The sequence below is a fragment of the Amphiprion ocellaris genome, chromosome 1 (assembly GCF_022539595.1).
Source record: "Amphiprion ocellaris isolate individual 3 ecotype Okinawa chromosome 1, ASM2253959v1, whole genome shotgun sequence".
NCBI lineage: Eukaryota > Metazoa > Chordata > Actinopteri > Pomacentridae > Amphiprion > Amphiprion ocellaris.
This window is the reverse complement of record NC_072766.1, coordinates 35,723,023-35,850,131: the sequence shown is the minus strand read 5'-3', so window position 1 is coordinate 35,850,131 and position 127,109 is coordinate 35,723,023. Positions and strand designations below refer to the sequence as shown.

Sequence of the window (127,109 nt, the reverse complement as noted above, 5' to 3'; positions counted from 1 at the left end):
TTTGTTTACCAACTGTTTGTGTCTAATCACTCGCAAAGAACTTCAATTGCATTGGACTTGTACGGAAGATGCAATTTAAATCAGATTTGATTAACTGGCTTGCTCAGAGCTGCTTTGAATCTGAATTTAACAAGTTTTTCACAACAATAATCCAATAAAAATGCAAGTTATCACCCGACTCCACTCCCCCTTCAGCTATATATGGAGTTTTAGCTCATTGTTTAGATGTCCAGCTAAAGCTTTCTTGTTTTTGGTTCTCTCTCTGCAGGCTAAATGACTCTAAAAAGCAGCTATACTGACAGACACAATCAGAAAGCAGCTGGTGTAACATTTAACAGCTTGATATTTCAATTAGCAGCTGGTGGAGACCAAAAACAGAGCTAAAAGAGTGGAAATATTGGAATCACACTCATCAGATGGATGTATAACTAACTTTAAACTAAAAATATTGTTGCTCTGTAGCTGTCAGATGTGTGAATAAACACCTGCTGCCGTATTCACATCCACCACGCTGCATCCTCTGCTTCTGAAGTCGTTTAATAACACCAAATTTATGCAATTAACTCCTCAAATGTACATAAGAGTCATTCCATCTCGAATCATCAGAGACCTTCTGCTTGACTACCTCTGATTTTCTGTAACCTTTTATATCATATGGACATTTGGATGAAAATCTAAAATGGTATCTGGATACATCAAGTACTTTCCGAGATAATTGCTCAAAAAATTTTTTTTAAAAAGCCCATCAACCCACTTTCAGCATGTCTTTTTGCACATTGAAATTTGATGATGTTTAAATGCCAATATTTCAAGAACTATTGAAGATAACAGCCAGAAATTTTCACTGTAAATTCTCGTTACAACATTGATTCAGAACTCTATTTGACTTGGATCAGTCTTTCTAATATAAGTTGTCATATCTGCTCAATCGGTTATCAAAGTTTGAACAAAAACAACTTTCTTTGCATTTTTGTGACCAAATATTTCATATTTAAAACTTTTCAATCTGTTTTGTTTTGCAATATGGTGACATGAAACTACATATGGTTCAGAAATGTCACCAGTTAACTGATGCATTTTGAATTTTTTCAATAAAATGAGCTCAAAGATGGGACTTTTTATGATGGCTTAAATAATCAGATAATTTGATCTACTTGTCAAATACTCTGAATTAATTCCATGATGAAAAATAACTGAAAAATTCAGGCTTTAATCTTTAATAATTCCTGAGGTATTGTCATCCAAACATTTTCTCAAGTTTAAATATCTGAAAAAACAGACTGAAATGGGTTGTTGGCCAATTCTAAAAATAAAATATATCACAAAAAGTATTGCATATATCAAGCTAAAAGTTCAAAAATCTTTTAATGAGTATCCATATTTTAAGCTATAAAAATTTCAGAAAAAATAAGAGATAGCTGAGCTGAAATTTGAAAGAACCTTGCATCGATTTGCACCTTTTTTCAAGTAATGTTTTTCTACATTTGGATGGAAATCTGGATAACATTATGCTCATAACTTGTATTTGGTCCCAAAACATGGTCAATAGTTTAGCAGGGTATTTTTTATTTTTTTTAGAGATTTTTGCATATTTGTTTCTAAAACTATTAGTTCTAATAACTAAAACAAAAAAAAAGCATAACAGAGTCACACTAAAACTGCTTTAACTGTAAATATGAACCTAACAGAATTAAAAGAAAACACAGGCCGATCCAAATAACAGATGATGGTTTCTTTATTTTTAAACCACATTATTTAATTCATTCTGTATTAAACTAAGCTTAAATGGATCTCAGTTAGCTTTTGACTGCCGTTGTTTGGCAAAATATCTGTCATGGTGTAAGTTAGGATGTGTCTGGGGAAGAAAACTAAGCAGCTAAATTTTAAAATGTCAGAAGGGTTTAGTGCTCAGTGTTTAGGGACATGTTGAACCACTTTTTACTTTCTAATGCTGCAAACGGCTCTTATTCACCTCTGCCTTCTGTCTGCTACCCCCTGTTTCTTATATCTATATTAATATGTTAGTAATTGATGTCTTTGCTTCTATTTATCTGCATCTCTTTCCACTGTGGATCTTCACTAAGTTCTCAGGTTGCATCATTCTTCTTTCACAAAGGACACAGCAAACACGTTTCTGCACACATTTAGATGCACTACTCCTCAATTATTAGCCCTATCCCCTCAGTCGGCTTGCTCTCGAACAAGGAGCTCGTACCTTTTAAAAAAAAAAAAAAAAAAAAAAAAACCTAAATCCAGAGGCTGCTCTATAAGGGGATTATCTTTCCTTTATATGCAGGTGTGTGACCGACCACCTGCAGCTCTGCAAAGCCTTCATGGGATCAATTAAGGACAACATGACCTCTAAAAACTGTGGTCAAGTGGCAGGAACACACTTAAAGTGGATCCAGAGGAGCTTAAGGCAAAAGAAGCTGCTCGGCAGGTGGTAGCAGCATTTTAAATTGGTCTTCCCAAAGAATACAGAGTTTCACTGTCTTTTATTTGAGGGTTAAAAAAAAGATAAGACCACTACTGTGACTCTTCTCAGGTTGCATCTATGTTGTTTTTGTGCACAAGGTGAGTCAAAAAATAGGTTCACTGACAATTTAGTGGAAAAATAGTCCTCGGTTAGTTCAACTTTTACAGTTTTATAGGGTAGTGAGACACAGTATTACAAAATGTAACATACTGTTGACTTTTATAATTCTCTAACAGCATTAGAAAGCAGAAAGAGATCAGAAAATGCTTCAAAACGTATCCAGACTCCTTCACTTTCTGCATACCTAATAGTATTATAGATTTAATTCAAAGTTGCATTCTTTTTCCCAATCAATGTGTATTCAATAACCTGAAACGATAAGGCAGAAACCTTTTCTTTTAGCTAATAAAAAAAAATCAAAAACTATTTGACACAGATGTGGAAACCACGAAAAGTTGAAAGGTTGAAGGATTTCTTTGATTAGAATGTTTCCATGTCAACTCCTAATATCACAAACATGCAACAACAAGATTAAACAGTCGAGTCAATACAAAATCCAGGACCAAAGCCGCTGCACCAAAATGCCTTCCAGTAATAAAGATTATTATTGGTGTTACAAAAATAACCTAACATGAATAAACATTGCAGCTAAGACCCTGCAGTGTTATTTAAGGTCTAACTGTACCCAAATAATTTACATATTAGGGTTTAAACCTACAAAAATGACATAAAATACTACTTTACTTGACTGTAATACATGTTAAGGCTGAATTAATTATGGAGAGTCACCTGACAAATGCAAGAATATAACCAGACATACATGATATTAGAAATTATTCCTGGATATCTGGAGAATTTAGGACTTCCTACCGAGCACCTCCAAAGTCTGACAGCGACTCTTTCAATTACAACTCTTTCAGTGATTAATTATAAAGCTGTGAGTGACGGAGAATCACTTCATAACAGGCACCATTTGTTTTCTTGGCACAGTACGGAAATTATTTTAAGCATACCGTTGCCGACACATGGAAGGAATATATTTTGACCTTTCCACGTATGCAAACGACTACTAGGGTCCAAGTGTTAGAAATTCGGTGGATGTAGAAACGGCTCTGTGCATCTACCACCCAATTTTTTGCAACCACACCAACTGCAATGTGATGATGAATATATAGATGCAAATCTGCCGCGCATGAATGGAACATGTCATCCAGAAACAACCACATGTCCATGACGCCTGCAGCCGTCTGTGTGCAGCATTTGTTCAGAGGTTTGTTACTTATGAAACCATGGAAGTCTGAATCTGTGTTTTTGAGACTGTCATTGGTTTCAGCGCCATGACTGCTGAGTTTACTTAAGACGTTTCACCATATGGACACGTTAACAAGGTGAGAAACTTCATTATCACTTTAACGAGAAGATGCCAATTAAAGAAACGTTTACACTACCGGTCAAAAGTTTGGGGCCACCCAGACAATTTCATGTTTTCCATAAAAGCTCACAGTTATATTCATGTGCTAACTGCACAAAGGTTTTCTAATCATCAACTAGCCTTTCAACACCATTAGCTAACACAATGTAGCATTAGAACACAGGAGTGATGGTTGCTGGAAATGTTCCTCTGTATCCCTATGGAGATATTCCATTAAAAATCAGCCGTTTCCAGCTAGAATAGTCATTTACCACATTAACAATGTCTACACTGTATTTCTGATTAATTCAAGGTTATCTGCATTGAAAAAAGAAGCTTTTCTTTCAAAAATAAGGACATTTCTAAGTGACCCCAAACTTTTGAACGGTAGCGTATACTCAAACAACAGTCATACTTTTTATACTTAAAATTAATCATATGATTTGCTAGACATTGGCATTTTATTTTACTGTACTTGTTGACGACATCATGTCTGCTTTTGATGTAAAAAAGTAGTTCTTTAAACTAACACTGCACATTTGCACACTAGGGCAGCAGGAAAGCAAAGTGCAATTAAAAGGAGCATCAAAACAAATCAGTATAATTGACGCTTTTGGTGGCGATTGGCCCAACATCATTTCACACATAGCTTGTTTTTTTGGTACTACCTCTGTTTTTACATATATTAAAGATCACCAAACCAAAACCTCATGCTTTAAATCTTAATAAAAATGTAACTTGTGCTGCCTTACGACATTTGTGGTCTGATTTTTCTTCTGTAGAGCTCTTGCTTTTCCAAATTTCCATCCTCATCCCCAAATTTCCATCTGGTTTGAAACCAAAAAGCTTCCAGACAGATAGAGATCACTTTGATAACAAGCAGTTTTCTGCCACTTACAAATATGTGTTATTCACTGTTAATGCTGTTAAACATGTGAGCTACACCAGAAAACCAATTTTTCTGCAGAAATTCATCCTAACTGAGGATTTGTGACAACGCGACTATGCTGATAATTAAAACCTGGTCCAACTTGCACAAAAAGTGCACAGTGGAGTATTTTTATACGTCTTCAAACACACATGAAGAGGATCTTTACATATGACTCTGAATATAACCGCTGAGCCTCAAGGTTTATCTCAGTTTGATTCATAAGTGCTGAAACTTTACCGTCCTGCTCTCTTGGAAAGGAGCTCAAATGGCTGCCTTTATTTCCACACTTCACAGTGATCCAACTCCTCTTTATGTATTTCGCCTGAAGGATTTAGAGCAAGTTAAACATCTGCGTTGTGTTTTTCTCAGCACGTGTGCTATACTTCAAATTCTTCCTTTTCTTCCCGAGGCTTTATGACAACGTGCGAAAAGCTAATTGCTGCAGACTTTATTCTAATGATATTCATGCCACAGGAGGCGCCGTGGCCCGAACACCTTTTCACCGAGATCAGAGGAAAGAGTCGTGACACACCTCGTCAGCTGTTTGCTCCATGTGATATCTGAGTCCAAGTTTGGCTGAAAACCAGACCTGGAATTAAAAGCTTTCTTGATGCTACTTTCACAAGGCAAGATGAGTTTGTCAGAAGGATAAAAAATATTTGGTTCTTGAAAATGATGCTAAACAAACATAAAAGTGTGATGATGGAATGAGAAAAGATCCTTCAGGGACACAGTATTTGCTGTGTGGTTACTGAAAATGCAAAACATCACATGCGAAAGACCGAAAGAAAAAAGTTATGTTTTTAAGGTAATAAGCAAAACTGTTAGAGACGGTTTAAGTAGTTAGCATTAGCATGTCCGGCTAACTAGCCATACTAGTACCCAAGTGCTACTTCCAAGTCACCATTACTGATTAACTCACATCACTACATTTGTTTGTTGACCAACAAGGACCTGCTTTTAATTGGACTGGAGTAAATTTATGCTTCAGCAACTCCAGGCGATGAACAAACACAAACAAGCTAACTGTGCCCGTCCACATCCAGAAGCTAAGCAGCTAGCTATTTGTGGTCATTCTGCGCCACTGTATGGTTATTTTGCATCCACCTGTAGTCTTTTTGCATCTTTATGTTTATTTTGCGTCACGTGATTGTTTTGAATCTATTTTGAGGCATTTGCATATATTTGCAGTGTTCTTGTGTCAGTTGAAGTCTTTTTGCATGTCTTTTTTGTCATTGTGTGCCATTTTATAGTTGTTTGCATCTATTTCCAGTCATTTTGCATCTAATGGTTGTCATTTTCCATCTATTTGTGGTCATTATGTATCAATTTATGATTGTTTAGTATCTACAAAGTCTTTTTTGTCTGTCTTTGTGGTGATTATGCTTCACTTTATCTTTATTTTGCATCTATTTCTAGTCACTTGCACCTATTTGTAGTGCTTTTGTATAATTAAAGTCTTTCTGTGTCTCAGATTGTCATTTTGAATCTATTTGCATTGTTTGTGCGTCTACATATTGCCTTTTTGTGTCTGTATGTGGTCATTGTGCGCCACTTTATGGTTATTTTGCATCCATCTGTCGTCTTTTTTGCATCTTTGTGGTCAATTTGTGGTCCATTGCAGCCATTTAGCACCAACTTGTAGTAATTTTGCACTTATATATCACTTTACAGCACTTTGTACTTTTTTTTAAAATAACCATGTAGTCATTTTGCATATCTTTGTGATAATTTCATATCTATATATTCACCTTTCATCTCTTCCTGGTCGTTTTGAATTGACTCTTAAGTCATTTTGCATGTATTTGTAGTCTTCCTGTTTCTCTATGTAGTCATTTTGGATCACAGAAAAGACATTTTGTGTCTCCTTGTGGTTGTTTTGCATGCATTTTTAGTCTTTTTGCATTTATTTGTGGTATTTTTGCATCTATTTGCATTCTTTCACATCAATTTGCAGTCTTTTATATCTCTATGTATTCATTTTTACATGACTGTGGGCATTTTTGCATCTAAATATTGTGTTTTTTTGCAACCATGTAATCATTTTGCATCACTTTGTGATCGTTTTGTATCTATACATTCATTTTGCATTTCTGTGGTCATTTTGCATTTATTTATAGTCTTCCTGTTTCTCTATACAGTCATTTTGGATTGCAGAATAGCCATTTTGTGCCTCTTTGCGGTGGTTTTCCATGCATTATTAGTGTTTTTGCATTTATTTGTGGTATTTTTGCATCTATTTGTATTCTTTCACATCCATTTGTAGTCTTTTGCTACTCCTTGTATTAATTTTGCATGACTTTGGGTATTTTTGAATCGAAATATTGTGAGGTTTTTTGTAGCCATGTAATCATTTTGCGTCACTTTCTAATTGTTTTGTGTCTATATATTCATGTTGCACCCTTTTGTAATCATTTTGCATGTATTTGTAGTCTTTCTGTTCCTCTATGTAGTCATTTTGGATGACAGAATAGCCATTTTGTGTTTCCTTGTGGTTGTTTTGCATGCATTTTTAGTCTTTTTGCATTTATTTGTGGTGTTTTTGCATCTATTTGTATCCTTTCATGTACTCAAAGTCTTTGTGTCTCGTGTTCACAAGTGCTGGGTTATGGTTGGTTTGCATTTGCTTGTAGCGTTTTTACATCTATGTGCAGTCTTTTTGTGTCTATGTGATCGTTTTGCATCATGTTGTAATTGTTTTGCATCTATTATGAGGCATTTGCACATATTTATAGTATTTTTGTATCATTTGAAGTCTTTTTATATCTCTGTTTTTTCATTTTGCGTCATTTTACAATCACTTGCTTCTATTTTTCGGCATTTTGCATCCACTTGTGATTATTTTGCATCTGCATAGTTTTTTGTCTATTTTTGTGGTCACTGTGCATCACTTTATGGTTATTTTGGATCCATCTGTAGTCTTTTTGCATCATTGTGGTTATTTTGTGCTATGTCATTTTGCATCTATTTTGAGGCATTTGCATATATTTAAATTATTTTTTGTATCCTTTGAAGTCTTTTTGTATTTCTGTTTTGTCATCTTACGCCATTTTATTGTCACTTGCATCTATTTTTAGTCATTTTTATCTATTTGTTGTCATTTTCCATCTATTTTTAGTCATTTTGCATCCATTTGTGATTGTTTTGCGTGTACAAAGTTTCTTTGTGGTCACTGTGCGCCACTTTATGGTTATTTTGCATCCATCTGTAGTCTTTTTTGCATCTTTGTGGTTTGTGATTTTCCATCATGTGATTGTTTTGCATCCATTGTGAGGCATTTGCATACATTTATAGTGCTTTTGTATGCTTTTTCTATCACTGTTTTGTCATTTTGCACCCCTTTATAGATGTTTGCATCTATTTTTAGTAGTTTTGCCTTTATTTGTTGTTATTTTCCATCTATTTGTGGTCATTTTGCATTAATTTGATTGTTTTGCATTTACAAAGGTTTTTTTTGTCCATCTTTGTGGTAATTGTGCTTCACTTTATCTTTGATTTGCATCTATTTCTAGTCATTTTGCATCTATTTGTAGTCTTTGTGCATCTACATGTCGTCTTTTTGTGTCTGTTTGTAACCATTGTGCGCCATTTTATGGTTGTTTTGCATCCATCTGCAGTGTTTTTGTATCTTTGTGGTTATTTTGTGTCCCACTGTAGCTGTTTAGCACCAACCTGTAGTAATTTTGCACTTACATGCCATTTTACAGCACTTTGTACTTTTTTTTCAAATAACTATGTAGTCATTTTGCATCTTTGTGATAATTTCGTATCTATATATTCACTTTGCATCTCTTCCTGGTCATTTTGAATTGACTCTTAAGTCATTTTGCATTTATTTGTAGTCTTTCTGTTTCTCTGTGTAGTCATTTTGGATCACAGAAAAGACATTTTGTGTTTGCTTATGGTTGTTTTGCATGCATTTTAGTCTTTTTTATTATCTTTGGTATTTTTGCACCCATTTGCAGTGTTTTACATCTCTATGTATTCATTTTGCATAACTTTGGGTATTTTTGCATCTAAATATTGTGGGTTTTTGTAACCATGTAGTCATTTTGCATCACTTTGTGATCGTTTCGTAGCTTCATATTCACTTTGCATCTCTTCATGGTCATTTTTAATCAGCTTTTAAGTATCATCTCTGTGGTCATATTGAACTGTTTTCTTGGCATTTTGCATTTATTTGTAGTCTTCCTGCTTCTGGGTGACAGAATAGCCATTTTGTGTTTGCTTGTGGTTGTTTTGCACGCATTTTTATTCTTCTTGCATTTATTTGTGGTATTTTTGCATCTAGTCTTTTACAAATCTATATTCATTTTGTAGGACTTTGGGTATTTTTTTTATCTAAATATTGATTCTGCATCTTTGCATTCACTTTTACTCTTCTTGCCTCTCTGCGAACCTTTGCACCCCTTGAAGGAACTTTAGTATTTTTGTATTTCCTTGGGGATAAATCAAACTAAGCCCTAGGCCTCTGAAGGTTAAATGCAGTCGTGGCAGTAAGTAGTGGTTGGTTTGTAGCCGAGTGTGTTGTTCATCAGCTGTTTGTGTCTCTAATAGAATGAAATGCCTGGTGAGCAGGTTGAGACAAGATAAATCTATTGTTTCCTCTACAGTATAAATACGTATATATGTATTTACATTTGATAAATTGATTACTAATGTGATTGTTGCTTCTTGCTCTGATCAGCTCAGACTGTTCAAACAGCGGGCAGAGCCTCAGTAAGCAGATTTGTGCGGACGGATTTAAGCTGTTGCCTCCTGATTCGTCGCTCTGCTCACTTGTTCCTGACCGAGGAACTGATCACACGGTGCTGCTGGAGTTTCACACTGAGGACAGTTCAATAAATCTGAGGGAAAAGTGAACCTGAGGCTGCATATGACGGATAAAGATTAACCTGGATACGGCGCGCTGCGGGAGTTTTGCGCACGGAGAGCGGAGCGCACAGTGCGGAACCTGAGCGTCCTCCGGGGAGAACTTGACCCTGCTGCCTGACTCGGGGCTGCTGGATACGGCCCATAGATGAGAACTACTCCGGAGACAGAGCTTCTCCGTCGGACAAAGAGCCCGTCAGTCTGGAGCAGCACCGGCGACCATGTCGGACCTCTCGGTCACTAACGACACCGTACCGGTGGCCGTATCCGCAGACTACAACTTCCCAGCGCTCATATTCGGGATCCTGCTGATCGTCGTGGTCACTGGAGGAAACGTGCTGGTGTGTCTGAGCGTTTACCTGGAAAAGGCTTTAAAAACAACCACTAATTACTTCATAGTGAGTCTGGCGTTTGCAGACCTGCTGCTGGCGGTGCTGGTGCTGCCGCTCTTCGTTTACGCAGAGGTAAGAAGAACACCGATGGATTACTGAGGGTCAGCTGTGTCAGACATGTACAGGAGTGTCAAGTGAGGTTGTGTTCTGCAGATTTAGAGAGCAAACAAACGTCTAACAACCACGCAGAAGTACAGAGATACACAAAATGCATAAACGAGGAGAAACCAAACAGCTGTAGTCAGTTTATAAATCTGTTTAAGTAGACTCAGAACAGCTACAAAGATGCATAAAGCAACTGAAAAAGCAAGTAAGTACGGCTAAATTGATGTGAACTGTCAGCAAACTGATGCCAAGAGGGAGACGTGCAATAGGACAGATGCAAAATAGCCACAAAGGGACACACAATGACAACAATAGATGCAATCTGATGTAAAACACTACAGAGACTACATGCTCAAACTGAGATGCAAAATGACTGTGTACAGACACAAAAGACTTCAAGTAGATGCAAAATGACCGTAAACAGATGCAAAAAGCAAACAAATAAACAAAATGACTAAATAGAGGTGGAAAAAATGTGAAACAACAGTAAATACTTGCTCAACACGTGCAAAACAACTACAAAGAGATGCAAAATGGCGAAACAGACAAGCAAAACGACTACAAAGAGATGCAAAAGTATGACAAATTTGTAAAAACACTCCAGTTAGCTGCAAAACTACTGCAAGAGATGCAACAAATAAATGAAAAACGATTGCAAAGGGAGGCAAAATGACTTCAAGGAGAGGCAAAAACACGACAAATGAGATGCAAAAAGGCGACAAATAGATGCCAAATTACTACTAGTAGATACAAAACGACTACAGAGAGACGCAAACTGACTAAATAGATGCATAAAGACACCAAATAGATGTACAGCAACTGCAACTGACTTCAAGGATAAGTAAAAACACTACAAATGTGCAAAATCAATTGCAAAGAGATGCAAAATGACAAATTAAGACAAAAGACTACAAAGACATGTAAAATGACTACACAGGGAGGCTAAATGACTTAAAGGAGATACAAAAACACAACAAATGGATGCAAAAACACTATAAACAGATGCAAAATAACCCCATGTAGATGAATAGCAACCATAAGTACATACATATCTACTACGAAGAGACACAAAATGGATAAATAGATGTAAAAAAAGCCTACAAACAGATGCAAAGCAACTACAAAGAGAGACAAAATTACTTCAATGAGAAGCAAAAATAAGACAAACGCATGCAAAACCACTATAAATAGATGCAAAATGACCATAAAGACTGCAAAAATTCCTCAAGCTGATAAATATCAACAGCAAAGAGATGCAAAAAGACTTCAAATAGATCTAAAACACCTACAAGTAGATGCAAAACAACCACAACAAGATGTAAAATGACACAGCAAACACAAAAACACTATGAAACAGATGCAAAGTGACGACAAAAAGATGCAAAATGACTAAACAGATGCATAAAGATGACAAATAGATGCAGAGCAACTACACAGACAAATTGACTTTAAGGAGAAGTAAAAACATGACAAAGAGATGCAAAATGACAAAGACAAAAAAGACTACAAAGACGTGTAAAATGACTACACAGGGAGGCTAAATGACTTAAAGGAGACACAAAAACACAACAAACGGATGCGAAACCACTATAAATAGATGCTAAATAACGCCAAAGAGACACAAAATGACTAAACAGATGCATAAAGCCCACAAATAGATGCAAAGCGACTACAAAGAGAGACAAAATGACTTTGATGACAAGCAAAAACAAGATAAATACATGCAAAACCACTATTAATAGACGCAAAATGACCATAAAGAGTGCAAACTGATAAATGCCAACAACAAAGAGATGCAAAAAGACTTCAAATAGATCCAAAACAATTACAAGTAGATGCAAAACAACCAGAAAGACATGTAAAATGACTTCGTAAACACAAAAACATTATGAAAAAAGATGCAAAATGACTGCAAATGGATGAAAAAGACCACAAAACAAATACAAATACATACAAAATGATCACAAAGAGGCACAAAACAACTATAAAGAGAGTTAATATGACAAAATGTGGTGCGTTACATTGGGGGTCTCTGCAGGGGCTCATTGTCAAACAGGCCAAACCCTGCAAATAACGTTAGAGTGCAGAAAAACACGTTTCTTAGGCCTCATAATTCTCACAAGTGGAACATTTCCTGGTTAAAATTATAAATAGGATCAACACTTGGGCTAATGTGATTAGGTGTGCTTGCCAGTTAAACCCACCAGAACCAGTTCATCGTGACACAAAATAGAAGCCGCGCTGTCAGTCAGGATTAATTCCTCTGACGGGGGGAGACGCCGGGAGATTCACACCGGGTATGTGGAGAGCACTGATCCATAATTCACAATATCTCCAGACCGAAAAAGGTTTAAAGGGTGTAATGCAGCCATCATTAAAAGAATTAAACGCCACCTGCCCGCCTGTCTGTCTAAATATCTGAGCGAGGCCCCGCTGAGGCTTCCCCTTAAGTCCTCCTTAATTAGCTGCGTTTGATCTCGTTACCTGTGCCAGCGGTTGCAGCCGGTTAATCTAGCGAGTGTCACACCGGTGGCCTGGCCGCATGCAGTCGCTGGATTAGAAGGAGTCAGAAGGAAAGTTAAAGCCTCCAACGTTCACCTGGAGCAGAGTTGTGGAAACCAGAGAGTGGACAGGCTACAGTTTTACAGTAGGGATGTTGGCGAGCCGAGAGGATTACAGATATTTACCGTGAGATCTGGGACAGCTAACGAGTCGCTGTTTGTGTTTGTTTCTCTGTGCAGTTTCAGGGCGGCGTTTGGTCCTTGAACGTGCTGATGTGCGACGGCCTGATGACCATGGATGTGATGCTCTGCACGGCGTCCATATTCAACCTGTGTGCCATCAGCGTGGACAGGTACGTGGTGGTCCTGTCGAGGTTTAGGTGGAGAAATAAATCATCCCTGCTGCCGTTTCATGAGGTAAAGATGTCAAAAAGGTCTGAAGGTTTGGTTGAACCAGGCAACACGGACTCTGGTTTATTACTCTAATGTTCTACCTCAAGAAACAGCCATCCATCCATTATCTGTACACTGCCTAATCCTCATTAGGTTCACAGGGGGCTGGAGTCTATCCCAGCTGACTTAAGGTGAAACCTGGACAGGACAGGATAGAGACACATAGAGACAAACAATCACACTCACATTCACACCTACGGACAGTTTAGAATCACCAGTTAACCTCAGAATGCTTTTGGACTGTGAAAGAAGCTGGAGTACCTGCAGAAAACCCACCCGTGCACAGGGAGAACATGCAAAGCCCACGCAGAAAGATCCCAGGGGATCTTCTAGCTGTGAGGTGACAGTTCTAACCACTGATCCACTGTGCAGCTCCCTCAAGAAACAGTCACAACAAATGAAGGAAAAGGTGACAAAAGAAAAATTCCCCTTATATCTTTATCATCTTCGACTGACAAAACTGCCTCCAAAGCAAAAAAATGAATTAAAAAATGCATAAATAAAGTTAATATTTCTGCTTTATGTTTATTACTGAGGCTGTAATTGGTACTGGATTGCATTTTATTAAAACAATAATAATGCATAGTAAATTATTCATGTTTTGGCCCTGTAATGTATGTTAATAGGGTGGACAAAATATTAGTGTATCTTCAAATTGAAGGTTCTGTGGCAGTAAAAAAAATGAAGTTTATCTTGATCTTGTGTCTGAAGTTTAGAAAAAATACAGAACAATAAGTCCCGATAAGTCCACAGCGGTCGATTTGAACTAGGATTGCAATCATGTGATCATCAGCAGGCAGCTGACGTAGTGTTCACTAGTTGTCATGGTTACAGTGACGCCGTGCTGCTATCTTGTAATGATACAGAAATCTTTAACAAATCAGTGGATCCAGACTATTCTTGTGTCATTTCTGACCTTCCCTGAAAATGTCATCAAAATCCGTTTTTGAGTAATGTTGCGAACAGACAGACAAACAGATGGAAGGACAAACGCATGCAGTCGTCACATAACTCCACCGTGTTCCTTGGTGGAGTAAAAATACTTTTACCTTGTTTAACAAACAAAGCCAATGTTTTACCGCATTAAAGCTCCTCTAATTATTTTTTTATATCAACAATGGAAAGAAGAACTATACATAGGTCAAAACAGTCGTGTTTCGTGTTTAGTATTCTCCAGGTTGCCTGCCACTCTCATGCGCTCATTAATTTAGTTTCCAGCAGCGACTGTATCTGCTGAAACGGCAGAGGGACAAAGTTAGCAATTAGCTGGTGAACACAGTGGAACATTTAGCTGCTAAACAGTCTGAATTTTTGCATCAGTATTTGGAGAAAGATTTTAGCAGGTGTTCAGAAACGGAGCTTCAGACGATGTCCTGTGCCTTGCTGGATATGTAGGCAGCTGTTTGCAAACATCTGTGATGCGTCATTTTTCTGTTTATGCCTTCATTTTTTAAAGAAAATCAAATAATGGCGGTTTCAACAAGCTGTTTTTCACGGCAGGACCTTGCTCGATTTTGTTCCACCCACACGAACCACATATATAGAGGCTTTTTCAGGACCATTTTCAGGGGAGAAAAAAGTACCTACCATGATGTACATTCTTCTGATTGGCCCTGAAAAACTGCAGTGTGGGGCTTGATACTAATTGGTTAAACTGGGAGAAGAAAACAAGCAGCATTTTTCTGCCCACTCAAACATCTGTCAGGAATCCTCTCCTATCTACCATCACCACGTATTCTCACATAACAAACCTCCATTGCTTTAATCCTCACAGAACTGAAGTTACATCCAGTAGCTACTGTTTGTTTTTGGTGCATTCAGAGTGACCATCGAGGTCAAAGCTGTTGCAAAAACAAATGCAACTTCTGATATATTTACTTATTTTCAGAGAAACAAAATGCTTATGTATTTTCAGGGTAAAACGTGTGTTTGTGTTACATAAGGTCAAAAGTACTTCAGAAAGACATGACCTCGGGGGCTTACAACTAGGGATGTCTCAATGGAGTGTCAGATGTCAGAGGCATCAAGTCTTTCAGCAGATGCAGAACAACCACCAAGGGATGCAAAGCGACCACAAATGGGTGTAAAATGACTACAGAGGTGCAAAATGACAGAACAAATCGGTAAAATGACTACGAAAAAATACAAAATGACTACAATGAAATGGAAAACTACGATTTAAAAAAAGTGCAAAACAATAACAAAGTGGTGCAAGAGAATACAAGTAGCTGCAAAAGTACTATAACAGAGACAACAAATAAATACAAAACAACTACAGAGGCACAAAATGAATACAAAGAGACACAAAAAGACTACAAGCAGATGTGTAACAACCAAAAAATGACTAAACAGAGTAACAAAATGGTTTGAAGGAAGCAAAACGTGACAAATACAAGCAAAATGACCACGAAGAGATGTAAAAAGGCGACAAATACCTGCAAAATTACTAAAAGTAGAGGCAAAACAATTACAAAAAGAGGCAAAAGGAATAAATAGATGCAAAAAGACTACAAATTGATGCAGAGTGTTTACAAAGAGAGACAAATAGACTTCAAGGAGAAGTAAAAACACTACAGATTTTCATTTTTTTATTTTTAGGGCAGATACCGATGCTGATTATTGGTAATCAAGAAAGGCTGTTAACTGATATTTGGAGCCGATATACATTACATGTAATATTTTAACAGCATGTGATAGCAGAGAACCTGTCATTCATAACTCAGCTTCTTCATTAATAAGGGTGACTATAACTGAATATGTAAAATAGAAACAGGAGGGAATAAATTAGAATGCTCTAATCTGTTTATGTGGGATCGACTGAGATTGATCAGTTTGTCTCCTTCAGTTTTGTCTGCTTTTCTTCTCAATTTTCTTTATCTTTAAAGGTTCTACCACTTTTATTGCCCACTAAGGTTCAGATCTTAAATCATTATTAATTATTGTTTTACAGACTCTGTTTCTGGTTGATCTGTGTCTGCCTTCTAACTTAGCTGCTAGCCATTAGCAAAGCATTAGCCACCGTTAGATGAAGCTAATTTCCTGGTTTGTGGTTTGTTCAGTTTCTGCTTGCGAGACATTTATGAGACGACAGAGTGCTGAAAACAGAGAGGAGGAGACATCAGACCTGAATTAGAGCATTTAATTTAGCAATCATCGGCCAATAATTTACAGATACCGATAATTGAGAATGGCCAAATATCTGCCACAATAATCAGTCCATTGGTAGTGTAAACAACTTGAAATGTGCTAAAGGATAGTAATCTTATTTAAAAAGCTATGTGATAATGTAACAGACTAACTGAGCAACTGAAAGAATAATAAAGAGGTAACTGTTGTCATTAATGAGGCAGCAGGTAGCAGATATAACTACAGGTGAGTCACTCTGTTAGATGTGTATTTAAAGTGTTAACTCTTGTGTTTTGCAGGTTCATTGCAGTGTCCATCCCCCTGAACTATAACCGTAGACACGTGGACCAGCGGCAGCTCGTCCTGCTGTCTGCTACCTGGCTGCTGGCCTTGGCCGTGGCTTCCCCCGTCATCTTCGGCATCAACAACGTGCCCGACCGCGACCCCAGCGAGTGCAAGCTGGAGGACAACAACTACGTGGTTTACTCCTCCGTCTGCTCCTTCTTCATCCCCTGCCCCATCATGGTGCTGCTCTACTGTGGGGTTTTTCGCGGGCTGCAGCGCTGGGAGGAGACCCGGAAGGCGAAGCTTCGCAGCAGCATCGAGGCCTGCAGGAAGCTGCAGCACGCCGCCGTCGCCACCGCCCTCCCCCCGCTAGCCGGAACCATCCCCGGACCTCTACCCATGCCGCTGCCCAGGATCATCGAGAGGGACCTGGCCCAGAGTCGGCTGGACGACTCAGGCGACTACATCCAACAGGAGATCCCTTATCCTCGGCAGTACAGAGAGAACTCAGTGCCCACGGTCACCTTCAGCCAGCAGCACATGAAGAAGAGAGCAAAGATCAACAGCAGGGAGAGGAAAGCGATGAGGGTGCTGCCCGTCGTCGTAGGTGAGTGAGCTCCAGTCTAATAACTGCACGTCACGGGATTCATAGTTAACTCCAGCAGTTAATGGAGTCCTGCTGTGAAACCTGCAGCGTAGGATCTGATTTGTTGGACACGTGTGTGATCAGCGACAGTAATTCTTTCATTTACTTTAAACCACAGCAGGCTACACACTAAGATTAGAAACAGTACAGTTGCATCCAGGTAGCTCTTCACGAAACAACGTGAAGATAGCTGAAGGCAGCTCTTCACGAAACAACGTGAAGATAGCTGAAGGCAGCTCTTCACGAAACAACGTGAAGATAGCTGAAGGCAGCTCTTCACGAAACAACCTGAAGATAGCTGAAGGCAGCTCTTCACGAAACTTGGTTGTTGTGAAGAGGTGCCTCTTCAGGTTGTTGTGCTTTTCCAGTTTTCTAGTCAAGTAAGAACATTTTTTGGTTTAATGGCCTGAAGACAAGCGGCTGAACTGCTTTGTGGCTGAATATTTTTGACCATTAGCATCTGAGAGTATGTCAAGTTTAAGCTGCATCGTGACTTCACCACTGAGATTCTTAGGATTCGGTCGCATTTAACAGTTTCTCATCTTTTATCCAGCAGCAAATTGCATCTTCTAAAGTGTTTTTTCTATACATCTAATATTATAGATGTTTGCTCAGTACAAAACCAATATTTCCACAAGCTATGGTGTAGGACTCAATAATTAATCGTAAATCGCAGATTGAAACAATGCACTTGAAGATATGTGTTAATGCAGAGTGTGTAAGCCAACATTTTTACTGTTGTATCAATGATTTTACAAATTCATGGTGTCCTCCTTGAGTGACCATCAGCTGTCAATGGTAGCTCATAGTAATGTTAATTTCAAATCTATTACTGAATTTTTATTGAACTGAAGCTTCACTTTTTTAAAAAAAATTGAAAATCTAATTGCAATCACAATATCTGTCAGAAAAAAATGCAATTAGCTATTTTTCCAAAATCATTTAGCCCATACCTAAAATGTGTGTTTTGTGTCTTTTTAACATTTTTAAATTATCTATTTTTTGTGTTTCATAGATGACAATGATTTACTTGTGCCATTAAAAAAACGTTTGTCGCCTATTGTCATGTAATGGTAGTATTGCGCTTTATGTAATGTTTATTTTGTACTGCTTTGACTTTAAGTTCATAATTTAAAAAAGAATTTCAAACTACATGTGACAAATTGGCATTTTCCCATGACTTGTGTGTTTACTACAACATGCATAACATACTTTTGAACTTGAAAACATCCAATCAACACATTTTTTTTATTACAAATCGAGATGCCTAACTAATTCAGCCACCTAAAGTCATTCGCTACTTCAAGCTAAAGGACAAAATACAATACAAGTTTAGGAATATTCTCCTTCAAAAACATCGATTTCAACAAAGGAGATTTCTTCTTATAATCTTGTGTTAACAAATGTGTCCTGAACCTGAAGAGTCACCTAATATAATATCTGTATTTACATCCATTGTTTCATCAAGAGCGACGATTGCGGTCAAAAGGTCTGCAGCGTGGTTATTTTGTTGAATGTTTTCTACTAAAAGAAGACTGAATTTCCATAAACAAACTCAACCGACTTCAGAAACATGTCGCTGAAATCACAAGCAGCAATTTGCAGTTCTTGGAGTTCACACACGGAGTCCCATGAAGCTCGATTTATACTTAATCATTGAATCTATACAGATATCCCCTAGGGACACTGCGTTTTGTATTCTGTAGCTCTCCCTGGAAATGTCATTATACATCGTGGTGATGCAGATTACTGTGTTGATCTGCGCAAAGGTTTTACTTCTGTGGAAAAATGTATATCAGACTATAGTCGTGTCTGTCTTACTCATAATACAAACGCAACAGCTAATTTTCTACCAGTGTAGTCATATACTGTTTTGTTGTTTTCAGGGTCAGACTCGCTCAGTTCTGACATCTTCTCTCTTTTGTCTGTTGCAGTAATTAGGGTGAAAGTTTTACAATATTCATGAGTTTCAACTCCAACATGATCCACTCAGTTGCTGGTGTTTGAAGTACATGAAAATAATAAACACAGTAGGATAGAAACACCACCACTGGCTAGAATTTTGGTGGTGTATTTGCAGAGTGAGACAGACATGCAGTAATTCATGCAATATCTGTACAATTGTGGGTCAGCATGGCCAGAAAAGCATGTTGTCTTACACACAATAACAGTGATGCAAGAGACTACAACTAACTGCAAAAGTACTGCAAGAGACGCAACAATTACAGAGACGCCAAAAAAACTAAATAGAGGTGCAAAAACACTATACATAAATGCAAAATAGATGTAAAACAATTACAGAGAAGCAAAATGACTACAATTACATGTATAACAACCAAAAAATGACTACACAGAGAAGCAAAATGACTTCAAGGAGAGGCAAAAACATGACAAACAGAAGCAAAATGACCACAAAGTGATGCAAAAAGGCGACAAATAGATGCAAAATTACTAAAAGTAGACACAAAACTATTACAAAGAGATGCTAAATGACTAAATAGATGCAAAAAGACTATAAATAGATGCGGAGTGACTACAAAGAGACAAAATGACTTCAAAGAGAAGTAAAAATGCTATAAGTGAATGCACAATTGATTACAAAATGACAAATTTAGACACAAAAGACGTGTAAAACGACTACACAGAGAGTCAAAATAGCTTCAAGGAGACACAAAAACACGACAAATACATGCAAAAACACTAAATAGATGCAACCTGAAGCCGTTTTGAAACAGTACTCAGTTGCTGGTGTTCGAAGGACACAAAAAACCCTCGACACAGCAGGATAGAAACCATACCGCTAGCTAGCATTTTGGTGGCTTATTTGCAGAGCAAGAGAAGCGTGCAGTGTTTTATGCAGAATCCCTGCAACTGGGTAATACTACGTTGTGTAGTATGACTCAGTTATGGGTCAGCATGGCCAGAAAAAAAATGCTGTCTTACATTGCAAAATCCAACCAGAGGACTCGTGGTATTTTTGGCACGCTGCATTTAATGTGCTATGTATTGGAACTTGTTTTCTGGCATACTGTATAGTATTGTAGCATGGATGTTGGTACTCGTCCATGGAGAATAAGTCAAGCTTAATACAGAAGTTTTTACTTTATTGGTGAAGTTATTGCAGAGAAGTCATCGGTGTGGCTGCATTTTGTATTTTTTCACAGCTTTGAACTGGAGACAGCTGGGTAGAACGTATTTAACACTTATTTAACATTTATTGAATGCTTACCCGCACAATCACTTGTGCTTTTTAATAAGGAGAAACAGTCTTCCAGGATTAATCCTTTGTTTTTGGCAGTGGGAGGATCAGACCACATATAAATGCTGACCATGTTTTTACAAGTTTGTACTGGTCCAACATAATGCAGACTGTAGGCCTCATTTCTCTATCATTTACTCTCAGTTAGCTCCAAACTAACTGACAGTATGTCAAGGAAGTTGTCAGTGTGGTGTCATTTTGTTCAACAAATTGCCAAAAAGTCGAGTGAAAACTTTGCAGGCAGCAGTCTGCATATCAAAGCTCAACAACCAACGTGACAGATCATCTAAAAGACAGCAGCTATCTTGTCTGTATTATATTCCTTGATAGTTATTGTGCTGAAATCATCAGTTGATGTAGTTCAGTTGTGGAAATCACCAAGGTTGCTCAGTCATTGTATAATTTCCAACAGATAAGTCCCGATGAGTCCACAACGATGGATTTGTAGTAAGATCACAATCATGTGATCGTCAGCAGGAAGCTGACGTAGTGTTCACTTGTTGTCATAGTTACAGTGATGCCTTGCTGCTATCTTGCAATGATACAGAAATCTTTAACAAATCTGTGGATCCAGACTATAAGCCATCTCACTGCCAATATCTATTGACTGGGTCATGTGTCATTTCTGACCTTCCCTGAAAATTTCATTCAAATCTGTTAATCCGTTTTTGAATAATGTTGAGCCCAGACAGATTAACAGACGGAAGGACAAACGTACGCTGATCGTCACATAACTCTGCCATGTTCCTTGGCGGAGTAATAATCAAATGGTCTAATATGTTGCGAATACAAGCTTTTTATGTTGACTTAGAATTTATTTAGGTCAATAAGGCTCTTTAGTGCACTGTGGACCATGTAATTCGTCTGCAGATAATGTACATTTTTTCCTCCAATCATTCAATTGGTTGACCACTTGGCACAGTTTCAGTCAACCAAGATCCTTTTTCAACTTGTCAAAGTTTTACAAGTTAAAATGTTGTTTTCTCTGCTTTGAAGAAGCATTGAGTCGGATGAGTACAAGTTTAGGTGTCTTTTAATTTGGATTTTCATTTCCTGTTGAATCACAAAGGCAGGAAAATGAAGTAAAATTGCTCCTAATGGTAGGTAAAGTGGTTTTCCTGCTCAAATATAATATCAGCAAGGCAGTTGCTGTAAGTACTAGTTTGTGTTTAGCTCCTTTTAACCAAATAAAACTGCATCAGAAGATAAATCATAAACATTCAATCCCAACAGCATCTCTTAATCTAGTTTCCTCTGAGTCTTCAACAGAATCTGCTAAATGTTTACGACTCGAACATTTGGAGGAGAAAATGAGCGTCGCCTCCAGATGTTGATCAGAACTTCTTCACTTTGTCTTTGCAGGTTAATGAATGTTTGTGTTGCAGCTCTGGAAGCCCTCATGGCCTCATGGAGAACGTTAGCGGCCTCATGCCGCTAACGTTCTCCTGCAGAGTGTTGGGATAGAAGCGTCACTTCTGACTGAACGTCTCTCAACAAACAGCGTCATTATGGCTTAAAGCCCTCAATCCAATTATTATGCAACACATGATCTTACAGTCACACCGTGTCTCCTGAGCAGAGACTCAGAACAGCCTGAGACGCTTTTACAGTTTAGCCAGCAGACAGGACTCCGTTTGATTCAGTAACTGTTCAGAAATGTAGAATTTCTGACACAAAGCAGTGATGTGAGACCATAAAACTAGTCTGAATAACTAATTTAAAAGACCTTGAACATGTAGCAGAAAGCTTCGACAGAGTTAAACAACACAGAACAGAAATAATCATCAATATCAGTATTTTATCTTCTTGTTTCTTGCTTTTGATCTTTGAAAATGTAATGTAAGAGCTGTCATTTGATATCTTACATTATAGAAACTAATAAGTTCTGTGAGGCTTTTTAGAATTAAATCGCTTAAATGGGTTTTTTAAGCTGCACTACCTAATATTTTTAGATTAACAACTGAATAAAAGACTGTGTTTTGTGTAAAAGGTGTTACTGGCAGCATTAGTGTCTCTAATCAGTCAAGTTATAGCAATTAATAGAAATTAAAAACCACCTATTTTGATAACTGATTAATCAGGCTGAGCTTCTAAAGTGTGAATGTTTTCAGTTGTGGACAAACAAGACATTTGAGGATGTTTTCTGGGGCTTCAGGAAACACTGATTGATACATATTTTTTAACATTTTCTGATATTTTATAGACCAAATAAGTAATAAATTGATTTTAAAAAAGAGAAGACAGATTAGTCAACAATGAAAGCTCTAACATTTCATTGTAGCTGCAATCTTAGTATCTGGTGAAGAAAGGAAACCTTTGGCAGCTAGACAGACAAATAAGTCTCTCAGGAATCCTTTAATACCGCAGCAGAACTAAAATAGCAAAAATATTACTGGATGGACACAAACATGACCTTAAAATAATCCTGTTGCTGCTATGTGCTGTCTGGATGTGTAAATAATAAGAATTAACAAGGCACTGCTGTTGCCAAGAAATCTATAATTTAACTGAACGGAGACGTAATGAAAAATAAAAATAAAAACAAAACGTCAATATTAAACAACTGTGACCAGGATCCAATCTGATCGAGATGCTTTACAGCTGAAGACTAAACTTCTCAGTGTTCTCTGGTGGGAAATCTGTTTCTGATCTCAAAAGCAGTCTTGACATTTCTCTGTGTGTGCTGTATATACCAGTGATCACATAAAGGTCAGTAATATTGGTACTGTCGGGTGTTAATTAGCTTTATTGTCCCTAAAATACTTCTAAAAATACAGGGACACGACCGGTCTTGTCTGGTGTATGATGAGTAAATCTAAAAATCCCTCGTAACACGTTTATGGTTTTTGTGTTTTTGGTTGTGCAAATTTTGGAGACCACAAGCCTCTCCATGCATAAGTACAATAACACTGGATGCTTTTTTCGTGCATCGTATGATTTGTCGTGATATCTGTGCCGTATTACACATCTTCGGTTGAAACAGCTCTTCTTCTGTATATCAGGAGTAGGTCAACTAAAATACTAACCCTACTGTGCATTTAGCCTGCTAGCCTTCATGAAATGTAAACTAACATGAAAAATGAACATTTGCAGCATATTAAATCATTTAAAACTGGATATTTTACAATGAATTGATAACAGCAGACTTGTGCACTTTCCTATATTCATAATTTCTGAAAATACAACTTTATCAACTGGTGATTTCAGCACAAGAACTATTTTTAATATAACACAGACAAGTTATCTGCTGTTTTTATATGATCTGCCATGTTGGTTGTTGAGCTGTGATACACAAACTACTATTTGCAAAGTCTAAATTCAACTTTTTGGCCATCAGTTGAACAAAATGCAACCACAGAAGAAATCAGAGTACTGGATGAACCAAGATGGGAAGATGAAGCCGGGAAAAAGGGGTATCTCCCTGAATCTTGAGCAGTGGAACCAACAGAAGGACCAGATTTCGGAAATTGATGATACCGTTAAGAGAGTATAAGCATTCCTTTCAGTGTTACCTGTTGAACTAGTTGAACACGTTGACTAATTAGTTTTGTTTTGACTTCTCTGACATGATGTCAGTTAGTTTGGAGCCGACTCTGAGTGAATGTTAACTAAATTAGGCCTACAGTCTGTATTATGTTGGACCAGTACAAAGTCGTGAAAACATGCAGGACATTTACATATAGCGAGATCCTCCAACTGCCAGAAACAATGGATTTATCCTGGAAAGCTGTTTTCTGTATGAAAAAACATAGGTGATTGTGCAATTATACATTCAGTAAATGTTAAATAAGTCGTAAATACATTCAACCCAGCAGTCTTGATTAGTTTGGAACCCTTCAAAGTTGTGAAAAAATACTTTTCTCCTTACGAAAGCAAGAACGGCGATTGTCTGACAAATGCAAATTAGGCCAGATGAGAGCGTATCAACCAACCAACCAACCAACCAACAAGTCCACCTGCAGGAGGTCGCCATCATGTTTCCTAGTGCACATTTGCTGAACCTTTGTACAGATACTCTAATTGTATAGAAACCTGTAAGTATGTTGGTCAAACTGTTGGAAACAGTATATGGGCCTAAAGACTGCAATGCTGCAGAGCCGTTTCCAAACCACAACCCCTGCTCAACCTCTAAAAAACTGTTCCACAGGTTTAGAATGAAGCCAGCTTTTAGTGTGGACGTCCCTAAATTCAGTTGGATTTATTGTGCAAAAATATTCACTTTGCTGGCTTCAAAAGTGCCCTGTAGCCTGCAGTATAAATGCCACCCTGCAGTCAGAGCTCTCTGTAGATAAAAGTGTGAACTGCAACACCTGCTGAGATTCATTAATGTTAAAAACTCAATTTCTGGCGCTCCACAGCCTGGATTCTGAGATACGCTCACTATGGAGTCTTTCATTATTTGCTTTGCAGCATTTGGGCAGAAGTACATTGAGAGGATGGGCTTGTATGTTTAACTGGGTGTGATCTGGGCCGGCCTGAATGCATCTTATGAATAAAAAACATGCAGAGTGTCGTAGTGACAGTAGAGCTGTAGCGTATTATGCAAAGTGGTCCAGTCTCCTGAAGAGAAAGACACAAATCCCATCCATCAACTTCTCTACGGAAAGCTAATAAATTACTCAGTTCTGTGTTATCGCCAACATGAGACGACACCACAGACAAATGACCTCAGTTTTATTTGTCATTCACAGAGCTCGGTGATCAGGGAAACTGAGCTTATTAAGGTGAATTATCATTTCCAGGCCCAACCCGGAGCTCATCTGTTTTTGTTCTCGAAGGCCAAGCGCAGCTGAAGGAATGACTTCTGATGGCACCAGATTATTTTAGGATGGGCTTTACATCATGTTTTGACACCGGGGTGAAAGCAAACGTGCCTTATCATCTCTTCCTATTCGTGTGGTCGCTTTATAATGAAGGTGCTTCTGTATCTTTATCCTCTTTGTGAACTCAAACAGGGAGGAGAAGAAGTCAAGAAATCCTGAATTTATTGAATGCCCCCGAGCAGCGAATTAAAAAGATGAGACGTTGGGGTTTGTACTTTTCTGCTTTGTCGCTAATGAACTCGGTCTGCTCATGAATCATTTAGAGTCGCACCGTCAGGACGCCATGAAACTCATCATTCCTTAATTTGACGCATTTTCCACTGAAAAAGGGTGCTGAGGCAGGACAGAACACAGCAGGGGGGAATGAAAAGTCGAAAGAGGGCCTCGGAAAGGAGTTTCGTGACTAATATTAGTTTGGAAGCTACATTAGAGTGTGTACTGGCAACCTTTGTAATTTAATCTTGTATGTTTAAGTCTGTGCCTGAAGGGTTCGTCATTAACGTATGAACATTTGCATGATTCAGTTTGCCAAATTCTGCTCCACCTTTATCTCAACTAGAGTCAAAACAACTTTTATCAGCATATCCAGATAGAGTTTAGAAGGTCTAGACAGCAAAGAACACATTAGAAATCAGATCTAGAACACATAAAAAGCTGGTTTGAAATGTGATTTCAATAAGTTTTGTTTACAGAAGCATCTCAGTTTAGATGCTTTGTCTGCTGATATTGGATTTCTGTGTCTTTTGCATCACTCACAACCATAAACTTTATAGAAACATTGAAGTAGCCACCATGATGGCACCCATTGGTTTGTGGAGTATCATTTCGAAGCCTTGAGTTTGGCTGTCAGCATCTTAGTCTTTTGAAACCATATTTGGCCAGTGAGTGGTGGATCTGACTGAGAAACACCACTCATGGTGATACACTAGCAACCCGTTAGTCACAAAGCCACCACACCCTACAAGATAACGTGCTTTATCATCCATTGTCTTCTAAATGGGACCACAATTTATAAAACAAACACTATGTTGTCCTGAAGGAGGCTTGAAATTAGCAGTTGAAACCATAAACTTGTTGGGAAAATGCTCATTGAGGTAGAAAATTAACCAAGAATTAGGGTAGTTTTCTCCTAGAGATGTATACTTTTTGCAACCAGAGGAGTTACCCCCTGTTGGCTGTTAATACAAATGCAGGTTTAAGGCTTCAACTTTCAGATCTGAAGGCTACATCCATCTTCTATATCCAAGATGGAGACAAAACGACACAACTACACATGAAATCCAGATAAAATTGACAAAAGTGCAGAGTAAAATCTATACTACCACCAGCAGATTGTTGACAGTGTGATTTTTGGCAACATTACGGAGCTCCATTTCTCAAGCTTCCACGTTGGAAGGTCGTATCATCTGTATTGCCTCATAGTTATTGACATCTTCATTATTAGTACAGCAACTTGTGTGGATAGTTTGGTAATGTGTGGACACACAAACCAGCCTGATCACTTGTGGATAGTTACTCTGCCAAGGAATGGTGGAGTTATGTTACAATTGACGTACGTTTGTCCATCTGTTTGTCTGTTAGCAACATTACTCAAAAACAGGCTAACGGATTTGGAGAAAATTTTCAGGGAAGGTCAGAAATGACACAAGGACCAAGTGATTAGATTCTGGCAGTGATGCGGCTTATAGTCTGGATCCACAGATTTGTTAAAGATTTCTGTATCATTGCAAGGTAACAGCACGGCATCACTGTAACTATGACAACAAGTAAACACTACGTCAGCTGCCTGCTGAAGATCACATGATTGTGATCCTACTACAAATCGACTGTTGCGGACTTATCCATCGGAAATGATACAAGGAACAGTTGATTAAATTGTGGGGGTGTTTCAGAGTCCCATCAATTCCTGCCGGCCGCTACATATTTATGTCACACGATTTGGCATCCGTACATAACGTACACATGCAGAACACACACCTGTGCTCAGTGCAAGGTCAGTTTGTTTGTGAGTACATCTATATTAAATGGACACATTCTATGTTGCCATGATTTCTGCCATTTTTCAGTATTTCAGCCCTTGGAAATGATACGACTGAGCAGCCTTGGCAGAGTACTGCGCAGTACTGCGCTCTCTGAGTGCTTTTGTTTGTTCTAAATACCTGATTGAAGAAATATGATTTGTCTGCAGCCTGAAAAAAAAAACATTACTAAATTAATCAAAATAATCTGTTGCTATTTAGATAATCGATTCATATTTTCAGCAATTTATGAAGCAAAAGTAGAGGAATTATGCTAACTACTTTTTGATCCTGGTCTCTAAAATTAGAGGATTGGCTGCTCTTCTTTGTCAACAACTAATTTGAGGTTTTTTCTTTAGTTTTTTTTAACAATTTTCTACACAAACAAAATTGAAGCCAATAGCAAGCGACTGGAAAGGTCTTTTCAGGGCTGATATCGATACTGACTGTTGGTAATCAAGGAGATGCTATACTAGATCTACAATTCAGTAACAATGAAAATCTTGGAGTGAGAATTTTTACTTAACTCTGGGACAACATTTCACTGAAATGCCTTGGATTATATCAATTTTGCATATGTGTAATTAAAAGAGAAATTTCTTTTTCATATTCATTGTTCAGTGTTGTTAAGCCATTACTCAAACAAACAAACAATAAGGATTCCAGTCATTCAAAAAATAACAAATGTTGATGTGATAATCAGCCAAACCGGTAATTGGTTTACAACTAGACAACAGTGTTCAAAGCTGTCATTTAAGGTGAACAATGGACACTTTGAGGAATCTAAAATATAAAACATGTTGCTTTGTTTCCACTTCTTTTTCATTTCATACATGCTATTTCATAGTTTTGATGCCTTCAGTTTTCTTCTACAATGTAAAAATGTCAAATAAAAGGAAAAACGTGACATTTATAGATGCCTCCTAGATTAAATAATTAATTATAACCAAAGCTGTGGATTCAAATGAAAAATAATTGGTAGCTGCAGCCTTAATCTGATCCATTCTTGGCTTTGAAGTGTTTCTTTCAGCTCTAACATTTATTTAGTCAGAAGTCTCTCTTTACGCATTTCTGAGCAGAAAACCTGCCAAATCATCTGTCAGTGTGTGAAGCCACAAACACCTGCATGAGGGTTCTTTGTCTCGTGACATATGAAAAGAAGCTTACAAACTCATTAACAGAGTTTACAGGCAGAATCCTCAGATTTGAAATGTACAAAAGACATCTGTCAACAGCTGGCTGTGAAGGAAGAACAAAGCAACGGGGAAGAAAGCCAGGAGAAGGTCTGCACTGGGAGCAGTCATCACGCCGATAGGAATAAAAACACTATAGGTGGCTTTCGGCTTTATTTTATGAAGTGTTAACTGGCAGAGTAATTATATATTCAGTTCAAGGTGCAGCACAGAGCGAGAAATACAACATTACTTACTGCATTTTGAAAGTAAAGTGCCTTTAAATTAATAAATTCTTACTTTCTGCATGTGCTTGCTCTATTTTCTCTTCATTATTTTATTGTTTTGCATTCACTAATTTGCCTCTTTGTTATTATTTGTAATTTTGCCTCTAGTTTTCTGCTATCTCTACAGCTGCATCTTCTGTTTAGTTGAGTTTTTGCTCGGCTTGATTAAAAATACGGCCTTCACCTCAAAGCTCTGAAGGTTTTTGTTTTCATATTTGGTTCAGTTCAAAATGCACATAATCAAATAAATAAACCATACAAGCTCACTGATGTGACATTTCACATTGATTTATGCAATTTTAGCGAAAACAAGCACCACTGGATGGAGTCTGTCAATACTCTGATCAATATTTTAAACTTTTGTAAAGCGGGAAGTGTTTCTGATCCTGTAGGTGATAAAATAAAGAGATGAAACCTGGATGACCAACTCCGACCTAATTCTCTGTGTTTTTCTTGCAGGTTGCTTCCTTTTCTGCTGGACTCCGTTCTTCGTTGTCCACACGACTCGAGCCGTCTGCCTGACCTGCGACATCCCTCCCGGCCTGATGAGCACCGTCACCTGGCTGGGCTACGTCAACAGCGCCCTCAACCCCATCATCTACACCATCTTCAACACCGAGTTCAAGAAATTCTTCAAGAAGTGTTTCCGCAGCTGCTGCTGACAACAGATTTCCCTCCGCAGACTCGGAGAGGTAGTTTCGGTTGGATTTACAGCCCACAGATATCGACCGGGAAGTCTGAGGCCTCCAGTTTTGCCAATTAACTCTGTACAAGAAGAAGACAGTTGCTGGAAAAGTGATAAAAGTTTCATCCCCAGGTCCATTTTGTGATTTGCTGATGAGGTTTTCTGATCCCTGCGGATTACCGGCCAGAAAAAGTGATGATGTTTCGGTGGTAAGCTGCAAAAAACAGCTGAACTTAGACTCCCCAGTCTGAAATGAAGATTTCAGTTTGTCTATATAGCACTTCTTCTTTCTTTGGAGTAAAACCGCATATCAGCCTTGGTTGGGGTTATGGTCTGCAAGTTCCAGCGAAGGATGTGGGGATTTGTACCGATTCTGAGCAGCACTACTGTCTGAAAGGATAATCTCAGGGCAAAAATATCCCCGAGGTTACAGAAAGACTGAATAAGCTTCAGCAGAGCAGAATAACAAACAGCTGAAAGTAGCTTCGTGACCAAATAATCCTCTAAAATCAGCACCTTGTGTTCACTTTTAAAGATAAGTTCAGAGGAATAGCTCCACGTTTCTGACACTGCTTTCATGTCTGTGTGGAAATACTGAGCCACAACGAGCAGCTGGTTAGCTTAGCTTAGCGTGAAGACAGAAAGAAACAGGACTGTATTCCACTATCTCCATGCTCCATTTCATTTAGAGCAGCTTTCAAATGCTTGTTTCTATGAGCAACTTACTGTACAACTTATTTTAATGATACACTGCGGTTGTTTCTGGCTGTCTTCACACAAACACAGTTTATCCTCCATTCAGTCTTCTCCTGCTCTCTGCTCTCACATAAACTATAGTTAATCCTCTGAACTCCAAGCAGTTTCTGGATGGTTTTTTGCTCCTGTCACATTTTTACTCACTGCAATATAATAGAAGCAGCACAACCATGAATAGAAGTAGAGAGAACTCAAAAATGTCTTCTGTGTAGTATGAGACAGTTAAAATAGCATAAATCTAAAAAAAAAAAGAAAAACAAAAGTTGAATTTCATTGATTATTTTCTTTAGAAAAATTGAAAACCACCTGGAATCAACATGTGCAGCATTGTTCCAAGTGCCTACAAGTGTTACTAATACTTGGAAGAAATGGTCGCTCTACATAATACAGATATTTAACTATTTAAATTTTACTTAGTTTCCATTTGTCCATTTGTTTCTCATCTGCTTGGGGTAAACACTGTGTTAAATTTTTGTCATGTGACTGTTGGAATTAGCTGAGAGACTATTGGCTTCAAAGGAGCATTGATTTTTTTTTTTTTTTTTTTAACAGCATCTGGTGCAAACAGTTTATTTTTATGGAATTTTTCAATGAGACATTGAAAAATACAGTAACATATCTCGATTTTTAAGCTGAGATTTGGTTATTTTTTTCCAATAGAACATTACATCACATATGAGTTTCAATTTTTTTTTTTTTAAAGTTTTTGGATTTTTGAAAGTTTATTTTGAATATTTCAACATAAAAACAAAACAACAACAAAAGACAATGAATAATTTGCTCAAAAAGGAATTGGAAGAAGTCGAACTTCTCTAATTCCACCCCTTCTCCTTACACAAATTATTGTAAATCTATTCGTCCTGCTTCTTCAGAATTAGACAATTTTTAAACAATAATAATAATAACAATAGTGAACATGATTTAAAATAAATATATACCAATATCCCTATTTATATTTATACAAACAGACAAAGACAAAAGGACCTAACAATAGCAAAACACATCAAAAGGAAAAGACCCAATGAATAATACACATAAATAAGGAAAACAAATCATTAAAGATATAAATAATTATTAACAGTAACCTGTGCACACCCAGTGAGTGTCACACCCCCACTTCATGAGCAGCGCAATGATTGTTGAAAGGGTGAAAATCTCAATTTTTCTGTTTTTAAAGTTTCTGGCTTTGATAAATTGAGTAATTTGGGGGATTTTTTAAAAAGATACAATGCCTACCAAATCTGCCAGCAAGTTTTGGGGTTGAGAGGGTTAAAAATACCAATTTATTGTCAGAACCAAGCAGGTCTGCCTTACTACATGATCCAAATATTCAGCAAAACCTGCCATTTTCAGTGTGTAGGTCGCTGCTCAGTGATCGTTTCCTGAAGCAAAGGGGACTTTAAAAATGTTAGCACATAAATAGTGGAAGGGGAAAGGAAAGCCAGTGGAAAGAAGTGGCAGAAATGGTGGACTTATACCTGAAGACTACATCTGGTGGTTGAGTTCGCTGACACTTATGAAACAAATCAAACTGTGGGCTCAGACGTCTTGTATATGGAGCAGAAGCATTATGCTTAAAGTCCATCTGGGAGACATTAGAAATCCCCAACTGAAGACGAAGAGGCTGATGGAAGGAAAGTGAAACTGTTCATGACTGAAACATGACGTCAGGATGTTTTTCCTTCAAAGGAATCGCTGTGAAGGATGTGATACTACGAACTAATAAAACAACACAAAACTCGGTGCAGTTGAAACAGCTCACTGAGGTGTTTAACTGTAACTATGAGCTACGACCACAAGAAAACATTCACTCAATATCATGATCAGCATTATGCCTTAAGTTCAAAGGATGTTACGGGCCGTCGTGATAGAATTTAACATTCATGAGATCCCAGAATAGTAGTTTTGAAGTTGTTCAAAAGCTTATTTCTTTTCCGATTTCTTGTCAGATTTGTAATTCACACAGTATCGTCCCGACTTTATGGAAATGACAAAGAGTTTCTCTGTTTTCTCTGCTTTTTTACACGAGTAATATGATTCATTACAGTGCTGAGAGGATAACACATCTACATCACATTATAATAAACACTATTATAAGCACCACAAAGCAGATAAAAAGTAGACCCGCTGCCTGATAGTAAATTATTAAAAACAAAAAAAAAAAACACAGTATTTGCTCAGGCTCTCATTACAAGGAACTTCTCTTGTGTTTTTCATCATTACTGAATATCAACCTTTGACTTGAGCAAATCATTATCTTTGTTTCTTTTTCATTAAAACAACAGAACTGTCTAGTTATAATGTTATGAATTGGTATATTATGACCAGAAACGTATATAACATATTTTTCATTTCATCATAAATTTTTATTATTACATGCCATTATTCCACATTTTCTGTTATAAAATGAATTATTATACATATATTTTTTCTCTCTTTAGAAGAAAAGATTTCTATTTTTTATAGCATAAGTTGGTATATTGCTATAAAAAGAAAGAAACTTCTACCTTCAATAAGGCTATTAGGCTTGTAATCTACGAGATAAAGAAAAATAAACAGTCAAGTACGGTGGCTCAGAGAGCTCAAAGTACGTAAGAAAACTGAAATAAACACTGGATGATAATCAGTTAGATAAATAGCAGTAAGGCCACTTATATTCTAATTTTTTTGTTTGTTTTAACAAGTATTTGGGAGCAGTTTTTACTTAATGATTCTTTTAAAAAAAAACAGTAGTTCAGCTTGAAGTAGTTCAGCTTGAATTTTACTTCCTCCATCGCTGGTTTAAGTATGTGTTGAAAATATGGTTTTATTTTTCACAATTTTATGGAAACCATGAGCTCCAAAGTATTAATAGATTTACAAGCATGAGCAAAACTACTTTTGAAGCCATCATAAAGTTTCATTTTGAGTCCATTCTGAAATTATTCATAACTCCAACATCCTGTTAAAACTGCAGTCACTACTAGAAAATGTTCTTAATTCATCATAATAACATGTTATAATAATTCTAGTGCACGGTCATGCCAGCTTTGCTAGAACCATATTGAAACCATGTTGTTGTTTTTTTCCAATTTTCCTTTTTAGTCGAGGACAAAAAAAGTTTGTTAGGTCATGTTTGAACTAATGTAGTCCAGGTTGTGTTTTCTCTACATTTTAAACAAGCACATTTTCAGGAAGTAGAACATGTTACCTTTCAAATAAAGTCTCACACGGGCATTTTAGCCTTACAGTTCTTCTGCTGTAAACTTTTCCATTTTGGTTACTCTAAAGAGGCGAAAATTCCCCAAAATAAATGGGGTGAATGTGTATATAGCCCACTTTTTCATTTTAGAATGATGAGAAGTTATTCTTTTTATGACATACATTGGATTTGCTAGAGATGAAAAGGGTTTCTTGTTAAAACTGAATAATTTTGTCTCAAATACTGGGAAAATAACTTCTTTATAACAAGATAATTAGCGTTTTTTAAAACATGAAAAGATGCTAGAAGCAAGAAAACAAGCACCGCAGAAGAAAAAAAACATGTTTTTATGTTGTTGATGATGAGAAATGCTTTCTCTGCATTCTTGTTGAAACTGTATGATTTGACATGTAGTAAAATACATGAAGAAAAATGTCATTTTAACATGAAAAGTACCTTGTAGTGATGTGAAAAGGAGAGAATGAGCCAATATTTTGTGTCACAATGCTAAACGGTAAACCGATTTCTTGAGAATTGCACAAATTGCTGCTGTTTTGTTCCTCTAGTATTAGTTTTCTTTTTTGAAACAGTCTGATACCCAAATGACATAAAAACGCTGGAGAGGTTGTGTTTTCATTCTTTGTTCTAAGCTGTAAGTTGAATGAAACCTTTGAGTTGCAAAGCTTTTCCAGACTGTGTCTTGATAACGTTGCACATTAGAGTCACGATCCTCCTGTGATAAAGTCGTGTTACGTTCTGCTGTCTGAGTGGTTCTGTCACCACTGCGAGTCTGTTTGTTTGGTTACTGACTGTGCCTACTGTATGCCATATCCACGTTTTATGTGGAAACCTTTCTAATAAAGTGTGATCTTTGTAAACGCTGGCTGAAAGCTGCTTTTCCTGTGAGATAACTTGGTGTGCTGGAACAGTTCGTGCTCGAGTATTTAAGAGACTAAACACCAAGAACATGCTACCGGTCGTTGTGTGTTTCTTTATAATTGGTTAATTCTCTTTGTGGTCATTTTCCATCTTTTTCTGGATGTACTGTGGCTCTTTATTTTCATTTTATGTCTCTTTGTGGTCACTTTGCAGCTCTCTGCTGTTGTTTTAGGTCTGTTTACTGTCATTTTATGTCTTGTTGTCGCTTTGCATGTGTTTGATCATTTTGGGTCGCTTTGTAGTTGTTTTGTATCTTTCTGTGGATTTTTTGGTGTTTTTTATGACTGCTTTGCGTCCGTCTCTGGTCATTCTGCATCTCTTTATGGTTGGTTTCTGTCTCTTTTTGTCTCTTTCATTTTGCCTCTATTTGTAGTGGTGGAGAGTCGGTTTGTACGTGTTTTGTGTCATTTTGTACTTTTTAGATTATATTTGTAGTCATCTTGTGTCTCTTTGTGGCTGTTTTGTGTCCGTTTTGTGGTTATATCACACCTCTGTGTGGTAATTTTGTACCTTTGCATTACTCTCTTGCTGTTTTGTTGTTTGTATATTGTCCTTTAGGTTCATTTTGTCTCTCTTTGTGACCGCTGTGTTTGTCTTCTGTCGCTTTTTGTGTCTGTTTCAGGCCATTTTGTCTTGTGTTGTAATTTTACATCTTCTTGTGGACATGTTGCATCTTTTTATACACTCATTTTGTGTCTTTGCATCACTGTGTTGTTTTGTTATTTGCATTTTGCTCTTTATGGTCAATTAATGTCTCTTTGTGGTGGTTTTGGTCTCTGTGGTTATTTTGTGTGTGCGTCTCTTTCATTTTGCCTCTATATGTAGTGTGGAGTGTCGGTTTGTACTTGTTTTGTGTGTTTTCGTAGTTTGTAGACCCGTTCAGTAATTCTTCATTGTTTTTATAGAACCATGTAGTGCAGGTTCTCCTCTCTGAGCCACTGGTAAGCACCAGACGCCGGTATAAGACAGACTTTGCGACAGTTTTACCTCACCAGCACTAATGCCTCTGCATCAAAGTTGAATTAATTGAGGTGAGGAAATGGTCTGCCACCAAGAGAGAAAAATACACCGTAAATAGGCACCCGACTGAGATGTGCAAATTGGACGGCGGGGTGTGTACCGAGTCTTATTACACCTCCTACTGTGATAATGTTAAACAAAATTCTGCTATTTCCATTCACCGTGTGCGCTTCTTCTCTTGTAGTGCTGCTGCAAGCAAGTCAGTGTGACTCAAAATAACAAAGTGCTCACCAGGTACAGCTGGAGGTTTGGCATTTCAACAGGTGCTCAAACCAAAAGGACAGAATCATTTTTTCGAGGAAACAACTCAGCATCATATAGTCTTAACCTTTTCTACGATTAGATATACTGCAGGCGGCTACGACTCTTTGACACTTGGACATCTGTTCGGTCGCTGTTGTGGAGTTTTTGACTGATTAACTCGATTATCCTCAGCAGACAGGCTTGGCTTTTCTTTTTTACATTGGCTAAAAACCACAACTTTCTGTTCAGTGTTCACCTAGAGGCATGCTATTATTATTATTAGCATTTAGCTAGCATACTGATGTTAATAAGTATGTTTATCCTCATAGTTTACTGTGTTAAGCTTGCTAACATTTGCCAATTAGGCCAAAATAAACATGCTCCTGAATGTTTGAAGCAATTTCATTGCAAACCAAAGGACTGAAACTGAAAGGTTGACCTGCTGGTGGCGCTAAAAGTCACAGGTTTACCAAAGTGAGGCTGATTCATCCACTGAGAACCACGAATGTTTTCACAAAATTTCATGACAAGCCATGAAACACCTGGTGAGATATTTGAGTCACGCTGCTAAAAATACAAACTTCAATTTGACTCGTAGGGTTCACTGTCACATCCTTCAAACTGGACAAATTAAAAGCTTAATAAGATTAAAAGAGTAGAGAAACAACACAAGCTTCACACACGAGTTACAAAAGTCATGAGTAATCCCACAAATGTGGTGCAAAATGACAGTGATGCAGTGGTTGAGACTTTATGCTGTTTTTTTTTTGTTGTTGTTTTTTTTTTTTTAGCATTGCAAGATTTAGTAGCATCTAGTGGTAAGGCAGCAGATTGCAAGTAACTGAATACTCGCCCCTTTCCAAGCATGTAGAAGAAGTTATGGTGGATTTCTCTCCAAAGTAAAAACACAAGATCTTCTTTAAAGCCAGCGTTTCATTTGTCTGTAGAACTAGAACAGGCTCCTGCAAGAGAATCTCTGCTTCTGTGGATATAAAAGGCTCATTCCCAACCGATAAAAATGCAACAATTCACAATTTCAGATGATTACGCACCAATGAAAATGTCATTATGAATACTACAATACTTCATTCATTCTATAAGAAAAACTCTGGTCAAGAGAGAAAGGGGAAAAAAAAACACTATACACCTTGCAGCAGATGACATCAGCCAGTATTTTTGCTACAAAGGTGTCAGCAGCAGCCTAGAAAACACGTTATTTTCGAGACTGGTGGGAAAGTAGAGGTGAAAATTGGAGCGAGGTGTGAAAGCTGGATTTTAAACTCAGAGTCGGGGCTGAGTCAGTTTTATCTTAACTAGAGAAACTCACAAATAAATGCAGTTCAGCTGGCCTAAGTAAAAAACATCCTGGGAAATATAAAGGTGGACTGACAAAAAATGGAAGTGCCCACCAAGAGTAGGTCTACATGGATGAAGATGAACATAAAGTCCATCTATCTCCCAAAAGTATCATTAGAAACTTTCTGAATGGATCATAGAAAACACTTGTGTGGAGAAGAACATCTTAAGATGTTGTGGAACCTGTTCAAGGAACCATAAATTGTAGATTTCATCAATGTTTTGGTTAATTTTTAACTATATTTTTAACACAAACCCATCAAATAATTTGAATAGACACAACAGTAGATCTGCTTTTCGGACATCATCACTGTTTTCTTATCTATTCATGCTCCAACATGCAAATATAACTAGTCAACTCCGATCAGTTACAACAATAAAACCACCTGCTTAATACAGTGTAGGTCTCCAGAACAGCTGTGACCCTTCGAGGTCTCGACTCTACAGACCAATGAGGGTGCCTGGTGGTATCAGATACCACAGTGTTAGCAGCAGATGCTTTAAATCCTGGAAGTTGTGAGGTGGATCCTTCATTGATTTGACTTGTTTTTCTAGCAGATGCTCGATTGGACTGAAATTGGAGGAATTTGGAGGTCATTTTAATTATTCTTTATTTTACCAGGTAAGATCAGTTGAGAAATATTTCTTATTTACAATGATGACCTGGCAAAGGGCCCCAGCAGGAAGAAAGATAACAAAAAAACAATACATATACAAAAATGACACACAACTGTTTAAACAGAGATTAAAAACACCCTAAATTAATGCTAGAAATTCCATGAAAACATTCAGCATGTGCAGTGGTCAGCTAGGGTCTGCTGCACCCTCTGCTTAAAGATGTAAGGTAATGGAAGCCATGACAGTTTCAGAGATTTTCAGAGGGAATTTCGATCGATTGCAGCAAAGCGAAAAGAATTCCGGTCAAAGACAGTGCGAACCTTGGGGATAATGAGTGTTATGAGATCACTGGACCTCAGGTGGTAGTTGTTATGGGAGGGCTGTAGGAGGCTGGAGAGGTATTGAGGTGTCTTCCCTGATAGGGTCTTTTAGATGAGTAGAAGCCAGTGTTGGAGTCGCATGGTGTAAAGGGAGGGCCAACCCACCAGTTTGTGAAGGTCACAATGGTGGGTGGAGAAAGGTGCACTGGTAGCAAGATGGATGGCTGAGTGATGAAGGACATCAAGCCTGTTAAGGGCCACTTAGGGGCCATTTTATAGATGACATCACCGTAGTCGAACATGGAGAGGATGGTCATCACCTTAGACAACACCTTAAGACACTTGGTCATGTCCTCAAACCATTCCTGAACAATGTTTGTAGTGTGGCAGGGAGCATTATCCTGTTTAAAGAGGTCATAAAAGAGTGTAAGTGGTCTGCAGCAATGTTTAGTAGTTGTCAAAGTAACATCCATAGGAATGCCAGACTAGACACTGCTCATCAAACTGCCATTGCCGGTTCGGCTTCTTCCCATCCTGCTGCCATCTGTTCCTCAGGTAAATGACGCACACCCACCCGGCAGTCCACGTCCGGAAAAGAAAATGTGATTCATCAGACCAGGTCGCCTTCTGTTGTGGCTTCATGGTCCAGTTATGACACATTTTTAGGAGCTTTTAGCATTGGACAGGCGTCATCGGCTTCATACACAGCAAGCCTTTCTGTCAGAGCAGCATTAATTCAGCTTTTCACCAGATTGTGCCACAAAGGTTCTTCGGTAGGATCAAACCAAACAATCCAGTTTTCGTCACTGAGCCTCACACCTCCATAACCCAGCTGCCAGATCATCGCTTGTCCTTCCTTGAACCACTTTCGGTAACACCCTGGCACACAACAGGAGACTTAGAAATACCACTTGTGCTCAGAGAAAATGCTTAAAGATTACTAATAATAAAGTGCTGTGGGGGCTCAGCAGTGGGCAGACTGTGGCCTTTTTCATGCTATGAAAATATTTAGTGACAACAAATCCGTAAGCACAAATCCAGTTTAAAGTGGAGTAAACTTCTACTAAGTTTAGAACCTGGAAAACTCCTGATAGCACCAGAAGAGTTGAGCTGTCACATGTTTCAGAAATCAGGATGTGAACAACATAACGTCAATAGTAGTGTGCAAGTAATTCTGACAAAGCAACTGGGCTGTATTTAATGAATATAAACAATTGTGATTTTACTTCTTCACAGAAAGACAACTATCACATTTATTTCCATTTACTTGTAAAAGGGACACTTTCCTCATTGCTACTTAGTGTTGGGCATAATAAATCTGCTGCTCCTCACATTTATTGCTTGAAAATAAGAAGTTTTTGTACCAGACAGCATCCAGTAGTCATGTCTGATTGCTGTGGAATGCTGATTTGGAGAAGAGATGCCTCTTCAGTCCCACTTAATAGTTGGAAACGTCACATTTGTTGAGCTTTTAATTTTCCTCACATTTACTCAGTTGTACTCCTTCAGCAGTGAAACTTATTAGAGAATAACCAGCCTTTACCTTTTAGCCGCATCTATCAGTATTAAATCCACAGTATGTTTCACTGTAAACTGTCTTCTGGCTCCATCTGCTGGTTAACAACACATTCAGTTCTTAAGGGAGGCTGTTACTTCCTTAGTTTTCATTTAGCCTGTTAAAGGATAAGTCTTCTTGTTTTTTTTTTTGTTTTTTTTACTGTCTCCAGATCCTAAGAAGAGGCCTTAGCATCTGTTTATCCAAAGCTAGAAAAGATAGGTCTTCTTCCTCCGTGCCACAAAGCTCCATTAATGCTCCAAAAACATAAATAAGCCACACTGTAGCACTGATGGACACATAATCCATAGTAGTTATTACAAAAATCTCACCAACACCATTTTGTTGGACCTTATTCTCACTTGAGCACCACTGTGGATCAGTTCACCACTGAAAATAGTCCCCCTTTGAGTGTCCAGCTGTTCTAGGAGTTATAGCTATTTATTCATGAGCTATTTTGAATTTTACATCTGTGCAGTGTTTCTCATCAGTACAGTAAAATTTATATTCAGTGGTACTGTATTGATGAAGGCACTGTTTACTTTTCATTGATTTTAGCTCAACTTTTAATACTCGTCAGCTATACTTGCTATTAGACAATCTATAACAGGTGAATGGAAATTGCATTTTTAAAAATTGATTTTTCTTTTTTAACCAACAGAGCCCAACAAGTTAAAATAAATAAATCAACATCTGCCCCCAAATGTATTAGTACAGGAGTCTGTAAGCTGATTGGTTGTCTTCACTTTATAAATGAATTGATGTTTGAGCAAAATCCCCTAAAATTACACTGTGAAATTTCTGATGACACCATTCATTATTGCAAAGAGATCAAAACACACCATTTTGTCACTGAAATCAAACAGTCTGTGGACTTAAGGAGATGGTATTCAATCCAAAGGTAATTGCTGATCATGGTCTTGTTCTTATACACAACGTACACATAAATCCGGTTCATTGGTATAAATATTTTGGTGTAATGTTCATGTTTAAACCTTTCCTTTTGAGAAGGCTCAGACTCTATAATCTAAGTAATAAACTTATGTTTTGGTTTAATTGAATGATTTTAGAAGGTATAATTTAATAAGGCAGACATGTAAAGTAAACTGTTAGCACAGTCAGCCATGAACTACTTTCAATCGCTATACAAAAAAATCTTTGCTGAGGGAAGCATAGAAGAATCTGAATGACACGAAGCGCATCCTGAATCTAGAATGTGAGGTGTAAAACATCAGACAGAAGGTTCAAGATGCCAAAGAGGAAACTGAACTGATTTGAAAATTCACTCATGCCGTCCATCATCTAAATATTACATATCAACATGTAGGAGAACATGATTTCACTGCATTTCAGACAGAGTGGCTTGAGTATTAATCAGTATTTATTAGTGAGTTTTATTATCCATATTCATGTGTTTATAGTCATAGCCACTGTTTACCCTTTAAAACTATGGCCCTTCTATTACTTTTTTATTGCCAGTAATTTTTTTGTGGGTGATATTAGGCACTTTTCTATTATCAAAGTACTTGTGTGATGACGTTGCTGACAAAAGCGCAGTGTGATTCAGTGGCTTTGACCCAAAAAACAAGTTTTCCAGTGGTACAATAAAGAATATATGCATCTCTATGTAAAAAAAAAAAAAAAAAACGACAAATTTAAATTGAAACTGACATCCTGGCTAAAACTCAGAAATAGACGGTTATTAGCTGAAGTTCTCCATGTTGGAATCCGTTCTAAAAAGCTTGAAATGCAAAATTAACATTCTTAATTTTCATTGCTTTATGCTGACATACTCATATTTAGTCTTTACATTGTAATTCCAGCAAAACCGTATTAAAATCACTGGTTTAGTGGAATTAAAAATTTGATGTAAGAGCAAGGACACATTTTTTCCTGCATAAGTTGAGCACAATATTTGAAGAAACTAGAGGCTCATAAATAAAATATATTATGCATTATGGCATATAATACTTACAGATCAACATGACAGTCATCTCTGGAAAGTATTCTATTGCACATAAAACTCAGCAAACAGAAGTATATCTTGGACATTTTCTTTTTGTAAAGAGAAAAAGAACTCAGTGTGATTTTTCCACATTATTGCTCTTCATCACTTACCTGCTTTTTAATGACATTTAACTGACAATCATTGATCAGTTTTATTGTATTTCCATTGCAGTAGTTCCAGATTTGTCAGTATTTGAGTTTCCACTGATCAATCATATCAGTTTAAACACGAGATTCTCAGGAAAACGTGAGCAAAAGTAAGTCAGTTGGATTTTATCCTGCAGTTTGGGTGTTTGAGTGCAGTGAATAGAGTCAAACCTCTAGCTGTGACGAAGTTAAATCCGGTCACTCTTCGTTTTTTGTCGTAGCCTGCAGAGAAGAGTAAACACAAGTTGTGTGAAGCTTATGATGAGGATTACACTCGGTCACTTGAATGCTAAAAATTGTAGGAAAGTGTGCTCAACCGCACATCATTTAACTGTCAACATGCACCAGAAGATGTATATATGGTGAAACATGTCTCATATTTAAGTCTCTGCAGATCATTCTTATGGAACTAAATTTGTGTTACATATCTGACAAGATGGTCCTGTCCCTTTATAAGAAGTTTTGCTTCTTTGTCTCCTGATTACATCTCTATGATTTGCATGCATTTACAGAATTTCAGAGTTTACTTTTAAAGGGATTGTTGAAAGAAGACAATGAAATGTTAAGAAACAAAGACTCTGCACCAAAGATCTTTGCAGGTTTGTAAAAGATCAGTACAAAAAACAAGGAATCAACAACAGTTTTACATGGGTCTATGTGTCTGACGGTTTCTCGGCTGGGTCACCTATGAAGCTGATTTAAACAAGCAGAAGATTTTGACTTTGTAAACAAAACAAACACTCACTTTCTTAGCGCCGGCCGCCATCAGAGCCTCCAGCTCCTGAGTCCAGCCAAGGGCATCGACCAGAACCTGCACACCGCTGACCACGTCCCCCAGCTGCACAACGTCCTGAGGCCGGCGGCTCCAGGTAAACGGTCCCACCAAGTCCCTGTTGATGAGCAGACGAGGAACAGAACCTCGCACAGCTCCGGCCAGACTGGCGAAGGGCTCCACCTGCAGGGCAAAGATGCAGCAGTGTTTTATGTTGAATTCATCTTCAAAAATTACTCCGTAAAACATTTAACTACCAAGAAACTATGTCAGTAAAATACTTTGGCTGTGCTTTCACATCAAATCTTCAAACATTTCTGGTGCTAACTCTAGTCTTTACACTTTTGCACAAATTACACAAGCACAAACTTTTCACAACGTATTTTGTACATCACAAAACTACACATCATGATGGTATTCTGGTGGCTGCTGTAACATTTGTGGAATTTGTGTCTCCATATGTTTTACACTTCAGCCTGTCCAATCTTCAACCATCATCCCTCACCACAATTTTTTCAAATATGTACAAGAACACCTCCTGAGTTTGATGTTCCCCACCTCCAGTGAAGTTCCCATGATGATCAGAAGATCTGCCAGTGGAAAGTCTGTGAGATACTTGAAGAAGTGGCGTGGAAGCTCCTCCCCAAAAAACACGATGTCGGGCTTTACGACGCCCTTACAGGTGGGACACTTGGGGACCGTCCCACTCATCACGTCTGGCTAATGAGACACAAAATGTAAAATCGCTTTGCGCAGATTGTTAGTTTTACACTAATCTTTAACATGTTGAACAGGTGCAAAGGAATATTAAATCATGCAAAAGAAAAGGGTAAAATCCTGCAATGTCAAAAACAAGGACAGATTCTCATCTAAAACAACTATTCTTAAGAGATGTCTTAAAATGATCTATGAGAACTCAACAATACACCAATTTTAAATGTAGAAAGGTTTTTTTTTAAACTTGACAAATGATAAATGATTTAAACACACAATATGATTGAACCTGTAAACAACATAAGTACAATAGCAAGAACTAGTGGAATCTTTCAAACCACTATTCAGTTGCCATTCATTTTATATTTAATTTTGAACAATTTTGAAACCACATATGAAAATAGAAACTTGCACGAGGTGTATAGATTAAAAAAAAATCAATGTTATAATAAAAGCAGAAGCCAAAATTTGATAGATCCAGTGATTTAAAAATGACATTTACAGTTTTTATTTTGAAAATCTTGCAACTTCGGACTGTTGGTCATAGGAAACAAGATGTTTGAAGGCAGAAGGCAAAATTTGATGGATCCAGTGTTTTAAAAATTACATTTAGAGTTTTTATTTTGAAAATCTTGCAACTTTGGACTGTTGGTCATAGGAAACAAGATGTCTGAAGGCATCATTATGGCCTTGAGGAAACTGTGGGTATTTAAAAAAAACAAAAACTAAAATAAATTATACATACACATATATACACACACACACATATATATATATATATATATATATATATATATATATATATATATATATATGTACATATATATACACACACACACATATACATATATATAGACACACACATGTGTGTGTGTGTATATATATATATATATATATATATTAGTGGTGGGACGTGATTAAAAAATTTATCCAATTAATTACAGGCTTTGTAATTAATTAATTGCAATAATTGCAGTTTTGTCAAATACCAGTATTTGACACAGTAAGTGAAGTTTTTCAATTCAAATAAAATTGTGGTTGACAGTTATGACATATACATGTTTAGAATTTAAAATGTAATTAAAAAAAAGGAAAATGGGACATAGAAAAAAGTCATTTTGATGACTTAAAGCCTGAATTTAGTTGTTTTTTCCACTGTATGGCACATAAAATCAGCAAAAGTAGTTCAAGGGGCTTCAGAGTGTTGAAAATCCAGAGATTCATTCTGTTTTCATCTTTTCTGGGTCTGATAAATGGTGTAATTTTGATGTTTCTTTTTATAGGAATATCAATTTTTATTTATGTATTTTTCATAAACAAAAGTTTATAATTAAGTTATTAAAAGAGATATTTTTGTTGTTTAGGTTATTCCTCCTCCAAGGAGGCAGAGCCTCGACGGAGTAAAAACTTAAACCACAAAAATGTTTCATTTCTATTTATCTGCATTTTTCATCTGTCTGCTAAATTCACAGATTACTGCAAATCTAAGTGCAATTATAGCGATTTAATTCAACATTTTAAGACTTTCTGTAAACTCAAGCACTGTCTAGAAAAGTGGTCTATTATGGGATGGCTATACCGTTAGCCGTTAGCATTACTCGTAGCTAACGTTAGCGCTGATGCTAATCGCAACATTTTACATTGAGGTGTTACCGTCGGCTTGAAGTGCTGCAGTGATCAGGAAACTCTTTGTTGTACAATTTGCACACAACCAGGCTTTTATCCAAGCTGCCATCGGGAAGATTTTTTAAAGGAAAATTTCTGCCCAACAAGCTCAATCTCGTCTTCCTGCACTGTTCACCAGTGCCTGACTTCACCCAGTGCTTCCTGTGCTTCTTCTTCATGGCTACAAACAGACTTTAGGTTCATTATTGCCACCTACTGGGCTGGAGTGTTCATCAGTGTGCCAGAAGTGAGGGAACTGAAGAGGCTGCAATTAGTTTAACGCGTTATTTTCGCTATAATTAATTAACAGAAATTAACGTGTTAAAGTCCCAGCCATATATATATATATATATATATATATATATATATATATATATATATATATATATATATATATATATATATATATATATATATATATATATATATATATATATATATACATATATATTAAAAAACAGATAAACAGAATAATTAATCATGTTGTCTGAAAAACTCCAGTTTCTTTTAAAGACCCTGGTGTGCAGTTAAAGCTTGGAGTTGCGATTATGCTGTTTTAAGTTCTGTTCCTGAATATGGTTAGTGTTTGGGTTGTGACTCACTCTGAGGTCTTCGCCCTCGTATTTCCTCAGGCACGAGGTGCAGGTGGCCGTGGCGAACGTCCCGTGGGCCTCCACCAGCATCGCCGGAGGAATCCCTGCCACTTACAAACACAACAACACAAGCTTCAAATGACAGCACAGTCTTACAGTCAAAAAAAGAGGTGTCAGAGTCTGTTATTTTTATTGTTCTTATTAATCATGCTACTTGCACTGTTCTTCTTTATTCTTATTAATCATTTGTCGTGCACGTTCGTTATTTGCTATTGAGGAATCACTATGAAGCAATGAAGACTCAAAACAGAAATATTCTTTTAAGAATATCTAGTAAGCATTGGATGATCAGAATGTATGCATACAGATTCTAGCTTGCTCTAGAAAACCGCAGTTCTCTAATAGCTCATCTACAGAGAGTTGCTGCAGCAATCTTCACAAGAGAGAATGCCTAACTTAACGTTCTACAGAGGGTTTATATGGAAATATGCTTCTATCTGATTGGTCTATAGTAAGGAAGATCCGCGGTTGTCTTCAGTCTTCGTCCAATCCGAGTCGTCTTCACCCTGTAATCAGAGTACTTGTGTGTGTGTGTGTGTGTGTGTGTGTGTGTGTGTGTGTGTGTGTGTGTGTGTGTGTGTGTGTGTGTGTGTGTGTGTGTGTGTGTGTGTGTGTGTGTGTGTGTGTGTGTGTGCGTGCGTGCGTGTGTCAGTTTTAAGGATACAAAAGTAACTTAGGCGTGGCTTCCTGCTCTGTGCAGGGGGCTCTCTCTGTCTGTCTGCCTATACTTTAAGTTTTATCATTCAGTTTGTCCAATTTATATTTAAGATGATTAAATATAAATCATTCAATTATTCAACTACTGATATAAGGCAGATTTATTTAGTTTATCTTCACTATTAATATATATAGGATTCTCATTGTTTTATCTTTTAACTGTTGTTTAGAATATTGTTCATATTGGTTTCTTTAAGTTAATCTTTATCTTTCTTTTAATATTTTAGTGTCAATATGTCTTTGCTATCCTTTTTCTGAGATATTTCACAATTTGGTACTTTTAAGTGATTGTTCTTTTGTCTGATCCTTTTGACCTTTCATAGTCGTCTTGTGAGTACGTGACTGCATGCAAGTACATTTTATCATTTTCTCTGAAATACTGCGACTTCACTCTGCCAAGAAATGGACCATTTGTTGGTTTAACGTATCTATTTCTGTCAGCGATATCTGACAGCAATTGTCGGTACTTTCCCTTTAAAACGTCTGACACCTGAGCAGGCGTTGAAAGCATTTCCCTTAAAATGGCCTCTCAGTTTGTGTATGTAAGTCAATGCTTAGATAACACATTATAAGCACACTAGTAATATACTTGACTGCATTGGTTAATCATAATCTGCAGTTGCAATAGCACATTAATATAAAATTGATTATATGATAAAACAAGTAGTGGTTAAATGCGGTTAAATGTTGATTACATGGGTTATGGTTAAATGCCATTAATTGTTGATTAAATGTGATTAAAATATTGATTAAACGTGGTAAAAATATTCCCAACATGTAATATTTGCATTATTCATCATTATTCTTGTTAATCACACTATTGCTAAATATACAGGGTGGGCCATAAGTTTCCATACATAGGAAAATGAATAATGTATATTTTTTTATGTTTCAGATACCGTAGAAGATGCGTTTGACACTATCTTTGGGGGCACTTGATGGCCATGGTGTATCAGATGAAGATATGAGACATAAATCATCTCCAGGAACATATCACCAACACCATTACAAGCATAACTTCAACTGTGCTCATGCAAGTTCATAAACAGTGGGAAACATGTATTAATATGTGTTTTAGAAACAATGGGAATCATATAGAGCACATTATATAAATAAAAACGGTTGTCCAACATAAAATGTTTATTTTTCCTATGTATGGAAACTTATAGCTCACCCTGTATGCTTGCTTTATTCCTCAATATTCTTGTTAAACCTAATACTTGCTTAATACTGAGCTGCACATCTCTTCTTCAAGGGCTATGTAAGGATTTACTGTTTCTGGCATTCCCATCGTACATGCTGCTACCTTAAACATTCCTGTTGAACATACTGACAGCCGTATACTGATTTACTCATTGCTTGTAAGCCATATTTCTGTCCCTAACGGTTTTGATCGCTACCTTTGCTGCTATACTAACATGCTGTGGTTGTTGTTGTATTCCAAGCCTGCATACATTGATTAATCGCTTGATGACTGCTGCACTAACCAAAGAAACCGTCCCATCTCCCTATCAGATGATGCCGTTGGTAATCAGGACTGTGCATTTGTCAGAAGGCAACATGTATGAAAGTATGGACCAGCTGGGGGACTTGAACTTGGATATGGATTGGGATTTAGATACCCTGGAAAAAGGTGGGGATGGATGTGATTAAAGGTTGGCAGTAAGTGGGAGGAATAGCTGTTGGTTCAGAAGAGATTGTTGGGGTTTCTATTTTTGACTGCTCACAAGAATGCAGTTATTTATTTGTGCTTTACTGCTAATCAATATATTATCTTTTTACTATTGATTCATCACTAACAAACATGTAATTCACTTCCTATTTACAAGCATATTATTACACACTAACATTAACAAGCATGCCATTGGCGTAATACAGAGACACATTGCATTGTACACTATATACGTAACAGAGTTGTATTAACCTGTGAGTGAATAAGAGGGCTGTGAACATTATCTCATTCTATGTGAACTGGGATAAAACAAAGTTGAATAACACAGGATCAGACAGAGGGAAAATGCACACCAACTTACACTCAAGACACATCAGACACACAAACATGCATTCCAGACACATACTCCCTGACATGCTTGCTGCGCACACACAGACCGGATGCTTCTCATTGAAGGCCGCACTTGTTTTAAGAACATTATGTGAATAAGCATGAAGTGTGAATAATTGGAGACGTGGGTCACCCCAATCAATGAGAGCATAATTATTTAGGTTCAACAGGAAGACACTGCACATGAAAAGATTTTAAGTTCCTGCACATGACTATGTCTTACACAAGCACACCTGGAGGATCCCCCCTCTTCCTGCAGGAAGTCAGGAGTTGGTGATTAATTGGAGGATCGTATGGCGGGGAAAGGTAGACAAGGCTGTCAACCAATGAGAGAGCCAAGTCTAAAACGTGGCTCTTCTCCATCAGGTTTTGACCAATGAGACTGTTGCACATTCCATGAATACACACCGTGTACTGCATCCATTACTGAGAAGAAGCCTGCAGATTAACACCTTCGTTAACTCTGGTCCTCTTATCAGTAATGGTCCTTGATCAAGCTACTTGTTGCAGAATAAACAGCTTTAACTGAGAGAAGTTGTTTGTCTTCGATCTCAAAAAACAAACACGTTCAACAGTGCTAATAAAAATGAGTTGTGTTGACCTGTGTAGGAGACAAACAATATCCCACACAGTTTGATTTGGAGTAAATCAAGATCAAAGGAGACAGGTCAGGAGAGGGGAAAACACAGCTGCTTAGGTTCACTATGCTCACTGACATACATGTCTGATACACACATCAACGCACACATGCACACACATGCTACGCTCACACACACATACACATCACACACTCACATTCAAGTGCTGAAGGCCACTCCAAATAATAAGAACATCAAGTGAGAACAAAAGCTACTAGGTTAAGACCTGATGGATAACCTTAACTGGACTGGAGTTTGCACACGTTAGGATATATATATTTTTTAAAGGCACTGCAAGCTTAACACTGAAATTGATGCCATATATATAAGTAGCATAAGACTGATACTAATGTAACCCGCCTAAAGAAGGGTTAAATAATCATTTTCATTCATTTTTGATCATTAGTTAGTTCCAGTACTGTGGGTTTTATTTTGAAAACCGGAACTTTATTTTGGATGAGACAGGAAGTAGTGCGCTAAAATATTCGACATGGCTTAACATCGCTAATTCACGGAGAGCACTGCTTCTGTTTTTGCCGAGCTGAAAACGAAAGAAAGAGGTATGAAAATCTTCTCGTCTTGCACAAAAAAAAAACAATAAATTATTTAGTCGATTATACAAAGTGATTGAAATTCCATTTTAGAGGTTGGAGAACCGCCGAAGATGCACTTTTAATTGTCCTGCCTTCTCTTAATGAGAACCGCCTTCTTGGTAAGCCAGCTTCTGCTTGTTTTCTGAGTGTGAATGTGGAAATACCACGAGGTGACCATGCTAGGTGGAATGCTACAGTGTGTTGCACATTTTATGTTGTTTTTGCAGAATGCAATACTAAAAAGCATTTATTTGATGGTTTGACTTGAAAATTCATATTAATCCATCCTGTATCGCTAAAATAAGCACATTGTGAGACTTTTACACTGTGAAGTGCCTAGGCACCTTCCCTATATGTGACTGAAGGTTAAAACCATACTAAGCAGAAAGGTAAAATGTCACTTTCAGTCAGTTAAGATGGATAAAAGCAGCACAGCTGTAATGTATGTTAAATGTGTTAATTAAAAACAATGTAATTTATTTATCTCATTAAAAATCTCAAATCATATGCTCAAAAGGGTTAAAAAGAGAGACAATACATGTGGAAGAATGCAAGTTACTCACTTTACCTTAAAGGGTAATGTGTCCTTTATAAATAAGCAAATTCATTGATAAAATGTGATCATACAATTGCACTTGTAATTACAATTGGTTAAAATGGTATATTCTGACACTATGAAACATTTATTATGAAAATAACTATGGTTATCGATTTGTAAACTGTAGTATTTTGTTTCCTAACAGAAAAGATCAATTTAACATTGTACAACACTTTGAATGAATCTCATTGGATAATATTGCATTAGAACCTGGACTATAGAGCTGTTTTGTAAATACAGGTCAGGTCTTAATTGATGCCTGGAAAATGTGAAGCTCCAGCCCTTGTGTCCAACGAGGCTGACCAGCGATCCAAATGATGGTGAGCCTTCCAGTCGAACTTTGAGTCTCCACCACACCATTCAGCGGATTCTGTGGTAGGACTGTGTCAGTCCCAATGACTGGCACCAACGAGAGCCTACTTGGATACTTTTCCTTGACTTGACTACTCCCTTGACTTACTGACCTGAACTTTGATTGGATCCACAACGAACCAGTTCCACATGAATACTTCGAATAGACATTTTATGGGTTTTTTTCTCAGTTTATTGAGCCCATAGGTATTGTACTGTAATTATTTTGTGCACTGTTTCGTTTCCTAAAACTAAAAGTTCACAATAACAGCATATACCTGTGTATATCCAGTGGTTATAGCTATTATTCCTAGCTCCTACGAACCTAGGTAACGACGTGTACATACTCAGAAGTGGGTTACACTAATATCATTTATTGTGTAATTAATGTATGAGTTGTGTTGACCTGAATAGAGAGAGAGCATCAGTCCCAGGCTCTGAAGTACTGAATACATGAGGGACACAATCAGGGACAGGTCAAGCTGGACAGTTTTCACACACACATGCACCATTCGGCTTTGCTTCACAGTACATTTCTATTTCCTCATAAGGTAACAACTAATTGCATTGAAACTGCGAACTCCAGGTTGTTCAAGTGTGGAAATCCTCATAGTCCTCCCTACAAGACACCTGCTTCCCTCCTATGAAATACCACCAGTAGCTGAATCACATCACAGCTAACAAAGGAATAGATTGACAGGTAGAAAGCAGGAAGAGCTCGAACCCCTCAACACTCACAGAATGCGCCAACTGAAAAGGTAAACAGAAACCTGTTGTTCTAAAAGCCAAATTCTGCATAGTTTGATTTTTTTTAGTCTGTGAGTGTGGAGGAGGTAAGAGATAAGCTTGACTGAAAATTCCAACTAGTAGAATCTGCTAAAACACACTGAAAGCACAGAATTAAAGTGCTTGTGATGTTGCTTATTCTGCAAAGTGGTAAAATTAAAGGGTAAAAGCGCTAAAACCAAAAAGACTTACGTTAACAACAAAAGAGTAAAGAATAAAAGATAAAACAGTTGTGATAAAAGTAAAAGACAAGAAGAAACTTTTTTTTTTTTTTTTTTTAAACTAAAGATCATCATTTGTGACATAAAAGTGAGTTTTGGCTTCACCTAGTGGTTGTTTCAAGGAAGCACAAGTACACACCACGCCACAACATGTATGGGAAGTGGATAGTGATAGGAGGGTTATCAGTGATCACATTACTGATAGTCCTACCACTTCCCTCTCGGAGGAGTGAAATTGATTGGACCACCCACACTCACAATATGGAGAAACGCAGTACTTCTAACAAACCTGATCAATATGGGGCCAAACTGACTATTGAAATTACAAAAGGAGAGACCACAACTGTGACCTTTGACCTGTGCTCAGTGATAGAATGTGGATTAAATCAAATTGGTTGGAGGGGTTATGATGTGTATATGTGTCCATTTGTGTTGGGGATACCTACAAACAATCCCTGGTGTGGTACATGGGATATGGTGTGGTGGAATTCAGGTCCAAACAGTTACACAAACCCTCAGTCAGGAGAATTTGGTAAATTACAACGCAATGTGAATTTGGTTCGCGGTCTTGTGACGGGGGATAGCAGCTATGTAAACCCTATAATCTTGACCATTAGGGACATCGAAAAGTCACCCTTTGAAAAATCACCTAACAATGATGGAAATGATTTCTACCTCATCTTAGGAGTAGACGTGAGCGGAAATGACCCAATGAGCCTAATTAGGGTCAGTTTGAAGGAACCAAATGAAACGAGGCCCCGAGGCAAAGATGAATCTACAATTACCTATGTAAATGTTACCTCAACTGAAGATGTAGTGCAGGTGGAGACAGGATATGGGGAAAAGAATACATGGCTAGATTGGGTCCACTACGCTGCACGCTCACTTAACATGACTGACTGCATTCTTTGCTCTACTGCCAGGCCGACACCGTATACAACACCTGCTCCTCTGCTATATCATTCAGACCGACAAGGTTTTGACTGCATGCTTGCTTTGCATATGTATACAGAACCAGCTAACTGCATTGCTCTGAGTTCTCTCTTCCCAGTAACCTCCGATCATGCCATGCTTCCAGTCTTCCAGCCTCAAGAAGGAAATTACACCTGCCTGACACGCCAGGCTTCTAAATCAGTGGGTGAGATACCAAACAGTTGGTGTGGAGTGATTTTAGATGTTACCACTTGGTCTAACATGACTAGGCTTGCCATTTCCAGGGCTGACCTATACTGGTACTGTGGAGGATTGAAACTATTAAATACCCTGCCCCGAAAATGGTCAGGTACGTGTACTATTGTGCGATTGGCTATTCCTCTCACCATGATAGGTCACAGGAACAGGTCTGCCCTGGAGAGTCCCATGCGGAAGGCACGCTCCACATCTAGTTTTGATCTCCCCACAAATTCTCCCACTTACATTGCTGCAATTGGTATGCCCAGAGGTGTTCCAGGTGAGTATAAATTGGCTAACCCGTTTGCAAACAGTTTTGAATCAATTCTCCCACAGACCACCGCTAACAAAAATGTAGAACGTATAAATTATGTGCATTACAATGCACAACGATTGGCTAACCTCAGAAGAGATGCAGTAGCCGGACTCCCTGGACAGCTCTCGTCAACTTGTCCGATGGGTGTTCAAAATACGATGGCTCAAGACATGCATTTGGCTGAGAAAGGCGGAGTATGTGCTATGTTTGGTTCTTCCTGCTGCACTTTTATTCCCGATAACACAGGTCCGGGTGGCTCGGTGACTAGAGCCCTGGAAGGCCTCAGGACCCTGTCAGATGAGATGGCAAAGAACTCTGGGGTCACAGAGCCCTCTGGAGACTGGCTTTATCAAATCTTTGGGGAGTATAAAACTTTGTTTCTCTCACTAATAGTTTCCATTGCTGTGATATTAACCTGTTGTGGATGTTGCTCTATCCTATGCCTGCGCATGCTGATTAACCGTCGGACAACTGCTGCATTGACCAGGGAAGCTCCTCCTACTCCCTACCAGATGCCTTCCTTAACAAAGGCAATAGACGTCTCACATGTTGATCCGGATGATGCTCTGAAGCAAATGGAGGACAATAACCTTGATTCCTCTGTGTAAAGCTCTGCTGTATTAAGTAACATCAGGCAAAAGGAGGAAAGGAAGCTAGATTTTGATTCACACTGTAAACAGTGTGAAAGGAGGGATTGTTAGTCTTGGGATTTATTATTTTTACTACTAGCAAATATACAATCATTTAACTCATGTTTTACTACTGATCAGTATGTTATCCTTTTACTACTATTTTACTACTAATGAATATGTAATCCACTTATATACAGAAACACACATTGCATTGTGCACTAAATAAAAGAGTTGTATTGACCTGTGAATGAATGGGAGGGTCTCAAACATGATCTCACACTATGTGAATTGGGGTAAAACGAAGTTGAATAGCACCAGGTCAAACAGAGGGCAAAGCACACCAGCTTACACTCAAGACACATCAGACACATAAACATGCACTGCAGGCACACATACTCTCACGCATGCTCGCTGCACGCTCACACATACCAGCTGCTTCTCATTGAAGGTCACACTTGTTTTAAGAACATCATGTGAAAGAACAAAAAACTGACAAAGTGCATATGATTGGAGACATGCATCACCCAAATCAATGAGAGCACTGTCATGCAACTTTAACAGGAAGACCATAACTAACTACATATGACTGCTCTTAGGCTATGGCTAATAACAAAGACACAAACACACCTATTAATCTTTCATAGTAGGGAGGGTTTCCTCTTACAGGTTGTCAGGAACTGATGATTAATTGGAGGATTGTATGATGAGAAGATGTGGTCATGCCTGTCCACCAACGAGAGAGAGCCAAGTCTAAACCACGGCTCTTCTCCATCAGTTTTTGACCAATGAGATTGTAGCACATTTCATAAATATACACTGTATACTCAATATTGCATCCATTACTGGGAAGACGCCTTCAGATTAACACCTTATCTATAGTCCTCTGAGCAGTATTGGTCCTTGATATCAAGCTACTTGTAGCAGAATAAACAACTTTAATTGAGAGAAGTTGTCTTCAATCCCAAAAATGAACACGCTCAACATTAGAGTCTGTTATTTTTCATTGTTCTTATTAACTATACTACTTGCATTACTCCACATTATTCTTGCTAATCACAATATTGCTAAATATATACTTGCTTTTTTCCTCAGTATTCTTGTTAAACATAATACTTGCTTAATATTGAGCTGCACATCTCTTCTTCAAGGCCTATGTAAGGATTTACTGTTTCTGATATACCTACATTCCTACATAGATGCTGCTACTTTAAACATTCCTGTTGAACATACTGATAACCCTATACTGATTTACTCATTGCCTATAAGTGCTAATAAAAATGAGTTGTGTTGACCTGTGTAGGAGAGAGGGCCACAAACGATATCCCACACGGTGTGATTTGAGGTAAATCAAGATGAAAGGAGACAGGAAAACACAGCTGCTTACGTTCACTGCACTCACTGACGTACATGTCTGATACACACATCAACACACACATGCTACGCTCACACACACATACACATCACACACTCACATTCAAGTGCTGAAGGCCACTCCAAATAATAAGAACATCAAGTGAGAACAAAAGCTACTAGGTTAAGACCTGATGGATAACTGGACTGGAGTTGGTGCACGTTAGAATTTATTTTTTTAAAGGCACTGCTAGCTTTACACTGAAATTGATACCATATATATATATGTATAAGTAGTATAACACTGATACTAATATCATTTATTGTGTAATTAATGTACGAGTTGTGTTGACCTAAATAGAGGGAGAGCATCAGTCCCAGGTTCTGAAGGACTAAATACATGAGGGACACAACCAGGGGCAGGTCAAGCTGGAAAGTTTGTACACATACACACACCAAAAAGATATGAGAGATTTGGCTTTGCTTCACAGTACATTCCTATTTCCTTATAAGGTAACAACTAATTGCACTGAAACTGCTATCTCAAGGTTGTTTGAGGGTAGAAACCATCATAGTCCTCCCTACAAGACACCTGCATCCACCCTATGAGATACCACCAGTAGCTGCATCACATCACAGCTAACAAAGGAACAGACTGACAGGTAGAGAGCGGGAACAGGGTTCTTTTTGCAGGACGCAGTTCTTGGACATATCTGTGCACCAACTGATGGGAAAACTAAGTCTAAACCACGGTTTATCCTCACCTTTAGCCAATCACATTTCAATATTTGAATTATATGTTTATGATATGTAGCCAATCACATTTCACCATACTGTATAAGATGTTCTGTTCGTATCAGACTTTATCCTTTTCTGGGAGGCTGTTCCAAACAGAAAAGGTCCTTGTACAACATTTTTTGAGACACTGATGTTAGAAAATAGCTTAATTGGAGAGAAGTAGTTTGTCTTCTATCTCAAAAAACGAATACGATCAACAGAGGTAAACACATACGTCTCTCCAGCCCGTCGATGTTCTGCGTGTACATCCTGAGCAGCTGATCCTTCTCATGAAGCAGACGCACGAAGTAGTGCGTCAGGTTGGGCTGGTAGTTTCCTGGATACAGTTCTTTAGCCAGAGCGAAGAAGGGATTAGGGTTTCGGTGGAAAAAGCCAATCTCGAATATGGCCTCAGCGTAAGGCAGGTCATACTGCTGCAGGTTGTCATAGAGACCGCTGCCTGGAGACCTGTGAGCAGAGAAACGCTGACCTGCTGATTGAGGCTCGTATTTACGGTTTTGTGTGTGCGGAAAAATACCAACAATTCACACCACATGTAACCTTTTTTACCTGAAATCAGGGATGCCACTGGGAGTGCTGATCCCGGCTCCAGCCATCACAACAACCCTCTTGTACTGCTTCTCTTGGATCTTCTTGGCGATGTCCTCCAGAGTCTGCTGTTTGTCAGATGCACCACCGCTGCTGGAGAAAAATCCTCGGTTCAGAGTGCATCGGGAAGAGTGAATTTGTCTGTGAAGAATCAAAATTTTGTGGTCAATGTTTTTTTGCACATAAATACTACATGCAGGAGTCCACGAGGGGCTCACTCCAACTACCTAAGTAATAACATTCACAAAATTAATGTTTACTTGTTGGTTGATTTTAAATTAAGAATTTTTTTTTTTTAATCAGTGTTTGAAGCAAGATCATATATATGCAATGTATTTCACAGTTCCAGAGCTCCACTATAACTAAAAAGCAGATGTTTGATGCACCACTTGTTCATTTACGAATGCTAAATGCAGGTACAAATAACGCTGCTGATATTGGCTGATTAATCAGTTGCCAGGAAATTACATTCGAGTCATCTTTAAAGTGTTTTTTTTAGTCTTCTACACCTGTAAAATAAATGTTTTTGGATTTTGGAATATGTTTGATGAAATATAATGATCATCTTACACAATTTTTAAGATGATTTTTCAAGAAAAATTGCCAACCTTGGTGGCTCCAGTGTTTCAAACATCATACAAGATGCTTTTTGTTGTCATATTTTGTAATGATCTGAAAGTGTTTAGGATTTAAACTTTTGGTCAGATGATAAAAGATGTCTGAGGATGACACCTTGGGCTTTGGGATGCACCGATGCCCAATTTTTTACAATTTTCTGACAGTGTATAGGTTAAACAGCTAATCACTTACTTGAGAAAATAATCGACAATTTAATTGACAATGAAAGAATTTCTTACTTGCAGCTATTATCATAATAGTTGGAGATTGGCTTTTTATTGCAAAGTCAATTAGCTGATTAACCATTGCTCTCCTTTGTCTGTAAGCTTTCAAATAAGTGTAAGAAAGTGCACAGCTGTACGGACACGTGTCTGGTAATACCCAGTTTATATCTGACCCTGCATTGTCAGGCTCTTGCTGTCAGGTTATCTGTGTGTCCATGGAGGTGAAGTTACCTGGACAGAGCTGCTGCACCTTCAGCTGGACACAAACTCCTTGGACCAAAACCTATAAAAACATGCACGTGTCACAAATTTTTAGCATGAACACCGTTTCTGCTGCTTAATTACAGCTCTGTCTGTGAACTAACCATTTGCAAAGATCGTCCTATTCGCGGACGAACACAAACGGCGATACAAACAGCAAAGTCTGACCCGTGACATGAGTGAGTTCACTAAAGAAGCCATGAGAACACCTGGGACTGAAGATTAAACGGTTACCAGACTTTCACTGCATGACTCCTGCTAACACTGCTACACACACCGATTCCTAAACATCTATACGACTCGTTGGCATATTTTCTGCACTTAAAATAACCTAAAAATGATAAATATTGACAGTTTGCCTGCTGAACTGAATGCTGTTGTCCTCTGTCCTCCTTCTGACAGTCAACAGTACCGTAATATACGATATAGCCGAACTTTAGCTACATAAACCATTAGCTATGTAGCTTTATGACTTATTTTGTTTAAAAGTCCGCCTCTTATTACTGAAAAAATCCGGGTGAACGAAAAAAACTAATCTTAAGGGGCCAACAAATTGACTTTACAGAGAAGCAAACGTTAGCTAGCATACACTGTCTTTTAACTTCTTCTTCTTCTTCTTCTTCTTCTTCTTCTTCTTCTTCTTCTTATTCTTCTTATTCTTCTTATTCTTCTTATTCTTCTTATTCTTCTTATTCTTATTCTTATTCTTATTCTTATTCTTATTCTTATTCTGACTTTCCGGCAGGCTGAATGCCTGTCTCTTAACTGCTTGTTATCGGCCGCTTTAAAGAAGAAGAAAACGCCCCCTTCATTTCCCATCATTCTTTGCGCCCAGCAGTTGCGCAGCCGCAGACCGACAACACGGCAGGCTACTTGACGTTAGCAGAAAATTCAACAACACTTTACTAGCCAGAGAGAAAATTCAACTCCACTTTTTCGCCAGCATGAAAGATGTTAGCGGGTACCTCAAACAGCAGCAGAGCAACAGCTCCACGCCGGAGATGGCGGCGGAGTGGCACGCGTTGGAGGATTTGTACAACAAAAGGTGAAAAGAAAAAGCCGTAACACGGCAGCTAGCTAGTGTTGAAATGCTGTGCTAGTGCTAGGCTAGCTACCGTTAGCTAGCTCATTCATTGGAAGTGGCCGCTGAGTCATGCACGGAGCTAACGCTAGCTGCTGTAGCTGAGGGGCTAGCTCATGCTAGCAGCAAACTCCAGGTTTAAATTCAGAGCAGAAACCTGGCTTATAATATTATTTTGAGAACAAACCATCATTTCTGGGTAATAACATTTCATAGTTCGTAGCATTTAGCCCAACACGTAAAATTTAGGCCGATAGAAGACAAAGTTCTCAGTCTGTCATAAGTTTTCATAGCTGGTTGGTAACATGGATGCTAAGAATGAGTCCACAGTTACTGAACCATAATAATTAGTACTTACAGAAGTAACTGGCAGCTGTTTCAACATTTAATTTTTTTAGTACTTTTAAAGCAGTACTGGTGAAACAATGACAAATGTAGTCTTAATTCCGGGAAACTAAAATGAGGAAATATGTTAGTTTTGTCATATATATAATGGTAAACTAAATGTCTACGGTTGGTCGAATGCTCAATGGTGTGGTAATGGCCTGTTTTGAATCGTCAGTATAGTCTACAGACTAAATAAGGTATAATAATAAACAATTCTTGTAACCTTTAATGAGTTTAATTTAGCGCTGTCATACAAGTAAACAGGTTAAATGCTCCGCTAAATACTGAATTTATCATAGGTAGTATTGCGCAACATTGGAAAAAAAGAATGACCCTAATAGCATCAGCACATTTACAATTTACAGTGTAATGTAAATCATGTTTACCCCATGGACATTTGTGTAGTTTTTTTAAGTCATCGCCAACACCACGAACTATTTGTATTGAGAAGCAGCATATTAAGATAAGTGGAGATCATATGTGTGTAATCAATATAGGATACTGACAGCAGCATATCACCTTTACAGTATTCTTTATTTTGAGTGTCTTCTGATGTATTTTTTTTGCTGAAAAATAAGTAATTCAGATGAACTGGCGACTCTAACTGATACTATGAAATGCTTGTTTTTTTTTAACTTAGATTGTGGCATCAGTTGACTCTGAAGCTGACAGACTTTGTTAAAGATCCTTGCTTCAAAACAGGAGATGGCCTCATACAGGTAACTACACCTTGGTCACAGATCTTTTGCTGCTGCACTTGTACAGCTTTGGACAAGTGAGAATACATCCACTTTTAATTTCAATGCACATATTTTAATGTGTGTTGCCAAAGTAGCATGTAGTGACTTGTCTGCAATATATAAACACCAGCTAAGTTCTCAGGGGGAATTCATATTCACTGCATTTTGTTTTCTCCCTTTGAGGACTGAGACACTTCATTTACACTCGTCACAAGAACATGCCTGCACATTTCACACTGAACCAGCATCAAACAGATATTCAGCCATAGTTAATCTCATAATTAATAGTCAGATTTACTACCTATCTACACAGACATACAGTTGTTTGTATTTAGAGTGTGGAATTAAGATTTCTGGAGGTTGGTTAATATTGATTACATGTTAGTACATTAGACACTAAACCACGAAGTTAATTTGTGTTTTGTTTCAGTTAAACCTATTTGTTTTCATCTTATGTGTTCGGAGCAAACACACATCTGTGGGACTGTTTGAAGTCATTATTGCGATGTTACTGTCCATTTTTGGATATTATTACATACAGATTATGGGTAATATATGCAGACTTACACATAAATTAGTAAATAAATAATGTTCAAAGCAAAGCGCTGTATTCCATCATTAAACTTTGCATGAAACGAATTTAAGAATTAAGTTACCAGTATCTTTCAAACCAGCATCGAGCGCTGTTCTGTGTCAGAAATAAACAGCATATGATTACTACAGTTAAGTAGATGTTGTCACGGACTTAAGCAGCTTGTCAAACAGAAGAAATATAGGACTTCTCTGCTAGCCCAGGTTGCTTTAGATACATCAAACTGCTGTGTCACAGCAGGGCATGATCACACTGAGCCATGCTGGTGGTTGACCAACTCATGTTAGTCTCTTCTGCTCTTCTCATTGCCTAAACCGAGCGAACAACGATAGAGGTCCCTGTTTTTATGTCTCACTGTGTTCAGGCCTCAGTAGCTTCTACCTGAACCTCATTAGGAGTTTAGTTTCATTTCCGTGTGCCTGTTTGTACATTCAGATATCAATTTTACTTCATCTGAGCTTTGCTTACATTACTGCTGATGTAAATTGAACCTTTCTTGGTGTTGCTGCTTCACACATCCCACTTGGCTTTTTTTGTGAAGAATTTAGAGGGAATATAGGCCTAATCCCAGGTCACTTACTGAGCTGTACACCTCTGTTTTATAGGCTGGGTAGAGTGTCCTGTTTCTTTTGTGGTTAAGCATTGCGATCATCTCATCCTGGAAGTGGCGTCATTATGTTGTGTTATATCAGTATGAGTGGATCTTCTGGGGCCAAGAGACCAAATTGCCTCTATACATACTAGAAAAAAACTTCTGAAAGTAGTTTTGTAAAGACAGTTTAATGTGGGAATCAGAAAGTCGTAGAATGCTAATATTTAATAATATAAGATCATCACTGTACAATTTTGTTTAATGGTGCTACTAAGTTATTGCATAGCCTTCCATCTGTGTTTTATGTTTTTATAATGACTGTTTGATGTTGAACATTATGCTCAGACTCTGAGATTTATGCTAAATTGCCACATGCTGTGTTTTGCTGCATTTGTATTGGATAAATTCAGTAAAATCACCCCTTGATGGATTTCTGTTAGATGTAAAGGCTTACTGTAAACACCTGCCTGCTCATAGGTAAAGAAGAATTGAAATGAAATGTACAGAAAACACAAAACAAGGCACCCCACTCAGATACTCACTAAAGAACATGAACGTATCCCGTGTGACGTAATTTAGTTGCCATTTTAACTTATGACATTTTCTGTTTTCTTGTTGTAGCTTTATGAAAATTTCCTCTGCGACTTTGAGCACAGGTGAGATAAAAGTACCTCGAACATTCAGTCTAAACATCTGTCAGTTCAGTCTTTACTGGTTGTTTGTTCTGCTGCTCATTTATTATTTTGCCCCCTTATCAGAATCAATCCACTGTCCCTGGTGGAGATTATACTATACGTTGCTCGACAGATGTCAGGTAAAAACAAAACGGAATTTTAAATTTTTTTTTAGTAGAAGACACTTTTTTCTGTTTTTAAAGTGCTAATTAAAACATTTTTGTATCTAGATCCAAAAGATGCTATCACTTTTCTTGAGAAGACCAAGGAAAAGGTGAGTAAATAAATGTTTACATTTATTTATTTTTACCATAGACATTTTAAATTCACTGTTGTAAACTGGTCAAACTTTATTGTGTCTCTGCCTGCTGCAGGTTAAGAGCAGTGAGGAAGCCGTCATTCTCTGCAAGACATCTATCGGCAGCCTGAAACTGGAAATCAATGATCTCCCTGCCACAAAGGTGAAACTTTCAGCTCTCTCGGCTGCTGACGCAAAACCCGCCTCACACCTCGTTCACGTGAAGCAAACTGCGATGGATTTCAAGCTGCTTCTGATGTTCACGCGTGATGTGTCAGCGAAGCGGAGCGACAAAAAAAACCAACAACTGTTAAACACAACAACACCAGTGCATTACAGCTCACACGAGTGTGTAACTGCTCCTCCCACTGATATAAATCTTAGGTGTCATATCAGTGCAGCCACACTCCTGCACACCTGAGACTTTCCTTCCTTGAACCCTCTGAAAATCCCAGCAGTCATCATGCAAACTGTGACATTTCTACCTATTTTTATTTTCTGCTGCACTGCAGAGGAGACAAACATGCAGACTGCACAGTGCAGCAATGCAAAAATAGAACTGGGGCCCAAACATATAGTGCATGTCTTGGACTGTGAAAACTTTATTTCAGAGGTTAGAAATATATGAAGCTGTTTAGGTTGGATTAAAAAAGGTGCACTGCACAAATTCAGATTCACTCTAGTGCAATCTTGAAATTTGCCTATTTTCTTCAGTGTTATTATAATCAGTATTAGGACATATTTTAATCATCTGAACCCCAAAGTCTGCTGTCTGATGTGAAAACAGAAAGAATATGTGGATGTTCAACTTTCTGATGCTCCTTGAACTAATCATTATACAGTTTCATTGGAAAAATGAACCAAATCTAAGCTAGGAGTTGTGATATTTCATCACAATCACTTTATCCTTCATTAAAAATGTAAGCAGTAAAATATCTACTGTACATTCAGCCACCATTTTTTTTCCAGTATTGGTAATACCTGTGAGCACTTCGAAAAATGTGCACACATTTTTGTAAAATAAAAATTAAAAAATCGAAGACATCCAGAATTTTTTTCTCTTTTGAATGATTTATGGCATTATAACTGTGTCATGCTGTACAGCTGGAAAAGTTGCACCATTTTAATATTTCTTTCAATGGAAACGGAATTTAAAAAAGAAGTGTAAATCTAGCTTTGGAAGATACGCCATTAGTGTAGCTGAAATGTCACATCTCATTCTCCTAGTTAAATTCTCATTCATATATTCATCAACTCATCAGCTGCAGAATTTTGAGTGGTTTGGATTTTGAAGGCTTCATCTGTTATTTTAATGTGCTATATACATATTTAATCAACACTGAAGTAAATGCAAGAATCAAATCCAACTATCAGGAACCAAAGAAAACACGTTGGGTTCCTGTTGTACGCTGCTTCTTCTCTTTAACTTTGAGATATGAACATGCAGATTGTGAACACAAATTTCCAGTTACCTGCTATATGATACCCGTTATAAATAACCTTAACTTGTGCTGTACAACAAATGTAGCATGACTAAAACATTTTACGCTTCTGATGTTTATAAATAAAGTGAAAAGACGGCCTCAGGTTCAGACATTTAAAAGACTGCTGCTTGTTGCTCAGGTGTACTGTGATGCCGTGAACTTATTGCCTTATTGTTTTACTCTTCCAGAAAATCATTGAAGAGGTCGAGGAAATGTTAAATAACTTGCCCGGTGTGACGTCGGTCCATGGCCGCTTTTACGACCTCTCCAGCAAATACTATCGCATCATCGGGAACCACGCCTCCTACTACAAGGATGCTCTGCGCTACCTGGGATGTGTGGACATCAAAGACCTTCCAGGTGAGCAGCGGCGTGATGGGAATAAAGCTGAACTTTATAAACACAATGCCTGTACTTGTGTCAGTACCTGAACTGTTGTTGTTGACTCTACAGAGACGGAGAAGCAGGAGAGGGCGTTCACACTGGGACTGGCTGGACTCTTAGGAGAAGGAGTTTACAACTTCGGAGAGCTGGTGGGATTTTAACTGAACACAGCGGTGGTCGTCGTCGTATGTTCAGCTGAAGCTCCGTGTTTTAATGATCACGTCTGCTGTTTGTCTTTGCAGCTAATGCATCCTGTGCTGGAGTCTCTGAGGAACACAGACAAACAGTGGCTCATCGATACACTATACGCCTTCAATGGAGGAAACGTGGAGAAATTCCAGGGCTTCAAATCAGCCTGGGGCCAACAGGTGAAAACTTCAGCATGAACTGAGACATTAACCAGAGTTTCTGTGGATTTTAGGGCTATTGAGGCCTTAACCCTCTGAACCCAAGATGGAAGCATGCTATCTTTATAAATATTGTCAGAACTACAACATTTACCAAACTGTAAAGACAAAAATGAATCATCAGATTTTCAACTTTCCAGCGATTCTTGAATGAATCGTCTGTGATGTGCAGATGTGCAACCAACTCTAAGCTTAGAATTATGATATTTTATCAAAAACAAACCATTTACACCCTAATGTAGCATGGTTCTAAAATAGTATACAGAGGAGCAAGTTGTCAACAAGTTGTTGGAAGATACATTCAGCATTATGGAGTACCTTTCTAGAGTTGTGTGAAAAATTGTAGAGGTAAAAATGTAAGTTGAACTAATCAAATAGCCTCTCTATAGCATGTAGATCCCTTTATTTCTCAAACTGATAACACCTGTGGTCACTTAGAAAATGGTTGTACATATGGATTCAATTTTTGTTAAAGTTTTGCAAAACATAATCAAAGAAATTCAACTTATTTGTTTGTCTTTTAAAATGTATTGTATTATAAGTGTGTCATACTGCGCATTTCTGATTCTCTCTGCTTCTAGTCATGGTTGTGTTGTTTCCATAGAGGTGCAGGACTTTATATTGCAGTGAAAAATTTGCAAAATGCACCCAGAAAATGCTTCAGCATCAGAGCGTTAATACTGTTTTTGTGGTCTTACTGGTCAAAGAATGGTAGGAAATCAGTTTCATTTAATAAGTGCACAGTTTGATTGACTTTTATAATCAGATTTTTGTCAGCACTTTCCAGCTGTGTAACAGTCAGTCACAGTAATAAAATCAACCCGGACCTAGATACATGGCAGAACACTGATGGATGAGTTAACCTATTAAAAAATTGTTTTTGCTAAAATTGAAACTCGCCCATTATGAGTCATACTGACCTATAATAGACTCATTAAGAACAGCGATAACTAATGTTACTGTCTACCGCAGGCAAGAAAAAAAATATCTAAGATCTTGGTAGATAACATTTAAGACCTTTGTTTGCTGAAGGACCTGGAATCTAGACCTTTGCAGACTTGTGCTTGTGTTTCCTGCCCTAACTGTATAGTCAAATAAACTGCCAAAAAACATATTTAATCTTAGTATTAAATTTATTTATTTAATCTGAGTATTATCTGACACTTGGCAGATGGGTTTTTACTTGTACATGTGAATCAGCTTTAACTTCAACTGTCTGATGAACTTTTCCTCTCTTGATCATAGCCTGACCTTGCAGCGCATGAAGCCAAACTAATGCAGAAGATCCAGCTGCTGTGCGTGATGGAGGTGAGACATCTCGGAAACGCTTAACACATTTATCTGTAATGATGTGAATTTGTATTCTCCCACAACTGAAGCTTTATACTAAAAACCCAGAAAATAGTTCAGTGTGAAATCAGTTCCAGTACTCTAGACCCGCAATCCTTCTGGACACATATGCAACCATTTTTGTGGATAGTGCAAGTTTAGTTTTTACCATTTTTGTATTTGTGCAAGTTGCTCAGTTTGGTGGTGTTAATAAAGCTTCATGAAAAGAAGAAACAAAAAAATACAATGGCACATTCATATATCTGAAATGCTGGCAAATCTGCTAAATCTGAGAAACGCAGGCGGGGAGATGCCAACTGAAGAAGAAAAAGTACTACTTCTAACAACATCCAAACTATTTCAGCAACACAACTTGTCCTAGTTCATAGGACTCACTACCATTCCAAGTTTGGGGTCACCCAGACAATTCCATGTTTTCCATGAAAACTCACACTTTTATTCATGTGCTAACATAATTGCACAAAGGTTTTCTAACCAATGAGCCTTTCAACACCATTAGCTAACACAATGTAGCATTAGAACACAGGAGTGATGGTTGCTGGAAATGTTCCTCTGTACCCCTATGGAGATATTCCATTAAAAATCAGCTGTTTCCAGCTAGAGTAGCTGGAAACGACTAAACATTAACAATGTCTAGACTGTATTTCTGATTTATTTAATGTTATTTTCATTGAAAAAAAGTTTTTCTTTCAAAAATGAGGACATTTCTAAGTGACCCCAAACTTTTGAGCGGTAGTGTACATCAGAAAACATCCACAAAATGACAAAATTCATGTGTTCTCAGATAATAATGTTTTGTAAATATCAATTTTTGAGTCACTTTTATTCTTACATTGATGCAAAACTGGGGTTTGCAAACTGGGACAAGTAATCATCTGTGAGAAAGGTCATTGATTTATACTGAATTCAGAAAAGGTGTGACCAGCTGAGAAAGTTGGTAGCACCAGTGATTTAAAAAAATTAATTAAAAAAAAAAAATACCCAGGAGTCTTGAGGTTATGTCATTGGACTCACTGGTCAAATATACTGAACTTGTGTTGCTGATTCTTCAGTGTTTATGTTTGTGCTAACTGAAATCTTTTTCCTTCTAGATGACTTTCACTCGTCCTGCGAATCACAGACAGCTGACCTTCACTGAGATTGCTCAAAGTGCCAAAATCCCTGTTAACGAGGTCAGTTAGATCTAAGGTGTATTTAATCAGTCTGTCACTAGATGTCAATAAAACCACTGATCTCCTTTGATTATAAGAGGAAATATTGTTAGATGTGGGTTTTAACTTAACACCACTGATCCAGATGTAGATGGAGTAATCAATATGGCGATGGATTTATTGAGGTTGGAAAATGCTAATTAATGGATGTCGTCCTGCAGGTGGAGCTGCTGGTGATGAAGGCTCTGTCTGTGGGTCTGATCAAAGGAAACATCGATGAGGTGGACCAGAAGGTGCAGATGACCTGGGTGCAGCCCCGAGTGTTGGACCTGCAGCAGGTTAGCACTCATCCTTAGTTTTGTTTTGAAGTATCCTATTAAAATCATGCTGTTTTAATAAACACTCTCCTGTCTGGCACTGTTTCAGATCAAAGGCATGAAGGAGCGGCTGGACTTCTGGTGTGGCGACGTGAAGAACATGGCCATGCTGGTGGAGCAGCAGGCCCACGACATCCTCACCTGATCTGGTTTCACCTTCAATCCACAGAGGGAACCCTCATAGATACCTGTTCTTTGTGTTGTTTTTCTTTCTTACTTGATGTTCATTCTTCTGTTACTGTCACCGTTTATTGCCAATCTGTAAATTACACTGTGGCATTTTACAAATAAACAACTGGTTGTAACATTATCTTCACCATATGGACTCTGTAAAAAAAAATAAAATCTGTACAAAAATCACATTCATCTTTATAATTACTGGCTATGCAGGTATTAAGTCTTTTAATGTGTAGCTATATTGATGTTTGTGCACCTTTGAATAGTAAATTAAGACTTTTTCAAAAAATTCCTTGGCTGAATACTAATAACTTGGGAACATTAACAGGCTATAAACGCTCCAACTTAAGTTTGAAATTTAACATGTTATTTATAATATGCAAATGTTTGGAGTTTAATTGCTAGCAACTCAATGCAGCGTCAAGGTCAAATGTAGCATTAGCTGTTAAATGTACTCATCAGAGAGCTAAGGCTGGCATCTTTATAGCCACAACTAAACAGTGCCTTTTCCTAAATGTTAGAAAGCAGGTTTACTATTAGTTTAGCCTGTTAGCATGCTAACGTGATAATTGACACTAGACACAAAGCACAGATGAAGCTGATTGAGTACCATCAGGTAAGATGGTGTCTTCTGCTAAATGCTAATATGCTGAAGTTTAGCAGGTGACATATGTGTGATATTCATCATAGTTTAAAGTGTTTGGTTGCTAATATTAAATAAATGGTATTAAACACAAAGTACAGATGGTGCTGATGGTCATTAGGTTAGATGGTGTCTTGTGCTAAATGCTAATATGCTAAGGTTCAGTAGAGGAAGTGTTTACAGCTAATTTGGCAAGTTAGCATAGTCAAGTTTCCAAATTAAAACACAAAGCTGACTAAATGTCAATTTTATAGCTTTCCTTTTGTGCTAAAAAACAACATACTGATGTTTACCAGGTGACATGTTTACCACAATAATCTTAGTTTCTATGCTAGCATGCTAACGTTTTCTAATTACGCTAAACAAACAGCGTAGTAGAAGCTGATTGAATTTCATTAGTTTGGCAAGTCTTTTATGCTAAATGCTAACAACTGGTCTTTAGCAGGTGACATTTAAATTCGTAGAGTGTTAGCATGATACTATTTGCTACTTGGCACTAAACAAAGTGTAGTTTGACTTAATTTAAAGTCATTACTTCAGCTGGTCTCTTGTGCTTAACGTTAACATGCATGCTAATTTTCATTAATTAGCATCTAACTTAAATTACAATGGAAGCAGAATATCATTAATTTTAGCTTGTTTCTTCTGCTACATGCTAATATGCTGATGGTTTGTAGTTTACTGTTGTTAGTATGTTATCTAAAGTCTGATGATTGGCGATAAATACAAAATACATCAGAAGAGATGAGTGACGCGACTGAGTTTAGCCGCTAAATGCTATCGCTAATGCTCGTGTTGTGTAGGTGAAATTTTACCGTTATCATTGCCGGGTTAGCATGTTCACCTCGGCTAACTGGCATTAAACACAAAAAAGATGAGAAAACGGTTGAAGGTGAGTAGATTAGGTGGTAAATGCTAACGCTAATGCTTGTGTTGTGTAGGTGAAATGATTGCCGTTAGTTTGGCATGTTAGCACGCTAATGTCTGCTTATTGGCTTCCATATACAGTCTGTTGGCATGAAACAGAAAAAGGACATCAGAAGATGACTGACTGACTGAGTTTAGCCGCTAAAGGCTAACGCTTGTGTTGTGCAGGTGAAATTTTTCCCGTTAGTTTGCCATGTTAGCATGCTAACATATGCTAATTGGCATTAAACACAAAAAAGTGCGTCAGAAGACGGTTGAAGGTGAGTAGATTAGGTGTTGAATGCTAATGCTTGTGTTGTTCAGATGAAATTTTTGCCGTTAGTTGGGCATATTGGCATGCTAACGTCTGCTAATTTGCATTTAACACAAAAAAGTACGACAGAAGACGGTTGAGTAGCTTAGCCGCTGAATGCTAACGCTACCATTAGTTGAACGTACATGAAGCACAGATGCAGCTGAATAAATATCATTAGTTTTTCAGTTATTTTTTGGCCATAAACCTTTAAAAGCGCATTAAATTAGCAGAGGATAACATATCAAGGCAGCACCTCATAACTATGGGAAGAGGGTGAGTTGGTTAATAATTGCTACACATTGTAGAACAGGAGCGGCAACACCATGAGATTTAATGTAATGAATATTAGCTTGAAAATCAATATGCATTAAGTATTTTTGGCAAATGTCATGGTAAAGAAATGGTAAATATGTGTGTCTGCAGTGCTGTCATCCCAGTTTTTGTTTTGTTTTTGTAGCATATATTTGTATATATTTTTGGAAAATTAAGTACAACAAATTAACTAGAAACTGTGTCTTTTTGCTAGTAGCTATTATTACATGTACCAACAACTTTTACTAAATTACTATGATGCTGAACAACACTGCAGGTTCTGAGGCATTTCTGTTATGAACCAATTAAGCTGTTGTGTAATAGCATGTAATTATGAGGTAGTTTTTCAAAAGTATATAATTATGAGATCCAGAACTCATAAATGTTAATTCTTTTCTTCTAATCATGACACAGCGTGTCATAATTTTTTCTTTTGTTAATGCTATACACTTATGTCTCAATATCAACCTCACTACTGAACAAATTAAAACAAAATTTAAAAAGAGGAAATTTATTAAACTAATACAATTATTAGACAGTTACTGTGTAACTGGGAAAGTCAGAGGAGGATGAATTTTCTTGGGTGCTTAAATGTGTGAGTGCAGTTTTACAGCAATCCAGTCAGCAGATAACATCACAAGATTCTGACAAACACATACACTATAACTTAATTAGTGGCTAATTATGGCCAGTGTTAACATGAAATTCTAATATGTGATAGCTGCTAACGATTAAAACCACATTCAACCAATAAAACAATAACAACAATACACCAACTCCTGTAACAGAAGTTACAGCATTTAATCTGCTAGTCTGCTTTTCATGCACACTCCTGCAATAGCAAATTTAAAAGCTAATATCACCTTATGTGACTTTTACTTGGGGACTGTCACAAAGGAAAAGTTACAGTTTGATAAATACTGTTTTGCACTTCAGATATTTGTACTTAAATTATTTACCATGTGGATTTCAGCTAGGGTTTATCTCACACAGTAGCCTAGTTACAGATGAACTATGGAATTATAGTATAGAACTCTACTATAATATAATGTACTATTTTTCCTTTACTAATTTGTAAACAAAGCTTTCACAGCAGAAGGAAGCATTTATGAATAAGATATATAGCTCCTGTCTTGTGCTTTCATTTTTGTCTGGCTCTTTGGCCCTTCTTATATATTTTTGGCTCAACATGGATTGTACCTGGAAGTTTTTCCATTTTGTCTGGTTTTATTTCCTACTGTTAATCCAATCATTGCTGTAGTCAGTGATTACTCTCCATAACAGGATCATTTTCAAAACATTTTTTTAGCTTATAAAACATGAAACTATTCAGTGTTGATATGAAGACTTGAAACATGTCAGCCTGGATCTGCTTTTTATCATTAGTTACACTGTAACGAGCAGGAAAAGGTCTGTTTTCATGCCTTAAAGACATTTTTCTGCCTCATTTGAGTCTTTTGAACCTTAGGTTGTGTGTATTTTGCATGTTTGTCTTCATCGTTGATGGAAAGAAAAGAGCTTCATGGAACCTTACTTTGTGTTCTGCTCCAGTGAACACTTGGGTCATTTCTTGTGCAGGATGATTTTACTCAGAATTACGATGAAAAAGGAAAATGTCAATAAATACAACCACAGACACACTCAAGTAAAACTAATTACTGAATAGAAATAATAAATTAAATTAAATATCTGGTTAGGACAAAGTGTGACATTACAGTAATGTAGAAGTTTAAAACATGAAGAAAAAATAGAAACATATTAGTAAAAATATTGGCTTTTATTAGAAAATATAATTATGCATAAAATATATTTACATATACATCACAATAAAAAAAATCAGAGATCTGAAAACTACTTTGATTTAAAAATGTGCAACAAATACATATTCACGTCTAATAAATATGCTATACAAAATAAATACATGTAAAAATACAACTTACATTTTAAATTTATTTTTCTTCCATTTATTTTAAATTATTCTTGCCAATTAATTTTCTGTAACAAAGTGGTAAAAATGTAAACTTAATGAACACCTAAAATAAATATCTAAAAAAAAATTTAATATTGCAACAAATAATAATAATGTGAATGAATAAATAAAGTTATTTAATTAATGTTACATTTTACTTATTTTTATTTATGTATTGAATGTTTTTTGTGTATTATCTTATTACAGTAAATATATTGGAAATAAAGCATTTCATTGGAAAAAGAAAAAAAGAAAATTTGGTTAAAATTTAACAACCACGAATATCTTGAAAATGAATAGGAAATGTATTTAAAATAAAAATGACATTGATTCACTTCTAAATCCATTCAGTTTTCTGAACAACACCAAAATGTGAGCCAGTCAGACATGTAGCCCACTGAGTATTTATTTCAAAATAATTCTGTATTATTATATGTAAAATGATGAAATTATTTTATTAATTAAAAAATATTTAAATGTTTTTATGTTATTTATTTTATATATGGATCATTCCAGAATTGGACGAAATTTTACCTCCCACCTATCAAATTTCAAATAATCCAGGTACAAAATACTAAAACATGCAGTTGTTGTGTGAATGTACTTGTCCTGAGACCAAATCTAAAAAAAACAGGAGAAAAGAATGAAAATTTGAAAATACTTTTAAAAATACCAAGCCTTTTTATCATGGTAGAAGAAGAAGAAACAGTGAATCACATGAAATGCTGGACATTATCAGCCTTAATTGAATGTCTCACTCTACCTCATGCAACCCTGTTATGCAGATTATCAGGATAAGATAAATTATTTTTGCTTTCTTTATTGTTTTCCATCAGTCAGTTTGTCCTCTTGGTCAGCAGTAACAGCTAGCTAAATATCTAACTTCTACTGCTGAGAAAAAGCTAACATTAGCATGGATTAGCAACCCTGTTACTGTGATTAGAGTAGGGTTAGCAAACAACAAATAAAACATGGAATAAAAATGGTACCATTGATGTGTAAGCTGAGCCAATCAAGCCTTTGATAGTTTATTACCTATTATTGATGAATATGTAGCAGAAAATTGTAGAAGAAAAGGTTTATTTTTCAAACATTTTGAAGCCCAAATGTCCTCCAATTCTGGAATGACTCTTGCACATCTTCTCTTTGTTTATTTGTTATGTTTTATCTATATTACTTTAATACCACACTATTTTCCTAGCGGCCTTTTGAGCAACTTACTTCCGCAAATATGAATATAAGATGGAGTACCTGTAAAATTCTGAAACACTTTTTTTGCCTCAGTTTTAACTGTATTGTCTCTTCTCTGATAGTTTCTGTTCACCATTTGAATCCAGCAGGTCAGTGACTCACAGATTTCCAATATCAGTCATTGATAAGTAAATTATTCAGCAGATGTAATGCTCCAAAAGTGAAGATGTCTGTGTTTGCTTGTGATTAAGTCCTTGCATTATCACCCCATGCTCTCGTTTATTTGCAGGTCTGTGGTCTTATTGCTCATTGAAGCTCAGTGAAGTGACAGCTACACTCCATTGATTTGTCTTTCAAGATGACAAGCGAAAAAAAACTAACAGCTGTAAAAAAAGACTAACAACAATTAGCCGGGGAGAGAGTAGCACGGGATCAGTGAGCGCACAAAACCTCCAGTTATCTGGAAAACAGATTGCTGACTGACCAGATTTCCACCTGGGAGGAGGAGTGTGAGAGCGAGAGGGTTGAAATGAGGCTGGATAATTAGGAAAAGCAGCCTGTATCCCCAACGGGAAAGGGCAGCGAGCCTCGTACATGCAGCTATTCGCACCATCCCTCCGTCTCTATCTCTTTAAGAGCCGCGAGAAGGAGTGTGCGTTCAGTGTGTGTGTGTGTGTGTGTGTGTGTGTGTGTGTGTGTGTGTGTGTGTGTGTGTGTGTGTGTTCAGTGTGTGTGTGGGGGAGGGGTATTGGCTGGGGTGGAACAGTCCTGTAATGAGCAGATTTTAGAGAGAGAGAGGCAGAGATAGAAAGAGAGAGAGAGAGGCCGAAAAACAAGAGAGGACAGATGACTTGGTGGAATTGGGATATTACCACAACAATCCAGATTTAGGCGAGCGCTGGGATGGAGAGGACAAAGGGAAAAGAGGAGGAATAATTTGTTATTTGCTGCTCCTGCATCCTCACCTTCTTCAGGAGGGAGAGTCGTCTTTAGATCACAGCCGAGCAGAGAGGAGGAGAAGGGAGGAAAAGGGAAGGAGATATTCACACTCCGTTATGTCTGCCGAGGCGTGTGTGCAAGTGTGTTTGGATGTGTGTGTCTGCTGAGCGTTAGCCTGGATTGCTTGTTTCCAGGCCATGCTATAGAGAAATATCTTCAACTTCCCTGCTCCTCTGCTCTGTTTTTTTTTTTTTTTTTTTTAAATGGCGTACCAGTGCAGCGGCAGCATCCCTGTCCTGTATCTGTGTGCCGGTGCGGCAGGGATGTGGGGATGCTCTAATGTCTGATTGAGCTGAGTTTGGTCGCTGCTGCCGCCGCCGCTCTGAGGGCCTGTGGGACTGCTGGAAAAGCCTAGACCTCGCTTGTCTGGAGCGCCCCGCTGCACGGCCGAGGCGACAGGCCTACGTGGAGCAGGAAGGTGGAGGAGGAAGTGGAGGAGGAGGAGGATGAGAAGCACTCTGAGCCTGCATGCCCATGGGAAGCAGCATGCACGGCCGCTGTGTTCGTCATTCCAGACCCATCGCTGAGGCTCGGATTGCTTCTCTGTCGTAAGGCGATGCTCTTCGGGCCGAGTCCTGCTGTTTCTAAAACGAGGAGCCGGTGTTTTGCATCCTAAACTAAGAGGAGAGGGAGAGTCAAGGCCCTGCACCTCCATGCTACCTGATCCACACGAGGCCTCCTCCCTCCTTGCTCCTTCTGAGTGAACCGGGCCCTTGTTTTTTCTGTTTCTTGACGTTCTAAGGATTTGCCTAAACCTGTTTCATGCATGTCCACTGGAGGCAGGTTTGACTTTGATGACGGGGGGTCGTACTGCGGGGGGTGGGAGCAGGGTAAGGCCCATGGCCGAGGGGTCTGCACGGGGCCCCAGGGTCAGGGCGAGTACGCCGGCGCCTGGAGCCACGGCTTCGAGGTCCTGGGCGTGTACACGTGGCCCAGCGGGAACAGCTACCAGGGCACCTGGGCGCAGGGAAAGCGGCATGGCATCGGCGTGGAGAGCAAGGGCCGCTGGGAGTACAGGGGGGAGTGGACGCAGGGGTTTAAAGGTCGCTACGGGCAGCTGGAGAGCACGGCCAGCGGCGCCCGGTACGAGGGGACGTGGAGCAACGGGCTGCAGGATGGATACGGCACTGAAACCTACTCTGATGGAGGTAAGGAGGCTGAACAGACTGTGCTTTACTTTACTCCCCCTGTGTCTTCTGTTTTCAGACCAAGCACCAGTTTAGAGATCAGATCGGTCCGGTTTGACTCCTCTGAATAAAACGTCTCTGCGTGTCCCACAAACTGATTTTCAGGCTGCAAGTGGAGCAACTTGCTTACTTTGCCTGCTGCTGACACCCACTGTAACACATCTCCAATGCAGGCTACATAAATAACATGTAGGTCACATCCACATGCACAGATAGATTACTGAAGAGGCCTGCTGGGCACTGCACCAGGGGCCCAGAGGGTCAGGAGGCCATACTTTGTATAGTGTGTGATAAAATATTGAGTGTAATATGCATGTAGAGGAGAACCAGCATGTATCTGCTGTACAGGAAGCTTTAGACTGGGAACTTCTCATCATCTTCAGCAGAAACTAAATACAGTTGAGCTGCAGTTTTTCAATCAACAGCAGCATCTGTGAGTTCAGCTTCATCTCCAAGATGTCACAGAAAGAAACAAAAAATAACTTGACAGAAGGGAAATGACTACACAGAGACAAAGAGACGCAAAGATACAAAAATCAAGAAGTGAAGAGACCAAAAAAATCTGCATTTTGACACAAATTGATTACAAAGTGATGCAAAACAACTACAGATGCAAACTGACTGAAAAGTCATGTAAAACGAACACAAAACAACTAGGAAGTAAAGTGAAATGACCACAAACAGCCAGAAATTGACTCTAGAGGCATGCAAAAGAATAACAAAAAGACACAAAATTGTGCAAAAATTTGTGAAAAGACAAATTGGCTTCAAAGTAAAACAACCACAAAGAGACACAAAACACTGAAAGACACAAGAAAATCAAAAAGAAAAGATAAGCACAAATATAAAGAATTTTTTTAAAAAATGTGCAAAACAATTGCAACAAAGAAATAAAGTGATGACAAAGACACAAAACAACCACAAAGAGACACAAAACAGTGACAAAATACACCAAAAATAAACAAAATGACAAAAAGAGTTAAAAGAGATGCGAAACAACTACAAGAAGACAGAAAATACTAGAAAAAGACACAAAATGACTATAAAAAATACAGATGACTCCAAGGAGACATTAAAAGGTGCAAAGCAACAATAAACTGACTACAAAGACACACAAAACAATCAAGAAAACCCACAAAGCAACCACAAATTTCATGACAAAGAGAGGCAAAAATTGACAAAAGACACAAAAATCAAGCAGAAAAGAGGAACGAGAGACTACAAAGAAACGCCCAACAACTAAAGAAGCAAGTCAAACTGCTAAAAAAGAAAAATGACTTCAAAGAGGCACGAAGAATCCAGAAACAGATACAAATGAATGCAGTTCGACACACAATGATGAAAAACAACTGTACAAAGACATAACACAACTGCAAAACAACAACAAAAAACCTGGAGACACAAAGCAGGCACAAAAACTGAGACAGAAATTGAATTCAAACTGTTCAGTGTGGAGGTGTTGCGAGGCTGTGTGTGAATGTGTTGTATGGTTGTGTGTGACAGTATTGTGGTGCTGTGTGTGTGGAGATGTTGTGAGGTTGTAAATGAAGATGCTCTTGTGTGTGTAGAGGTTTTGTGAGACTGTTTGTATTGGTGTTGTATGGTTGTGTGTGAAGGTGTTGTGCAGCTGTGTGTGTTGTGAGATTATGAGGTTGTGTGTAAAAGTGTTGTGAGGCTATGTGTAGATGTATTGTGAGGCTGTATAGAAAGGTGTTGTATGGTTGTTTGTGACGGTGTTGTAGTGCCGTGTGTGTGGAGATGTTGTGAGGCTATGCGTGAAGGTGTTGCGAGGTTGTGTGTGAAGGTGTTGTGTAGCTGTGTGTAAAGGTGTGAGGCTATATGTGAAGGTGTTTTGTAGCTGTATGTGAAAGTGTTGTGAGGTTGTGTGTAAAGGTGTTGTGAGGCTGTGTGTGAAAGTGTTGTGAGACTAGAGGTGTTGTATGGTTGTGTGCGAAGGTGTTGCAAGGCTGTTTTGAAGTGTTGTGCAGCTGTGTGTGAAAGTGTTATGAAACTGTGTGGAGGTGCTGTGTTGTGAGGTTGTGTGTGGAGGTGTTGTGTTATGAGGCTGTGTGTAGAGGTGTTGTGAAACTGTAAAGGTGTTATGAGGCTGTTTGTAGAGGTGTTGTGACGCTGTGTGAAGGTGTTGTGTGGTGAGGCTGTCTTGGATGTGTTGTGAGATTGTGTGTAAAGATGTGAAACTGTTTGTAGAGGTGTGAGTCTGTGTGAAGGTGTTATGAGGTTGTGTGCAGAGGTGTTGTGAGGTTGTGTGTGAAGGTGTTGTGTGACGCTGTATGTGAAGATGTGTGTATCAGCGATCTCCACCTGGAGTCAGTTTGCGACTATTAAACAACAGCCACACACAGAGCGGCTGTAAAAACAGGACGTGTCTAATGTTAGAAATTAAACCATCACTCTTGTTTAGAAACACACTCTTATCAAAACACACCTTCTCCCCCTGCATCACTCCCTCTGTGATGCAAGGTCTCCATGGCAACGCGGAGACAGCAGGTCAGCGTGTCACTGGAGACCAGCTCGAGGCTCTGCCGCTCTCCGATTGGCTCTCTGTTGCTGCCAATCTCTATTTTTTTCCTCGCTTGTAATGTAGGCCGTTTGACAAGCAGAGCCCTCCCTCTGAGGACCCGGATGATGGAGGTCACTGAGAGATGCTGCTGGAATGAAAATATGGTGCGTGTCGATGCTGGATGTTGGAAATATTTCAAGCGGCTCCCAGCGAGAGCTTTAAGGCCGCGGCCGTTTTTGCATGCTCCGTTTGGAGACGGCGTAAAGAGGAGAAAAGATACTGCGTCACACGACAGCTCCTCTCGTTTCCGCTCACATGGAAGACCGCCGACAGATGAATATAGCACGCACGAGCTGACACATTTTCCACAACCCAATAAATGTACAGGTTTCCTCCGTCACACACACACACACACACACACACACACACACACACACACACACACACACACACGCTGGCTGCCTGTCAACAGCGAGCGCTCATTAAAAATGATAACAGCCTAATAATAAGACCACATTATAGGCCACAGGCAGCCTCGTGCGAGCAGCATGCAGGCCCGGTTTGGTTTCAGCACCACGGACAGCTCCGGACCAGAGGAAACACATCGGACCAGCGGGGCGGTGAAGATACACAATTCTTCACTGGATTCTGATTCAGTAGAGACACAATATTTGAATCCAGGACTTACAGTTTATAGTTTAAGGCACTTGCAGTTTCATGTAAGAAACATAATTCGGTTACAAAGAGACTCAAAATGACCACAAAGACACAAAACTAACAAAAAATCTGCTTAGAGAGAAACCGAGTAGAGTCTACCACAACCACAGAGACCCTAAATAACAACAAGACACAACAAACACAAGGCAGAAATTACTACAAATACACAAATAAACACAAAGAAATGTAAAAAAGATGCTAAACAACTGCAAAATAAATTACAGTGACCACAAAGAGAACCAAAACAACTACTAAAAGATGCAAAATGACCACAAATAGACAACATCCAGGACTCACAGTTTATAGTTTAATGCACTTGCAGTTACATGCAAGAAACATAATTCATTTACAGAGAGACTCAAAATGACCAAAAAATCCACTATGAGCGAAACCGACTACAATCTAACACAACCACAGAGACACTAAATATCAACAAGACACACAAAACACAAGGCAGAAACGACTACAAATACCAAAGTAAACACAGAGATGTAAAAAAGATGCTAAACAACGACTAAATAAATTGCAGTGACCCCAAAGAGAACTAAAACAACTACAAAGACACAAAACACATAAAATCAAGAGGCAAAGGGACAAAAATGATTACAGACACAAAACAGCTACAAAGAGACACAAATTAGCACAAAGAGATGCAAAAAGAGTCCAAAGATACACACAAAATGACCACTTAGAGACAAAAATGTCTACAAAGTGATAGAAAACAACCACAAAGAGACAAAAATTCCTTGCAATTCCTTCCATTTAAGTGACACAAAACAAGCCAAAAATCTGCAATGAGAGAAACCGACTGCAAAGTAAAACAAGCATAACGAGACACAAAACGAGGGACAAGAAACACAAAAACACAAACAGCAAAGAGATAAAAGTGACTACAAAGACACGAAGAAGACATTAACAGTGTTGATGTAATTACTGTAATTGCCAGCAGGAAGAGGCAAAGGTTACACACTTATATTGCTTATTAGGTTATTTCCTGTCCTACACAATGTAGCCATAATGAAGCTGAAACAGTGGTAAACAGGCTAAATGACTACAACATGGTTAATGATCTATGAAGGGAAATAATGTCATTTGTGAACGAATTTTGAGGATTTGTGGTTAGAGCGCGGCTGAGGCTTAAAATGTCCAAAGAAATGCATAGAATTCTCCTGCAGTGACAAATTATTGAACACAAAAATAACTATAATTTGATAAAAAGACAACCTGGGCTTTGGTTGTAAAGGTTTCGGGGTGGCTGTTTGCGTCGATCAGTCACTTATCTGACCATACACATGAGAAAAAAGAAAAAAACACAACTACAAAGTTTGAAATATATATATTTGTAGACCAAATACCATAAAAGTAGAAACTAAATGGTAAAAGCCAGAGGTTGATCTCATCTATTTAAATTTTGCTTTCTCTTTCTGGACTCTATCAGTGCAGCTGTGACTTTGCAAACTACAATTTCTTGGGTACCAACAGCAACAACAGCATCCTATGAAATTGTATGACAGAAAATGCTGTATAATACTACTGGTATGCATGAAATTGGGACACGATAATCCTATTTTAGAGTTTTTGGAGGCTTGAATAGCTTTCTGAAGGATTATGATTTGGGAATTAAAAGAAAAAATCTATATATCTATATATATATATATATATATATATATATATATATATATATATAGATATATACATGTATCTCAAATAATAATGGATGATGCAGAGAGGCCTGCAAACAGGAAAAAAAGGACAGAGAACAGCCTGGAAGAGGGTTTTGTTTCAGCACCATGGATAGTTACAGTAAGCCCCACATGCAGCAGAACTACATAGTAATACTCATAGTATTTGTGCAGTTAATATACAATAAATTACATCTCTGCAGCTTCTGAGCATTTCTGTTGTGTTTTGTGGTTTAAGATCTTCCATAAAACATGACATTAATAGAACTCTCACACTGCTACTGCGTAATTTAGTCAACTTTCCAGAATAAACATTCTCTAAATTAAGCAAAAACACAGGCTCACTGCTCTCCATAGCACAAATATCCTTCAAGGATTTCCTTTGGGATTAATCAAGTTTTATCGTAACACCAAACACTAAAGCCAGACAACAGTTTTTTTCTAAACATATTAAGATCTTTGGACATGACACCGACAAAATGAGACTATTAAAAACATAGTAATGTAGGTAAATCTTCATCAAAAGCTGCGTCTTTTTGGAGCTGATTGTCTGCAGCTTGTGTGGAGTCGAGCACACTATGAATCAAACCATGCACTGATGACACACAGACTCGCGTCATTTCCTACAAAGTAATCAGCACATTCATTTCAAATCTGTAATTACAATGTTCCCGGCCTCCCAACAAAGCAGAGTGATGGTCGACATCAGTAATGTTACTGACATGTAACCACACCCATCCTACGGTGGCAGCAGGCCAAGCAGGGCGTTCCATACATCCCTCTCCTCGGAAACGATCCCCAGCTTCTCCTGGGGATACCAGGGCGTTCCCGGGCCAGATGAGATATTTAATACCCCCCTAAAGAATCGACACTTTAGCCTGTGGAGGGGTTTGTTATATTGTTGGGGGCAATAGCGCCTGGTAAGTTCTCTCAGAGCAAAATCAGGGGCAAAGTAAGAGTGATTTAAAACCAGCAACAAGAAAAATATTAACATGAATAACACTTTACATTAAGTCTACTAGTTAGGATTTATTCTGCTCACTGGGCCTGCAGACAGAGGCGACTGCTGTAGCTGTACTGACTATTGTAGTGTCTCTACCTTGATGTTTAGATTGGTCAGGCACATTTACATGTTGAACAACAATTTCGAGTCTTTAACATTTAATCTTGTTCAGTAGATTCGAAACAGCAGTCTTATTTTAATGACTCTCCAGCTGTTGAATACTCTATGTGGGTAGCAGTGACTTGACTATTAAGGTTTTATTGCTTTATTTTACTTCTGCGTCTGTAGTCTTTTGTCTCTAATTTATCTTAGCTGTTGATATGCTAGTTTCCAGGTATCCTGCTTTTGTGTTGTTGGTTAAAAGCTCTTTGTAAGCACTTTGTTTCTAAAAGTGCAGGTCAGGTACATGTGTTGCTAAATTACAACACGAGAAAATAAATATGAGATATTTTATTTATGACATTCATATAAAAATAAATATGTTTTACGTATGACCTTAATATATTTGCGGGCTCCTGCGTAGGACTGAGATATTTTCTTGGTCTGATGTGAAATACTTTAATAACTTGTTCATATGAGAGGAGGTAAATAAACTCAGAAGTAGCTCCGTGTGTTTTAACAGTTTGCCATTTTATACCACATTTGTCGATTTGGTTTGCTGTCGATAAAGTGACCCTTAGTCACTGGCTGATTTTAACTTTACTCAAGGTTCAGGAAACGTTAACAAATAAGAATTTTTGAGGTTGGCAGCGAAAGAGGCAGACTTTTCTCCATAGCTGATGGAGACCCAAAATGGAGCTAAAACAGAGGAAATATCGCTCTTAGAGTCATCAGACAACCACACACAACTCTACTGTTCAAAAGTTTGGGGTCACTTAAAAATGTCCTTGTTGTTGAAAGAAAAACAGTGTTTTTCAATGAACACAACATCAAATGAATCAGAAATACAGTGTAGACATTGATAATGTGGTAAATGACTATTCTAGCTGGAAACGGCTGATTTTTAATGGAATATCTCCATAGGGGTACAGAGGAACATTTCCAGCAACCATCACTCCTGTGTTCTAATGCTACATTGTGTTAGCTAATGGTGCTGAAAGGCTCATTGATGATTAGAAAACCCTTGTGCAGTTATGTTAGTACATGAATAAAAGTGTGAGTTTTCACGGAGAACATGAAATTGTCTGGGTGACCCCAAACTTTTTAATGATAGTGTATGTTAAAGCTAATTAAGCCTGCTGGGTGTGTAAATAATTGTTTGCTAATGAATGTGGCACCCCAAAAGGTGTTAATGCAGTGCAAAATCAATGGTGGTTCTTTCAGTTAAAGTTAATGAGTAATTTAGGTTCAGTATTGTTTTGCTTGGTATTGAGTTTAATCAGAATTATAGACATAATCAGACATATTAGCCTTTTTTGCTTTGTTTTGTTCAAGAGAACAAAATCTTGTGAAACGTGTTTGCAAATGTGAATTTAAAAACACAAATCACAAATTTGTGTGCACATGATCCGATTTTTTGAAAATCTAAAGGGGTCATTTGAACTGAATACATCGTGACTTAAATAATGTAAGTGCTATAAAATTAAAATCAATGTGACAACCTTTACTAGGTTTTGTCTGCTTTTAATGATCTGTATAAAGTTTTAAAATGTCTTTTTTAATATTTTATCATTGCTCTTTTTTGTAAAGCACCTTGTAACTCCAGTTTTGAAAGGTGCAAAAGAAATAAACTTTATTATTATAACTGGAGTAGAAAAATGACAGATTTATACCTTTGATGCTACTGTTTAAACCAGTATTACAATTCAAATTTAGTACAAATGATCAATGACTTTAGTTTCAGTTACAGCTGAAACAATTATTTAATTACTCAGTAAGTCCAGTTAGTTGGATAATCAATTGTCGCAAAAACATATTCTCTGTAAATTTGCTGTTTTTCTGTGTTTTGTGTCACTATTAACTGATTATCTTTGAGTTTTGGATGCTGTTTGGACAAAAGAAGCAACTTGAAGACACAGCTTTATTGTATTTTTCGAGATTGCCCATTTAATTGAGCAAATAATCGTTACTGGCGGCTCCAGTTTCAGTCACCTTGCCTGATTGATTACTTTTAACACTGAGTCAGTAGTAGCAGGAAACACGGAGCCCAAACTGCACGGAGCGAGTGTAGACAGCTGTTAAAACGTCTCTCATAACAAAAAAACTCTGCAGCTTTGTCAGCAAGAGCAGCCAAGCTCTGCTGTAAGTGAATCTGACAAGTTCGGGAGGTGAACAGGAGACTGTCGAGTTTCCTGCCCAGAAACATGAAATTGACTCTGGAGCGGCTTCACCTCTTGTTCTGAACCACCGGCGGGATTTGAGGAGAGGATGGCGGGTGTAAGACCTCTGACTGCTGTAGATCTGCTTGAAAGTTTCTCCCAGGAGGTCGCCTGCTTCCAGGAGGTCTGGGCGTTAGGCGTTTTTTTTTTGTTTGTTTGGTTTCCTCTGTTGGTTTATCTTCCTACCTCCATCTAATCTACTAAATCTTTACCAGCTGAGGCATAAAGATTTACTCACTGAACACCCCACATTGGCCTCATTTTAAAATGCTAAATAACTGGGTTTCCTTCATTTATTTTCACAGCTTTCTTGTTGTGCCAATATGCCTCAGTTTGGCACAATAGCACCTTACAGATTTTCTTCCTGGCGTTCACATAAAACCGGATAAACACAAATCTTTTAGATCAGTCGCTCGTCTCTGAACATCTTCCTCACACGAATCGAGGAAGATTGACGTTTACTATCTGTCTCTTTTCTGAGTCCACATGAGGGGAAACATTTTTAGGCTGATAGAAGGTTGTAAAATCTCCAGTGAGTCCTGCATTCAGCCGTAACCTTGAGAAGCTTTTAGCGTTGAGCTTCTGTTTCATTTAATGGGAGTTTTGAGGCTAGAACTGGTAGTAATTTAACCCTCTGAACTCCAGACAGTTTGTGGGGGTATTTTGCTCCTGCCTCATCTTTTACTCACTTTAGCCTCATTTTTCACTGCAATATAAACCTCTATGGAAGCAACACAACCATGACTAAAGTAGAGAGAACTCAGAAATGAATAAAACAACATTTTTCCCAAATGCTCACAGGTGCCAACACTGAGGAAAAAAGGTGACTCTACATACTGCAGATATTTTACTATTTACATGTTTTATTTGTTTCCATGCATGTCTCATCTTTATTCTGTGTATGCACTGCCTGCAGTTCAGCAGAAAAGTCTCAGACGTTCTTTGTCACATGACTGTTGGCCGCAGCTGAGCTACTAATGGTTTTTCAGTTGCGTTGAGGAGTGCAGAAATTTTAGGTTTTTTTTTTTTACAGAATCTGGTGCAAACATTCCATTTTTAGCTAACTTTTAAATGAGACACACAGAACACAGTGATTTTGATCAAATATCATGAATTTATGCTTAGATTTGTTTAATTTCCCAAACATCACACATTATTTGTTCACTTGAAAGCTGAAAAATCAACAGTTCTTTCTGTTTTTACAGGTTCTAACTCTGATGAATGGTATCATTTGTACTTTTTTTTTTATAAAGGATAACTTGCATTTCAAAAGTTTGGGGTTCTGATGCACCTTTGTAGCAGTTAGATACTGATATATGTGACATTTCTCTAAATGGCAATATGGTTTATTTCCACAGCTCTGTTTTGGCACTGGATAATGGTCTGACGACACCTCATTATCATTCTGCTAAAGATTTAAAAAAAAAAAAAAAAAAAAAAACAACCTTCAGGCTTGTTTGTATTTCTTTGAATCAGTCCGAATCGTCTTGTGCGGTGCTAAGCCCTGGATGCAGTGATGGTGCCCCTGCAAAACAGTGAATGGATTCTGGTAAAATATTTGCATGCAGGGAGGTGAGCACTGTCATTGAAATGGATAAGTCAGTGAAAGAAACATGTAGGCCTGAGTTATTGCACATAACTTTATCGAAACTTGTCATTTTCAGTATGTAGGTTGCTGCTTGGAGGTTGTTTCCCCTTAGTAAAGGGGATTGTGAACATGGTTACACATAGATAATGGAAAGGGAGGAGAAAACCATATGGAATGCATGGCAGAATTATAGCTAAGATCTACACCCAGTGAGCAAAACTACTAATATAAAGAGCACACAGAAGCTCAGTAGCACTCATTAGTACATTAAGATTTCAGACTCAGAATGTTGAGGTCATTTTGGCATCTATAAAATGTTCTTTGAGATGCTTAGAGAGTAGTGATTTATCATGGGCACTGTAATGTGGATTTATTTTTACAGCTCACAGCTCATGTCTGACTCTCACTTTCACTTTCAGGAACCTACCAAGGCCAGTGGCTGGGAGGGATGCGTCATGGTTACGGTGTACGGCAGAGCGTGCCGTACGGTATGGCGGCTGTCATCCTCTTCCCCCTGCGAACATCCATAAACTCCCTCCGCTCTGAGCACAGCCACGGCCCTCCGGCTGCGCTGGAGGACGGCGCTGCCACCACACCCACAGATGGGGTGGTGGCGGGGCTGGCGGGAAGCCCGGTGGGCCGGGGCGGCTTTGCCCTGACGGCTCCAAGTGAGGCCGAACGCCAGAGGAAGCGAAAAGGACGCTTCCGGCAGTCCATCCTGAGCGGCCTCAAGCTTCGGCGTTCCGAGTCCAAAAGCTCTCTGGCCAGTCAGCTCAGTAAGCAGAGCTCCTTCTGCAGCGAGGCCGGCATGAGCACCGTCAGCTCCGCGGCGTCTGACATCCACTCCAACGCCAGCGAGAGCGAACAGGGTGCCCCAGTGGACGCCACCGTCACCGAAATGTACGCAGGAGAGTGGCGGAGCGACCAGAGGGCTGGCTGGGGCGTGAGTCGGCGTTCGGACGGCCTGCACTACGCTGGTGAATGGGCGGCGAACAAGAGGCACGGATATGGATGTACCACCTTCCCCGATGGCACCAAGGAGGAAGGAAAGTACAAGCAGAACGTGTTGGTGAGCGGAAAACGCAAGAACCTGATCCCACTGAGGGCCAGTAAGATCAGAGAGAAGGTGGACCGGGCGGTGGAGGCTGCCGAGAAGGCCGCGGACATCGCCAAGCAGAAAGCAGAGATCGCAATGTCAAGGTAAGATTTATGCACCATTTAATACCACCTGGTTTGGTATAAAATGGTCACATCACAGTTCTGTGAACCAATCAGCCGAGTTTTTACCAGCTATGGTGGCTCCTACATTATTACTTTAAATCTGACCTCTTTATTATTTCACAAACTGAGATGTTTTAAATGTTGTTTGAGCTCAGCAGGTTTGGTTGCAGGAGGCAGCAGGGGGCTACAGTGGAGGCCCTCTGCAAATGTTTGCCCATGGAATTTTTAAAAGGCGAATCCGGCCTTGTTTTTGTGTTACACTCCTCATAAATATTTCTTCTGAATCATAAATGTTTAATGTCAAAGAGACCAAAGGTACTCTACAATATCTATTTCATGAGGCAGGACGAGTGCATCCAAATCAGACTCCTGCACACTGTCTAACTTGCAAAGGTATTTTATTTGCACAACATTTTGTTGCTAAACCTTCATCAGGGAAATTCTAATATCAAAGAGAAAAACTTTACCAGCTTTAAGAGCAGGATGGACATCATGTCGGAAATAGTCTCTGTGCAAAAACAAATTCTAAATGTCTACAGGTTGTGGTAAATCTTTATTGAAAGCAACCCACAAAAAAATAAACTTAAAAAAAACTACACCTTTCATGGCCTGATATCATGATGAACATATGCAAAAACATTTATTGTTGGATTTTAGAACAAGAAATAATAATTGTTTAGTCACACGTGTTGTTTTTAATGTCTTCAGAGACATTTTAATCAATAGTTAGAGTCACACCTGAAATATACTGCCTGTAACTTTTTCAAAAACTTTGTTTCAGTCCATTTATTCTCGCTTAAAAACAACAAAACACTTAAAACAAGACAAGATAGACGATGAACGCAGCCAAATCAATGGAATAAATGCTTGTAAAATGCTGGCTAACCATCTACGCTTTGATAATCTGACTTACTTATCTGGATGTGATTTTGTTGAGGTGACAGTAATTTCAGCATTTTACGAAAAATTATAATAAGAAATATACATAAATGATTTATTTTTAGTTTTTAAGTTGCATAAAGGGACTACAGCTGTAATTTTGTAATACAACCTTGTGTTAAACCTTGAAATCTTGAATCTGGAGTTAATATTTAATATCAAATGCAACAACTTCAACAGATTTAACAGGAATGGATATCATTTACGAACAATTTGTGTACCAAGATTCAATATAAATATCTATGTGTTATGATAAAACTCTGCCAAAAACATAGAATAACTAATTAAACAAAAACATCACATATGATCAATAAGCATGCATCGTTAATGGCCTGATGCCATTATGAACATTATGTAGAAGTATTTATTGTTGGATTAAAGCACAGATAATACTTGTTGATGACAGCTGTGTTTGTGTAGAGAAAATTTTGATTGAACACTTTCATTCTTACATTAAAACTTGCCAGTTAAACATTTTTACCTCCATGTCAGCCTATTTTCTTATGTGTTAACAACAATGAAACATCCAAAACAAGACAAGAGAAGCAAAGAAGACAGCCAAATCAATGTGCTGAAAAATGTTGACGACTGAGCTTCAATAATCAGATTTCCTTTCCTGGATGCAGGACAACAATTTTAGTGTTAAATGAGGTCAGACAACGCAGAACGCCACCGATACAGAATCAATAACCTATAAATCTTCAGTGATTTTGACTGCAGCGTTTGTCCCTGTCCTGTTCAGGATGAGCCACGCTCGTGGGAAGGCCGAGGCGGCTGAAGGAGTGGCGCAGAAGGCCATGGAGGAGTGTCGACTGGCCCGGATAGCTGCCAAAGAGCTCTCGCCCTCCTTTCACATCTATGGCAATGGTGAGTGAACTGGAGAGGCAGAAGTGGGTCGAATTTTAATTACAGTAAACTTCAGCTTACGTACATGCTGCCCTAGAAAGGAAAAACACAATATATACACGTGGTCAAGCCTGAGGTCTGAAAACTTTTATGATATAATAGAAAAGTTTATTTTATGTGGAGAAACTCTGGCAGAAGCAGCACTACATAAACTAGTGCTGCTAAACGCTAACTAGCTTAGCAACCTTTGTAGTCTGACTGCAGTTAATATTTCAAACTACAAATCTGGCCAAAATTTAAGATTTTTGACATTTTATTTTATTTTATTTTTTAACATTAGGCATTTTGTGTTCCTAAAGCAAAAAATAAAAAATGAATAGGTAAAATAGCAGTCCCAGCATTGGGCTAGTTAAAGCTAGCTAGTTTGAAAGCATTAGCTAAACCTAGTTTACTCATTTGTTTTCTTTGTAGTGCTGCTAAACGCTAACTAGCCAAGATTAGCAGAGTAGCAGCAGTTGCCACTCCCTATTTAGATTCAAACACAGAAACTACAAATTTATTCAGACTTTGCTACAATAAAAACATTATGGTGTGATAGTATTGTGTATTTTTTGGGGGAAAAGCAAAAATATAACAATAAAAAACAGGTGAAAACCAAACAGCAGTGATTGCACTCTGGCTATGGCTAGTTAGAACTAGCTAGTGATATAGCATTAGCTGAAGCCATCTTAACTTTTTGTGTACTGGATTTTGTATGTTTTTTTAATCAATTATGGTTCTCCAACATATTAAAATCAAAGTTGGTTATATGACACGCATAATGCATCATAAAAAACACATAACAATAGAACAATAAAATGTGGTAACGGTGCTACAAGCTAACTAGCAGCTAACTCAGCAGAGTAGCAGTAGCGCCTGGCTCTGCATCCTCTACCTCCAGTAGAATTCCAGTAAAAATAATGTAATTTTACTTGAATAAACTACTTTTAAAGCATGTATTTATGCCCCAAATGTTACAATAAAATTTATTATAAAAATGCAATGGAATTAGAGCTGCGTAACTTATATTTCTGTTGTGCAGTTTGGCGAAGAGATGTCTGAATATTTGTCAAAACTGCCCTATAACCTGTGTCTATCTGTTTCAAAAGAATATTAGAGGAATAATAATTTAATTTCAGTGAAAACAACTTTTGAATATTGCAGTAACAACAGAATAGCTGAAAATCCAAATCCTTTATGGATACTGGATATGTTTTGTCTGTCTAGCTAGTAAATATAGTATTTACTAAGTGAACATTATCAAATCTGATTAATTAACATTTGTGGCCACATTCTATAAATTAGCACCTACATCAGTTCACAGAGAAGGAAGTAACAGCTAAAGTCCTGCTAAAGGTAGCTATCACATACGTTAATTTCATGTGATTTGCTGGTTAAACTGATTTAATACACACACACACATGCTAAACTGTGTTATTTGAATTCAAATAAAACTCGATTTTTATCATTTTTGGACAGCAAACAATAATCAAATTGAAGTTAATTTCTTTTAAAAAATCTGTTGGTATAAGAAGAGTGCCATATCTGCAGGTTTTAGTTACTTTGCTGGACCCATGGCAAATTATTTTTGGGGGGTAAATTAATCAGCCTGTAAAGACAAAATAAAAGCTTTACAACCTTCCAATGTGCCTACAGTTTTCTGTCCAGGCTGAAAACTTTAAACCCTTTTTTCTCAGCTTCACTGCTTCTATTGGAATCTGCCTTTCAAATTTCCCCACAGAGACCTGCTTTGTAACAATTAGTCATGAGTCGTGACTAAATTATGCAACTGGACTCATTATTTTATTGTAAAATCTATATAAAGGCATGGATAAGTATCTGTACTTAATAAGATGTATTTCAGCTGCGAGTGTGTGCTGTATAGTGTGCACTAGGCTCACTGTTACTATACATATTTTGATCTCACAACAAACACCAAACTACAAAGGATTAGCCTGCGAGAATTCAAATTAAATCAAATATATTCGCTTCCATAATCCTCTCTAAGCCAGCAGCACAGGATCCAGTTTGTCTGCGGCTCTCCTCTGCTTTTGTTGCCCTGCATGCCAATAACACTCAAACACACTCACACTGTAGGTTTCTGCTGTGGATCGCTGCCAAATCACTTCACCGGCGCTTCTCTTCCTACTGTTCTCGTAGGGCTCGAATGTCAGAGGCCCAAGCACCAGGACGCCAAGGACAAAGACCATGAGGTCATCTCCACAGGAACAGACAGTCCGGAGCTGTGCACTCCGGACACCACGCCGCCTGTGATAACACCTGATCTCAGCCCTGTGCTGAGCGTGCCCACCTCGCCCCCTCACAGCCCGCCCAAACACGCCCACCGCCCCAGAAATGCTTGCTTCATGCGCCAGAGCGCCGTGGACGATCAGGGTGGGGCGGAGATCCAGGTGCTGGTGGAGGGGCGGGGCATGGAGCTGCCCAGGGGCGGCGCCAACAACTGGACTGATGACATGTATCCGGATCGAGGAGGCAGCAGCCGTTCCACCACGCCGTCCCTGCTGGAGGAGCAGGAGGGCCAGATCAACGGCCACGAGCAAGCCCCTTTATCCAACCACAAACCGCGGGAGAAATCCCTGTCCAATCACAAGTACCGGGAGCACGCTTCCTCCTACCGAGCGTGGGAGCACTCCTTATCCAACCAAAAGCCCTCCAAGCATGCCTCTTCCAATCACAAGTCGAGGGAGTACTCGTCGTCCAATCACAAAACATGGGATCATTCTTCCACCAATCACAAGGCCTGCGAGCATGCCTCTTCCAACTACAAGCCACAGGTGCACATTTTATCCAATCACAAGGCCTTGGATCATAACATGTCCAATCACAAGACTTCTGAGCATGCTTCTTCCAATCACAAGTCCCAAGATTATATCTCCTCCAATCACAATGCAAAGGACCACGTCTCTTCCAGCTACAACCCCCGAGAGCATGTCTACTCCAACCACCATCCAAAGCAGCACAACCCCTCCAACCACAGGCTTAACGAGCATGCTGTAATCGACCAAAGGCTAGACGGCCTCACCGGGGGCTGGACTGCTGAAAGCACCCTTAGGTGGAGCCCGGCCCACTCGCGCCTCACGGAGCAGGACGAGGAAAGGATGAATGACTATACGGTGGACATGAGGCTCCAGTGTCCAGACTCGCAGACGTCTGGGGGGCTCGGCCAGGAGTCCCCGGCCCCCAAAAACAGCCGGCTGCGATCCCGAGGCCTTCGGCCGGTCAGAGAGGGATCCATGGACTCTGTACAGATGCTGGACAACCTGAATGTGGGGGCAGAGTTGGAGGAGTGGCCGCTGCACAGGGACCTCACCCTCTCCCCTCCCCTAAAGTCTCAGCCCATCACTCTGGAGCAGGAAGGAGAGCATCTCACCCTCAAATCAAACTCAGTGAGTCCACACACCTCTGTTTCATTGGAGGCTTGTAGCAAGAACTCATAACTTTAACAGTTAATAGATAATTCTTAGTTTTTTTTTAATGATAGTACATTTACAAACATAACTAATGTAAAAGGCAACACGGATGGTGGTGAGATAGGTAACAAAACCAGCGTTGAAGGGCTTTTTTACAAGTCACAGTCATGCATTCAAAATTTTACTAAAGTAAAAGCACCAGTTTCAGACGTCAGTTAATCCTAGTTAATGAAATTCAGTTTTTTCACAATAAAAGCTGACAAGCCCAACGTTTTGAAGAGTTTCACTGTGAAAATTTTGATCGACAACTTGAAAAAGAGGAATAAATCAGAAACTGATGTCAGTGTTTTCTAAGGGGTGAAAGTGAGAACGATGAGTATGATGTGACTCATGAGTTAGATATCAGATAAACACCGAGAAGGTTTTGGACTTTTCCAGAGACAGTGTTAGATAAGTGACAGTTGGATTACTTTTCCAAGCCTGGACGGACATAAAACCCTCCCGAGTTGAATCATCAGCACAAACGATGAATAAACTGTTAGAAAATGTCCAGTTTTTTGATAAGATTTCAAAGGCACAAGCCTGTAGATATGAAACACAAGGAGAGAAGTTAACTCCCGCTCCAATGGGCAATTCATAGAAACATTCAGAAAGCTACATAGGTGTAAAGAACTTATACCTTCACACCCCAAAGCTACAAGCAACAGAGGATGCCTTTGTGTTTGAAATGACTGCTGGTTTTTGGGAGATTGCTAAATTTACCAGCACGAGACTCAGAATAACTACAAAGAGACTCAAAATTACCACAAAGAGACAAATAATTGCCACAAAGAGACTCTGAATTACTACAAAGAGACTATAAAATGACCACAGAGAGATAAAGCAGCTACAGAGACTCAAAATGACCAAAAAGAGACACAATATGGCAACAAAGAGACACATAATGATCCCAAAAAGACTCTCTCTTTGGCTACAGGGAGATTTGAAACAACCATGAAGAGGCACAAACTTACTACAAAAAGACAAAGTGATCCCAAAGAGGCACAAAACAATGAGACATAAAAATACTACAGAGAGATATAGCATTACTAGTGAGAGATGCAAAATGACCACAGAGACAGAAAATGACTGGAAAAAAAAGACAAAAAACAAATATAAAGAGGCAAAAACAACTCCAAAGAGATGCAAAATGACCAAAAAGATGTGTCCCAAGGAGGTGAAGAGGCCCTTTCACGTGACTGTTATCTCATAATCCGTCCATGCAACAGGCTCCTGGGTGTTGTAGTATTCAAGACCATCTGACTACGAAAACGTAAAGCTGTAGGATCCTTACATTATCTGGGGCAGCCTTGTTTTTCTGTGCTGGTTAACAGTATTTACAGTTTTGTTATTTCACATAAACATGAGACTCCCCTGGATGATGCAACACTCATGGTGGATGCATCTGAATACTACAACACCCATGAGCCTCAGCTTCTCTGGCTGTGTAGAATCAGACTTCCTCTCTCTCTCTTTCTCACCTCCCTACATCACACCTCCTCAATAAACATTAACACATGTGGTGTCATTGTAATCAGGAGGAACGTGTGTTTACTAAATTGGCTTTAATTTTAATATGATTTGCACATAAATCACACCAGTGAGGTCTAAACAAGCCCTGTTCATGGTTTTGACCCTTTGTGAGGCACTTTCAACACTTTGACAGAGCTACATAACCTAAAGTGTTGCTTTTGCATCACTGAAAGTTATTACACAGTTGTACACATTGTTCTGTACATGGAAGGAACACTTGTCTTTCAAATTTAAGGCTAATTTTTGTGGGTATTTTTACAATATTTACTGACTTTAAGACCCGCTGCTCTTTTCTCTATCACCTAGAATGTTTCTGATATTTCTATGAGAAACTTTTAGATTTTTCCTCCCTGGAAAAACCTTATTCTTGCTTTTTGTCGATGTGGTTGAGGAGCCACAGCTAGTAAATTTTTTTGCTGTAAAATGGCTGAAATTGAGAAGTTTAAGCTGCAGATTGTCACATTTAAAACAGCAAATGTTTAAAGTTTAGCATCACAAATTCACTTTACAAGTTTAATTCTTAAGGTTAGGATCCTACAATATTATATGCCATATTGAATAGCTTGACTAATTAAATTATTATTGTGTAGACCACACAGTATTATAAAAAAAATTCTGTTTTCTAATAGCACTTCTCTGAAGTTAGGAGGTCACATGACACAATTTTAAGCTCTGTGATTGGACGGTTGTTGCTGAAACACACACCAGGAGTTGTACTTAACGTTTCCCTCAATGTTTTTATGTCGACAAGCTTTGACTTTTTAATCTAAGAACACAATTTTTTCCAACAGAATTGCTGATTTTTGTATTGAGTGTGAAAAATGAACAGAACTTTTGCATTTTAAAACTCTTTTAACTCAACTCAGTCATGTAGTAGCTTAAATGTGCATGCAGAAAGTCCTTTCTAACACAGTAATTTTAACAAATAACACGATGTTAGCATGCTGGTTACATGTTAATGCAAATTTATCCGTAAGAACCAGCGTTTTATCAGTTTATAATTGCCATCTGTCCGCTGCAGTTGAATCTTTGGCTCATCTTTCTGTCTAATAATCTGATTTATCTGCATGTGTTTTCAGTAACTGGACTAACTTCTTCTCTCCTCTCTTTCCTCGCAGGGCTCCAGCTCTATTCTGGTGGTTATGGTCATTTTACTCAATATTGGAGTAGCCATTCTTTTCATTCACTTCTTTATTTAAGCTTATACAGGTATGAAGATCTACTAAGACTTATTGATAACTACGGTATATTATATTATTACTTACTGAGACGGACATTCTGCCTATTCAACTGGAGCCCGCAGCCCGAGTGACGGACACAGCAGAGCCTTTCTATTGTTGCTACTGGTCTTTCCACCTCTGTTCAAGCCCTTTTCAGTTTCTACAAAAGCACTGTTCCTTTTCACATGCTTATTTCTGAGCTTGCAAACCATACAGGGGAAAAGGAAAAAGGCGGTTGAAGTAAGAGGAAGTAAAGAGTGCAGCTTTAAACTGGTTGTCCATCACCGACAGGTCAATGGACTGGAGATGGCACAGGCAGTGTTGCCCATTTTTCCACCAGTCTAGACGAGAATATAGCAACCCCCCCCCCCTTTGTTTCCTGGTTATCATGAGAAAAAAAACATGCTAACCAAGAGAACGCACTCCATTCCGACCGACACCTCCCCTTTTTTGCCTTCGAACCCTTTTCTCCTTCTCAGTCCGATCCAGCAGTCTCTATTCGCACTATGCGTTACGTACAGAACTATGCTGCAAGAGTAGATCCATTTTAAAGGGCTCCGTCATTATTCTTTTCTTTTTTCCAAACTACACGGACACACACAACCATTGCATGAGGCTGTGTGCAGTTTTAAAAAGTGCATTTTCTATCCCTTTAACATCACTGTTCTGTCTTCATTTGTGCGCACCCAATCCTGTTTGTGTCACCGCGCCGACGCCACCAACACCACTCCACTTCCACGTTTTCCAACCAAAATCGCAGAATCTAAGAAAAAAAAAAAACAACACAAGATATCACGTTTGAAATCAAATGTCAGCGACCAAGTCTAATCCTCGAGGAATTTATTATAAGTGGGAATTTTATGTGGCACCACAAACACACACACACACACACACACACACACACACACACACACACACACACACACAAACCTTCGCACGCAAACTTTAAAATAAAAAACAAACAAAAAAAACAACATAAAACACATTTAACTGCTGACAAACTGAGGAGGATTCAGCCTTGCCCCTTTGTACAGCCTTGAGACTGTTATGTTATAACCACTAATTCTACTATATATGTGTATGTGTCATTATTATTCAAGTTTGTTACTTTTTTGCAGTTTGCAAGAACAGAGAGAATGCTGAGTGCCTCGTATTTATTCATTTACCGTCTTTATTTAAAACCCCCCCGACGTAAAAACACCCCACGTGGGCAGGCTTAAGAGGAGACGAATAACCTTCAAAATTTAAAGAAAGGTGACCCTCCACCCTCTTTTCCCTCCTCCTCCCCCACTGCCTCACCCACCTCCAACACCCCCCACCCCTGAAATGGCATGCACTGTTTTGTCTCCCAGTCAAAAAGGGAAAAATGGGGTTTCTAACGGTGTCATTTCCAGACACGTTTGTTTTTTTTGTTTTTTTTTTTAAATTTGTTTTGGGCCGGATGAGATTCTTTTCAGCATGTTTGTTTAGCCTGCTCAATCTGGTGTCAGTTTGTGAGTTTCTCCCTCTCGTCTCTCTTATCCAGCAACACGAGGCTACGTGAGACGTGGAGAGCAGTGTAAAATACAACGCTAGCTTTTAACTCTCAGTGGATACCGACATGTCCTGAGTTTATGAATGATATAAAAAGAAACTCTCTGCTACTGTATGTTTTATACTTCGCACCCAGTGGCATCATCATGTTGTGACATCATTGCATGCCCGAGCATGCTCTTTCTTACTCTTTGGTTTATGAGGTTGTTTCGAAGTTAATGTGGAGAAAATAATGAAATGTTTGAAATTAACGCGTCTGGTGTGGTTATTACTGTTGTTAATGATTCAAAAAACTGCTAAAAGCTACATGTCGAGGCAGGTTTATTCATATCCAGTGTTTTAAATATGATCCACTCCACAATCTGCCATATGATCCAGTGATTTATGAAACCATTAGTGCAAAAACTGACTGGATTCGAATTGTCTAAAGCTGCTTTTATCTGGACCAAACAGTTTAAACATGCAAAAACACACAACTTTATGTCCATCAAGACAGAAAAAGTGTTTCTTGTAACCGACTATGTGAGCAAAAAATGTTTAATCAGACCTGATACTTACGATTACAAATCATATTATTAAATTGTTTCTGATGTTTAAGCTGTTTGCAATGTCGAATATCCTTCTTTAGACTGTAATTAATATATGAGTGGGTTTTGACATACAATAATATAAATTTTATTATAATAATTTTGTGTGCACAGCAGTGCAAATTTTACGGCTCTATAGAACTACAAACAGCACCAGAATAAAACAAAAATACACAACTAGACACAGAATAAGCCTTAAATATGTAAAACCATGCATGAAAACACCCATAAATTTGTAAAATGTTCTTACATATTGTACTTGAAAGAGCGCCTGATTGCACTCTGTAACAAAATGATAAATAAATAATGCTAGTAGAACATAAGCCAGGAATGCAGATCCAAGTTACAGATCACATATAACATCAAGAAACCATCTCTTTTGCACTTAAACTAAGGTATAATTTAAAAAATATAGAATTCTGATGCATTAATAACATTTCTGTCACAATGTACCGTCTGCAGTCACTGTTTGGCAGATGGAAAATTGTTATATGACCTAAATTGGTCATTTAAAGCTGTTTTAATCAGTAAAAAGCACCAGATTGGTTATAATCCAGAGCACAGAGCAGGTAAAATAATACAAAGGCATAAGGACAATTACTCTCTGCAATCACTTTGTGACAGATGATCGCTTTTTGGCTCGATACCCCGACTCTCCGGGTGAAGCCAGAAGCGACAGTAGATCTCTTAAAGTGGCAGAACTCATCAGGAGATTGTTCTTAAAGGTCCAATGTTGGATTTAAGGGGATCTGTTGTCAAAACTGGAATATAAAACTCAGAATTACATTTTTGTTAGAGTTTTTACTAGCTTAGAATGACTTGTTTACATCTTCCAAACAGTCCACGATGCTTCTACAGGAGGCTAGAAGAGACAAACTAAACATAGGTTCTAGAGGGGGTGTTTTGCATTTGTAATGTCCGAGCGAGCTGCTCCATGACCTGGGACGAGGGGGCCTACACCCTCTCGTATACCTGGGACGCATAAAGGTTGTGCTACAAAATATTAAGTTAAGGGTACCATCATTTTTGTCCAGGCCTGTTTCATGAGTTTATTTTTTAAATAATTCTGTTAAACCACGGTTCAAAAGCAATGTATGAGTTTTATTGGTTACTTGAATTTTTATTTCTTATTACTTTTGTCAGATTCAAATAATTTCTGTGACCATTGTGGGTTTTTCTTTCATTAACCGAGGGGTAACAACAATTTCGTGCACGTGTATATATATATATATATATATATATGTATATATATATGTATATATATATATATATATATATATATATATATATATATATATATATATATATATATATATATATATATATATATATATATATATATATATATAAACAAGATTGTAGTCAAGAGTTGGATGAATACCAGGGTCTCAAAGTCAGAAAGTGGAAAAGAAAAATCTTCATGACTTGGACTTTTATTCCCAAATTACCATATTGATCCGAATATAATACAGTATTTTTCTGGTGATTGAAAGAGTGAAGGTGGTCATATATTTGAACAAGAGAGTACAGGAGAGTTGGTCATAGTCAACCCTAAAAGTATTCATTTAGCCCAATTTAACCTGCCAAGTTTGAGCCAAGAGTTGCAGCTGTCACAAATGTTTAAAAAGACAGGCTGAAAAATAAGATTATCCTCAAAAAAAATCTGCTGGTTTAATGAATAACAAAAACTGTTGTTCAGATGATGAACATAAGCATTCTGACACGTCATTTTTCTCCAAAACTGTTTAAAAAAAAACAAGTGTTGTCTGGTCAAAAAAACTAGGTGGTTTCAGAAGGGAACATGGTTTGAATTAAAACGGAACCAAAAAATAAATGTGTCATCTTCCAACAAGAAGAAAATACATGGAAAAGCCCATTTTTTTGTTGATCCATCCCTCCACCCTGACCTCCTCCTTCTGTGACAGGTGATGCTTTCAGCTGTAAAATAATAAATATGTAGTTAGGAAACATTTGGGGGGGGGAAGTGTTATTTTCTCTTCACTTTCAGGTTTCATATTTAGTGGTAGTTAGTCAAGAAGGTAAATATGATCCTGATGTCTGTACATTAATATGAAGAGTTAACTTTAACCAGCAGCCAGTTAGTCAACAGGAAGTTGTTCTTAAAGGTCCAGTATGTGGGATTTAAGGGGTCTCTTGTCAGAACTGGAATATAATACTCATAATTACATTTTCGTAAGTGTATAATCACCTGAAAGTCTGTGTTAACCAACTTCTACAAAGGACGGTTTCAGCAGAAATAAGAGCTTTGGATGACCTGCAAGCGGAGAACCAGAACATCTTCCGGGTCCAGTGAGGACTGAAGTGTGAGGAGTGATAAAAAAGAGAAACAGGATTGTTCTTGCAGCATCCAGCACATTATTTATCATTAGCATATTTGGCACCGAGAAAAGTTCCAGCTTTAATTTGTTTTGTCCAATCACACTGTAAAACCTGAAAAGTACAAAAACTGTTTATCTGATAAGATAGCTAATTTCAGAAAAAAAAGATTTACCGTATTTCATCAAAATAATAGACAATCATAAAAAAAATGTTTTCATTATTGATTAATCTGCTGTTTATTTTCTCGATGAATCATCTGACATTGTTGATTTGATTAGCTTACCCAAAAGCTTACCCTTAGCCAAATGTTCAGAATTATCAAGCTAACATTTGAATTGTCCATTAATGTTATGGTTATTCCCTCAAGTAATTTATTAGTTGTTTGTCCTACAAATTGTCAGAAAATGGTGAAAATGTTAATCACTGTTTCCAGATCAACATAATAAATGTCTTCTTTTGTCCACAACCCAAAGAAATTTAATTTACCGACATTAATATGCTGCAGTCGGAGAACGTAGACTACATGTTCCTTTTTAAAAAATACTCAAAATAAAGAATCAATTATCATTCTGGTTGGTGGTTGATTTAAAAGTTGACAGCTGGTTAATTTATCACTGCAGCTGTAATATATATGACATTTTGTCTCCTGGTATCCATCACAAACTGATGAAAAAAGCACAAATTGCTGCATAAAAATCCACGATGCAGAAATTAAGTCATCAATACTAACATAGTGTTTATTTAGAAACTAATTTCAAACAGGGCCAGTGTACATTAATAAAACATTCCTGTAAATGCAACACAGTTAGCCACAGGCTAATATTCATCTGTAGCTGCAGGCCAGATGTTAAAGAAAAAAAGTAAGCAAACACAAATAACACATATGCACACAAAAAGCTGGAAATCCTAAATAAAGCTAATCTATCCTAATTTACATGGACAACTACAAAACAGAAAGGTTAAAAATATATCAACAGGCAAAGTGCCTCCAGTAGAAAAATAAGACTGATGTTTTGAATAACCTAACAAAGATTCAAAGGATTTAAAGACTTCACTGGTATATGCAGCAATGAAGAAGCTCTCAGTGCCTGTGATAGTAGGGCCATTATTAACCTATTCACAGAACACACTCATCACTCACACCTACTCCAACATACTGAGGTAGCAAATATGAAAGTACAAGAACAGTGCAAAAAGGGTGAGTACAGAAAAACAGCACAAAAAAAGCATGTGCGGTGTTTATGGTGCGGGAAAGTTAAGATCATCATATTATGGTACGCACAACTGAATTTAAAAATATGGAGCAGAAAGGACAACCTAGAATTGGATTTAGGCAGAGCAACAGTAGTACATGTCTGGTGTTGCATTTAAAAGTTATATAAAGAAATCAAAATAATGTCAAAGTTAGCTTTATTGTCAATTCTTCAATATGCACACAACACACCAAGGATTAAAATTACGTCACCCTCTCTGTGTACCAGTAGACATTAAATAAATATTTAAAAGGTTCTGAGATAAATAAATAAATACACACACACACACACACACACACACATATATGCATTTAGAAATATAATATAAAAAACAAGATTTAAAAAGGCAAAATTTAAGTAAATTAGGAACTAGAAAGCAGAGATCAGTTAAACTAAGAACAAAGGAACCAAAACTAAGCAACAACTACAAACCAAAAAGCAGAAGTTAGTGAAATGTAAACATGACCATGAGATAAAGTGACATATATGGTGCAGAATATTCAAAACAGTGCAAATGACTAACAACAGTCCAAGCAGTGCAAATATGCTCGACAGTAGGATAACTGAATGAACTTAGATGCTGGTTTAAAGTCTGTACGTGCAGGTAGAAATCCTGAGGGTGTTAAGAGTTCAGTTTTCAGGTTTCTATGGGGAAGAGGGAGGAGATGTCCAGGGCGTGTCTTAGCAGGGTGTCAGACTGTGTATCTTCTGCCCTAGAAAAATGATACAAAATTCAACTTTACCTGATTATAAGGCATGTTAAGGTTATCACTCTGTGGTATTATTAACTATCAGATGAGCCTAAATTGAGAGTTTGGTGGTCTAAAAGTGCTGGAGGAGGATCCATAGACCCTCCACATCCTGTGTCCCCAGTCTCCAGATGAAGCTGAGCTCCTCAGACTGATCTCAGGTGTGTTTTCTGTCATTTGTGGCAGAGACTCTCAGGTGTTTCTGTTTACATCCGCTCACTGAGCTCAACACTCCCCCCTACTGTCACACCGGAGAACCGGGCTCTATCGTATCTTATCCGGCTCCTATTCGCCTTTGTGTTTGTTTGAAAGCTCCCCAAACTAACTCTCAGGGCTTCTTACCTCCGCCGGGGCTCGGTTCGGGCTCCTCCGGGATGGAGCGGCTGTAGCGGCGGCGGCTCCAGCGGCGACAGCTCGCTGCGTGGCGGTTTCCGGTGTCCGTCCGTCTGCAGGAGGATGGCGTCCGGCTTCACCCGCATCCCCTCCACCGCCGGTCCTCCGAGTCCCGAAAATAACGACGGCTGTCGACCCCAGAGCGAAGAGGGCAGCGGAAAGCATCGATAAGCGGCTCCGGTGAGTTAACGTGGATCGTTTGGCTGTGAACGGAGGTTTTTTTTGCAGATGTGCGGGGCTCGACTGCAGGAGGCAGATTTCCCCCCGCAGCTCCGGGGAGGCCTACTCCGATCTGGGGTCCGTTCGCAGTGAAGGCTCGTATCAAACCACTAAACGTTATTGTGGCCTTTCATAAAGCGGCATCTCTAGCCGAGCCGTGTAGCTCGCATGCTGCGGCGTTTCTGTCGCTTATCCCCTCGTTTTAATTCGTCTACCGAGTGCAGTTTTTCTCACGGAAACACCGGAGATTAGTTTGCTTTTCTAGCGGGAGATAACCGGTGTAATTCGGGAAGGAAGTCCAGTTGTTTAGCTGGTTCTAGCCGTTAGCCGTTAGCTGTCGCAGCTAACGTTGGCTCTTGGAAGAGAAACGATCTCACTGCATATCCTCACTTTAAATATCACATACAGCAAATAAAACAAGCTATATAAAGTAGACATCTCGCGCTTTATAAATTAATTTGTATTGAACATTTAAATGTAACATATATAGCCGAAATTCTGGCCCATTACGTTCCCGATTTTCAGGAAATAGACAGAGCCGGAGGATTCTGGTTTGATGAGGACTAGCTTAACTAACTGTTCATTTGTGGGTTTTCTTTGAGGTAAATGCTGCCGGTTTGTACATGCCAGCACATTATCAGACTTACAGAATGTAGTATGTATACAGTACTATTATATTTGTTTTTAAATAACCGATTAAGAAGTTTTAGGCCTCCCAAGCTAGCTGTTTTATCCTCATCACAAACTAAGACCTGAAATTCAGGCGGTTCGCATTATTCTCACTGTTTAAAGCCTGCATCCCTGCATGTATTCAGTAAACAGGAGGATTGTGAGTTGCTGTCACTGACATTCCTGTTTATAGGAAATCATGTGTTCACTGACAGCTCTCCAGCCCTCTGCACTTGTCCTCCACTGTCTGTGCTTGTTGCAGGAACATCTTGTACATTAGCTTTGTACTAAATCATTTATTTTTGCATGTTTCCCTGCAGGTTTCTGCTCAATCTCACAGGACTTGTGCAGACACAGACCCAGCTCTGAGCTCCTCTCGGTGGGCTGGTTATTTCTGAAACCACAGCCACCATCCTCTCAGTCGGCCGCTGAAATCCTTCCTCATCCTCTGAGCTCTTGTACGCCAAGTGGAAGGATGACAGAGGCGTGGCAGCAGCAGCAGCAACATGCAGTGGCTCCACCCTCTGTTGTGCACACGCTCCCCCAGGGGACCGACAACCCTCTGGGCTGCACTGTGTATGGAGTGGTTCTGCAGCCAGATGCCTCCCTGCAGCAGCCCCAGCACGGCCAGCAGCTCGCCGTTCAAGCCCAGCAGCCCTCCATGCAGGTAGGGGGCGAGAGAGGGCACAAGTGTGGAGCCTGCGGCCACGACATCTCTCACCTGGCCAACCCCCACGAGCACCAGTGCATGGTGAGCCAAGACCGGTCCTTCCAGTGCACGCAGTGCATGAAGATCTTCAGCCAGGCGACGGACCTGCTGGAGCATCAGTGTGTTCAGGTGGAGCAGAAGCCTTTCGTGTGTGGAGTCTGTAAGATGGGCTTCTCGCTGCTCACCTCCTTGGCTCAGCACCACAACTCGCACGGCAACGGAAACAATCCAATGAAGTGTTCCATCTGCGAGAAAACTTACCGTCCCGGTTCTGGAAACGTCACCCCGACCTCGTCAGCTGCCAACCCCCAGCAGCCCTCCACCGGAGAGACGTCCGGTGGCGGCGCCGCCATCAGTGCCTCGTCTCCTCCTGCGTTTGAGGCGTCTGCGCCAGACCGGCCATACAAGTGCTCAGTGTGCCATAAGTCCTTTCGGCATTTGTCAGAGCTGACCCGCCACGAGAGAATACACACTGGTGAAAAGCCATACAAATGTGACACATGTGATAAAAGCTTCAGCCAGTCCTCACATCTGGCGCATCACCAGCGTACACACAGCTCCGAGCGGCCGTACAAGTGTGCGGTGTGCGAGAAGAGCTTTAAACACCGCTCTCACCTCGTGCGGCACATGTACGCTCACTCGGGCGAGCACCTTTTCAAGTGCAATTTGTGTGAGATGCACTTTAAAGAGTCATCTGAGCTTTTGCACCATCAATGCCAGCCAGAAGGGGAGAGGCCGTTCCGCTGCGGTTCGTGTGGAAAAAGCTTCAAGCGGCCGTCAGACCTGCGGCAGCACGAACGCACCCACTCCGAGGAGCGACCTTTCCAGTGCGAGGAATGCCAGATGAGCTTCAAACAGCAGTACGCTCTCGTACGCCACCGACGCACTCACAAAAACCCCGCCGATCGTCCTTTCAAGTGCAATCTCTGCGATAAGGGCTTCCTCCAGCCGTCCCACCTGCTCTACCACCAGCAGGTTCACGGGATGGAAAGTCTGTTTAAGTGTGCATCCTGCCAGAAGTCTTTCAGCCAATCGGGAGAACTGCTGCGGCACAAATGTGGCGGCGAAGTGGAGAAACCGTACAAGTGCGACGTGTGCGGCAAAGGTTACAAAAAGAATTCGACGCTGCAGCGCCACCAGAACTCTCACTGCACGGAGAAGCCGCTGAAATGCTCCCTGTGCGACAAGCGCTTCGTTTCATCCTCCGAGTTCGTGCAGCACCGATGCGACCCGACTCGGGAGAAGCCGCTGAAATGTCCCGACTGCGAAAAGCGTTTCAGGTACTCGTCCGAGCTGCAGCGCCACCGCCGAGTCCACACGGGGGAGAAACCGTTCAAGTGCGCCAGTTGCGACAAGAGCTTCAAGCAGCGCGAGCACCTAGCCAAGCACCAGAGCGTGCACTCGCGGGAGACGCAGTTTAAGTGCGTGTGGTGCGGCGAGCGCTTTGTCGACCTCACGGCTCTGCAGGAGCACACGGTCCAGCACACCGCCGAGGGCGAGAGCTTCCCCGAAGCTCCCTGCATCCCATGAACTGAGCTGCTCCTCGGCTCGGGGCAGCAAACGTGACATTCAAAGTGTGCCAGCCTCCGCTCACCCATTTGTAGTTTCTAACATGCTCCCATGAATTATGATTTCTAGTAATTTTAAGACTCAATTTATCCTCACCCTTTGTTGAATAAAAGGCAAATAGACAGCGGGGATTAGCGTCCCTCTACTTATTTTGGAACAAGGAAAAACTTGAACAGAGTGGAAAAAGATGTAAAATGTGGCAAGATCTGGGTTTTGTTTAGAGCGTGGGACCTTATTCTGTGGTTGCATGTGGTCGTCTGTTGTGTAACCGTCAGTTCTGTTGTCGAGAAGGATGGCGAGAACGTCCAGACGGTTGTCCGTGTGTGCTCATGTGTAGGCTCCTCTGCAATCCATGTGCCTTTTATTTTCTTTTTTCGTCTGTTTTTTAACCGATCACTCACTTTGTGTTTGATTTCATGTCCAGTATAGCCGAAAGAGAAACCCTCCCACCCAGCGGCTGGCTTGTGCAGCAGTATCTTTTCACATACTAGGTCTTAGGTAGTATCATCTGTTTGTGCATGAATATTTATCACACTTTAATATCACTGTTGTATTATAGGTTTGGTTTATTTAGGAAAACATCCTAAGAAGATGAAGAAAAAACAAAAACAAAGTGGATTTGTGAAAATGTAAAGCCAATGTCCTATGAAATCTGTGTTGTTGCATCTTTGTATTAAAACAAATGGCATCTAGGTAACTAACCCCTACCTATTATGTCATACAAACACTTGACATGTGCAATAGAACATGCACAATGTAATATTTATGACTACTGATTCATGGCATAGTCTACTCTGTTATATTATAGATTGTGTGTATACGCTATGTAAACATTGAAAACTGTATAGTGCTTATGTTACCTGCTTTTCTATTCACTATGAATGAGCTTGCCATATTTTGCAAGCAATTTAGTTTCATTTCCAGAAAGATTTAACCTGACAAGACTTCAAAGCATTATGTTGCTCACTTGCCACAAACTAGCTGCATTAGTTACTGTGCGATAGATCTAACAAAAGTAATACTATTATTATTATTACTTCTTTCAGTTTGTTTTTTGGAGAATTGGCCTTTTCACAGGATTTTAGCCTCCAGACATTCAGCAGATTAATCCGAGTAGCCTCAAAGTTGCCACTTATGTTGTTGGTTTATACCAGGGATAAAGTTGAAAAGAAAAAAAATGTGTGTACTTTAGTTTACCGTGTGGATTTCTATATTCTGTACAATCTTTGCAGTATATTTAAAAGAGGGTTTTTGGAGTTTAAAAAGAGTCATGGACTAAGGGAATTGGACGCTGATGGGGTGGGGATGGACGGGGGACTGTGTGCCATGATTTAAAATCCTGGTGAGTCTGCTTCAAAAGCTCCTGATGGAGGTGTGTGAGTGGAATGAAGCACTGATTTACACATATGGATATCAATATAGACTCCTGTTCATACTGTATACAGACAATTAAAATAAACCAACCTTATGACATGTGGGGTGTACAGTGTTTTCATCATATGCTGGTGCAGTTTTATTCACTGTAAAGGCATTGGAGGAGATGCAGGTGGACGTTAGGAGTAAACATTTAAGGGTTTTATGACAGCTCTTCATTCCTCAGATCAACATTAATTCAACTTCTCCGTCCTCAGCTGACATTTTGCCACCTGTGGACACTGATCATGAGTGTCTTCCACCATCAAACACCAAATATATTTACAGAACATCCTGTGGCTGAAGTTGGATAAAAGTTCTCACCCACTAACAACAAATATTGAGTTCATGATGCAGAAAAATGTCCACTGTTGAATCAGAAACAACACAATTTAGTGCTAAGTACTAATTGTTCTATACCAGTTAAAAGAAGTCATAAAAATTTTTGCTTGATATTTTTAAGTTGTATTGCCTCAAAATACAGAGCAGTTAATATTTTGATTGTGTCTCCATAAGGTTTTAAATCTATTACTCAGTGAATGTTGAACTAAAACTTGACTTTAAAAAATTGAATTTCAAGTCAAATCACAATTGGATATTTTCCCAAAATTGTTGAGCTCTAACACCCCCTAATGACTGTTTAAGATAAGATAGAACTTTATTAAACTGCTGAGAAAAAATAAATAAGATGGGAATAAAATCAGTTTCTAATAGAAAAGCTATTAAAATATAAGTAGGGTTAGGGTTATATGAGTATGATACATCACTAAATTAAAGCCAAAAGAAAAGTCAGAAGTAATACTAACAAAGATACTGAAGTAGTAAAGTAATGTACAGGATCAAGAACTATTGCTTGTAAGTTTAGTTTGCAAAAACTTGAGGCTTGACAGACATGAAATGATCATAAAAATGTGAAAAAACACTCCAAAGACATGCAAAACTATAAGAAAATGAATAAATAAAATACCACTAAGGAAAATCAGTGACTACAAAGAGATATAAAATGATCTCAAAGAGGTGGAAAAAAGCCACAAACAAGAAAACTGTCCATACATCAAATTAAAAAAAAAAAAAAAGAACTGAAAGGGGAGTGCCAGTAGATCTTCACATTTGACAAGCTGCAATCTTGAAATTTTTGGCATTTTTCTGACAATAACAAGAACATAAAGATGAAAAAACAAAACTGTCCAAACCTTAGAGTTTTTTGGAAAAATAGCTTAAAATGTCTACAAGAGAAAACATCACATTTGAAAAGCTGGAATCTTGAAATTTTCTGTTTTCCTTATTTTGCTATTATTATTGTTATTATTATTATATTTTTTAAATGAAAAAAACATTTCTTCAACCATTAGTAAAAGGGTTTTCTGTCAGTTGTTTGATTAATTTGCAGACAATTTCTGTTCTTGAATTTTATTATATGATTTCAACAGTAATAATAATAATTATTTACATAATAATGATGACAATAAGGATTTTTTAATGATAATAATTAGTATTATCATTTATTATAAGTACTTTTAATAATGTTAACATGAAATAATAATAATAATAATAATAATAATAATAATAATAATAATAATAATAATAATAATAATAATAATAATAATAATAATAATAATAATAATTATTATTATTATTATTATTATTATTATTATTATTATTATTATTACTATTATTATTATGTGTAGGCAAAAAATCTTAATCTAAAAAAATATCTAGTTGCTGCAGCTGTCAGATAAATACAGCGAAGTAGAACTACAAACAAACAAAAATACTCAAGTACATCAAATTTGTATTTGAGTAAATATATAGCAATAGTTACAGACCGCTACTGCAACTAATAAATGTCAGCATATGTTGAGATATTAAAAACACTCACCAATGAAATGTAAATGTTATTTTAACTATTATTATTGATATTAGTATTACTGTATGTGATAGTGATATGAATGAAGGGTGTGTATTGGAGGTCGGGTCTCGGTGGTTTGGTTCCGGGTGATGTTTACTGCAGAGCGGAAAGCCTCCTGGTTCTGCTAACGAACCGCTGCTAGATGAACCTCCTCCACCTCCACCCTCCGTTTGTCAGTATCCCGGAATCGCCGATACTGTGGATATTAGCCACCTTATCGATACCTTCGGCCCCGGTGGAGCCTCCCGTGTGCCCGCTAACCGCCGCACAGCCGCTGCTAACCGGCTAACTACCGTTGATGTCGGGTGGACTTCCTCGGAGCTCGGATATTTCTACGACGAGGTTAGCCGGCTAACTTTAGCCCCGTTATTGATTTCACAGCTCACAAATGTCGACACCGACACACAACCTGCTGTTTATGTGTTTTATACGTGCATAAAAATTCAAAACAACCGTGTATGTTTCTCCGTGTTGCTGCTTTACAGTTGGTATTTTTAGATTTTATGCTAAGTTAGCTAGCTAGGTCACCGTAACTAGTTAGCTTGGTAGTTAGCGTCAAATGTATCGCAAGTGATGCTAGTTATTCCCAAGATCCCGTGGTGACCAGTTAGACTGAATGTTAGCGCAGTTTGTCTCTCACCGAATGTGTAAATGGTAGTTTTAGTTGCTAGAAAAGCTTCATGTCGTGACGGACTTTAAATTAAATGAAGGGTTTCGTTCATGTGAAAACGGTTTGTGGGCTTTGGAGAACCTCACACAGCAGGCAGGGATGGATTATTGATCAGGCCTGCTGTTCAGAGGGTCCCTCTCTCACCTGCAACAAATTACTGAGAAGCATGCTCAGCGCAGAGGAAGACGCAGAAAGACTATGAACAGGTGCAAAACTACTGAAAAGAGACACAAAATGCAGAAGGTAAGACTTAATGACCACGACAAGATGTGAAATTATCGCAAAAAGATGCGAAATGGCAACAGGTCTGCTCAAATCGACTGCAAAGACGTGTTAAATAATTACAAACAGGTGCAAAAGAGCCAGAGAACCTGGAAGTGAATTGCAAAACTGTTCAAAAGATATTATATATTCACAATTGCACACAAAATGCTGAGGAAACCTAAGAAATTCATTGACCGCCAAGAGATGTAAAAATTGCCTCAAATAGATTAAAAAAATGACACTAAATGTGTTAAAATATACACGCAGAGAATGAAAACAATTAGAGGTGTGAAAAGCACGCAGAGGCAAAAATAACCACAAAGAGACTGAAATCGATTCAACAAAAGGATGTTAAGCTATTGTAAAGAGACATAAAGTGCTAGATGTAAAACGAGGTGGACAGCAATCACAAAAAGACCCCAAATGACAGCAGAGAGGCTCAAAACATGGACAAAAACACACAAACATACCACAAAATGAGTACACAGAGATTGAAAACGACTCTAAATATAAAAACCACTTCAAAGAGACACAAAATGACTCCAAATATGCTCAAAATGTGTACACAGAGATGTAATACAATTGGAGAAAAGTGCAAAACAACCACAGAGACTGAAATCAATTCCAAAAAAATGTAAAAGTGTGGTAGAGACAAAATGCTAGATGTAAAATGTCGTTTGTGTATCTGAGATGGAAAGCAATTGCAAAGAGGTGCAAAACAACCACAGAGGGACCAAAAATGCCAACAGAGAGACTAAAAAGATGAACAAAGAGACACAAAAATACGACAAAACCAATGCAGGGAAATTAAAAATGACTCCACACATAAAACTACTTACAAGAGACGTAAAAATGACACCCAAGAGACTCAAAACAGCAGAGAAGAGATGTAATAAGGTTCCAAAGAGATGCAGAAGAGCCATAAAGCCTCAAAAAAATCTACACAGATTCTAAACATTTTTCAGTCTCTTTTGTCAAAGACACTGAAAAAGACACAAAAATTACCACAAAGCTGCGACAAATAGACTGAAAATGCCTCTGAAGAGATGTAAAACTCCCACACGGAGAGACAAAATGACACCCGAAATAATTAAAAACAACAGCAAAGCGATGTAAAACGATTACAGAGATACAAAATAACTACAAACCTACTACAGAGAGGACGACAGCTATTACAAAAAATACAAATGGCTGCAAAGACACACAAAATGATCACAAAAGTCGGCAAATCAGCCACAAAAAGTCGCAAAATAATGCCAAAGAGACTCAAAATGACACCAAAAATATGTAAAACGACTACAAAGAGACAAAAATGGGAACATACAGAATAAATTGTAGGGAAAACAACCATGAGTGACAGAAAAGACATAATGTGACACAAAATTAGCCCAAAAAGACACAAAATGACCACAAAAACACACACAGTAACCTTAAAAAAGAGGTAAGCAACCACAAAGACACAAAACAAACATGAAGAGAAAAAATAACTACATGGCAGCACAATATGACTAGAGAGACCCGAGAAATGTCTGTTTTCTGTGTGTTTTAGTGTTTGACTCCTGTGTTGGAGGTGTAGGGGCTTTCACGTCTCGTAATTCATCCGTGCTGACAGGAACACGCTAATGTAATTCAGGTTTAACGAGTCTAAGTGCAGTGAGGTTTGAGTGAGAGCTGATCTAATTGGGTGTGGAAACAGTGCCGAAACCAATTGTTTGTTTTTAACAGACAGTGTGGAAGTTTTGCGTGGAAATCAGGGTTTAGTTTCCGCATCAATCTGAAATTTTTGATGGCGACGGTGAATGGAATGGAATGAAACTTGTAGCAGCGTAATGGTTAAACTAGATTAAGCCAGATGTATGTCAAAAGTGAGGAAAGACTAAAATTTGCCATTTTGTCTCCCTGTTTACACATAAATTACATGCATAAACGTTGTGAAACTGGCATTTAAACACTTTTATGTTATTCTAATTTAGGTTTGAAAAGACAATAATGATAAATTCATCTGTGGGTTTGAGGGAACTGACAGCATAATTTAATAAGCCAAATTATAAGAATTAAGAGAATGAGATTTTTTTTTTTTAAGCAGTTTTGCTAATTGGGGTTTCATTCAATCAAGCTGCTGCCAAATACAATCACAGTACAGATTACACAGAGTTATTTAATGAAATGCCTCACCTCAATGTATATTTAGCTATTCATTTATTCGTTTATTGGAGAGAATATTTATTGTGATTTGCGTTTGTGAATTTTACTGTAGTATGAGTAGGTCACAGCAGTATTGACAGACTTCAAAGAAGCATTTTGCGACAGAAAATTAAATTCATAAATAAATTCCGCAGTGATCCAGTCTATGTTTTACACATCTATGTTCAACAGCTTTGATAGTATATTGGGTCTGATGTGATGTGGGCTGGAGAAATACAGTCACAGAACTGAAAAAAGTGTTGATTCTCTTTCCACAGATGCTTTCAGAAAACTAAAAAGTATTTTTAAAGTTTACCATTACTCTGCTATGTCTGTTTTCACAGCTTTAAATGGTGTGACTACATAAACCAGAGGTGATTAGACAATTAATAGATTAGTCAGTTGACGGGAATTAATCAGAAACTGGTTTGATAGTTAACGGTTTAGTTTTTCTTTGACCTTTCCTTCAGTTTCCTGTTGTTTTTACCACATAGAGCGTGGGCGAAGTGTGTGAGACTCTCAGTCGTCTTGCCAAAAATATCTCCAGAAAGAGTTCACTGTTGCTTAGAGTTTATTGCGAATTAACATAATATAAAAAAAAAACAGGGAGGATGCAGCTGTTTCAGTGTCCTAAAATGTTTTCAACTGCAGCGTTACAGATGCCATTCACCCAAAGACGCAGGAATGAGCCTGAGGCTGAGGTCAATGACGGCGTCTGCTGTAAGCCGACCGGGTCCTCACCCCCTGTGGAGGGAGCATGCAAAAAATCAATACATGGTGTAATTAGAAATAAACCTAAATGAGGCTCCTGCAACACTTTCTCTTGTTTCAGCCTCACAAATGCAAAGACTTGATGCTTTTCTCTGTCATTTGTAATGTCAAGAAATCAGATCTCTGGGTTTTGTGCTGTTTGTCAAATTAACAATCACAGTGCTATGACTGCAACCAACAATCATTTTTATTATTAATTATTCTGCTTGTTATGTTCTTAATCATAGCATTTTCATCAGGGTTTCCCAAACTGTGAAATAACGTGTTTTTCCTGGCTCATGGATCATTTTGGAGCTGGTTATTTTCCTTTGTTGATGACTAAAACCTCCTTGGAGGGCGCCAAAAAAAATCTCAATACAGGAAAAACCCTCATTAAATGTCTTGTTTTGTGAAAAAAAAAAAAAAAAGACAAATGGAATTGACTATAATGCAACACAAAGAAAAGCAGCAAATTTGTACACTGTTGAAGGTGATACCATCAGATGTTGGCCGTTTTTGATTGAAAAATTATGTCCATAATTAATAGATTATTCAAATTTTTCAGATTTATTTTCTACCTATTTTCTGTAATGTAAGACAAAGAAAAGCAGCAAACTTGGACATTTGTGAAGGTAGTACTATGAAATTTTGGGCATTTCTGCTTGAAAATAAAATCAATGATTAATTGATCATCAAAATTTTGGCAGAAAGAAAACTCTTTGGACTGAACAATCACTGTTTGCCACCTCATACTTGATCTTGGGTGTGTTTTTCTTATTATTTCTAATCTGAACGATTAAGTGATTCCTCCAGATTAATGGCTAATTTCAGCCCTACAGTTACGCTCCTCTCCCTTTTTTCCCTGTAGCTGGCGGGTCTTCATCCCTTCCTGCCCAACTTCTTGCTCAGGGGCCTCGCTCAGTCAGTCATCGTAGCTCTGTCGTTCTGCACGGCGGCGGCATCGGACCGAGCTGACGTCTGCCATCAGAGGGCACAGCCAGCGAAAGCCGATGCTAAGCACAGCAAGGGGATCTTAGAGCCGCAAAGTCTGCAGAGTCGGTGCGCCACCTTCCAGTATCGAGCCAACAAGTATTCAGCGAGAGGTGAAGGCCCTCGACACGGAGCCTCAAAGCTAGCGATGCCCGGATCCACGCCGGCCAGCAGCAAGGCTCGGGTGTACACCGACGTCAACACACAGAAGAACAGAGAGTACTGGGACTATGATGCACATGTGCCAAACTGGAGGTACGACTCAACGTTACATGTTCTGCTTTTTTTGGCAACTCCTTTCCTTCAGTGTGTTCGTAAAGCTGCTTTTTTGTGCATATAAATTCCTGCAAACTTGCAAAGTTCACACCGCAGACAGGAAAACTCTTCTCATTACCTCCCTGAAGAAGCACCTGATTTGAAGTCCAGACTTTTCTCCGCATGCTCATCTACATCACCATGTAACACATCTGCTTAACTCTCAGCTAGCAGCTAGTTTTAGATGCTCTCATGCAAAGAATGAGCAGCTTCCTCTCAGTCTATTTCCTCATCAGCTGCTTCTGCTCAGTCTACATCCCTTTACTCAGAGGTTTGGGGTTACTGTACATAACTAACTCTACTTCGCTTTCGTTGAGCCAGTTGAACAATCAGAGCAGCCTGGACTTTTTCTCAGGAGTGCTCATAAGTAGACCTGAGATAAATGGAGCATTTCAGAATGCTTAGAATTGACAAAATTAATGATTAATTAAAAAAAAAAAGAAAGAAAGAAAGGTTAGAAGAGCACAGAGTGAGAAAATAATGTGTTTTTGAACATTAAAGCATGTAAACGTATGCTAGAAGACTCCCAAAACCACAATTTAATAACAACAGTACAGTCATGAACCCGTAGATGTGCAGAATACAGGCTTTTTAATCGTGGCTTTTGTTTGGTTGTTTTGTTTTTCTGTATTTTGTATTTATTTTCTCTTCTGCCTTTATAATATTGTGGCATGTCTGAAAGAAATCTAATGAAATGGGGTGTGTTCAAATGCTTTGCTTAACTACCGTAAAACGTTTCCTCTTTTTCTCAGCAATCAAGACAACTACCAGCTGGTGCGTAAACTGGGCAGAGGGAAGTACAGTGAAGTGTTTGAGGCCATAAATGTGACCAACAATGAGAAAGTGGTGGTGAAAATCCTCAAGGTGAGCTAATTCCCATCCCAGTTCTTCCTGGTTGAGGGTTTGCTAATGTAGCGACTGCTTCTTTCCATCTCTAGCGGTCTGCCACATGTCTGACATTAAAGCTGGTTAAAGCTAAATGCAGGAATTCTGTCATCCGAGTAGAGTTTTGCACTAATTTGTTTAAACGTTAATGCACCAAGATTTTGAGTGACAGTCAGTCATCCATCTAAATCCTGTCAAGCTGCATTTAATTGTGTTTATTCCAGTACAAATACCTTATTTTCTAGAATAAATAGCTTCAAATGGAAGTACCATCCCATCCATCCATCCATTATCTATACACCGCTTAATCCTCACTAGGGTCATGGGGGGGGCTGGAATCTATCCCAGCTGACTCAGGTGAAGGCAGGGGACACCCTAGACAGGTCACCAGTCTGTCACAGGGCTACATATATAGACAAACAATCACTCTCACATTCACACCTACGGGCAATTTAGAATAATCAATTAACCTCAGCATATTTTTGGACTGTGGGAGGAAGCCGGAGTACCCGGAGAGAACCCACGCATGCACAGGGAGAACATGCAAACTCCATGCAGAAAGATCCCGGGAAAGCCGGGACGCGAACCAGGGATCTTCTTGCTGCAAGGCGAAAGTGCTAACCACTACACCACTGTGCAGCCCTCAAATGGAAGTACTTAAGTACAAATACCTCAAAATTGTACATAAGCATTTGACTTACTGTCTCTGTTGATGAATACCTCTGATGATCCAGGGAACCACTGCTCATATTGTAGATTTGTGGACATAAAAAGCACAAGAATAATGAAATTAGTAAGATTCCTTTAATGAGGAGTCGTGCATTACGAAATAATGAAATTAGAAGCTTCATATTTACAATAACAGTTAAAGCTTTTTAAATCTGTGAGCTAGTTTGTTCTGAAACTCCACATCACATGTTGGCGACATCTGCTGGTCAAATATGAGTACGGCAGAAGGAACACGTACCTTCTGTGTTAAATGCTCAGTTTTTAGTTACTTAAATTCAGCAGAATTTCAAATGTTTGTTTGCAAAATGGTGAAAATCATCAGTGTTTCCTAAAGTTCAGGATGACGTCCTCAGATGTCTTATTTTGTCCACAACCCAAAGATATTCAGTTTGCTGTAATATGAGGAGGCATGAAACCAGAAAATATTTGCATTTAAGTAATGGGAATCAGAGAATTTTGACCGATAAATTGATTACCTTATGATAAATATAATGTATACAATATGAAGCTTATTTTCCCACAAAGGAATGCAGTTAAAAGCAACAAAAAATGCTTCAGCAGAACAAAAGTTGTAGAAACTTTAGAAAAAAAAAATCTTAATATCAAAGTAATGGCTAAGGCTGTAAGCAAGTGTGTGAAATATTATATTTCTTCAGAAGAGAGTAAATGGAAAAACTATTTTGATTCAGGATAAAAGTAAGGGTTGATTGTTTCTGCTGCCAGATTTTATTTTTTAAAAGAGAAAACAGTTTAGTTTTTATTATTGATCTTCATAAAGTCTCCTTCTTCTGAGTTGGACTGATAGTCTTATCAGGAATTAAAGACTTTTTTTTGTTTGTAGTGTGATCAACTTTCCGCTCTTTAACAACTCAAAGCAGATTATTTAAGCTAATTTCTTACATTATCACTCTTTACTGTCTATGAACATCAATAAAAATGGCACTATATAAAGTATTTTTAATGAGGTATTTTAAATTCTTCAGAGTTTGTAAACTAGTGTGAAAAAGCAAACAAGCAGCAGAGAGAAAGTTGTCATCAGGTCGTGTTACTGTTAAGCTTCGTGTTGCGCGTTGATACGTTGAAAAGCAGCTTATCTTGGTGATCTCAACGTGAAACAGCTTTGTGATTCAGGAAAACCTGAGTTAAGCCAAAAGACATCTGGATAATACACTAATCTCACCTGAAACGTCTTTGTGACTCAGCGTAAAAAAAACAGGATACAGCCTTGTTTTTGTAATAAATTACAGGAGTTTGTTGCATGTTTTGTCATGCTTTGTCTATTGAATAGTCCTCAAATTACAGTCCTAAAGCTGAAAAAGAATTTTGTAATCACTGCTTTTGAACCTGATCCTCAGTGTGTCAGAATACGAAGGGCTGCTGTTTGACGTAACATAACAACAATTTGGCTATAAATTGTATTAAGGTTGTCAAATACACAACAGTAAACGTGACTCATCTAGTCTATGTTACCTTATTTGACTGAAATCTAAGCATTTTATTGTGATTTCTGACCATTTTATAACAACAATGTGTATTATTCTTGGGTAAATGAAACCCCAATAAATACGAAACTTGTTAAAAAGTAAAAAAGTTGTTCTTATTCTTTTGGTGCTGACTGAAACCCTCTTTTACATGTTCTGTCCAACATACAGACAAAAACTAACCGAAAATATAAATAACCATAATATAAGGCAAGTAAAAGCAGCAAACTCTCACACAAAGACACTAAAACTCTCGTTAAATGTCTCTTGTTTTGTTTATTCAACAGTCAAAAACCCAAAAAAGGTAATTTACTATGATAGAAAAGCAGCAAACTCTCAAATTTAAGAAAGCGGAGGGCAGCTGTAGTTGTTTCATTTTGTTATATGGAGAAGTGTTTTTAATATTTTGTCCAATAAATCAAGATTCAAGACCTTTATTGTCACTGTATAGCCGCAGACAACAATGCAATGGAATTATGATGCTACTCCCAGAGTTAAAATGGAATAAAAGATAAGATAAAAATAGATAATAAAATACACATTATCAGAAAATGTATAAATACAATCTAGGAAGTTTAAACACATGATGAGGGAGTGCAACAAAAGGTGATTTAAATCCTTTTAAATAGCAATAAAATGCAGAAAATGTAACTGATTTTGTGTTTAGGCATCAAAAGAATGGTTTTCCTTGCAGTATGTCATCTTTTGACTGTGAATCTTGACGACTTGTTTTCTCCTTCAGCCCGTCAAGAAGAAGAAGATCAAACGGGAAATCAAAATTCTCGAAAACCTGCGAGGAGGAACCAACATCATCCGCCTGGTGGACACGGTCAAAGACCCGGTGGTGAGTTTGAGACTGTGCGCTCGCTCTGCTGCATGTGGGCATGTTGTCAGTGGTAATCCAGTCATGCTTTAACTCTGAGATAATGATCTCCACCTACCTGCTGTTCTCCTCAGTTAAGCTGTGTGTTGTCCTCTCTTTGCAGTCCAGAACACCAGCGCTTGTCTTTGAGTGCATCAATAACACAGATTTTAAGGTACTTGAGTTTGGCCGGCATACATGCACAACTACCATATCCATTATTAATAACACGCATAACCCTCCAGTTAGTGTTGGACATGTATAGAACTGATATGTGATTCTTCTGAACGGTTTCTACATGAACGTCTCTCATCTGGTCCACAGGAGCTTTACCAGAAGCTGACAGACTATGATATTCGTTTCTACATGTATGAGCTTCTTAAGGTAATTTTTACATTGTTTTGAAAAGAAAAATATTATGATATCCTCAATTTGTAGGTAAATTTTGTTTTTAAAGGTCTGTGATTAATATTAAACGGGTCAGTATATAATTGCGGGACTTTTTGTAACATAGTTGACGGGTATCGTAGTTGACATTTTTGCTGTTTTCAAGCCTAAAATCAACACGGCCTATATCCAAACACCACATGGTATTTTTAGAGAAAGATTATTCTAAAATATTATATATACAATTGAGTAAAATTGTAATTGAAAATTATTTATAAAGATATTGTAGTAAACTTGTTGACATGCCATAAATCCACACTTGACTCACACACTACTTTATATTAAATAACTCAGAAAGCCTTGGAGTCTGGCCAGACTTTTCTTCAGGAGGAAATGACATCATGTGGAGCAGGTCATGTGATCTGGAATCAACACACTTCCTGGAGAGGTGTTTTTGTAATGGGGAACTTAGTTGGAAGTGATTTCTCGGACACAGATACAATTTGTTATTGTCCATCGAAAATTTGATATATTGCAAAAAGAAAGAAATATCTGTCTTGATTATCTCAACTTAACAAAAAGAACACAACACTATTTCTGAATCAGCTCATTTTATTATTGTTAATTAAAAGGTGGTTGTTCTTAAATTCGGACGGTTATTTAGTTGACATTTTAGTGATATCCAGTCATTTTTTATTAAAAAGTGATTGTTTCTATAATAAATAATTATAGAATTTGTAAAGACATGATCATAATGAACATAAAAACATTATTTTTTAAAATTTTAATAAAAATGTATGCAAGATATATCCCATGGACTTCAAAAGTCCCTCAATTAAATATATGCTCCTGTCACATGTTTACTGACGGTGGGCTCATTTTTCACTGCAGTATAAAGTCCTGCACCTACTTATGGAAGCAGCACAACCAAGACCAGAAGTAGAAAAGACTGAAAAATGACACAGTTATAATGCTATGAGTCACAATAGAAGAAAAGAAAATAGGAAAGTTGAATTTCTTCTATTGTTTTACAAAAATAAAAACATTCCCTGCAGGTGTTACTAATACTGGGGGGGCAGATGGTGGCTCTACCTACTAAACATATTTTACTACTTAGATTTTAAATTTGTTTCTATGCTGATTTCCTCTCTGCTCTGTGTAAACACAGCCTGCAGTTAGGCCAACAAGGTCCTGAATTTTGGTTGTATAATTGTTGATCATAACAGAGTCACTGATGACTTTTTAGATGCATTCAGAGGTGCAGATTTTTTAGTTTTTTTGCAGAGTTTTTATACATAAAGGTTTAGCTTTGGTGAACTTTTAAATGAGACGCTGCAGAATAAAGTGATTTTAGTAAAATATCAGTTTTAAGTTAAGATTTGGGTAACTTTCTCAATTGTTCAAGGAGTCTGATGACTCTTTCTGTTTTTACAGTTTGTGGTGTAATTTTGGCAATTTCTTTTTTTTTAATTTATATTTTTAAAAGATAACACTTCTTTTGTCAGTGGATTTTGGAGTTCACAGGGTGCTGTGCCATAAAGCTGGAGCATCACATTTAAAATATGATCGTAAGGGCATTTCCTCATGTAATTTTACAATTAAACATACAGAAGGTGATGGTACTTTTCCTAATTGTTTCATTTATGGCATATCTGGGTCCTGATTATTTTAGTTGCTCATTAATAATCCTTAATTTGTCATTCTTTAACCAGTATGACTGCAAATTGTTTTTGTGAACACTGAACAGACATTTAGAAATGCCGCCTTTTGATCTTTCTGCCGTTTTATGACATTTCATAGTGTAAACCAGTAATCTCTCTTTAATTGTAAGACTGATAGTGGTTTCTGAATGTGTGTTTTAAGGCTCTGGACTACTGTCACAGTATGGGGATCATGCACAGGGACGTGAAGCCCCACAACGTGATGATCGACCACCAGTTGAGGAAGGTGAGCGACACTTACATGTTTTCTTTGTGTATTTGTCCACTACACCAGACTGTGAGTTTGTGTAACAGTAATTTGAATATTGAACCTTCTATTGCTTAGAATTTATACTGTATTAAATGCCTTTGATCTCTTTGCAAGTTTCCCTGCCAGGGTTTTTAAATGTCACTAAAAATGCTCATTGACAAGTTGAGTCCAAAATGAATGATCTTTTATTTAAGTTAAAATAAATTATTTAGTTTATGGACTGTTTTAACTGTATTTAGAAGTACGTTGATTTGAATTATGCATCATTATTATGCATTATTTTGGGTTAATGTTCAAGATTTTGTCTAAACTGTTCTGAAACTTACAATGAAATTAAAAACTGCTGCTGTTTCTGCTTTAGTTGAATGAATTTAATAGAAAAATGTGACAGAATGTTGTAGTTTTTTAGGGTTTAGTATCCGGTACAGGCATGGAATGCTTCAAACCCTGAAACCTGACTAATGTATGTCTTGTGTTGGTGTTGCAGCTGCGTCTCATAGATTGGGGTTTGGCTGAATTCTACCATCCCGCTCAGGAATACAACGTCAGGGTGGCCTCTCGCTATTTCAAAGGCCCCGAGCTGCTAGTGGACTATCAGGTACACTTATTTATTTAGGCAAAAACTCAATTAGTTTGTTAGTCTGTGTGCCTTCTTTCAACTCAATAGTGATGTTTGTTTGTTTCTTCAGATGTATGACTATAGTTTGGACATGTGGAGTCTGGGCTGCATGTTGGCCAGCATGATCTTTCTGAAGGAGCCATTTTTTCATGGCCAGGACAACTACGACCAGGTAAGATGGCATAAAATACGGCTACTACGTGAAAACAACTACAGATCAGGGCCAGGTATAAATTAGCTTTTTAAAATTCTATTTAACCCTCTAATGCAAACAAACAAAGCTGGATACATTCATTGATTTTCATGTAAAGGTAATATGACGCTCGTTTTGCACATTTTTTTGTGAATATTCATTAATTAGTGGTATTCTGTGCTCTACATTTTCACTGTATCACTGTAATGTTTCATTTCCTGTTTTTATAGACATATATATTGAGCAGAGCTGTAGGTGTATTGGTCCAGCTCTTAACCATTGTCAAAGTTTCTCATGTGACCCCATAGGAAAATTAATTGCCCACCCCTGCTCTAAACCCTTTGACATCTTTAGAAAAAATCACAAAAATGTGTGGTTCTGTTGGTAGAATTGACCAAATCTAAGCTTAAAATCACAATTTTTCCTCAAAATCACTCTATTGTGCATGTCTCATTTAACACATTGTCAAAAATAAATAGTTTTCACTATTATTTGGGCTAATTTGGTTCAAACTGTGCATGTGTCTTGTTTTCCAGTTGGTGCGTATTGCTAAGGTCCTCGGCACCGATGAGCTCTTTGGTTACCTGCACAAATACCACATAGAACTGGACACTCGCTTCAAAGACCTGCTGGGACAGTGAGTATCAGCGGTTATCAGTGTTCTTCAGAAATGGTCAGACTACATTCAGGCAGCTGCAGAGATGCTTATCATGAAGGCAGAACAGCTGTGAGTAACATGAAAAGCCATGAGGAACTGCTTCAGGTTGTCTGGGACCACACTAAACTGTGTTTTTACTGTCTGTCTGGACTTCATCAGGCAGTTTTCCTCTCTAAAACAGTCTCCAGCGTGCACAAGTCAGTGTTATATGTACGGTAATCCTCTCACATCCTCTCTCAACTGCCATTCAGCGTAGGCGATCATTTCCCTCCATCTAATTTGATCTTCTGCTTTGTGAATTGTGACTGTTGCCTGTTCCATGTGTAGCCATGATGTCGGTCCATCTATTATTTTCTTCCATTTCATTTTTCCAGTTGTGACGATGTATTCCAGGGTCTCTTTCCTGATGATGTGTCCAATAAAATGTTGATTCCCGTTTCCTGATTTTGTTCAATAGCGGATAATTTGTGTTTAGTCATTTTAAAGCATCTTCATTGCTCATTCAGGCTGTATAAGATATACACAGCATGCGTCTGTAAAACCACATCTCTGCTGCAGTGGTTTTGTTTGACATTTTATTATTTATGTTCCAAAATTCACATCCGTACATCAGAACTGGTAGAATGTAGCACTAAAATGTAGTTCTTCCTTTGCCCATGTTCCACCTCTCTACCAGGCTTCATGTCACTCAGCCAGGTAGTTTTTTTTTTTTAACATAAAGCTTGGAACAGACAGAAAACAGCACTGATGGCCTGGGGGCCTTAATACTGACAGGTTTCAGTGGGGAAAGATTTTAAACAAATCATCTTGCCCCAATATATTTATACTTTCATTCAGTTTACATAAAGCATTAAATTGTCTCAGAAACAGCACAATCGGACACATTTATTCAGTCTCACTTTGTGTATGTGTGCAGGCAAACACGGAAGCGCTGGGAGCAGTTCATCCAGTCAGAGAACCAGCACCTGGTGAGTCCGGAGGCTCTGGACCTGCTGGACAAGCTGCTGCGCTACGACCACCAGCAGAGACTGACGGCCGCCGAGGCCATGCAGCACCCATACTTCTGTAAGCACCAGCTGAGCTCCAGTGTGGGAGTTGTTAGGATGAGATGTATTTGTGCGTTTCAGACCTGCGTGTTGTGTTGCTGCAGACGAACTGATGGTGTGTGTTGATCCCTCAGATCCTGTGGTGAAGGAAAACGCCAATACAGACGGCACAAAGGCAATAAGCAGCTCCAATGCAACATGATAACCAGAGAGCAGGTAAAGCTCACAGCATTTTCATTTTCATGTAGAAAATCAATATCATCCACAGTCTCTGGTGTGAGCTCGGTTCTCTGTTTTTAAGTCACAAATCCAGTGAAGGAGAAGTGTTTTTTTTAACTTGCTGTCAGGTTAGGAAACATTTTAAACACTAGTGGTTGATTGGTCTTAGCTGATTTAGTTTTTTTTTTTTTTTTTTTAATACTGCAGTCATTTGCATTTCTATTTTTCCAGGTTTCATTTCTATGTTTTGTCCATTAGTTTTGTTTTTCACCCTCTGAATTTATCAAAATTTTTACCCATTAAACAACATTTTTCCCACCTGCTGTGGGGGCTAAGAGGAATGCATAATGTTGTTTTTGTGGTGAATGTTTTAGAGGTCTGTTGTTTTGTCCTCCATTTACATCAGCAGGTGTTAGATAAAAACATAATCACTCCTCAGTATTATTCAGAACATTTCCAGTCTAAGTACGCTTTTAACTGATCAAATCTGGCTGGTTTCCATTATTTGATGTGCGTTTGGTTTTCTTTCCTCCGTCTCTTCAGGAAGAATCTTTGTTACCTCAACTTGTGACCTTTTCGTGGCAGAAACCTCTGCCTCCACATCAACAGCCATACTGGAGCAAGATGTCAATTTTGCAGCACACACAAACACGCACGGATTAAACTTCTCCCAACAAAGCCTGAGGAATCTGCGCTGCTTGGTCTGAGTCACAAATAAATCCGATCTGAAACCAGATCCGACCCCTTTCCCTCCTCCTCCTCCTCCTTTTCTTCCTCCTCCCCCTCCTCCTAACTCCCTCCCCCTGTTTTCAAAACGAGTAACGTGACAGTTGTTGGATCGGCATCCAGCCGGTGTTGTTGCTGTAAAGACGTTTGTCCGTCATTGCGACGCTGTGGCGACCTGAGATCAGTTCCAGGTTTTAGCACTGAGTGGCGTGGAGGCTCTTTTCTGCTATGGATAGAACAAAAGCTATATTGAAAGAGAATAAACCATTTTTATTTAAAGGCATGTGTTGGACTCTTATTGCCTCAGGAGTGATCAAAGGAGCAGAAGTTTGATTTCAGATAGACAGGCATCACTGTAGTCCAGATAGTTGAGAGTTAATGCTCTGTGGATTGTAGCAGTAATACACAGTTTCAGCTCATATTTAGCTCTCTGGCTACTCAGGCTGCCCCCTCAGTAGAATCATGAGTCACAACAACCCAGACTTTAGTCTTTTAGGGCTTTTTGACTGTGAGGGACTGGTGTGAGCATTTATATAAAAAGTAGGATGATTCGGAAACTAAAATATTTGTTTCCAGTGGGAACCACATGCTAAATTGCTAATGGTGTCATGAATGTTTGTGTACGTAACTTGTAAAAACAAGCAAAATGGAGAATAAGTGTTTCCTGGTTGTCAAAGAAACTCAACTTTAAGTGACAATATGTACATCTGCTGAATGTCAGTAGAAGCGGCTTGGAAAAATAATTTTAATGCAGAACTTCCTGTAGTGTTGATGAAAACCACCACTAACTGGGGTCTTGGGCAAACTGGTTCGCTGTTGATTGAAAAGCGCTATTACTAAATTGATTTACCCCAAAATATGGTGGTTTAAAATGACATACAAATCAAATATTCTTTGCATGATGACTCCCTAGTACAGGGGTAGCCAACATGGTGCCCGTAGGCGCCTGGTTACCCGCAGAGACCATGTGAGTTGCCCTCCACACGTTTTAAAAATAACTAGTCACCATGAAATTCCTTATTAAAATTATAGCTGCTGTTCTTTTTAAATCAAAAATACTTACATTAATGCAGATTTTAAATTACAATATTTATTATAAAAAAAAAAAAAAAAAAAAGTCTTCGGTGTAAATGAACTTTGACCTTGTCCGAGTCAAAGTTCACTGCGCATGTCAAACCACCACGTCATTCTGCTGCAGCGTCCGGACGCAGACGCTTTGGGAAGCTGGATGTGGTTTTTACCCCCAAATAATGACAGAGAAGTGAAAGAGAAAACACCATTTTCACGATGACTGGGAGGAAGAGTTCTTTTTCACGATAGTGAAAGATAAATGTATGTGTCCCATTTGCGGGGCGACTATTGTGACAGCAAAGTGGCACAATGTGGAGAGACACCTGGTAGCACACACAGACTGTATGCGCACTACGGACAGGAAAACCCGGGACTTAAAGGCAGCTTTGGCGTCTACTACGCGGCGAAAAGTTTCTTCGTGGAGAAAAATGTACCATTAGAAAGGCTTGTTTCAGTGACGACTGACGGGGCTCCTCCATGACGGGTCGGCATGCAGGCTTCATTGTACGATGCAGAGGTGATCCAGACTTCCCAACATTCCTACATTACCACTGCATCATTCACCAGCAGGACATATGTATGTACAAAAGTGGCCGGATTTGATCATGTGATGACTCGTGTCGTGAAGATCATAAATGGCTCCAAAGCCAAACAACCAGGACATTGAAGGTGCTGCTGGAGGAGCTGTCAGCTGAACATGATGACCTGTTACTACACACAGAAACCCCATGGATCAGCAGGAGACCAGTTTTGCAGCGTTTTTTGTCACTTTTGGCCGAAATCAAAGAGTTGATGCAATCCAAAGGGGAAGACACCTTGCTTGCTTGAGGACACTGAATCAATTCTTGACCTTGTATTTTCAACGGACATCACTGGGAAACTGAACCATCTGAACTGTGAGCTGCAAGCTAAAGGTAAGACATGATAAGCTCTGCAATGCCAGGCTTCCCACTAACACACATTTACAGACAAAGAGGTAACATATGTTGTCATTCAAAACACCGTGCCATTACACGAAAATGTGAAGAATAATTAGTTGAAAACATGTAATGATTTGTTGTTATGATCTGTTAAAAATGTTGCAATGCTGGTGAAAAATGCTGGTGATTAGTACTAATGTGATAGGATTCATTTCAAAATGGGAAAGAATAGATTTTTTTTCTTACATAACTGATAATTTGTACAAATATGGGACAGAGTTCATGAATTGTTCAAAAATCTTACAAAGGTAGGGGTTTGCACAAATGAAGCATGATTTGTATGGAGGACTAAAAGTGCCAAAATTAAATAAATAAATACATCATTAAATAATTAATTAAATATGTCATTAATTAATTAAAATTGGAATTAAATATTTCATTAATTAATTAAAATTGGAATTAAATATGTCATTAATTAATTAAAATTGGAATTAAATACTTAAATGTGTTATTAAATAAATATATCATTAAATAATTAAATATGTCATTAATTAGTTAAAATTGGAATTAAATATGTCATTAATTAATTAAAATTGGAATTAAATACATAAATGTGTTATTAAATATGTCATTAATTTATTAAAATAACAATTATTTTAAGTAAAAAACATATTTCATTATTTCACGATTTAATTAATTATTTCATGGTCCTTGTGTTGCAGTGGATCATGAATTAATTTTATCTGTCAACCTCGCCCGTCAAAGTCCGTGGGCGGGACTAACGTGAATCTAGTCTAATCCACTGCTTTTGTCTGCCTTGAAACCGGAAGTAGAAGTCTTTCTAAACATGGAGGCTGTGTAGAGGGAGAGTCGCTGTGAACTTTCTAGAGAGTTGGTGAGAGATATTTTAGACCTTGCAGAGTATGTGGAAGCAGGACCTGCTTACCGCGAGCATGTAGCGTGTAAAGCAGAGGAATTTATTGAAGTTGTTGAAGTTATTTCCGCACTTTCCGACCAAGATGTTGACCGTAGAGTGACTGCAAATTTAGAGGAAGTACTCCGCCGGTTTTCTGGTACCAGGGTGCAACAGGAGCACACACAGGGACCAGGGCGTTTGGCATACCGAGGGAAGTTCTGGAACATCACGTTCTTTGTGGATTACCAGCCTGTCAAATTGCAGCGATGCTCGGAGTGTCGAGCGCTTTTCCTTTAGGACCTACTCGGCGCGGCACGGCTCCGCTCGTCTTTGTTTAGCCGCGATTCCACAAGGCATCTACTCGGCACGGTACGGCTCGTCTCATCTTTGTTTGCGAGCGTTTCCATACGGACTAATTTTCAGCACCTTCTCGGCTGAGGTTCCCAGCGAGCTGAGATGAGCCGATAAATGTGGCGTTTACATAGTGCAGGCCACTGATTGGACAGGGAGTGACCGACACAGAGCAACTTCAGCACGAAAACAAAATCCTGCATTAAAAAATGACTGTAAAACAGCGCACGGTGTGCATTGCTCTTCACGAAACTCTCTGTTCTTTATAATTTTAATGTGACAGCCAGACCTGTACCGTGGGTGAATGAAGAGGTCGAGACATTGTCTATGGTGGCGGACCAAAGAATACAGAGAGAGCTGGACGGAGAAAGTTTATCAGGAGGTCTCTGAGCGGATGGCGCTCACATATACAGTAGGACTGTATATAAAGAGGACAGAAGCAGTGTAGGGAGAAGCTGAAAAAGCTCAAAAGTGACTATCGGTCCACCCAGGACCACAACGGCCGGCCGTGGGTCAACCAGGAGTGTTGGAAGAGGTTTCATGAACGCTATTTACTGGCACCGCACCGGCGAGCAACAGGAGGGAGACTCAGCTGCTGCATTGTTGGAGACGTTTCGAGAACGGTGAGTGTTTTGTGACTTCAAGAAACTTATACATCATTTATTCCATTGGTGGCAAGCTTCTTTTAAGCAAACAAGTATTTTTAGAAAAGTAACGTCGTTGTCTCCTGTAGCAGACAATAAGATAGCTAGTTAGCCATCGGCGCTAACTCCGTGCTCTGCTTGTATTTCGTGCTGCTGTTTCTAAGTTTAGCTCTCAGAAGCTAATACTTCAGTCAGCATGCCGTGTTTTTCTTGTACTTAGAGTGAGTGTTTATTTCTGTTCAAGAATCCCTTTTCCACATGCGAAGCCTACTCCACCTCCGTCGCGGAGCCCCAGGCTCCCCTGCCTCCTCTCCACCACCATGCAGCAGCTCCTCTCCAGCACCAGCTTCGACACCGGACCTGTCAACATCAACCTCCAGCACGTCACAGCAACGTCTTATCACCGGTAAGACACGGTAAACAGAGAGCATGGTTGATTTTCCGCATTATTATTATTACTACAGGTGTAAATGCCTGCAAGCATGATCAGAAACAGTGATACAACGACCAAGAATTCAGGCAGGTGTAAATGCAAACTGTGCAGCAAGCCAGCTCAGGAACGCCTGATGAAAGCTACATGACGTACAGTGACCATAAACAGAACACATCGAGCTGCATTTATTTTCCATTGATTTAAAAGAAGTCACTCTAATTAATTTACGTTCTGGTGCGGTGTAGTATTGCAACCAATTCTCTTATAGTCACTAGTAGCTGTGAAACTGAATGAAAATATACATAAAAATGAGAAAACACAGCTGTTCTTACCAACTCCAAAATGTGCACAGGATGAAGCTGAAGTTCACACCACGTCGTTTTTGTTTGTGGTGGAGGAGTTTACTGCTTGTGCTTTGGTTAAAGCGAAGAGTGCCAGAAGTTTATTAAAGTATCAAAGACATGATCATGATTGAAAATGGATGGACGGGTGGCTAAACACATCACATCATAGCTGTGGAGTCCCTTCTAGCTCCTGGCGGACTACAATCTCTCAGGACCCTCCTGAAAAACGCTCAGCAGAGGATGTATTTCCTACAACAGCTGAGGAGACATGGCCTGCCACGTCGTGCGTGTTGATCCAGTTCTACACTGCAGTCATCCGATCTGTCCCTGTGCACCTCTGGATCAACCACACTGCAGGACAGAAACAGACTACAGCCCATAGTACGGACTGGCAGAAAACATCATCAGAGACCCCCACTCACCCTGGACATTTGGACTACAGAGCCCTGTACACAAAAATCACCACTACTGTGTTTATAGCAATTACCATTTTGCTAATGTGTTCATACATTC

At 38.6% G+C, this 127,109-nt stretch overlaps 6 protein-coding genes and 1 long non-coding RNA gene across 15 annotated transcripts; 5 read left to right on the top strand and 2 right to left on the bottom strand.

Annotated features, from left to right (window-relative positions):
• Positions 1-9,901: 9,901 nt before the first annotated feature.
• On the top strand, positions 9,902-34,254 carry drd4b (dopamine receptor D4b). Its single transcript, XM_023291268.3, has 4 exons — positions 9,902-10,154; positions 12,929-13,041; positions 16,567-17,159; positions 29,217-34,254. Exons 1-4 carry the CDS (start codon positions 9,912-9,914, stop codon positions 29,417-29,419), a joined length of 1,152 nt encoding a protein of 383 aa, XP_023147036.1. The 5' UTR covers positions 9,902-9,911; the 3' UTR covers positions 29,420-34,254.
• sirt3 (sirtuin 3) lies at positions 10,124-58,051 on the bottom strand. 6 transcript variants are annotated; one of them, XR_008602328.1, is made up of 10 exons: positions 57,416-58,012; positions 57,282-57,333; positions 56,170-56,349; positions 55,835-56,067; positions 45,338-45,438; positions 42,915-43,076; positions 42,330-42,539; positions 41,756-41,806; positions 13,183-13,279; positions 10,124-13,054 (listed from the first exon to the last, which is right to left on the bottom strand). XR_008602328.1 is itself a non-coding variant. In XM_055012396.1 (9 exons), the coding sequence occupies exons 1-8, from the start codon at positions 57,510-57,512 to the stop codon at positions 41,783-41,785; spliced, it is 1,059 nt and encodes a 352-aa protein (XP_054868371.1). In that variant the 5' UTR covers positions 57,513-58,012; the 3' UTR covers positions 37,521-38,754; positions 41,756-41,782. The 6 variants fall into 6 exon arrangements, 5 of the variants coding, with proteins under 5 accessions (XP_054868371.1, XP_023147045.1, XP_035813592.1 ...); XM_055012396.1 differs by lacking the exons at positions 10,124-13,054; positions 13,183-13,279 and adding an exon at positions 37,521-38,754; XM_023291277.3 differs by lacking the exons at positions 10,124-13,054; positions 13,183-13,279 and having other exon boundaries at positions 40,794-41,806; positions 57,901-58,051.
• Positions 58,052-58,147: 96 nt separating this feature from the next.
• psmd13 (proteasome 26S subunit, non-ATPase 13) lies at positions 58,148-67,188 on the top strand. Its single transcript, XM_023291274.3, has 13 exons — positions 58,148-58,356; positions 59,420-59,498; positions 61,325-61,359; positions 61,462-61,517; positions 61,608-61,651; positions 61,752-61,838; positions 63,348-63,519; positions 63,613-63,692; positions 63,786-63,911; positions 65,196-65,258; positions 66,392-66,472; positions 66,673-66,789; positions 66,878-67,188. The coding sequence occupies exons 1-13, from the start codon at positions 58,256-58,258 to the stop codon at positions 66,971-66,973; spliced, it is 1,137 nt and encodes a 378-aa protein (XP_023147042.1). The 5' UTR covers positions 58,148-58,255; the 3' UTR covers positions 66,974-67,188.
• A 5,911-nt stretch (positions 67,189-73,099) lies between these two features.
• Positions 73,100-95,409, top strand: jph3a (junctophilin 3a). The gene is made up of 5 exons (XM_023291269.3): positions 73,100-74,489; positions 84,777-85,557; positions 87,260-87,384; positions 89,563-90,809; positions 93,524-95,409. Exons 1-5 carry the CDS (start codon positions 74,108-74,110, stop codon positions 93,602-93,604), a joined length of 2,616 nt encoding a protein of 871 aa, XP_023147037.2. The 5' UTR covers positions 73,100-74,107; the 3' UTR covers positions 93,605-95,409.
• A 3,387-nt stretch (positions 95,410-98,796) lies between these two features.
• On the bottom strand, positions 98,797-100,569 carry LOC129349483 (uncharacterized). Its single transcript, XR_008602502.1, has 2 exons — positions 100,430-100,569; positions 98,797-100,051 (listed from the first exon to the last, which is right to left on the bottom strand). It is a non-coding gene; the product is annotated as an uncharacterized LOC129349483 (long non-coding RNA).
• A 1,274-nt stretch (positions 100,570-101,843) lies between these two features.
• LOC111582548 (zinc finger protein 319) lies at positions 101,844-105,119 on the top strand. The gene has a single exon (XM_023291271.3). The coding sequence runs from the start codon at positions 101,844-101,846 to the stop codon at positions 103,605-103,607; it is 1,764 nt and encodes a 587-aa protein (XP_023147039.1). The 3' UTR covers positions 103,608-105,119.
• Positions 105,120-107,056: 1,937 nt separating this feature from the next.
• csnk2a2a (casein kinase 2, alpha prime polypeptide a) lies at positions 107,057-122,196 on the top strand. 4 transcript variants are annotated; one of them, XM_035957701.2, is made up of 14 exons: positions 107,057-107,310; positions 110,738-110,806; positions 111,705-112,081; positions 112,894-113,005; positions 115,979-116,080; positions 116,223-116,273; positions 116,423-116,482; positions 118,349-118,432; positions 118,944-119,054; positions 119,146-119,247; positions 119,805-119,905; positions 120,843-120,991; positions 121,107-121,188; positions 121,735-122,196. In XM_035957701.2, exons 2-13 carry the CDS (start codon positions 110,771-110,773, stop codon positions 121,172-121,174), a joined length of 1,353 nt encoding a protein of 450 aa, XP_035813594.1. In that variant the 5' UTR covers positions 107,057-107,310; positions 110,738-110,770; the 3' UTR covers positions 121,175-121,188; positions 121,735-122,196. The 4 variants fall into 4 exon arrangements, with proteins under 4 accessions (XP_035813594.1, XP_023147041.1, XP_054869299.1 ...); XM_023291273.3 differs by lacking the exon at positions 110,738-110,806 and having other exon boundaries at positions 107,068-107,310; XM_023291272.3 differs by lacking the exons at positions 107,057-107,310; positions 110,738-110,806 and adding an exon at positions 107,684-107,881.
• Positions 122,197-127,109: the final 4,913 nt, after the last annotated feature.

Bases quoted from the DNA above. Each gene is read 5' to 3' on its own strand.
- sirt3 (XM_055012396.1), bottom strand. From the start codon at position 57,512: ATGGCTTCTTTAGTGAACTCACTCATGTCACGGGTCAGACTTTGCTGT. The intron at 56,068-56,169 runs GTAAAAAAGGTT...CTCTGCTCACAG, and splicing joins AGTGGCATCCCTGATTTCAG to GTCTCCAGGCAGCGGTCTCT. The intron at 42,540-42,914 runs GTGGGGAACATC...TTTGCCCTGCAG, and splicing joins TCATGGGAACTTCACTGGAG to GTGGAGCCCTTCGCCAGTCT.
- jph3a (XM_023291269.3), top strand. From the start codon at position 74,108: ATGTCCACTGGAGGCAGGTTTGACTTTGATGACGGGGGGTCGTACTGC. The intron at 87,385-89,562 runs GTGAGTGAACTG...CTGTTCTCGTAG, and splicing joins CTTTCACATCTATGGCAATG to GGCTCGAATGTCAGAGGCCC. The intron at 90,810-93,523 runs GTGAGTCCACAC...CTTTCCTCGCAG, and splicing joins TCACCCTCAAATCAAACTCA to GGCTCCAGCTCTATTCTGGT.
- psmd13 (XM_023291274.3), top strand. From the start codon at position 58,256: ATGAAAGATGTTAGCGGGTACCTCAAACAGCAGCAGAGCAACAGCTCC. The intron at 61,839-63,347 runs GTGAAACTTTCA...TTACTCTTCCAG, and splicing joins ATGATCTCCCTGCCACAAAG to AAAATCATTGAAGAGGTCGA. The intron at 66,790-66,877 runs GTTAGCACTCAT...GCACTGTTTCAG, and splicing joins GAGTGTTGGACCTGCAGCAG to ATCAAAGGCATGAAGGAGCG.
- drd4b (XM_023291268.3), top strand. From the start codon at position 9,912: ATGTCGGACCTCTCGGTCACTAACGACACCGTACCGGTGGCCGTATCC. The intron at 13,042-16,566 runs GTACGTGGTGGT...TGTGTTTTGCAG, and splicing joins TGTGCCATCAGCGTGGACAG to GTTCATTGCAGTGTCCATCC. The intron at 17,160-29,216 runs GTGAGTGAGCTC...TTTTTCTTGCAG, and splicing joins GGTGCTGCCCGTCGTCGTAG to GTTGCTTCCTTTTCTGCTGG.
- LOC111582548 (XM_023291271.3), top strand. From the start codon at position 101,844: ATGACAGAGGCGTGGCAGCAGCAGCAGCAACATGCAGTGGCTCCACCC.
- csnk2a2a (XM_023291272.3), top strand. From the start codon at position 107,837: ATGAACAGGTGCAAAACTACTGAAAAGAGACACAAAATGCAGAAG. The intron at 116,483-118,348 runs GTAATTTTTACA...GTGTGTTTTAAG, and splicing joins ACATGTATGAGCTTCTTAAG to GCTCTGGACTACTGTCACAG. The intron at 119,248-119,804 runs GTAAGATGGCAT...CTTGTTTTCCAG, and splicing joins GCCAGGACAACTACGACCAG to TTGGTGCGTATTGCTAAGGT.